The 144,179-nt window shown below is 38.6% G+C and overlaps 2 protein-coding genes and 2 pseudogenes across 5 annotated transcripts; all 4 read right to left on the bottom strand.

The window, feature by feature from the left end:
• Positions 1 to 41,643: 41,643 nt before the first annotated feature.
• Positions 41,644 to 143,034, bottom strand: ZNF652 (zinc finger protein 652). 4 transcript variants are annotated; one of them, XM_037808187.1, is made up of 7 exons: positions 142,675 to 143,034; positions 58,709 to 59,867; positions 56,110 to 56,257; positions 52,134 to 52,249; positions 51,573 to 51,717; positions 43,503 to 43,795; positions 41,644 to 43,350 (listed from the first exon to the last, which is right to left on the bottom strand). In XM_037808187.1, exons 2-7 carry the CDS (start codon positions 59,609 to 59,611, stop codon positions 43,339 to 43,341), a joined length of 1,617 nt encoding a protein of 538 aa, XP_037664115.1. In that variant the 5' UTR covers positions 59,612 to 59,867; positions 142,675 to 143,034; the 3' UTR covers positions 41,644 to 43,338. The 4 variants fall into 4 exon arrangements, with proteins under 4 accessions (XP_037664115.1, XP_037664113.1, XP_037664114.1 ...); XM_037808186.1 differs by adding an exon at positions 141,250 to 141,488 and having other exon boundaries at positions 43,284 to 43,795; XM_037808184.1 differs by having other exon boundaries at positions 43,284 to 43,795.
• On the bottom strand, positions 99,950 to 102,581 carry LOC119513196 (cullin-4A-like). The gene is made up of 2 exons (XM_037808188.1): positions 101,868 to 102,581; positions 99,950 to 101,147 (listed from the first exon to the last, which is right to left on the bottom strand). Exons 1-2 carry the CDS (start codon positions 102,485 to 102,487, stop codon positions 100,241 to 100,243), a joined length of 1,527 nt encoding a protein of 508 aa, XP_037664116.1. The 5' UTR covers positions 102,488 to 102,581; the 3' UTR covers positions 99,950 to 100,240.
• Positions 103,076 to 104,084, bottom strand: LOC119513197 (annotated as a pseudogene).
• On the bottom strand, positions 125,747 to 127,342 carry LOC119514741 (annotated as a pseudogene).
• Positions 143,035 to 144,179: the final 1,145 nt, after the last annotated feature.

Here is a 144,179-nt window from a genome sequence, read left to right as displayed (position 1 = left end):
CCTGGAAGTGGGACAGGGCCATCATCATGGATTCCTTAAGTAAGGAAGGGTCCTTTGAGATCATCTAGCCTGACCCTCTCATTTTGGACAGATTCCATAAGTATTTATTTGTGTTTTGAGTACCTGCTGTGTGCTATCGCTAGAAAGATGAAATGATCACAACTATTCTCTCCCCTTGAGGAGCTCACAGTAAGAGTAGGAGACAAACAAGTCTGCCACTAATTATAAACAAGGCAATAAGAATTGTGATGGTTATGTACAGAGTGAAGGGGTGGCAGAGAAGGAGGGATCATCTCTGCTTGGGGAAGAATCAAATACACAGAGGTGGTGATGCTTGAGCTGGGTATTGAAGGATGAATGGTTGATCTAGAAAGGTGGGATGGGATCAAGGTTGAGTTGGACTAGAAATGTGGTCTCCTGTTTTCAGGGCTGGAACTCTCTCCATACGTGGTCCCTATTTCTCTCATCTCATCTTTGAGATGACTTGTGGGGGTCAGAGAAGTAGGACACCTGAATTCCAGGCTGCCTGAGTGGGGCTTGGGCACCTATGCAGTAGCCTGGAGCGAGGCCATTATAGTGTTCACCAGGTGTTCACCCAGCATTCACCCAGTGGCCAATTGCAGCACCCGACCTGCCTGGGCAGTAGAGGAGGGAATTGAAAGACAACCCTGCCATGCAAATGAACCATGCTATGTTGACAGTAGTGAAGATTTGAATCCTTCAAAATCCTGGCATAGGCTGGTGGGAAACCAAAGTCTGGTTGTTCCATTTATCCTGGGCCTGGAGAGGAGAGGCAGGTTCCATTTCTCTCTCCATTCACAGGAACCAGAAGTATAGTCTGATGAATCTGCACAGTTGATTCTTGATTATCTGTGTGTGGCTTGTCCACTAGTGAAGAAATGGCTTCCCAGATTTTCTGGTCCCAGCCATCTGGCACTGGGCGCTTAGAAGATACAAATCTCTTAGCACAAGATAAAACCAACTAGGAATGGAAACTTGCTGCACTAAATGTGCAATTATAGAATGAATATCCTACAAAAATGAATTTGAGGACAGACTTCTGGGGAAGACGGTGGAGTAGGGAGTTCCAGAACTCAGTCCTCCCACCAAAACAACTATTAAACAGGCAGGAACTGTTTGAAACAACTATTTTGAATCTCCAGAGGCCAGAAGAACAATGTACAGCATCCAGGAATGCTCCCTCACTGTACAGAGAGGAAGAGGCAGATAAATTACCGTAAAAAACTAAATTGTTCTCTCGGTGTGGTGTCTACTGATGCCCATCCCCCACCATTGCAGCAAGCCGCCCCCTTGTCTGGCCCCTGGCTAGCTGCTGGTAATAGAAAGGGGCATGAAAATCCTCTTCCCCAAGAACAGGGGGTGGGTGGGCACAGTCTATCACTGATCATGGCTTTTGATAAGCAAATTTGGATCCCTAGTACCAGCTCTGAGGTCAGCTATTGTTTCATCCTGTCTTGGACAAAGGCAGCAGCCATTGTTTCAGACTCACCCCACAAAGACAGTACAATACTCAAAGTCTTCTAAAAAATTGAAGAGGAGGAAACACTCCCTAACTCATTCTATGAGGTCAACATCACCTTCATACCAAAGCCGGATAAAGATACCACAAGAATAGTAAACTACAAGCCAATATCTATTATGAATATAAATGCAAAAGTCCTCAACAAAATACTAGCAAACCAAATCCCAACAGCATATTAAAAGAATTATATGCCATGATCAAGTGGGATTTATCCCTGGCATGCAAGCTTGGATCACGGTAAATAAATCAATTAATGTAATACACCACATTAACAGAATGAAGGAAAAAAAAAAACACACGATCATCTCAATTGATGCACAAAAGGCATTTGATAAAATACAGCAATGTTTCTTGATAAAATACTTAGAACACTAGGAATAGAAGGAAAGTTCCTAGCATGATAAATATATGAAAGCCCACAGCTAACATTCTACTTAATGGTGAAAGACTGAAATTTCCCTCTAAGGTAAGGAACAAGACAAGGATGCCCACTGTCACCAGTTGAATATACTGGAAGTTCTTGCCAGAGCAATTAGGCAAGAAAAAGAAATAAAAGGCATCCAAATTGGAGAGGAAGAAGTAAAGCTTTCCCTATTCGCAGATGACATGATCCTATATACAGAAAATCCTGAAAAATCCACAACCAAGCTCCTAGAGCTAATAAATGAACTCAGCAAAGTGGGGTGAGATACAAGATCAACACCCAGTAGTATTTCTATACAGAAGCAATAAACAATTGGAAGAAGAAACCAAGAAAAAAAATTCCATTTACAATAGCAACTAAAAGAATCAAATATCCAGGAATAAATCTAACCAAGGATGTAAAGGACTTGTACACAGAAAACTATAAAACATTGCTGAAAGAAGTTAAAGAAGACCTAAATAAATGGAAGGATATTCTGCGCTCATGGATTGGAAGACTAAATATTGTTAGATATCAATACTGCCTGTGGTGGTTTGGAAGCTGTTATGTATCCTGGAAAAGGCCATGTTCTTGAAATCCATTCCTGTGGGTGCAGACCTATTGTGGGTGGGACCTATTGGCTAGGTTATTTCAATTGAGATGTAACCCACCCAATTCAAGGTGAGTATTAATCATTTTAGTGGAATCCTTTATGGGAGGATAAAAGACATAAAAAACCCATAGAGCTTAAAGAAAATCCCTAGAGAAGCTAAGAGAGGACCCACAGGAGCTGAGAGAGGGAGCCACTGAAAACCAGAAGCAGAAAGCAATGAAACAGGGGAGATTTGGACAAGCACATGTTGGCCATGTGCCTTCCTATGTGACAGAGGTGTCCCAGATGCCAGCAGCCTTTCTTCAGAGAAGGTATCATCCTGTTGATGCCTTAATTTTGACATTTTCACAGCCTAAGAACTATAAATTGTAAGCTAATAAATCCCTACCGTAAAAGCCAAACCATTTCTGGTATATTGCATTTTGGAAGCTTTAGCAAACCAAAACACTACACAAAGCAATTTATAGACTCAAAATAATATCAATAATTGAATCTTCTTTACAGAAATAGAAAAGCCAATCATTAAATTTATATGGAAGGATAAGGGGCCTTGAATAGCTAAAGCCATCTTGAAAAAGAAGAATGAAGTTGGAGGACTCACACTTCCCAATCTTAAAACTTATTAAGAAGCAAGTAATCAAAACTTATTAAGAAGCAACAGTAATCAAAACAGCATGATTCTGGCGCTAGGACTGACCTATAGACAAATGGAATAGAAGTGAGAGCTCAGAAATCAACCCTCACTTATGGGCCAACTGATTTTTTACAAGATGGCAACCACTCAATGGTGAAATAATGTCTCTTCAACAAATGGTGCTGGGAAAACTGGATCTCCATTTGAAAAACAAAGAAGGAGGGCCTCTACCTCACACCATATACAAAAATCAACTCAAAATGAATCAAAGACCTTAACATAAGAGCTAGAACTATCAAACTCCTAGAAGAAAACATAGGGAAGCATCTTCAGGACCTTGTACTAGGCAATGGTTTCTTAGACTTTATACCCAAAGCACAAGCAACAAAAGAAAAAAATAGATAAATGGGACCACATCAAAATTAAAAACGTTTGTACCTCAAAGGACTTTATCATGAAAGTGAAAAGACAGCCTACACAATGGGAGAAAATATCCAATAAAGGTTAACTATCTAGAATATATAAAGAAATCCTTCAACTTAACAACAACAACAAAAAAAAAAAACTCAATTTAAAAATGGGCAAAAGAGGAATGAATGTGGACCCGGCATCGTGGGACTGAGAGTATCTTCTTGACCAAAAGGGGGATGCAAAATGAGATGAAATGGTTTCAGTGGCTGAGAGATTCCAAATGGAGTCGAGAGGTCACTCTGGTGGACATTCTTATGCACTATACAGATAACATCTCTTAGGCTTTAATGTATTCGAATAGCTAGAAGTAAATAGCTGAAACTACCAAACTCCAACCTAGCAGTCTGGACTCCTGAAGACAATTATACAATAATGTAGATTACAAGGGGTGACAGTGTGATTGTGAAGACCTTGTGGATCACACCCCCTTTATCTAGTGTATGGATGAGTGGAGGAATGGGGATAAAAACTAAAGGACAAATGGGGTGGGATGGGGGGATGATTTGGGTGTTTTTTTTCACTTTTATTTTTTATTCTTGTTCTGGTTCTTTCTGATGTAAGGAAAATGTTCAGAGATAGATTGTGGTGACGAATGCATAACTATGTTATCATACTGTGGACAGTGGATTGTATATCATGGATGATTGTATGGTGTGTGAATGTATTTCAATAAAACTGAATTTAATAAAAAAAAAAATGGGCAAAAGACTTGAACAGACATCTCTCCAAAGGTTATGTAACAAAAGACCAGAAAACACATGAAAAGAAAAGATGTTCAACATCATTAGCTGTTCCAGCTTGCTAATGCTGCCATTTGCAAAACACCAGAGATGGATTGGCTTTTATAAAGGGGGTTCATTTGGTTGCACAGTTACAGTCTTAAGGCCATGAAGTGTCGAAGGTAAGGCATTAGCAATAGGGTACCTTCACTGGAGAAAGGTCATGGGCGTCAGGAAAACCTCTGTTAGCTGGGAAGGCACATGACTGGTGTCTGCTTGCTCCCAGGTTGCATTTCAAAATGGCATTCTCCAAAATGTCTCTGTATCAGCCTCTTGGGGCAAACTCTGGGCTAGTACCTCCAAAGCATCAGCAAAACTCCCCTTCTAACAGCCATCTTCAAAATGTCTCTGTAAGTTGCAGCAGCAGCTCCTTCTGTCTGAGTTCTTATATAGGGCTCTAGTAAACTAATCAAGGCCCACACTAAATGGGTGGGGCCATGCTTCCATAGAAATGATCTAATCAGAGTTATCACCTACAGTTGGGTGAGTCACTCTCCATGGGAACAATCTAATCCAAAGGTTCCAACTTAATCAACACTAATGTGTCTGCCTCCACAAGATTGCATCAAAGATAATGGCGTTTTGGGGGCCATAATACATCCAAACTGGCACATTAACCATCAGGGAATGCAAATCAAAACCACAATGAGACCATTTCAAACTCTTTAGAATGGCTACTGTTTAAAAAAGGGAAGATATAGTATTGGAGAGCATGTGGAGAAATAGGAACACGATTCATTGCTGGTGGGAATGTAAAATGGTGCAGCCACTGTGGAAGACAGTTTGGTGGTTCCTCAGAATGCTAAGTATAGAACTATCATATGACCCAGCAATCCCACTGCTAGGTATATATCCCAAAGAATTGAAAGCAGGGACTCGAACAGACATTTTCACACTGATGCTTATAGCAGCATTATTCACAATTGCCAAAAATGGAACCAACCCAAGGTCCATCAACTGACGAATGGATAAACAAAATGTGGTATATACATACAAAGGAATATTATTCAGCATTAAAAAGGAATTAAGTTATGATTCATGCAACAACATATCCATGTTGATGACATATCCTTGATGACATCATGTTGAGTGAAATAACCCAGGCACAAAAGGACAAATATTGTATGATCTCACTGTTTTGAAGCAGTTAGAATAAGAACACTCAGAGAGTCAAAATCTAGAATACAGGTTTCTAAGGGATGGGGGGTGTGGGGGATAGAGAATGGGAAGTTAAGGCTTAAAAGGTATAGGGTTCCTATTTGGAATGATGAAAATATTTTGGTCATGGAGGGTGGTGATGGTAGCACAACATTGTGAATGCAGTTAATAGCACTGAAATATATATCTGAATATGATTAAAAAAGGAAATGTTAGAGTGTATATTTGGTAACAGAATAAAAATTTTTAAAAATCCATGGAACTACACTACACATACAGTGAACTCTAAGTTAAACCATGGACTTTAATTAAAAGTACAATTATAAAAATGTGCTTTCATCAACTGTAACAAATGTTCCACATCAATGCAAGATGTTGACGATTGGGTGGTATATGGGAATCCTGTATTTTATGCATGATTGTTCTGTAAACCCACAATTTCTCTAATTAAAAAAAAAATGAATGTGGAACCTGTTGCTCTCTTTTGGATCAATCCCTGTGTCACTTTCCCTCCTGAGAATTTTTTTTATTATTTTGAAACACTGGAATAAGAGAAATACCAATATGCCAGAGAATGTACGTTCCATGCCAATGTGGAAGAGATAGGAGTGCCCAGGGAGGTGCTGCAGGGAGAAGTGACTGAAGATGGAGCCTCCCTGTTGCCTCTAGTGAGCAGTGTGGTCTTGGGTGAGCACTTCTCTCCAGAGGTCAGTTTCCTTACCCATAAAATGAGAGGTGAGACTCCAGGGAATGTGTAACACGGAGATTTTTTTTTTTTTTTAATGTGGTAACATAAATTTCCCATTTTAACCATTTTTAAGTATACAACTCAGTGGCATTAATTACATTTCAACATTTACAGTGTTGTTATATCATCATCACCATCCATTACCAAAACTTTTTCATCACCTTAAAGAGAAACTCTGTGGCCATTAGCAATATCTCCCTATTTCCATTTCCCCAGCCCATGGTAGCCTTTAATCTACTTTCTGTCTCTATGAATTTGCCTGTTCTACATATTTCGTATACATGGACTCACACAATATTTGTCCTTCTGTGTCTGGTTTATTTCACTTAGCATAATGTTTTCAAGGTGCATCCATATTGTACATGTATCAGAACTTCATTCCTTTTTACAACTGAATAATATTCCACCTGTGCATATATACAACATTTGGTTTATCCTTTCATCCACTGATGGAAACTTGAATTGTTTCTACCTTTTGGCTATTATGAATAATGCCGCTATGGACTTTGGTGTACGAGTATCTTTTTGAGTATCTGCTTTCATTTATTTGTGGTGTATACCAAGACGTGGGATTGCTGGGTCATATTGGAATTCCATGTTTAACTTTTTGAGGCACCACCAAATTCTTTTCCACAGCAGTTGCACCATTTTACATTCCCACCAACAATGTACAATTGTTCCGATATCTCCACATCCTCGCCAACACTTATTTTCCATTCTTAAAATAGTAGCCCTCCTATTGGATACAAACCAGTATCTTATGGCTTTGATTTGCATTTCCCTAATGTCTAATGATGCTGAGCTTCTTTTCATGTTCTTATTGGCCACTAGTATATCTTCTTTGGAGAAAAGTCTATTCTAATCCTTTGACTGTTTTTAATTTGGATTTTTTGTCTTTTTTGTTGTTGAGTTATAAGAGTTCTTTATATATTCTGGATACCCTTATCAGATACATACTTTACAACTATTTCCTCCTATTATCTAGGTTGTCTTTCCACCTTCTTGATAATGTCCTTTGATGCAAAAGGTTTTTCATTTTAATGAAATCTAATTATCTATTTTTTTCTTTTGTTGCTCATCCTTTTAGTGTTATATATAATAAATCTTTGCCAAATCCAAAGTCTTGAAGATTTTCCTCTTTGATTTCTTCCCAGAGTTTTATGGTTTAGCTCTCAAATTTAGGGAGGCGGGACAAGATGGCAGACTGGTGAGCTGTATGTTTTAGTTACTCCTCCAGGAAAGTAGGTAGAAAGCCAGGAACTGCGTGGACTGGACACCACAGAGCAATCTGACTTTGGGCATACTTCATACAACACTCATGAAAACGTGGAACTGCTGAGATCAGCGAAATCTGTAAGTTTTTGCGGCCAGGGGACCCGCGCCCCTCCCTGCCAGGCTCAGTCCTGTGGGAGAGGGGCTGTCAGCTCTGGGAAGGAGAAGGGAGAACTGCAGTGGCAGCCCTTATCGGAAACTCATTCTGCTGATCCAAACTCCAACCATAGATAGACGGAGACCAGACACCAGAGAATCTGAGAGCAGCCAGCCCAGCAGAGAGGAGACAGGCATGGAAAAAAAACAACACGAAAAACTCCAAAATAAAATCGGAGGATTTTTGGAGTTCTGGTGAACATAGAAAGGGGAAGGGCAGAGCTCAGGCCCGAGCTTAGGCCCTGAGGCACATATGCAAATCCCAAAGAAAAGCTGATCTCCCTGCCCTGTGGACCTTTCCTTAATGGCCCTGGTTGCTTTGTCTCTTAGCATTTCAATAACCCGTTAGATCTCTGAGGAGGGCCCTTTTTTTTTTTTTAATCCTTTTTTCTTTTTCTAAAACAATTACTCTAAGAAGCCCAATACAGAAAGCTTCAAAGACCTGCAATTTGGGCAGGTCAAGTCAAGAGCAGAACTAGGAGAGCTCTGAGACAAAACGCAATAATCCAGTGGCTGAGAAAATTCACTAAACACCACAACTTCCCAAGAAAAGGGGGGTGTCCGCTCACAGCCATCATCCTGGTGGACAGGAAACACTCCTGCCCATCGCCAGCCCCATAGCCCAGAACTGCCCCAGACAACCCAGTGTGATGGAAGTGCTTCAAATAACAGGCACACACCACAAAACTGGGCGTGGACATTAGCCTTCCCTGCAACCTCAGCTGATTGTCCCAGAGTTGGGAAGGTAGAGCAGTGTGAATTAACAAAGCCCCATTCAGCCATCATTTCAGCAGACTGGGAGCCTCCCAACACAGCCCAGCAGCCCAGAACCGCCCTGGGGGGATGGCACTCACCTGTAACATAGCACAGTCATCCCTCAACAGAGGACCAGGGGGTGCACGGCCTGGAAGAAGGGCCCACTTGCAAGTCTCAGGAGCCATACGCCAATACCAAGGACTTGTGGGTCAGTGGCAGAGACAAACTGTGGCAGGACTGAACTGAAGGATTAGACTATTGCAGCAGCCTTAAAACTCCAGGATCACCAGGGAGATTTGATTGTTAGAGCCACCCCCCCCTCCCTGACTGCCCAGAAACACGCCCCATATACAGGGCAGGCAACACCAACTACACACGCAAGCTTGGTACACCAATTGGACCCCACAAGACTCACTCCCCCACTCACCAAAAAGGCTAAGCAGGGGAGAACTGGCTTGTGGAGAACAGGTGGCTCGTGGACACCACCTGCTGGTTAGTTAGAGAAAGTGTACTCCACGAAGCTGTAGATCTGATAAATTAGAGATAAGGACTTCAATTGGTCTACAAATCCTAAAAGAACCCTATCAAGTTCAGCAAATGCAACCAGGCCAAAAACAACAGAAAATTATAAAGCATATGAAAAAACGAGACGATATGGATAACCCAAGCCCAAGCACCCAAATCAAAAGATCAGAAGAGACACAGCACCTAGAGCAGCTACTCAAAGAACTAAAGATGAACAATGAGACCATAGTACGGGAGACAAAGGAAATCAAGAAGACCCTAGAAGAGCATAAAGAAGACATTGCAAGACTAAATAAAAAAATGGATGATCTTATGGAAATTAAAGAAACTGTTGACCAAATTAAAAAGATTCTGGACACTCATAGTACAAGACTAGAGGAAGTTGAACAACGAATCAGTGACCTGGAAGATGACAGAATGGAAAATGAAAGCATAAAAGAAAGAATGGGGAAAAAAATTGAAAAAATCGAAATGGACCTCAGGGATATGATAGATAATATGAAACGTCCAAATATAAGACTCATTGGTGTCCCAGAAGGGGAAGAAAAGGGTAAAGTCTAGGAAGAGTATTCAAAGAAATTGTTGGGGAAAACTTCCCAAATCTTCTAAACAACATAAATACACAAATCATAAATGCTCAGCGAACTCCAAATAGAATAAATCCAAATAAACCCACTCCGAGACATATACTGATCACACTGTCAAACACAGAAGAGAAGGAGCAAGTTCTGAAAGCAGCAAGAGAAAAGCAATTCACCACATACAAAGGAAACAGCATAAGACTAAGTAGTGACTACTCAGCAGCCACCATGGAGGCAAGAAGGCAGTGGCACGATATATTTAAAATTCTGAGTGAGAAAAATTTCCAGCCAAGAATACTTTATCCAGCAAAGCTCTCCTTCAAATTTGAGGGAGAGCTTAAATTTTTCACAGACAAACAAATGCTGAGAGAATTTGCTAACAAGAGACCTGCCCTACTCGAGATACTAAAGGGAGCCCTACAGACAGAGAAACAAAGACAGGACAGAGAGACTTGGAGAAAGGTTCAGTACTAAAGAGATTCGGTATGGGTACAATAAAGGATATTAATAGACAGAGGGGGAAAATATGACAAACATAAACCAAAGGATAAGATGGCTGATTGAAGAAATGCCTTCACGGTTATAACGTTGAATGTAAATGGATTAAACTCCCCAATTAAAAGATATAGATTTGCAGAATGGATCAAAAAAAAAATGAACCATCAATATGTTGCATACAAGAGACTCATCTTAGACACAGGGACACAAAGAAACTGAAAGTGAAAGGATGGAAAAAAATATTTCATGCAAGCTACAGCCAAAAGAAAGCAGGTGTAGCAATATTAATCTCAGATAAAATAGACTTCAAATGCAGGGATGTTTTGAGAGACAAAGAAGGCCACTACATACTAATAAAAGGGGCAATTCAGCAAGAAGAAATAACAATCGTAAATGTCTATGCACCCAATCAAGGTGCCACAAAATACATGAGAGAAACACTGGCAAAACTAAAGGAAGCAATTGATGTTTCCACAATAATTGTGGGAGACTTCAACACATCACTCTCTCCTATAGATAGATCAACCAGACAGAAGACCAATAAGGAAATTGAAAACCTAAACAATCTGATAAATGAATTAGATTTAACAGACATATACAGGACATTACATCCCAAATCACCAGGATACACATACTTTTCTAGTGCTCATGGAACTTTCTCCAGAATAGATCATATGCTGGGACATAAAACAAGCCTCAATAAATTTAAAAAGATTGAAATTATTCAAAGCACATTCTCTGACCACAATGGAATACAATTAGAAGTCAATAACCATCAGAGACTTAGAAAATTCACAAATACCTGGAGGTTAAACAACACACTCCTAAACAATCAGTGGGTTAAAGAAGAAATAGCAAGAGAAATTGCTAAATATATAGAGACGAATGAAAATGAGAACACAGCATACCAAAACCTATGGGATGCAGCAAAAGCAGTGCTAAGGGGGAAATTTATAGCACTAAATGCATATATTAAAAAGGAAGAAAGAGCCAAAATCAAAGAACTAATGGATCAACTGAAGAAGCTAGAAAATGAACAGCAAACCAATCCTAAACCAAGTAGAAGAAAAGAAATAACAAGGATTAAAGCAGAAATAAATGACATAGAGAACAAAAAAACAATAGAGAGGATAAATATCACCAAAAGTTGGTTCTTTGAGAAGATCAACAAGATTGACAAGCCCCTAGCTAGAATGACAAAATAAAAAAGAGAGAAGACCCATATAAACAAAATAATGAATGAAAAAGGTGACATAACTGCAGATCCTGAAGAAATTAAAAAAATTATAAGAGGATACTATGAACAACTGTATGGCAACAAACTGGAGAATGTAGAGGAAATGGACAATTTCCTGGAAACATATGAACAACCTAGACTGACCAGAGAAGAAATAGAAGACCTCAACCAACCCATCACAAGCAAAGAGATCCAATCAGTCATCAAAAATCTTCCCACAAATAAATGCCCAGGGCCAGATGGCTTCACAGGGGAATTCTACCAAACTTTCCAGAAAGAACTGACACCAATCTTACTCAAACTCTTTCAAAACATTGAAGAAAATGGAACACTACCTAACTCATTTTATGAAGCTAACATCAATCTAATACCAAAACCAGGCAAAGATGCTACAAAAAAGGAAAACTACCGGCCAATCTCCCTAATGAATATAGATGCAAAAATCCTCAACAAAATACTTGCAAATCGAATCCAAAGACACATTAAAAAAATCATACACCATGACCAAGTGGGGTTTATTCCAGGCATGCAAGGATGGTTCAACATAAGAAAATCAATCAATGTATTACAACACATTAACAAGTCAAAAGGGAAAAATCAATTGATGATCTCAATAGATGCTGAAAAAGCATTTGACAAAATCCAACATCCCTTTTTGATAAAAACACTTCAAAAGGTAGGAATTGAAGGAAACTTCCTCAACATGATAAAGAGCATATATGAAAAACCCACAGCCAGCATAGTACTCAATGGTGAGAGACTGAAAGCCTTCCCTCTAAGATCAGGAACAAGACAAGGATGCCCACTGTCACCACTGTTATTCAACATTGTGCTGGACGTGCTAGCCAGGGCAATCCGGCAAGACAAAGAAACAAAAGGCATCCAAATTGGAAAAGAAGAAGTAAAACTGTCATTGTTTGCAGATGATATGATCTTATATCTGGAAAACCCTGAGAAATCAACGATACAGCTACTAGACCTAATAAACAAATTTAGCAAAGTAGCGGGATACAAGATTAATGCACATAAGTCAGTAATGTTTCTATATGCTAGAAATGAACAAACTGAAGAGACACTCAAGAAAAAGATACCATTTTCAATAGCAACTAAAAAAATCAAGTACCTAGGAATCAACTTAACCAAAGATGTAAAAGACCTATACAAAGAAAACTACATAACTCTACTAAAAGAAATAGAAGGGGACCTTAAAAGATGGAAAAATATTCCATGTTCATGGATAGGAAGGCTAAATGTCATTAAGATGTCAATTCTACCCAAACTCATCTACAGATTCAATGCAATCCCAATCAAAATTCCAACAACCTACTTTGCAGACTTGGAAAAGCTAGTTATCAAATTTATCTGGAAAGGGAAGATGCCTCGAATTGCTAAAGACACTCTAAAAAAGAAAAACGAAGTGGGAGGACTTACACACCCTGACTTGGAAGCTTATTATAAAGCCACAGTTGCCAAAACAGCATGGTACTGGCACAAAGATAGACATATAGATCAATGGAATCGAATTGAGAATTCGGAGATAGACCCTCAGATCTATGGCCGACTGATCTTTGATAAGGCCCCCAAAGTCACTGAACTGAGTCATAATGGTCTTTTCAACAAATGGGGCTGGGAGAGTTGGATATCCATATCCAAAAGAATGAAAGAGGACCCCTACCTCACCCCCTACACAAAAATTAACTCAAAATGGACCAAAGATCTCAGTATAAAAGAAAGTACCATAAAACTCCTAGAGGATAATGTAGGAAAACATCTTCAAGACCTTGTATTAGGCGGCCACTTCCTAGACTTTACACCCAAAGCACAAGCAACAAAAGAGAAAATAGATAAATGGGAACTCCTCAAGCTTAGAAGTTTCTGCACCTCAAAGGAATTTCTCAAAAAGGTAAAGAGGCAGCCAACTCAGTGGGAAAAAATTTTTGGAAACCATGTATATGACAAAAGACTGATATCTTGCATATATAAAGAAATCCTACAACTCAATGACAATAGTACAGTCGGCCCAATTATAAAATGGGCAAAAGATATGAAAAGACAGTTCTCTGAAGAGGAAATACAAATGGCCAAGAAACACATGAAAAAATGTTCAGCTTCACTAGCTATTAGAGAGATGCAAATTAAGACCACAATGAGATACCATCTAACACTGGTTAGAATGGCTGCCATTAAACAAACAGGAAACTACAAATGCTGGAGGGGATGTGGAGAAATTGGAACTCTTATTCATTGTTGGTGGGACTGTATAATGGTTCAGCCACTCTGGAAGTCAGTCTGGCAGTTCCTTAGAAAACTAGATATAGAGTTACCATTCGATCCAGCGATTGCACTTCTCGGTATATACCCGGAAGATCGGAAAGCAGTGACATGAACAGATATCTGCACGCCAATGTTCATAGCAGCATTATTCACAATTGCCAAGAGATGGAAACAACCCAAATGTCCTTCAACAGATGAGTGGATAAATAAAATGTGGTATATACACATGATGGAATACTACGCGGCAGTAAGAAGGAACGATCTCGTGAAACATATGACAACATGGATGAACCTTGAAGACATAATGCTGAGCGAAATAAGCCAGGCACGAAAAGAGAAATATTATATGCTACCACTAATGTGAACTTTGAAAAATGTAAAACAAATGGTTTATAATGTAGAATGTAGGGGAACTAGCAATAGAGAGCAATTAAGGAAGGGGGAACAATAATCCAAGAAGAAGAGATAAGCTATTTAACGTTCTGGGGATGCACAGGAATGACTATGGTCTGTTAATTTCTGATTGATATAGTAGGAGCAAGTTCACAGAAATGTTGCTATATAAGGTAACTTTCTTGGGGTAAAGTAGGAACATGTTGGAAGTTAAGCAGTTATCTTAGGTTAGTTGTCTTTTTCTTACTCCCTTGTTATGGTCTCTTTAAAATGTTCTTTTATTGTATGTTTGTTTTCTTTTTAACTTTTTTTCATACAGTTGATTTAAAAAAGAAAGGAAGGTTAAAAAAAAAAAACAAAAACAAGGAAAAAAAGATGTAGTGCCCCCTTGAGGAGCCTGTGGAGAATGCAGGGGTATTCGCCTACCCCACCTCCATGGTTGCTAACATGACCACAGAAATAGGGGACTGGTGGTTTGATGGGTTGAGCCCTCTACCACAGGTTTTACCCTTGGGAAGACGGTTGCTGCAAAGGAGAGGCTAGGCCTCCCTATGGTTGTGCCTAAGAGCCTCCTCCCGAATGCCTCTTTGTTGCTCAGATGTGGCCCTGTCTCTCTAGCTAAGCCAACTTGAAAGGTGAAATCACTGCCCTCCCCCCTACCTGGGACCAGACACCCAGGGGAGTGAATCTCCCTGGCAACGTGGAATACGACTCCCGGGGAAGGATGTAGACCTGGCATCGTGGGACGAAGAATATCTTCTTGACCAAAAGGGGGATGTGAAAGGAAATGAAATAAGCTTCAGTGGCAGAGAGATTCCAAAAGGAGCCAAGAGGTCACTCTGGTGGGCACTGTTATGCACACTTTAGACAACCCTTTTTAGGTTCTAAAGAATTGGGGTAGCTGGTGGTGGATACCTGAAACTATCAAACTACAACCCAGAACCCAAGAATCTTGAAGACAGTTGTATAAAAATGTAGCTTATGAGGGGTGACAATGGGATTGGGAAAGCCATAAGGACCACACTCCACTTTGTCTAGTTTATGGATGGATGCGTAGAAAAATAGGGGAAGGAAACAAACAGACAAAGGTACCCAGTGTTCTTTTTTACTTCAATTGCTCTTTTTCACTCTAATTATTATTCTTGTTATTTTTGTGTGTGTGCTAATTAAGGTGTCAGGGATTGATTTGGGTGATGAATGTACCACTATGTAATGGTACTGTAAACAATCGAAAGTACGATTTGTTTTGTATGACTGCGTGGTATGTGAATATATCTCAATAAAATGAAGATTAAAAAAAAAAAAATTTAGGTCCGTGGTCCATTTTAAGTTAATTTTTTTATATGGTGTAGGTTACGGGTCCACTTTCATTCTTTTGCAAGTGGACTTCCAGTTTTCCCAGCACCATTTGTTGAAAAGATTATTCTTTCTTCATTGAATGTACTTGGCCATAAATGTATAGGTTTATTTCTGGACTTTTAATTCTAGTCCATTGGTCTATATGTTTATCCTCAGGCAAGTACCACAGTATTTTGGTTACTGTAGCTTTGTAGTAAGTTTTGAAATTGGGAAGTATGAGACTTTCAACTTTTTTCTTCTTTTTCAAGATGTTTTTGGCTATTTGGGGCTCCTTGTGATTCCGTATGAATTTGAGAATCAGCTTTTCCATTTCTGCAAAAAAAGGCTGCTGGAATTTTGATAGGGATTGTGTTAAATCTGTACATTGCCTTGGGTAGTATTGACATCTTAAGAATACTGTATCTTCCAATCCATGAATACAAGTTGTCTTGCCATTTATTTAGGATTTCTTAAAATTTTTTCAGCAGGGTTTTGTAGTTTACAGTGTACAAGTCTTTCATCTCCTGGGTTATATCTATTCCTAGATATTTTAATCTTTTTTAAGTATTGTAAATTCAGTTGTTTTCTTAATTTCCATTTCGGATTGTTCGTTGCTGATGTACAAAACCACAATTGATTTTTGCATGTTACTTTTGTACCCTGCAAATTAGCTAAATTCATTTTTTAGCTCTAGTAATTTTCTTGAGGATTCTTTGAGATTTTCTATATACAGGGTCATGTCATCAGCAAATAGAGATAATATTACATCATCCTTTCCAGTTTGGATGCCTTTTATTTCTTTTTCTTGCCTAATTTCTCTGGCTAGAACTTTCAGCACAATGTGAAACAGCAGTGGTGAAAGCAGGCATCCTTTTTCTGTTCCCGATCTTAAGGGGAAAGTTTCAGTCTTTCATTGTTGTGTATGATGTCAGCTGTGGGTTTTTATAAATGCCCTTTATCATGTTAAGGGAGTTCCCTTCTATTCCTTGTTTCCTGCATGCTTTCATCATGAAGAGGTGAAACATGGAGTTTTGCCTTATAGAGTTCTGACTCTTCACCCTAAAGCCCACGTGTTTGGTTATTTATTTCTCCCTGTCACATGGAAAAGAGTATCTACTGGTGAATGTCCTCCACATCATTCTAAAACACAAAAGTGAAAGAACTAGTCTAGGGCTAAGCAGAAGCAGGTCACCCGGGTTGGCCCTGGCTGAGCACACTGAGAGTCAGGACTGGGAGGTGCAGTAGGTTGAAGAGTATTCTCCCAAAATTCATGTCCACCCAGAACCTCAGAATGTGACCTTATTAGGAAATATGGCCTTTGCAGATGTAATTGTCAAAAGATCTCAAGACGAAATCAACCTAGATTTAGAGTGGGCCCTAAATCCGATGACAGGTGTTCTTAGAAGAAGAAAGGGCACAAGGACACAGAGAGAAGGACACGTGAAGGAGGTGGAGATTGGAGTAACGCAGCTACACACCAAGGAGCACCAAGGATTGCCAGAGTCACCAGAAGTGGGAAGAAGCAAGGAACGATTCTACCCTAGAGCCTTCACATGCAGCATGGCCCTGCTGATTCCTTAATTTCAGACTTCTGGCCTCCGGAATGTGAGATAATACATTTCTGTTGTTTTAAACCATGTAATTTGTGGTACTCTGTTACAGCAGCCACAGGAAACTAATGCAGGAGGCTCAGCTCTAGTACAGCCTCAGGGAGGCTACGTGGTGGTGAGAGGCCCGGCCTGGAGGAAAGCAAAGGAGGCAGGGGCTACATTAGGTGGGCCAGAAGGAGCCTGCTCTCCCATCATTCTCAACAACCCAGGCTTCAACTCGTGGGGCAGCTGCCAGGATTCACTAGCATGGCCCCCCACGTTTGGTGGAGGTTTCAGACTTTCCACGATCGGTCTCCTGAGCTGAAGTCCCCAGCTTTCTTCTAGACTCTTCCTTAGGGACTGCACATTTGGACCACAAAGAGATGGAAAAAAACGACTCCCTTGAAAGGGCCCTGTTCTTTCATTCCGGACAGTGGGTGTAGGTCTTAATAGGCCCAACCCAAACATGTCACATCATCTCCAAATACATAATTCTATTCATTTTCCTTGTGGTAGCAAACTGGGCAGAAAGATGTGGCTCTTTCAGGGGGAGGAAGGTAAATGAAAGAGTCTTAATTTGTAACTAGCTGATGTTTGAAGTTCTAATTTTGCAGCTTTCTAGGGTGAACACTATTTTGTGGTGTAAGATTGTCTGGGATGTTGTTTGCTTACTCAAGCCACCATCAGTCACCTCAGCTTGCATACATTCCTGATCTGTAAAAGTTCCACTGTTCCAGGCCTGCTTGGGCTGGCATTCCCCCACTGAATTTGCTGGATTTTAATCTACCATCGTGCTGGCCTGTAACAATGGATATCTTCTCACCTGAGCCCAGCATGAGAAAACAAAAAACAAAACATCGCAGCTGTGAAATCAGTGCATCAGTTAAAGCAGCTCAGTGGCTTCCTAAACTGATTTTTGCGAAGTCACAGCCAGAAAGCATGAAAAGTAATTTCCATGCACTGTATACCAATTGTTCTCATCTCCCAGTTCAATATTCCTGACACCAGGGGAGCATCCCTCTTTCCTCTGACAAGTCAATCTATCATTCTTCTGACTCCTTTGCTGGACTTGACCTGTTCACAAAAGAGGGACTGCAGGGGCTGGTGCTTATATATTCATCTTACAGGGACCCCCATCCCAAACATGAACATCTGTCATTTCCTCAAGGAGACTTTCATCTAAAATCCTCTTTAGATCAATCTGTACCCACCCACTCAGACTGGCCACACTCTTGTGGTTACCGTTTCTACTTGTTGACAACATTACAAAATGTGATTAACCACCATCTGTGATTACTAACACTTCTGGGCATCAGTTGGCAGCACAGAATACCAGCCCAGGGAGTTATGGCCCCAAATACAGTTTTCTTTGTCCCCAGTCTTGTCCTTTAACATCAAGTCCATATTCCAGAGATAGCACATGTCACAGGCACTGAGTTCAGGTTAGCTGTGGTCTTAGGTCAGCTTCTCTGGAAACAGGTGATTTGTGAGCAGGAGGTTTACTGCCTATTGTCATTCTTCTTTGCTAGAAGCCCTCAGATAGAGATGCTGGCAAAGCTTTGTATCAGTCAGAATTCAACCAGACAAATAGAATCAGCAGGATATATATGTGAGTGTAGGTAGGATAGATATACAGATGAAATAGAAAGATGGATGGATGGACAGATGGATGGAAAGATAGATAAATGGGTGGATAGAAGGATGGATAGATGGATACATAAATGGATGAATGGATAGATGGATAGATAGGTAGGTAGGTAGGTAGGTAGATAGACAGGTGACAGATAGATACACACAGATTTATTGCAGGGAACTGGATTATGCAATTGTAGGGAATGGCGAGCAAGTCCAATATCTGTAGGACAAACTGGAAGGCTGGAAACTCTGAGGCAGGAGTTGACACTGCAGTCTACAGGTGGAATTTCTTCTTCCTCAGGTAAACCTTAGTTTTGTTTCTAAAGGCTTTCAATTGATTGGTTGAGACCCATGAACTTTATTAAGAATAATCTCCTTTACTTAAAGTCAACTGATTGTAGATGTTAATCACATTTGCAAAATACCTTAACAGAAAAAACTAGATTAGTGTTTGATTTGAACAACTGGATTATAGCCTACCCAAATTAACACATAAAACTATCACAGCCCACTTCTCATCATCACCTTAGCACCCATATACATCTCCTTAAACCCTACTTAAATGCCAAATAAACACAATAACAAAATCACACTGCCACCTAAAATGATACACCTACTTGGTACAACCAAATGTTCTAACCTTCCCCAGAAGAGGATGCAAACCCTTCTCTTTGATATGCTGTAACTTATATACTGTGATGTAGAGTTAGCTAGTATTAATACGTCTTATGTTCGATGATAAGGGGATAAGAGAGGGAAGAAAACAAAATTATTTGATGTGTATATACCCCACCCACACACAAATATACTCATAACAAAATAAGAAAGAAATACTCATAGCAATTACTGTCTTCCTTTCTGCAACTGGTCACATGGTCATAGCTAGTATTTATAACTACTTCCCTCAACTACCCATTCCATATTCTCTTTGCTTTCAGCAAGCACCTCAGCTAGGCGTGGTTCTTTGCCTGGTAGGGTGATCCAAACCTTTATTTGTGAAGGGCCTGGGCCATCAGAAGTCCTATCTGAATTAGGCTGTTGTAATTTTCCATTGACTTTAATCACAGGGCCTGGGGTACTGAGAGATGCCTTGAGGAATCTCCTATATTCCAGACATAATCTTCCTTCCTTCCATTGTATAGTAGCAGCCCAGTTTTCCCTTGATGATCAGAATCAATCAACCCAGCCAACACAGTAACTCTCCTTTTTATTTCTTGATTCAGAGGAATCAGATGCCAAAGTGGCTAGGTGGCAGCCTTAACTTCCAGTTCAGTGGAATCATTGTTGTGTCACCAGGTGGAAGCATTCCTGTCTTTGAAACTAAGACCTTTAGACCAGCAGACCATAAGGTTGTGGGGATGGGAGGCACAAATTTTGCTAGTAGATCACTAAGGGTAATAGTGAGTGGTGCCGTTCCCAATTTCCACCCCTTGATTTCTGGACTTGTGAATCTTATCTATGGGAGAAATAGCACCATATATTCATGCTGATTTAGAGGATATACAGCCTCCTGGAGGACACTGTCCCAGCCCCTCAAGTATTGCCACCTATGTGGTGCTGTAACTGGGTCTTCAAAAGCCCATTTTCACCATTCTATCAAGACAGCTGCTTCAAGATGATGGAGAACATGGTAATACCAGTGAATTCCATGAGCATGGACCCATGGTACCCTTCATTTGCTGTGAAGTGAATTCCTTGATCAGAAGCAATGTTGCAAACTACATCCCTCCCAAATGCAAAATACATTCACCCCCTCCCAAGGTTCTCACGGGTCTTATTCTACTACAGCATCAATTCAAAGTCCAAATATCTCACCTAAGTACCATTAGTTCAAAAGTCTAAGATTTCACTCATCATCCAAATCAGGTTCCGATGAGGCTCCTGAGTAAAATCTATTACGACTCCTGGGCCCAATTCCTTCCCATCTATGGACCCGTGAAACTAAAGAGTAAGTTATCTTCTCCCAATATTCCCAACTCTCAGTGGTGGGATGGGCATAGGATAACAGTTACAGACATTTTGGTTCCAAAATGGGGATAATGGAATCCCCAGACCAAAACAGTTTTTAAATCCAGTCAAGCAAACTCCTTTAGGCTTCAAGTCCTGAGCATAATCCTTTTTGGCTCTTGGCTCTGCCCTCGGGGCTCTTGGTTCCAACCTCTGAGTCATCTTTCCTTTTGCATGAAAGGTACACATGTTTGCTGCTGAGTAGTTTCATCAGCCTGCTTCCTGCCAGTAGAATGTTGGGGATCCAAAACCTTCCCCTCATTTTGTACTCTCTCCGTCCCTTTCAGTCCAAGCTAGCAGTGTTTGTGCTGGTATAAAATTCTCAAGAACCTTTTGCTGTGCATGGATTTCACAGGGATTCACTCCGTTAAACAAAAGGCTCCTCCACATATCTTTCTCTATTTTTGGCTTCTGCTGAGATGGCTAAGAACCAACATCATTAAGTTTCCTAGAAGTCTTCTGGTTTGAGTGAGAAGATCTGAGATCTTGTGATTGAATAATCTGGCCTTTTGAGGTTTCAGCAAAAGGCTATACTCTCTGCTTTTTCTTTAGGTCAGCTTTTGGCAGCCATTTTTGAATTTTGGCATCTTTTGCCATCTGGATAGGCTGAGGATTTCCCAAACCATCAAATCCAGATTCCTCTTCATTGGACCAGCAGTGTCTTTATTTATTTATTTATTTATTTTAATCTTCATTTTATTGAGATATATTCACATACCACGCAGTCATACAAAACAAATCGTCCTTTCGATTGTTTACAGTACCATTACATAGTGGTACATTCATCACCCAAATCAATCCCTGACACCTTCATTAGCACACACACAAAAATAACAAGAATAATAATTAGAGTGAAAAAGAGCAATTGAAGTAAAAAAGAACACTGGGTACCTTTGTCTGTTTGTTTCCTTCCCCTATTTTTCTACTCATCCATCCATAAACTAGACGAAGTGGAGTGTGGTCCTTATGGCTTTCCCAATCCCATTGTCACCCCTCATAAGCTACATTTTTATACAACTGTCTTCGAGATTCATGGGTTCTGGGTTGTAGTTTGATAGTTTCAGGTATCCACCACCAGCTACCCCAATTCTTTAGAACCTAAAAAGGGTTGTCTAAAGTGTGCATAAGAGTGCCCACCAGAGTGACCTCTCGGCTCCTTTTGGAATCTCTCTGCCACTGAAGCTTATTTCATTTCCTTTCACATCCCCCTTTTGGTCAAGAAGATGTTCTCCGTCCCACGATGCCAGGTCTACATTCCTCCCCGGGAGTCATATTCCACGTTGCCAGGGAGATTCACTCCCCTGGGTGTCTGATCCCACGTAGGGGGGAGGGCAGTGATTTCACCTTTCAAGTTGGCTTAGCTAGAGAGACAGGGCCACATCTGAGCAACAAAGAGGCATTCGGGAGGAGGCTCTTAGGCACAACCATAGGGAGGCCTAGCCTCTCCTTTGCAGCAACCGTCTTCCCAAGGGTAAAACCTGTGGTAGAGGGCTCAACCCATCAAACCACCAGTCCCCTATTTCTGTGGTCATGTTAGCAACCATGGAGGTGGGGTAGGCGAATACCCCTGCATTCTCCACAGGCTCCTCAAGGGGGCACTACATCTTTTTTTTTTTTCCCCTTGTTTTTCTTTTTTTTTTTTTTTTAACTTTCCCTTCTTTTTTAAATCAACTGTATGAAAAAAAAGTTAAAAAGAAAACAAACATACAATAAAAGAACATTTCAAAGAGACCATAACAAGGGAGTAAGAAAAAGACAACTAACCTAAGATAACTGCTTAACTTCCAACATGTTCCTACTTTACCCCAAGAAAGTTACCTAATATAGCAACATTTCTGTGAACTTGCTCCTACTATATCAATCAGAAATTAACAGACCATAGTCATTCCTGGGCATCCCCAGAACGTTAAATAGCTTATCTGTTCTTCTTGGATTATTGTTCCCCCTTCCTTAATTGCTCTCTATTGCTAATTCCCCTACATTCTACATTATAAACCATTTGTTTTACATTTTTCAAAGTTCACATTAGTGGTAGCATATAATATTTCTCTTTTTGTGCCTGGCTTATTTCACTCAGCATAATGTCTTCAAGGTTCATCCATGTTGTCATATGTTTCACGAGATTGTTCCTTCTTACTGCCGCGTACTATTCCATCATGTGTATATACCACATTTTATTTATCCACTCATCTGTTGAAGGACATTTGGGTTGTTTCCATCTCTTGGCAATTGTGAATAATGCTGCTATGAACATTGGCGTGCAGATATCTGTTCGTGTCACTGCTTTCCGATCTTCCGGGTATATACCGAGAAGTGCAATCGCTGGATCGAATGGTAACTCTATATCTAGTTTTCTAAGGAACTGCCAGACTGACTTCCAGAGTGGCTGCACCATTATACAGTCCCACCAACAATGAATAAGAGTTCCAATTTCTCCACATCCCCTCCAGCATTTGTAGTTTCCTGTTTGTTTAATGGCAGCCATTCTAACCAGTGTTAGATGGTATCTCATTGTGGTCTTAATTTGCATCTCTCTAATAGCTAGTGAAGCTGAACATCTTTTCATGTGTTTCTTGGCCATTTGTATTTCCTCTTCAGAGAACTGTCTTTTCATATCTTTTGCCCATTTTATAATTGGGCCGACTGTACTATTGTCATTGAGTTGTAGGATTTCTTTATATATGCAAGATATCAGTCTTTTGTCAGATACATGGTTTCCAAAAATTTTTTCCCATTGAGTTGGCTGCCTCTTTACCTTTTTGAGAAATTCCTTTGAGGTGCAGAAACTTCTAAGCTTGAGGAGTTCCCATTTATCTATTTTCTCTTTTGTTGCTTGTGCTTTGGGTGTAAAGTCTAGGAAGTGGCCACCTAATACAAGGTCTTGAAGATGTTTTCCTACATTATCTTCTAGGAGTTTTATGGTACTTTCTTTTATATTGAGATCTTTGGTCCATTTTGAGTTAATTTTTGTGTAGGGGGTGAGGTAGGGGTCCTCTTTCATTCTTTTGGATATGGATATCCAACTCTCCCAGCCCCATTTGTTGAAAAGACCATTATGACTCAGTTCAGTGACTTTGGGGGCCTTATCAAAGATCAGTCGGCCATAGATCTGAGGGTCTATCTCTGAATTCTCAATTCGATTCCATTGATCTATATGTCTATCTTTGTGCCAGTACCATGCTGTTTTGGCAACTGTGGCTTTATAATAAGCTTCAAAGTCAGGGAGTGTAAGTCCTCCCACTTCATTTTTCTTTTTTAGAGTGTCTTTAGCAATTCGAGGCATCTTCCCTTTCCAAATAAATTTGATAACTAGCTTTTCCAAGTCTGCAAAGTAGGTTGTTGGAATTTTGATTGGGATTGCATTGAATCTGTAGATGAGTTTGGGTAGAATTGACATCTTAATGACATTTAGTCTTCCTATCCATGAACATGGAATATTTTTCCATCTTTTAAGGTCCCCTTCTATTGCTTTTAGTAGAGTTATGTAGTTTTCTTTGTATAGGTCTTTTACATCTTTGGTTAAGTTGATTCCTAGGTACTTGATTTTTTTAGTTGCTATTGAAAATGGTATCTTTTTCTTGAGTGTCTCTTCAGTTTGTTCATTTCTAGCATATAGAAACATTACTGACTTATGTGCATTAATCTTGTATCCCGCTACTTTGCTAAATTTGTTTATTAGCTCTAGTAGCTGTATCGTTGATTTCTCAGGGTTTTCCAGATATAAGATCATATCATCTGCAAACAATGACAGTTTTACTTCTTCTTTTCCAATTTGGATGCCTTTTATTTCTTTGTCTTGTCGGATTGCCCTGGCTAGCACTTCCAGCACAATGTTGAATAACAGTGGTGACAGCGGGCATCCTTGTCTTGTTCCTGATCTTAGAGGGAAGGCTTTCAGTCTCTCTCCATTGAGTACTATGCTGGCTGTGGGTTTTTCATATATGCTCTTTATCATGTTGAGGAAGTTTCCTTCAATTCCTACCTTTTGAAGTGTTTTTATCAAAAAGGGATGTTGGATTTTGTCAAATGCTTTTTCAGCATCTATTGAGATGATCAATTGATTTTTCCCTTTTGACTTGTTAATGTGTTGTAATACATTGATTGATTTTCTTATGTTGAACCATCCTTGCATGCCTGGAATAAACCCCACTTGGTCATGGTGTATGATTTTTTTAATGTGTCTTTGGATTCGATTTGCAAGTATTTTGTTGAGGATTTTTGCATCTATATTCATTAGGGAGATTGGCTGGTAGTTTTCCTTTTTTGTAGCATCTTTGCCTGGTTTTGGTATTAGATTGATGTTAGCTTCATAAAATGAGTTAGGTAGTGTTCCATTTTCTTCAATGTTTTGAAAGAGTTTGAGTAAGATTGGTGTCAGTTCTTTCTGGAAAGTTTGGTAGAATTCCCCTGGGAAGCCATCTGGCCCTGGGCATTTATTTGTGGGAAGATTTTTGATGACTGATTGGATCTCTTTGCTTGTGATGGGTTGGTTGAGGTCTTCTATTTCTTCTCTGGTCAGTCTAGGTTGTTCATATGTTTCCAGGAAATCGTCCATTTCCTCTACATTCTCCAGTTTGTTGCCATACAGTTGTTCATAGTATCCTCTTATAATTTTTTTAATTTCTTTGGGATCTGCAGTTATGTCACCTTTTTCATTCATTATTTTGTTTATATGGGTCTTCTCTCTTTTTGATTTTGTCAGTCTAGCTAGGGGCTTGTCAATCTTGTTGATCTTCTCAAAGAACCAACTTTTGGTGATATTTATCCTCTCTATTGTTTTTTTTGTTCTCTATGTCATTTATTTCTGCTTTAATCCTTGTTATTTCTTTTCTTCTACTTGGTTTAGGATTGGTTTGCTGTTCATTTTCTAGCTTCTTCAGTTGATCCATTAGTTCTTTGATTTTGGCTCTTTCTTCCTTTTTAATATATGCGTTTAGTGCTATAAATTTCCCCCTTAGCACTGCTTTTGCTGCATCCCATAGGTTTTGGTATGTTGTGTTCTCATTTTCATTCGTCTCTATATATTTAGCAATTTCTCTTGCTATTTCTTCTTTAACCCACTGATTGTTTAGGAGTGTGTTGTTTAACCTCCAGGTATTTGTGAATTTTCTAAGTCTCTGATGGTTATTGACTTCTAATTGTATTCCATTGTGGTCAGAGAATGTGCTTTGAATAATTTCAATCTTTTTAAATTTATTGAGGCTTGTTTTATGTCCCAGCATATGATCTATTCTGGAGAAAGTTCCATGAGCACTAGAAAAGTATGTGTATCCTGGTGATTTGGGATGTAATGTCCTGTATATGTCTGTTAAATCTAATTCATTTATCAGATTGTTTAGGTTTTCAATTTCCTTATTGGTCTTCTGTCTGGTTGATCTATCTATAGGAGAGAGTGATGTGTTGAAGTCTCCCACAATTATTGTGGAAACATCAATTGCTTCCTTTAGTTTTGCCAGTGTTTCTCTCATGTATTTTGTGGCACCTTGATTGGGTGCATAGACATTTACGATTGTTATTTCTTCTTGCTGAATTGCCCCTTTTATTAGTATGTAGTGGCCTTCTTTGTCTCTCAAAACATCCCTGCATTTGAAGTCTATTTTATCTGAGATTAATATTGCTACACCTGCTTTCTTTTGGCTGTAGCTTGCATGAAATATTTTTTTCCATCCTTTCACTTTCAGTTTCTTTGTGTCCCTGTGTCTAAGATGAGTCTCTTGTATGCAACATATTGATGGTTCATTTTTGTTTTGATCCATTCTGCGAATCTATATCTTTTAATTGGGGAGTTTAATCCATTTACATTCAACGTTATAACCGTGAAGGCATTTCTTGAATCAGCCATCTTATCCTTTGGTTTATGTTTGTCATATTTTTCCCCTCTGTCTATTAATATCCTTTATTGTACCCATACTGAATCTCTTTAGTACTGAACCTTTCTCCAAGTCTCTCTGTCCTTTCTTTGTTTCTCTGTCTGTAGGGCTCCCTTTAGTATCTCCAGCAGGGCAGGTCTCTTGTTAGCATATTCTCTCAGCATTTGTTTGTCTGTGAAAAATTTAAGCTCTCCCTCAAATTTGAAGGAGAGCTTTGCTGGATAAAGTATTCTTGGCTGGAAATTTTTCTCACTCAGAATTTTAAATATATCGTGCCACTGCCTTCTTGCCTCCATGGTGGCTGCTGAGTAGTCACTACTTAGTCTTATGCTGTTTCCTTTGTATGTGGTGAATTGCTTTTCTCTTGCTGCTTTCAGAACTTGCTCCTTCTCTTCTGTGTTTGACAGTGTGATCAGTATATGTCTCGGAGTGGGTTTATTTGGATTTATTCTATTTGGGGTTCGCTGAGCATTTATGATTTGTGTATTTATGTTGTTTAGAAGATTTGGGAAGTTTTCCCCAACAATTTCTTTGAATACTCTTCCTAGACCTTTACCCTTTTCTTCCCCTTCTGGGACACCAATGAGTCTTATATTTGGACGTTTCATATTATCTATCATATCCCTGAGGTCCATTTCGATTTTTTCAATTTTTTTCCCCATTCTTTCTTTTATGCTTTCATTTTCCATTCTGTCATCTTCCAGGTCACTGATTCGTTGTTCAACTTCCTCTAGTCTTGTACTATGAGTGTCCAGAATCTTTTTAATTTGGTCAACAGTTTCTTTAATTTCCATAAGATCATCCATTTTTTTATTTAGTCTTGCAATGTCTTCTTTATGCTCTTCTAGGGTCTTCTTGATTTCCTTTTTCTCCCGTACTATGGTCTCATTGTTCATCTTTAGTTCTTTGAGTAGCTGCTCTAGGTGCTGTGTCTCTTCTGATCTTTTGATTTGGGTGCTTGGGCTTGGGTTATCCATATCGTCTGGTTTTTTCATATGCTTTATAATTTTCTGTTGTTTTTGGCCTGGTTGCATTTGCTGAACTTGATAGGGTTCTTTTAGGATTTGTAGACCAATTGAAGTCCTTATCTCTAATTTATCAGATCTACAGCTTCGTGGAGTACACTTTCTCTAACTAACCAGCAGGTGGCGTCCACGAGCCACCTGTTCTCCACAAGCCAGTTCTCCCCTGCTTAGCCTTTTTGGTGAGTGGGGGAGTGAGTCTTGTGGGGTCCAATTGGTGTACCAAGCTTGCGTGTGTAGTTGGTGTTGCCTGCCCTGTATATGGGGCGTGTTTCTGGGCAGTCAGGGAGGGGGGGATGGTTCTAACAATCAAATCTCCCTGGTGATCCTAGAGTTTTAAAGCTGCTGCAATAGTCTAATCCTTCAGTTCAGTCCTGCCACAGTTTGTCTCTGCCACTGACCCACAAGTCCTTGGTATTGGCGTATGGCTCCTGAGACTTGCAAGTGGGCCCCTCTTCCAGGCCGTGCACCCCGGGTCCTCTGTTGAGGGATGACTGTGCTATGTGACAGGTGAGTGCCTTCCCCCCAGGGCAGTTCTGGGCTGCTGGGCTGTGTTGGGAGGCTCCCAGTCTGCTGAAAAGATGGCTGAATGGGGCTTTGTTAATTCACACTGCTCTACCTTCCCAACTCTGGGACAATCAGCTGAGGTTGCAGGGAAGGCTAATGTCCATGCCCAGTTTTGTGGTGTGTGCCTGTTATTTGAAGCACTTCCGTCACACTGGGTTGTCTGGGGCAGTTCTGGGCTATGGGGCTGGCGATGGGCAGGAGTGTTTCCTGTCCACCAGGATGATGGCTGTGAGCGGACACCCCCCTTTTCTTGGGAAGTTGTGGTGTTTAGTGAATTTTCTCAGCCACTGGATTATTGCGTTTTGTCTCAGAGCTCTCCTAGTTCTGCTCTTGACTTGACCTGCCCAAATTGCAGGTCTTTGAAGCTTTCTGTATTGGGCTTCTTAGAGTAATTGTTTTAGAAAAAGAAAAAAGGATTAAAAAAAAAAAAAAAAGAAAAGAAAAAGGGCCCTCCTCAGAGATCTAATGGGTTATTGAAATGCTAAGAGACAAAGCAACCAGGGCCATTAAGGAAAGGTCCACAGGGCAGAGAGATCAGCTTTTCTTCGGGATTTGCATATGCGCCTCAGGGCCTGAGCTCGGGCCTGAGCTCTGCCCTTCCCCCTTGTATGTTCACCAGAACTCCAAAAATCCTCCGCTTTTATTTTGGATTTTTTCGTGTTGTTTTTTTTCTATGCCTGTCTCCTCTCTGCTGGGCTGGCTGCTCTCAGATTCTCTGGTGTCTGGTCTCCGTCTATCTGTGGTTGGAGTTTGGATCAGCAGAATGAGTTTCCGATAAGGGCTGCCACTGCAGTTCTCCCTTCTCCTTCCCGGAGCTGACAGCCCCTCCTCCCACGGGACTGAGCCTGGCAGGGAGGGGCGCGGGTCCCCTGGCCGCAAAAACTTACAGATTTCGCTGATCTCAGCAGTTCCACATTTTCATGAGTGTTGTATGAAGTATGCCCAAAGTCAGATTGCTCTGTGGTGTCCAGTCCACACAGTTCCTGGCTTTCTACCTACTTTCCTGGAGGAGCAACTAAAACATACAGCTCACCAGTCCGCCATCCTGCCCCGCCTCTCCCCCAGCAGTGTCTTTAATGTTCATAATTTTACTAACAATCTGTTCAAGGCAAGCTAGGCTTTTTCTACCATTTTCAAAATTCTTCCAGCCTCCACCCACTCTCCAATTATAAAGCTAGTCCCACATTTTTAGCTATTTGTTGTGGCAGCACCCCACTTCCAGGTACCAGAATCTATTGCTGCATGACAAATAACACAGCGCTTTAAGCAACACAGAGGCTCTCAATTGGTGATTAAACACCTTCTGATTTTCATTGTCCTTCTCTAATATATCAGTGGCACTTACCAAGAGCCTTCAGACTCCATCATCTTCAGAATTAGTACTTCCCCCACCTCTCAAAAGCCTGCCACATTGCACCCCCAGCACATTCCCTTCTGCAGTTTCCCCGCTAGTGAAAGTTTTAACAATTGCACCTCTGCAGCATGTTAGGTGCATGCTACCAGAGTGGTGGCTTCCTCATGCCCAGCTAGCCAGCTACCCATGTCCAAAGTCCCGTTTTCAAGTCTGCTTCCTAGAACCACTCCTGGCACCAACTGTACCAGATAAGGTGCCCTAGGAATCGACTCTGAGTACTGAGAAATGCCCTCAAATCAAAACCTGCAGGGGCAGTGAAGAAAGTGGGGTTGGACAGAGGCCACGTCAGACAGCGTTGAACTGTGATCGGTCACAACAAAAGCCTCAGCTTATCCCACGGGAGTTCAGGAGTGTGGTGGCCCTTCAAAAGGGTCCCCTGTTGTGACAAGGCATCTGGACCTTCACGCCTCTGCATCAAGCAGCCACTGGAAGCTGCTGCCCCCGGGGAGGGGCTGTGACCACAGGTGAGGTGGCTCTCTTCAGTTGAGAGCTATTTCTGGAGCAAGGCTCAGTGGAGCACTGTCAGCAGAGCATTCTGGAGCAGTGGGGAGAACGAGCACCTCCACTCCGAAGGGGGAATGAGGTGGCAGGCACACCACAGCAGCTGCTGCGATTATCACCTGTTATCTCCGAATAGTTAATATTTGTACTTTATATTGGTTGTCTATGGCTGCACAAGTTACCCCAAAAGTTAATGGCTTAAAACAACAAACATTCTTTTTCTGTCTCTATAGATTTATTTATATTTACATTACATATAAATGGAATTATACCATATGTAGTACTTTGTGTCATTTAGCATATTTTTTAAAAAATTATTGTTATATAAACTCATTACCCTCCCCCCTATGTGGGACATGTCTCCCAGGGATGAGCCTGGCCCTGGCATTGTGGGACTGGCAATGCCTTCTTGACCAAAATGGGGAAAAGACATGAAACAAAAGGTTTCAGTGGCTAAGAGATTTCAAAAAGAGTTGAGAGATTATTCTCGAGGTAACTCCTATGCAAGCTTCACCAGATATTGCAAATTGCCATGGTATGCCAAGTCCCAACCAACAGTGTTCCTGAAAACCCTATAGAAAACCCAGGGCTCTATCTAAGACTCTATAAAAGAATAATCTTTTATTTGTACTATTAACCACAGTCCATCATCCACAACAGGGTTGCTGTGTTATTCAGTCCCATGTTTTATCTTCTAACTTTCCTTCTAGTAACCTCCATGACCTCAAACTTCCCCTTTCAACAACATTTACAAACATAATTCAGTGCTGTTAATTAAACTCACAATAATGTGCTACCATCACCACCATCCATTTCCAAACATTTACAATCAACCTAAATAGAAATTCTGCACAAATTAAGCATCAGCTCCCCATTCTCTACCCCCATTCTGTCTCCTGGTAACCTATATTCTAGATGCAAACTCTATGAGTTTGCCTATAATAATTAGTTCATATCAGTGAGATCATACATTTTTGTCCTTTTGTGTCTGCTTATTTACTCAACATGATGTCCTCCAGGTTCATCCATGTTGTTGCATCCATCAGGACTTCATTCCTTCTCAGAGTTGAATAATATTCCATTGTGTGTATATACCACATTTTGTTTATCCATTCATTGGTTGATGGACAGTTGGGTTGCTTCCATCTGTTGGCAATTGTGAATAATGCTGCTATGAACATTGGTGTGAAAATATCTGTTCGAGTCCCTGCTTTCAGTTCTTCTGGGTATATACCTTGTAGTGGGATTGCCAAACCACATAGCAATTCTATACTTAGATCACCAAACTGTCTTCCACAGTGCTGCACCATTTTACATTCCCAGCAGCAGTGAATGAGTGTTCCTATTTCTCCACATCCTCTCCAATACCTGATGTTTAATTATGGTCATTCTAGTATGTGTGAAATGATATCTTATTGTGATGCTGATTTGCATTTCCCTAACAGCCAGTGATGTTGAGCATCTTTTCACGTGGTTTTTGGCCATTTGGATTTCCTCTTTGAAAAAATGTCCATTCAAGTCTTTTACCCATTTTTAAATTGGGTTGTCTTTTGATTGTTGAGTTGTAGAATTCCTTTATATATTCTGGATGTTAAACTCTTTTGGATACATGGTTTCCAAATATTTTCTCCCATTGAGTAGGTTGCCTTTTCACTTTCTTGACAAAGTCCTTTGAAGCATGGGCTTCCCTACGTTTTCTTCTAGTATTTTTATGGTCTTGTTTCTTATATTTATGTCTTTGATCCATCTTCAGCTAATTTTTTATATGGTGTGAGAAAGGGGTCCTCTTTCATTCTTTTACAAATATGGATATCCAATTTATCCAGAACCACCTGTTAAAGAGACTATTCTGTCTCAGTTGAATGGACTTAGCATCCTTGTCAAATATCAATTGGCCATAGATGGGTCTATTTCCAAACTCTCAATTCAATTCCATTGATCAGTATATCTATCTTTATGCTAGTACCATGCTCTTTGGACCTTTGTAGCTTTGCAATATGCTTTAAAGTCAGGAAGTGTGAGTCCTCCAATTTCACTCTTCTTTTTCAACATGTTTTTGTCTATTTGGGGCCCCTTACCCTTCTAAATAAATTTGATAATTGGCTTTTCCATTTCTGCCAAGGATGCTGTTGGAATTTTGATTGGGATGGCATAGAATCTATAAATAAATTTGGGTAGAATTGACATCTTAATTATATTTAGTCTCCCAATCCATGAACACAGGATGTCCTTTCATTTATTTAGGTCTTTTTTTATTTCTTTCAGCAATGTTTTATAGCTTTCTGTGTACAAGTTCTTTATATCCTTGGCTAAATTTATTCCTAGATATTTGATTCTTTTCATTGCTATTATAAATGGTATTTTTTCTTGATTTCCTAAGATTGCTTGCTACTAGTGTATAGACACACCACTGATTTTTGCATGTTGATCTTGTATCCCGCCACTTTGCTAAACATGTTTATTAGTTATTAATATCCCCTTTTGCAGATGTTGAAAATGGGCTCAGAGGGGATAAATAACTTGCTCATGACCATGCAAATTACTATATAGGAGAGAGAAGACTGAGCCCAGGTTTGTCTTACTCCTTTGATATACTGTGTGTTTCTAATTCCTTTGCTGTAACATCTTGGGAAGGATCAGAGCTGTTACAGAATGTTGATGCTAAACAGGGTGCAAGGACAGGGAATGCTTTAGGTTCAGGGACTGAGGGTGAGATGTACAATCACAGGGCTCTAAAACCAGGCATTTCCTAAGCAAGTTCATGGATGGGGCTGAAAACACTGAAGAGCAGGCCAGAAGGCTGGGTGGAGAGGAATCCTGAAATGTTAGTTGTAATGCTGGTGAAATCTGCTGTGGACATGTGTAAATTCTCTTTCCTTCCAGTTCATAGTTGCTATGTTTTGGAAACAGAGGCAGAGGAACCTAGACGCAAAAGAGCCAAAACCTCAGTTATGGCCACAAAAAATGAAGCTTCTCACATAAGTGACTATGCAAAGATACAAGCTCTTAATACTGTTAGACCTAAATGTGAGGACTGTTTTAGTTATCTATTGCTGTGTTACGAACCACCCCAAATCACAGTGGCTTCTAACAATAATTTACTCTTTGTGATTCTGCGGTTGGCTGGGTGGTTATGCCGAGCATGCATTTAGTTGGTGAGTGAGCTGAGCCAGGGGCTCTGAATTGTCTTCACCCACACATCTGGAGCTTTGGTAGGGACAGCTGGGTCCTCTCTCTCCACGCAGTCTCTCATCATTCAGTTGCCTGCCCTGAGCTGCTTTCTTGGGCAGCCAGGCTCCAGGAGAAGGGAGGTGAAAGGTGCATGGCATCTTGAGGTATAGCTTCCAGAATTTGCAGTGTTACTCCTGCCACATTCTGTTGGTCAATCAGTCATGAGGCCAGCCCAGACTCAAGGGAGAGAACGGCCACACCTCCTACTGGGGGCTTGATGGGAGGAGGAGCAACATCACACTACAAAATGGCATGGGCACAAGGAGGCATGGCTCCTTACCAAGGGGTCCTTGAAAAGGGTGGTCATATTTAAATTGCAGTGAAGTAGTCCTAGTTACCACGGTAGTGACAGTGGGTTACAGGTTCCATGAGGAAGGACTGTGTCATCATGGATTTGGATTGTCTCTGCTGCAGGGCACTGGAATGAGCAATGGCTAATCTGTCAAGGGAGCTTCGGAGTTTCAATCAGTCAGAAATAGAAATGCACAAAGGCTTATGAGGTTAGAAGGTACAGTTAGAAAAACCTAATACTATATGAAATTGAATTCAGGCTGCTGTTTGAAAGGGAATAAAGTATTTACATTGCTTTAGAACAGGATTTTTCAAATGGTAGGACTCATTGGTGGATCTTAAAATTAACTTAGTGGCTCATGGTCAGCGATTTAAAAAGCAGAATAGAAAATATCAGAGTACAGCACACACAAATATATTCTTCCTTGAAAATTTTTATTCAATTATATACATAAGATCGTGTATATGTGCACAGGATAGTGAATTATTGGTAAAATCTATTTCTTACTATGGGTTATAGTCAAAAGTTTGAAAGCCAACTAAATTAGTATATATGGAGTGGGAGTATCTACTCTGCACCTATGAAGAAACTGTGTTAACATCAGTATCTAGTCAGAGATACGGGATGATACAAAATAAGGATGGTAATTCTATGATTTGGGTGGTTTTGTTTCATTCTAAGAGGTTTCAAACAAAGGGAAACTTGAGCAATAAAATTTTCTTTCTATATGTTAAACTTCCTTACTGGAATCCTTAGGAGGAACAAAGCAGGGTGGATCCTGAGTTGGAAGGGCTTGTGACAGAGCTACTTCCAGCTGGCTATAGAGTACCCTGAAGGCGAGAATTCACCCAGGAGGTGGGGACATTGCATTACAGAACATTGTATTCCTGATTTATTTGTTCATTGTCAGGTTTCCTCCACTGGAATGGCTGCCCCTGGAGGGCAGGGACTTTGTCTTGTTCACCAGTGGCTAGAAGAGTGCCACAGTAAACACTTGTGGAGTAAATGAATGAGGGAATGAATGAATACATGAGTGCAATTAAGGGTAGAGAGAGGACCCTCATCCTGAGTGTCATATTTTACAATCTTTGCTTTTCACTCAATCTACTTTGTAAGCAGGTTCCATCTGGCTTATTTTTCTCAAAACTGGCTCTGAACAGGATCCTGATCCTTTTCCCTAATACTGTTCTCTAGGATATTTTTGGATTACTGCTCAGCTGGACAGAGTAGTGCTACTGAAACCAATCAGCACTAAGGCAGGCAGCACTGGGAAAAGAAAACTAATTACTCTCACTTTGGTCAAGAGCCTTGAAAACATGTTATCACTCACAAAGGAATCCGGCGGGGTTCGTGGCCTGGGGAGAGACAGGATAGCAGATCAGCATTGTTCATTTTACATGAAAAGGACGATTCACTAAACAAGAATTCAAAATGTTGTCAACTGAGGATGAGGAAGAAGTGAAGAAAGACACAACGGATATGACTACTTTTTTTTTTTTTTACTTTGAACATTAGCATTAAGTTGGTTACCGTACACATCCAAAGGCCCAGCATCTCAGAAATATCACGAAGCGGCACACCTTGTACCAGAGTCTCACAAGAATAAAATATACAATGCTACATTGAGTGGTTAAAAATACACAAAAAAGTAGTTTAACAATCTATAAATTTTTTTATACTTAAAATCATGATTGAGTTGAAATAAAAAAGTGCATTTCAATTGCTAAAAAAATAATATTGGTATAGTTAACACAACAGGGGAAATCATTACACTGAGGGATCTGACAGGATGCTGGAAAAAAAAAAAGACGACTCAGGGAAACTAGTCAGTGGGGGCTGGCTTGGAGATTCAGGAGGGAGCTCAGTTCTACTCCACTGCAATTCCCTGGGGCCAGGCCTCTCCCCTCTCCCCAGCGTCTTTCCCATCTTAAGAGATCCTGTTCTACCCACCTGCCACCTCCCCAACCGAAGGACTCCTCGAACCGTGTGTGCAGTGTGAGCGGGACCTGCCCTACACTGAGTCCAACTTGACCTTCAATTGCATCTCTGCAGAGAGGTAGGAGAGGGACACTGCCCCATTCTGGACGTGACCTAAGGACCCCAGCCACACGGCCTTAATCCTTATGACCCACTGGGCAGAACAGGGACCAAGCAGCTTCTGTCTTGTCAAACTCCTTTGGACAAATGTTCAACATTCAACAACAAGCTTTGTAAACCTAATGCTAAACAGTTCTGGCAAGGAAACTAGATTTTCTTTTCTTTAAGAAATGAGGGAAAGTGCAAGTGATTTCAGTTCTGTTGGGGGAAACAAAAACAAACACAAACAAGTTATACCTGGCCGCTTGCTACCTAAACTGATCACAGCTTCAATTTTGCTTTTCATCAAGTGTTAGAGTTACAAGTAGACGCAACTATCTATCTACCTGTATCCGGTATTGCTCGGGGTCAGACCTGGCTGGGCGAAAAGTGGCCAGGCAGCAATGAATGAAGAGGCCGGTCCAGGTGCAAATGCCTTGGACCCTACGGGTTAACGCTTTACTTCTGGTGTTTTCCCTCAGTTGACTACTGACCTGCTTACTGTGAAGCCCAGGCTGCAATGAGCACTAACAAACCTCACCATCAAAGAGCTGATTCTGCTAGAGACCGGGGCCCTGTGACAGGAGCTGTCCGAGGCAGATCACCAAGCCCAATTCTAGCCCACAGGAGGGCCTCCTGCAGGGTCCCTCCCCTGCCGCAGGAAGGAAGTCTGACCCCTGAGGACTCGCACCCTGCTGTAACAGATACCCATTTGGAGCAGAGTTACCACTGACTCCCTTGTCCTCCTCAGATGGTTCTGTGGTGACGGCTTTCAGTCTTAGGGCAGCATTATTTAAAGAGGTTATTAAGATGCCTGACCCATTTTATGATTCCAAGGCACCCTGGCGCCTCACATCAATCTCGGCTTGCATCATGAAGGCTGAGCAACAACTGGACTTAGCTAGGAAGACAAAATGTCGTAAAAATCAAGATATATAAATAAGCATTGAGCTGAGAAGATGTTCAATAAGAGATTTAAAAGGGGATCTCTCGTCAGAAGGTCAAGACTAACGAAGCTAAGTCCTTTGTTGCTCCCTTGTGGACAAAGCCGGTACAGCTCATGGAACAGAATCAAACATCACATGTGAAAACATTAATAAAACCCATCCAAACATGGGAGATTGAGAAGAATTCATCAGGTTCTCAAAGGCTAGTGATACACCTTTAGCAGTAAACACCAAAATTATGCCACAGTCTCTTTGTTTTTTCTTTTCTTTTTTGTAACAATGAGCTGAAAGGTATTTCCAGGAGGGTTCGGGGTTGTTGAACAAAATACTTCCCACCAATTTTTAAATGCAATTAAGCACAGTCTCAAGTCCTACGCAGGATGTGAAATTCAGCTTCTACCCCTCCTTGTCCAATCTCCATTTCCTATACACCCCCCAAATCCTTTTCAAGTGAATTTGTAATATCACTGAACTCACCAGAGATGCTAAAGTCACTAGCAAAAGTGACCTGGAACTAGAAAGCTGTGGGAGCACTTGTCAGGGGCAAGGCCTTCTTTGATACTTGTACCAAATGTTTTCTCTTGAAGACATAAAACAAGCCTATAGTTTGTCTTGAAGGATGTGATGCCTCAAATGTGAACCAAGTATGGCTCTCCATTGTTTTACTGACTGGGACTTTGGAGAGAAAAGCCACAAATTTTAAAGTAGATACTTTAGGTAGTCAGTTACTGCCTAAAAGAGGCAAATGTATAGGTCAAAAATAGGGAAAATCTAGGCAAATTAAAGGGAAAAATATTTTAAAACAAGAAACCCCTGTTACTTATTTCTGTTAACACAGAAATCTACCTTTTGCATTTTTTGCATTTTGTAAACTAGTCTTCCCATTCCAAATAGCCAGTTAAGCCTTCAAATGTCTTGAATTTATTCATCTCAAATAGAACGAATTCTCACAATTTTGCACTGTCCCACCAATAAATATACTGTTGCCAGACAAAAAGGATTAAAAATTTATCAACAGCTGCCTTCTTAGACTCACACTTCATGTGGAGTTAGTCTTGAAAACCTGAGTATTAATAGCTTTAAAGAAAAAAGCATGAGATTTTAAATCAAAAAGGAGAGATTTTAACTAAGACCAAACCCCTCAACTTAACAGCTTTCATTCATTAAAAAAAAAAAAAATTAGATAATCTAATTTCCTCATTTTAAGGAGTTCTTTTTGTTTTCAGTTTTGGAAGAACTAAAAGGGAGCAAGAGATTTGTACACACACACAGCACAAACTTCAGCTTTGGCTGTGAAAGAATAGTCAATTGCTAAAATGTTGTATTAATAAGATCCTCATATCACATGGAAAACATACAGCCACCCCCTTTTTATTCATCTTGCATATACTGTATCAATCACACCTTTTAAATGAATTAGATAGGAACAATGAGAGAAAAAAAAGAAATGAGAAGTTTTGAGGAAAATGGGGATGAGAGAGGCAGATCAAGATTCAATAAAGAATTTGATAAACCCAGAGAGCAATTTTAAATTAATCTGATTAAAATAAAATTATGGTACACCCTTGTAAACTGTTTCTTAGGGAGAGAGGGCACAGCAGCAGCAGCATTCAGGATCCCTTGACAGAAAGGAGAGGCATTTAGGAAGACTTCAGATGAGAAAAAGATGTTCCAAAGAGATATAAAATGACCTTTAATTTTAAGGGAACTCCCAAGGAACATCCAGTTTCTGGCGAAAGAAAAGAAAGTGAAGAGTAAGATAAGAATCAAATCTTTCATCACTAGGGATGTAATATGTGAAGAAATAAGATATAACATAAATAAAACTTTTAAATGTCATCTAAAATCACATGAGGGAACAGAACACAAATATGTTCAAATTCTTGTCCGAAGTTTTAGCTAGTTTGCAGACCTAAACTGACTGGAATCAGGTGAATTCCAGTACTCAAGAACAATGAAATAATCAGAGGTAGGATTTAGACCAGGAAAAGAACGTTCCAGGATGCTGGCTTTTTGAAGGCACACGAGAACAGAGTGAGAGAGACCGAAGCTGCAGTGAAGTAACAGAGGATTAGAGGGAGGTGTATTCTCACTTTATCTACCATAAAGAAATAAAAAAAACTCCAGGAATGTTGTGACAACATATATATTATTGAGTAATACACAGAGTAACAAGGTAGAAATCCACTTTGTAAGTAGTTTCATACAACAGTGTAGCTTCTACCTAATGGAACAAGAAAGAGAAGTTTGTTTTCCAGATATGCAACTCTGCAAAATAGTTTAGCCTTAAAGGGTGAATTTGATAAATGGTATATTATCTGGTTATTTAAACAAATTTACCAAGGCTAAAGTGTCAAAATTGGGACAACCAAGGAGTCTGATTTTCCTTTGAATTGTGCAAAACCTATCCTCTAAGACAAAAAGATCTGATCATAAAGTCTATAAAAAGGTCTAGAGAGTATAAAAGTATAGAACTGTGAAAGTGGATATACTGATGGCAACTTTTATGGCTTCCATAGAAAATGTAGCGAGGATCTCTGGTTTGCTTTATCGAGGTAGTGTCCAGGGTAGGAAGGTCATCATTATTTATGATACATGCTACCACTGACAGAGCAGATTAGCTGGGGTGCTGTTATTGCATAATGATGCCACTATCTCTAATGGCTTATGACCTTTCATTCCTGAAAAAAGTGATCTTTTGGGAAATGTCTTATCTTGCTTTATTTAGGCAAAAGAAAATTAAAACCCAATATTTAATTGCTCAATTTCATAGTCTGAAGAATTCCAAAACGAGTTGATTTTTTTATGGTAGATAGCTGGTAAAATTATTAAACGTAACTATGTAACATACCCTCTTTGTCATTAAATACTCCCAAATACTCTAGAACAGCATTAAATGTTCATGATATGGATCAGCAATGCAATAAAAGTTGTCTTTTCTATATAATAGCTCAAACAAAAGGGTTTTTCAGCTTTTTTTTAAAAAAAAACATTAAAACCCACCTAACATTCTGCATTTTACTAACCGAAATATGCAAGATGGGTTAAATATATATCTGCAATGGATTTCTATCTCAGCTTTATCTTCTCACAATTTAAAACTTCCAGTGAAACCAAAATGAAACTAAACATACATATCCATTCAACAAACATGAAAACTGAAAAGGATTTCAAGTTAGTATTTTAGGGACAATCAAATCATAGGGAGAGTCCCAACCACCATAAAAAGGTACTTCCAGCGCATGTAGTTTTACAGAGAGGGTGCAACTATGGGAAAGTCCATGCTCAGCTATTAATCTAGGACATTAAAGTGAACGGCAGATCATCAGAGTGTACGTAACTGATCTGCAAAGGCTTCTTTGAGACTGTGGTAAAGTTTTACGTAGAGACCTCCCCTGCTTGCTAAATGTTAAGAATCCAATCACTCAGAAATACATGCTTTTAAAGTGTTCTTCTCCTTTATTCAGAATAAAAAATCTAACTCAGCCTGAGCCTATCTGACTCAATTTGGTAAAGCAGCAGCCTTTCACTAAGGCTAAGGAAGAGTTCATATTTGAATAAAAAAATCTATGAGAAAAAAATAGAAAAATGAAGAAAAAAAGCAACATCAACTCAAAATAGTCCTTTGAATTTTCCTCAAATAGATCTTACTCCTAGCAATGATACAAGCCTTTGAGTAGAGTGAAATTAAGTAATGAGAGACAGCCTCAACTGATAGCAATACATGCTGAGATGTGGCCTTTGTTTTCTTTAAAAGAGTAGCATAGGTACAGAGAACTCAGACTCCTCCATGGTTCTTTTTCATGAACAGATAGCAAGTAGGTAATGAGTGCTAAAGAATTCACAGGATGCTGGTAGCATATGTGGGAGGGAATACACCGCATAATGCAACATTTACCTTGGTAAAGGACCTCAACCAAATTTCCAACCCTGAGTTTAAGTCTGGGGCATGTTGAACCAGACATACTACATACATGTTAAGGCTTAATTCTGCAGATCTTATATTCAGAAGCATTAACATTGTGAATATTCTTCATGCATTTAACTATTCATTTGTAATATGACACTGATGAGTAGTCATTAGTTTATGAGCAGTTTTCCTGAAAACCATGATTCCCAAGTCAGGGAAAGTATTCTGATCCAGGAAAAAAAAAATGGAAGTTTTCAGATTATTCCACAATACATTTCACTAGGAATCATATCGTGACAATGCTGATTTCTTTTTTATAATCCTTTCTTGCTTCTATTAAGGATGGTGGTGATTATTTGCTTAATACTGGTTTTCCTATATAGCAGATATTTTCTTATGGCTATATTCATTTGAATGCAAAAGCAAAGATGGCTACCTGAATTTTCCAGTGTGTAATTATAGCACACCTAATGAAATGGTTGATTTGATGGTCTCAAGTCTAGAATTCAGAACTGATGCCTAATACTGTAAATTCATTTAGAACAAAATAAGGTATAACCAATTAACTAAGCTACAATTGACATCTTTTTCACAAAATCATTTTAATATAAGAGGCTTGATAATGAAATAGTGATATGCCTACATAAAAATGTAGATTCACAAACTTGTCATGGAATGCAAAGGAGACTGTGGCAGGGAAGGGAGGCAGCTACTAGTGATATAACAGTCATAAGCAAGGAACTAACTTTCCTTATTGGCTTGGGTACCTGGATGCTCAAAGAATGTACACAAATAGTAAAAATAACATCCTTTAAAACTTATATCCAAAAATAGGAAGAAAAGTATGTATGAGCTACTTTTCTGCCTCATTGCAAAATTTTCCTATGCTCATTATAGAGGACAAAGGCAATAATCAGAAGGAAGAAATTTAGAAACATTAAACCAAAAAGCTAATAGAGAGTGTGATATTTTAAAAATAGGGACTTAACCTCAATTCAAAGAGTTCCATTTTCCTACTACAGAGCTAATCAGCCAGGAAAGTGCTTGAAGCATATCTGCACATTTTATATTTAAAAAAATAAATAAATAAAAGTCAGGGTTCTAAATCAGGCAATGATTTAAGGGCCTGAGGAAAGAAAGAGCAATGAAGGAATTTCAAGATTAAAAAATGGAGAGAGAGAGAGAGAGAGAGAGAGAGAGAGAGAGAGAGAGAGAGAGAGAGAGAGAGAGAGAGAGAGAGGGAGAGAAATAGAGAAGAAGATCTAGAAATTTTCAGCTATACTGAGTCAGGTCTTATAGATAAATTGGATCATTTAAATTAAACCAATATGTTAGCCCTTCTGTTCAGCCTTTCCCATAACAAGCTCCCGAATGACCATGCTCTTTTGAAGTTCTCCAAACTTGAAAGTAGCCTGCACACATCAGGGTATTGGAGGTGCTGCTCTCTTTATCACCCATGAATGCTGGTATCACAATTATCTGCAGAAGACAGGCCAGCAAAACTTAGGAGTTTTCCCTCCGCACAATTTAAACTGTGTTGGAATAGTTCAAAGTTGTGAACAGCTGGTGATACAACAGACACTTTAAAGCTTATGACCAATTTGTGTTCTCATCCACATTTCTCTTCAGTCACTATGAGCAACACTGTGTTTGTGATTTTAATTTACTATTTTATCTTCTCCTAACAATTCTAGGAAAATAAAGCAACCTCAAAATGAGCAGTATATTATACAGGACTCAATTTGTCATCCCATAAAAGTTAAACATGAGCACAGTTGCTAAGGGAAGTGAGAAACAGACATGACGAGATGAAACAATCTCCACTACTTCCTCTTCTTGACGGTGAATAGCTTTACTCAAAATGTGCAAGCTCTTAGGTGACTTCCGGAACAGGATCCAACCCTCTGCAAATCATTTCAGTTAACATACTAATTGAACTAGATGAAACACGGAGAACAGGAGCACGTCAGGGAGCCTAGCAGACATATGAGTGTTAGGCAGAGAATCAAATACTACCAAGAACTTTCGTAAAGTTCTGAAAGCAAAATCTTTTTGCAGTAACCTGGTCTGGAGACCCTCTCAGATACATCTAGTCTCTGAAGCACCTTTGAGTTGTACGGATGTAATAACTTTGAACTATAGAAGTTATATGAATTTTTAAGAATCACATTTTGATGATTATAAAAATTTTTCTATTTTACAACATAGGTCCAGCTACACTGAAAAAATTACACCGCTTATTGAAATACATTTCAGTTTAGAAACAGACTACTAAAGAAGTCTATACAAAAACTCTAAAATAATTTCTGTAGTAAAATAAAGAGTGTGTTAGGAGAACTACATAAAGAACATTTCTGTCTTTTTTTATAATGCTTGATATATGGTGATGCGTGACCAGCTCAACTCTGTAGCCAGCACCAAAAGCCGAAAAGAATTCATTACGATACACAGTGATACAATTAATGCTCTGGATTAATCTCACAGCCTTCCCGATTAGTACAAAGGAAACCAGGCCTATCCCCTCTTTGAGGAGAAGTCCAGGATATAAAAGCAAGCATACCTCATCAGCTGATATGAAATTATAAAATTCCACAAGTCTGAGTATTTGAAATTTATAAAAGTCACCAGAAAATGCAAGCAAATTGGGCGTTAGTTCAGTGGTTCCCCTGGTTTAGATGACAGTTCCCTCTGTGAGCTCACGGTAGTCTTCTTGTTCATTCCCTTGGATCTGCTGATTCACCAAGACAATGACAGCTACAGAAATGCTCACCAGTTCCCGCTCTGCAAGCACACATGTGGGAACGCAACTCCCCTCCCGGAGAACACACTCAAGGAGACAGATGTTAATGGTGCTGTGCTGAACTGTTCTTCTCTGCCAGGTGCCGCAGGAAGCTGTCCTCACTCTGGCCTCTGTGATTTAAAGGCTCGCTCTTAAAGAGAGCTGGAGGTGGGGGGAGGTGAGGGACTGGAGGGATGGGAAGGTGGTGTGGGTGGTGAGGATGTGGGTGGATGTGCAGGTGGGAGAAGGCGTGGGGGATGGGCCGAGGGGGAAGCGTGCTTACAGGGTTCATGTTGACTGGAGGGGCTGGGGCTGAGGGTGTGTTCACCACAGAAGGAACAGGGGTGGCTGGGGAAGTTGTAAGTGGGATCTGGACGGCAGGCGGCACATTCACGGGGCTGGTCACCCGAAAGCACTTCTCCTTGTGCGCCTTAAGCATGTTGGAAAAGCGGAACCGCTGGCCACACACATCACACGGATAGGGCTTCTCGCCTGTGTGAGTTCTGCGGTGCCTCTTCATGTTGGGGCGGCTGGTGAAGCTTTTGCCACAGATTTCACAGATAAAAGGTTTCTCTCCTGAGATGAACACAGACACAAATAAAGTGATTAACACAGGAGGTGGTAACTCTCCCTCATATTAAAAAAAACGAAATTACTACTCCTCTCCCTTATTGCATACTATATTCTAAGAGTTATAAAGGAGTCCCCCAAAGTTGGAGCTTACCAAGTAAGAGGAGATTTGAGTAAAACACATACAACCCACTATCCGTGTTTGGTTTTAAAAAAAGGAAAGAAGGCAAAAAGAAAGTAGTGATAAGTGATCCTTCACATCCTAAGTGAAGAGCTGCTCACATGGCTTTTCTGCACTCGGTGGCAGTAACAGCACTGATGAATTCTTGTCTCTAAGTTTAGGCAAGTTGATCTGTCAGCAATTTCTGACATTCTAACCAAAAGGAGACTGGAAATGCCGTATGGAGCATTCATATATAATCCTTAACATATACCTTACTTTTTGGTTTTTGACTTGGAAAATACAACACTTAACTCATACTACAACATGAATTTCACACTGCAGTGTTTCTCAGTGGGAATGCTACTGGCATCTTCTGCAGAATTCTTCATTACGTGAATTATTGGATACACTGAAGAGCATTCAGTATTCCTGGCCCCTGCCTACTAAATGCTCCCAAGAGACCTGATCAAAAATTCCTGCAAATTTCCAAATGTCCCTGGGTGCAGGAGGGGCGGAAGAGGGGGTACTGCTCCTGCTTGTAAACCACTGGATCAATGAGTCAAAAAGGGAACAAAATCCTATAGTTCTAAGGGCACTTAAGGAGGAAATTAGGCTTGGGTCCTAAGGGCTTAATTTTTAAGCTTCCTATCCTTCCCTTGGACTTACTGCTTATTTCTACACTATGCCTGCCTGCTTCTCTACTCAGGCCATAGAGGAGAAATAAAAAAGATTTTTGAACACACATGTCCATACACTCATGTCATATGGAATGCTGAGGTGAGGTGTGAAGTGTCTGTGTACACTTCAGTGACCATATGCTTGTATTTATCAATTCTTCATCGCTTCTCAGTGCATACAGCTTGTGTCTTTATGATAACTCCTGCTACAAGAGTTTGCTGTCACTTCAATTATTGCTCCCTTTCCTTCCAATAGGTGTTTTTATTCTACTCTATTTTAATAACTCTTCTGTACTGAGACTGTGTGCTGGGTACTGTTCTAATCACTTTACATTTAGTAACCATTGAGATCTCCACAGAGACCCTATGAGGTTGGTATTGTTAAAAGGAAGACTTTTCATGCAGTTTAGGATCTCACAGCTTTATTGAGCAATTCTTGAATCAGGCAACATCTCATTCAGAAAGTAGAAATGAGCTCTGTTGAGGGGATAGAAAGGGGAGGAAAAGCTTACATAGGGAAAACAAGGAAGCCAGTTAGGAAATGTTCTGATTGACTAATGATAAGTTCCATTTTACATGGGGGGAGGGCTGTCTTACAAAGTAAGGAGCAGATACATATTGATTAGCATGGTATGCTTGCTTCTGATAAGCTATCTCTACCTGTTACTCATCTGCAACCCTTTAGGGTGCATTCCTAGTTCTCAGAAAGCCCCTGTAGGTCAATTGTTTTGTCTCTGGGAAAATCCCTTCTCTGAAAGGGGTCCCTCTTGGCAACACCCCGTGCAGGCTGCCATTTTATTTTACTTAATGATAAGTTATTAACCCTATTTTACTGATGAGGAAATCAAGAAACAAAAGGTTAAGAACTTGTCCAAGGTTATACAGCTATATTAGAAGCCAGGATTTAAAACCCCAGGATTTAAAACAGGTCTGTGCTTTTAACATGTAAACCACAGCACTCCACACCTCATACCTCCACACATTCTCCTACTGCTTTCCTCCACTTTGGGAACCATTCTCATCCCAAGAGCAAACACCTCTTTAACCATATCATAGTCCCTATTTCTTCTCTGCGCCTTCTTAGTCTAGTAGAAAACTGACATCTCCTTTCTCCTCTTCCACGGTAACCAGAATTTTCCTCACTTCCCTGAGAGATCCAGATTGAGGAATCAGGAGGATCAGTTTTCTCCTTAACCACCAGTACTATTTTCAGACTATCAAAGAAATATGATCTTATCTTTCTGCTTTTCATTATTCATTCACTGCCACTGCTAGGCTCTTCACTGCAATTCATCTTCACTTTCTAGGTAAGTTCTGAGCTCAGCCTGTTTTCCTTCTTTTTAATCCATGTCCTCCAATCATCTTGAAAACTTCAAATTCTATATTAAATGGAATTGATTAAATAAATTATGGTATATCCATGTGATGGAACATGCCATTGAAAACAATGTTATAAAAGTAACATGAAAATATATATTAGGTTAAAACAAGTAAGTTATGTAAAATGTATGCATGGTGTTATCCAACTTCAAAGAAAAAGTCTGCATAGAAAAAGTATGGAAAGGAATACAAGCAACGTTAGTTACCAGTAATTATCTCTAGGTAATGGTATCATGTTTAACTTTATTCTTTATGCTTCTCTGTAATTTGTTTTTCTAAAAGAAACATTTACTTGTATAAAAAAAAATGTTTTAAAAGCATACCTGTTTAATAACCTATCAAACCCCTTAACCTCCCCACCATGACTCTCTCATTCCCAACAGCCATATGGAAGCAGAGGAATATGCAGACCAAAGAACTTAATCTTTGAATTACTAGAAGTCTAGTACGAGCAGACACTCTCCCCCTGATTCACTAGTCACTTCTTAGGTACACTAGATACTTTATTTGTGAACAGCATATATTTATGGAACGTTTATTGAATGCATGGCCACTGAATTTTTTGTTACATGCTCAAACCCCAATCCTGGATCTCTCTTTGTTCACAGATGGCCCCATCTCCTAATTGTGGTTAACTGACGTTAAGGTTCCCCTGAAACCTCATGGGTAGCTGGAAGCTGTAGTAACAGCTAAGTCCATCAAAGAAACTAGAAAACTATATCAATCAATGCACCTAAAGATATGACCTGTTTCACACAGATAAAGCTAACCTAATTGTGAGAAACAATATTACAATGAGTCTGAAGAAAGAACATTGTAAACGGAGACAGAATCAGCAGAGAAGATAGAAAAGAGCAAGAATGTGGTAGTTGTCTCTTTCACTGTTCAAAGGAAAGAGCAATTTAGCCAATAAACAAGTATTCTAGTCTGCTTAGCAGGAATAATCTTGAACAGCAGCAGAAATCTATATATTTGTATTCTAACCTAAATCTCTCTCGAGTTTGAAATGCATTGTTTTCAAACTGTCTACTGGGTATCACCACTTGAATGTCCCATAGATACATCAAAACTAACAAGTACAAAACTAAACATCACCCTATCTAGTAAACTAGCTCTCCCTCCACTATTCTCTAACTTGGCAAACAATAACCAAGCCCCAAATCTGGGACTAACCCTAGATTCCTCTCCCCTACACCACTCATATCCAAACACTCAACAAGTTCATTCGACTGTACTTTGTCTATCTTGTTGATTTCATCCACTGCTCTTACATATGTAGTCTAGCCCACGGCAATCATTCACCGGGATTACTGCAATATCTACATGACTGGTTTCACCATCTCTATTCTTGCTTCCCACCCTCCAACCCATTCTCCACACTGTAGCCAGAGTGAACTTTCACACTCTACTTAGAACTATTCAAGAACTCCCCACTGTCCAAAATCTTTTAAATGGCAGATGGGGTTCTTAGTGATCTGGCTCCTGCTTACTGCTCTCCAGTGTATGTCCTACCACGTCTCCCTCTCCCCCCGCCCACATCCATCAAATGCCAGCCAATATCCTTCAGTTCCATGTACTTCCTATGCTCTCACTGCCAAACCTCCATTGTGGCTTGCTTGTCTATCATCCCAAGCTGACTACAAAGCTCTGTGAACCTAGGGGTTGTTTCAGTCTTGCTCACCACAGTAGCCCTTTTAGCAGATTCTTAATAAATATTTGTAAATGAATGAACATTTATTCCCCTCAGCATTTTAATATCTCTGAAACTGGCATACTTCTTACAATAGATGGCTTGCCATGGTTGAATCTGCAGCATTTTCTTAGCAGTATATAAAATGTTTGTCTTAACAAGTGATGGCTTCTTAGATTCGGTGAAGTATGGGACTCACCATTAAAACCATTCAACCACCTTCTTTTGCTCTAAGTCCCTGTTCCTGACAATCTTCTTTTTACAATTTAGCTTCTAAATATATTTTTTTTTTCTTTAGGCAAAGAATATGCTGGCCAACAAACATAAGAGTTTTGAACCACTTGGCCCTCAACTTTTTCACTGTAAATTAATAAACTAACAATTTTATTTATATATCATTAACACTATTGAAAATGTATCAGTCCTTCTGATCCTGATCTGCTTGAGTACACTGACAAATCCTGGAAACTGAGAACCAGACCCTGGAATGGTGATTTTACACTCATGATGTGTTGTGTATCCCTCTACTTTATCAACTACTATATTTATATCAGAAATTTACATCAGAATTCATTAAGCATATTTAACCTCTGAGTCTCAAATTCCTCATCTGAAAAATGAAGATACTAACCTACTTAATGGGTTACTGTGATAAGTTAAAACTCAAGTAAAGTGCTTAGAACAGGATCTGGCACATAGTAGACACTCAATGCACATCAGCTGCTATTATTATTATTATCGTTATTACAATTACCATCTTCAGATTAGGCTCCTGGAGAGCAGAAACTGGGTCGTAATTCATCCTTGTATCCCTAGGCACTTAGTGTTACACCTGGTACAGGGAGAATCGGCATTTATTCTCTGTTGAACTCCCCCTAGTCCACATCATCCTAGGAAACCCTGCCTGAATGGCTGGTCAGCTTTCCTAAAGATCTGCCTCGCTTCTCTTTAACTGCAAAGAAACAGCTCAATCAACGTCAGTTCCTAAAATGGCTCTAATTGTCATCAAAACACACTACTGTTTATAAAGGTGATTTCATCCACCCTTAAAAGAGCTTTTCTTTTCTAAAGCTAACTCTTTTCCCCATGTCCTTTCAGGTACTACTGTCATCCTCATATAATACCAGGGAACCTAAGGCCTAATAGAGGTTGCATAATTCACATAAGATCACATAAGTGAGGGGCAGAGCCTGGTTTATCCAACTCCACAGTCCAGCTGCTTTATCAATTTAAATTTTACAAATAATATTAAAAGGTAAATGGCAAAACAGAAGAAAGTATTTCAATATAGGTGTTAAATAAGGTCCAATCAATGTGCTATATAAAGTGCTGTTATAAACAATAAGAAAAAGTCAAACAGTGCACTGGAAAGACAAAAACAGGAAAGGGACATGCAGTTCAGAAAAAAAAAATAAGCATATGAAAAATATCTTACTACTTAGTAACGCAATAAGTGCAGATTGAAACAGTAAGAAACCATGTTTCACCTATCAAATTAGCAAGAATTTTATTTAGTATTAGAAAGAGTTGGGGAAATGAGTATTTTCATGCACAGCTGGTAGGAATGTATGTAGAGGGCTATTTTGCAATATATCCTACAAGCCTTAAAAATGTGCACATTCCTTTGCCGTAATAATCCCATTTCCAGGAATTTATCCCAAGCAAATAATTATGGATGTGTTAGCCACAAAGTTATTTATCCCAGTGTTATTTACAACAGTAAAAAAACTGGAAACAACCAAAACGTCCAACAGGGAACTGGCTAAACAAAATGGGGATAACATCCTTTACTTTATACTTTATAGGGTTGTAAAGATTAAATTAGATAACGTATGTTAAACACTTAAGATAGTGCTTTGCACTATGTGCATAATAAATGATGATTATAGTTATAGCAAATTTTACAAGGTGGAATACTTTGCAGTCATTAAAATGATCTTGTTAATGACATAATACAGAAAATAAAAAAGACCCAATTTTTGTTTTATTACTGTTTACATGTACTCATGAACACTGAGGTATAATATGTCTATATGTGTAATAAAAAACTGAAGAATTTTTTTTTAAGCAAATAAATAAGAGTTTATTAAATGCCTACTACATACACGGTGACATAAGTAATAATAGCACAAATTAACACATTGGTTAATTTTACTTGTAAACTAACTGTTTTGGATTGAATTGTATCCCCCAAAAAAGACATGTTTGAGTCCTAACCCCTGGTTCTGTGAATGTGAACTTATTTGTAAAAAGGATCTAAAGAATTTTTAAAAATGGGTATATGCCAAAATATTAACAGTGCCAATCTCTCAGTGGTAAGATTATAGATGCTATTCTTTCATTGTTTGCCATTTTCATATTTTCATAACCTTTAATGAGGTTAAAAATTTAAGTGATTTTAGATGGTTTTATTCCTTTAGAAATTAAAGAAAATGTTCAGCTTGCCTATTCTGTCAAAGATTACATAACATAAAATTTTATTCAGTAACTATAAATATCACATAATATATACTTTGGTTTCACACTGTGGCCATTTGACAGTCTGGAGAAAGAAAGAAGGACAAAGGGAAACAAAGAAGGAGAAAGAAATGCAGAGGAAGGAGTGGAGAGAAAGGCACATCAGGGAAACATGCAGGGAACCGGGACGAAAGCAGAGGCAGAGGCTTAAGTGTCTGGCGGTTCCTTTCAATCACGTGACAAATGTTTACCCAGCACCTACTATGTGTGAATTTGATAGAATTTCTGCCTTCAAAAACTTACATTCTGTCCAGTTCCATAGTTTCTAGTCAAACAAAAAAACGGAGTCCTTAAAAGTGATTCAGTTAGAACTAAGAGCTTATTCAAGACCACTAATTAGAAGAGGAGATTCTGTTAAATACTCTGGTATAGGATGCTATCCACTTAGGCTATGACTTCAAAGTTACCTGTTGAAGTTTAATTTAACTAACTAATTTCCTCTCCTAACTCTTCATCTAGTCCAATCCTTAAAACCTGAAGGGGCTCTGCTTTGAATGGAAAAGAAACCCCACTAGGCAGGTATTTTTCTTTGGACTTTAACAGAAAAATGGGAACTAATGAGATCCAGCCATGAGCAGAGTTTCCTTGCCAGGAGTTAAGCAGAAAGAACGGAAGGTTAAGCCAGATAATTTCTTGTGATTCTTTCAGGCTCTGCTACTCTGCAAACTAACACAACCCAGAATCTCATGGTTCGATTTTATTTAGAAATCTGAAAAACGTTTTTTTAAGCTGTTCAACTTGTACAAAGACAGCTAATTCCAGGGCATGAAGTTAAGACTGAGATACAATGTGAGCATTTATAGGGAGAGCTATTATTTTAGCCTGTACCCCAGAATCTGGATAATCAAAAGGCTACAACAATTCAAATCTATGCTATGGAGCGTATACCTCTAAAAACACAAAGTGGTTAAAATATTATTTAACCTCATCTAATGGATGTATTCCTGAAAGTAGTTAATTTTGGTAAATCAAACTCAGTCAGACTTTAAGCATACAGAGAAGGTATTCTATTTAAAGCAGTCAGCACCCTCTATTTTGTCCAGATCCTTTTGAGAGGTCCTTTCCTTAGAAAAGTAACATGCATATACAAAAAATAATTTTCATACAATTTTAGGAGTTCCTGAGCACCAAGTAAACAACCCACTATTTAAAGGAATCTGCATTTTAAATAAACGTACTTATGAAAGCCCAATTTATCATTACTATAAATCTGTATTTTTATATTTTGGGTTTATTTGAAGAGGCATTTGCACTTAGAACGCAAATTTGTGGTTTAGATTTTTAAATAAACAGACCTGCAGATGATTATCAACAAGAACTTGAGAAATATCCGTACCTTTCCCAAGAAATTCTTACCAGTGTGTGTTTTCATGTGTTCATCGAAGTACTGCTTCATGTTGAAGTCCTTGCCACACCACTGGCACATGAACTGTTTGTGCCCAATGTGGATGCTCATATGGGAGCGCAGCTGATACTTGTATTGAAACCTTTCGTCACAGTTCTGCATTGGACAGAGTGAAGATTTTTGAATGCCAACCACCGTAACTTCACTTGAGCTCACCCTAACATAGCCTCAAAATAGTACCTGCATGTGTCAACTGTGTGGCTTTGCTAAATTTATGCAGCTGAGTTCTTAATAAAAGGGACATTTTCTCATATAATTATCTCTGAATCACTGAAAAAGAAAAATAACTCATTATGTGTTACTCCCAAATTTAACCTAATCTAAAAGAGTTAACAGTGCATTAAGAAGTGGCACTTCTCTACCTAGCCGTGTAGTAACACACAAAGCCCAGAGCAGGTGTCTGAAGGTTTTGTGGAAATGCAGCCTGTACTAAGTACACCTCCTTCTCACTGCTTCACCAAAAATACAAAAACTAGCCCCGAGGCCTGGGCCTGGGGTAGCACATTCCTTACCTCACACCTGAAGGGCTTCTCTCCAGAATGCTGCAAGGAGTGCACCTTGAGTGACATACTGCGTTTGAATGACTTTCCACAGGTTTCGCATGTAAAAGGCATGTCTTTTGTGTGTGCTGCAAAACAGAATGCACTTATACTCAAAACAAGTCCACCAAAAAACACAAACTGGAACAGATAAATGTCTGACTGTAAGGCTATTATACCATTTTAATTTTCTACACTCTAATTTACAAGGCTTTTGTATTAATGTTCTGAAGAGAAAAATAAACAATGCTGAAAAGAAAAGAAATCTGGATATAGAAGGCTATCCCATCCAATTTGGGGATGTTTACTGAAGACATCTTGCATTTAGTTTCAACAAGTCAAAAAACTGATTAAAATAAGGCAGTTCCTCACATCCTGCTAAATCCAAAGCATAAAAAGCATATCAGATAGAGAGGTGTGGAATTTAGTTAATCTCCTGGAGTGGCTAATAAACAACCAGGAACAAGTAGTAAATAATCTGGAACAACTGTGACTGTCCACATATTATGGATTCGGTGGAATGGCTGAGATCACAACATAAAAACTGTAAGTAAAAACTGTGGAACCGTGCGGGAAGCACCCCCCCCCTGCGCCCCCCATGGCAGGCTGAGCTGCAAGGCCTCGCTGTGGGAGAAAGCAGCATTCCCGGAATGAGCAAATATAGCACAACCTAGTTCCAACTGGGGTTTTAATTAAGAAAAGTGGACTGCTGAATACAAGCTACAAAATAGTCAAACCCCTAACAAGCAGCAAAGTACCCTGAGGTCGCTCCCAGTGGAGAGGAGGTGGGGCTGACAGAAAAAAAAAAAAATTTAATTAAAAAAAAAATACAGAGGCTTTTAGAGACGACTGACCTTGGAAAGACAAGGTCTCTGACCCAGGAAAGGGAGCCCAGAAGACCAGGTGCTTTCTCTGACCAATGGGCAAAAATGCGGGGCCGTGGACTGGCTCTGAAAAGGGGCTTTCTTTCCCTTTTTCTCTATCTCAACCTGAGTGCCTCGGTGGAGAAAGTCTCAGCCATTTTCAGTTCGCAGTGCTCTGACCCAGACGAGTGGAGTTAACCGAGTTAGAAAGACAAAGGAATAATTCAAATGCAGAAGATAACTTCCTAGGGGGTGTATCTTCCCTAAGAGAAGGTAGGTGGGGTCCAGCTCTAGTGCCTGCCCTCCCTTCAGAATTCAGACTCCAGGGCCTGGGGGAAAACAGTCAAAACAGAAACAACCTAAAGGGATCACACCTCCTCACACCAGTCAGGAGCTTCAGGCTGACAGGTGCCACCTGCTGGGCAGGTTAGGAAAAGCATGGTGGCTAGAGGCCTCACAGGAAAATCTGTCAATCTTCTAAGACACACCCTCAGGGAAACTAGACACTGAATATAGCCCTATTCTGAGACCTGAACTCATTCTGGTCTGGGAAAGTCTGATTGGGGTAACCAAGGAAACCAGATGCCTAGACAACAGAAAACTACAAATTAACACTAGGAAAAACGAAGATATGGCCCAGTCAAAGGAACAAACTTACACCTCAACTGAGATACAGCTGAGATATTGTTTCATTTTAATTAAACAATCAATTAAAGATTTTCAAATAAATATGCTAAATCCATTCAAAAACGAAGTAAACGAGTTCAGGGAAGATATGGCAAAAGAGATGAAGGATATAAAGAAAATACTGAGCGAACAAAGGCAGAAATTGAAAGTTTAAAAAACAACTGGCAGAATATACAGAAATAAAAGGCACAACACAAGAGATGAAGAACACAATGGAGACATAAAATAGCAGATTCAGGAGGCAGAAGAAAACAATCAGGAACTAGAGAACAAGACACCTGAAATCCTAAAGACAAAGAACAAATAGGGAAAAGAATGGAAAAATATGAGCAACACCTCAGGGAATTGAATGACAACATGAAGCACATGAATGTACATGTCATGGGTGTCCCAGAAGGAGAAGAGAAGGGAAAAGGGGCAGAAGCAATAATAGAGGAAATAATCAATGAAAATTTCCCATCTCTTATGAAAGACATAAAATTACAGATACAAGAAGCGCAGCGTACCCCAAACAGAATAGATCTGAAAAGACCTTCACCAAGACACTTAATAATCTGATTATCAGACATCAAAGACAAAGAGAGGATCCTGAAAACAGCAAGAGAAAAGCAATCCATCACATACAAAGGAAGCTTGATAAGATTAAGTGCAAATTTCTCAGTAGAAACCATGGCGGCAAGAAGGAAGTGGTGTGATATGTTTAAGATACTGAAAGAGAAAAAACACCAACCAAGAATCCTATATCTGGCAAAACTGTGCTTCAAATATGAGGGAAAGTTTAAAATATTCTCTGACAAACAATGACAGAGTTTGCGAACAAGATACCCACTTTACAGGAAACACTAAAGGGGCACTACAGACAGATAGGAACAGACAGGAGTGAGAGGTTTGGAACACAATTTTGGGTGATGGTAGCACAACAATGGAAGTACACTGGATAAAGATGACTGTGAGTATGGTTGAAAGAGGAAGGTTAGGAGCTTGTGGGACACCAGAAGGAAAGAGGAAAGATCAAGACTGGGACTGCATAACTCAGTGAAACCTAGAGTACTCAACAATTGTGATAAAATATACAGATATGTTTTTACATGAGGGAGAACAAATGAATGACAATTTTGCAAGGGGTTAAAAATGGGGTGGCACTGGGAAAAAAAAATACAATCAATGCAAACTAGAGACTATAGTTAACAGAAACACTGTATTATGCTTCCTTCAATGTAACAAAGGCAGTATACCAAAGGTAAATACCTGTAAGAGGGGATATAAGGAAGGGTTATGGGACTCTCGGCATTGGTGGTGATGTCTGAGTCTTTTATGGTACTTTAGTTTAATTCCATCTTTCCTTTTGTTGCTTTTTAGCTGTTAAGTTTTTTTTTCTTTCTTTTTCTTTTGTCTTTATACCTTCGACTCTTGTTCCTTCTTTGTGGAGTTAATGGAGATGTCCTTATATAGATAGTGGTAATGGTGGTGAATGCATAAATACGTGATTATACTGGGAACCATCAATTGTTTACTTAGGATGGAATGTATGGTGTGTGAACAAAACTGTCTTAAAAAAAAAAAAGACAGGTTGATGAAGAAACCTTGAGGGCACTATATTGAATGAAGTAAGTCAGACACAAAATATTGTATAGTCTCACTGATATGTGTAAACTCACAGACATGAAATATAGGTTACCAAGATACAGAACATGCCTAAAGAATGGGGAGCGATTGCTTATTATGAGCAGAATGTTTAATTAGGTTGAACTTAAGTGTTTGAAAATGGACAGAGTTGTCGGTAGCACGTTATCGTGAGAATAACTAACAGTGCTGAATGTTGTGTGAATGTGGTAGAAAGGGGAAGCTTAGAGTCACATATGTCACCAGAAGGAAAGTAGGAGATTAAAATATGGAAATGTATAAAACAGTGAATTTTTGGTGGACAATGTCCGTGATTAACTGTACAAATACTAGAAATCTCTTTCGTGAACTAGAACAAATGTAGGACACTATAACTAGAAGCTAATAATAGAGGGGTATATAGGGAAAAAATATACCTATTGCAAACTATGAACTACAGTTAGTAGTATTTTAACATTCTTTCATCAACAGTAACAAATGTACTATACCAATACTATGACCAATAATGGAGGGGATGGTGGGTAGGGGTATGGAAGGATTTGAGTTTTCTTTCTTGTTTTTATTTCTTTTCTGGAGTAATGAAAATGTTCTAAAAATTCAAAAAGAAATTAATTGTGGTGATGGATGCACAGCTGTGTGATAGTACTGTGGGCAACTGATTGTGCACTTTGGATGATTGTATGGTATGTGAAAAATCTCAAAATTGAATTAAAAAAAAAAAGCATACCAAAGAACATGAGAAAATTATAGGCGTGAGAAAAGCAGAAAAAACTTACCAACCATGTGTTTCCGCACATGAGCCATGGTATAGAATTTCTTCTCACAAATTTCACAGGAAAATTTCTTTTCTGCATATCCATGGACAATCTTGATATGTTCGTGAAGGGACCAGAGTTTCTTGAATGATTTGTTACAGGAAACACACTGAGCAGGAAAGACAGAAATAATTTTTATTTAGAGGTGCTTGCAGATAGCCATATCTGCCCAATGGCAGATTAAATGGGTGTGCTCTGATTCATGGCACAAAACCAGAACCCAGACAAATGCTCTTCCCTCCACAGAGTCCAGATTCCACCACCAACATCAATAGGTTCTATTTTCCAAGATGCATCTTCTAGGGACACTTTGGGAGCATGAAAACAACAGCAAAAACTAAGACAAGAAAAAATGAAGAGTTTCACTAACATCAAAGGTTGGCTGCTAATATCAAATTAGAATTGAATCTATGAAAAGAATCTTAATTTTTTTTTTTTAGTATATAAATTAGCTAGAGTAGCTTCCTCCTACTCATGGGTCACCAGGTAGTTAGTAGGTGTTTCCCAGATAATACAAACTAATTTTAAATTAGCATAAATAAAAACAAAACATAACAAAACGTATTAAGGGTTATAGATCTGTAGGGGTATACAAATGTTTTTGTACCTTAGAGAATGCATGTGGAGCCTCTGTTAGCACAAATAATTGAGACTTCACTCCATTTTCCCAAATCTAATTTACTCTATTAAACATTTTTCCCCTGGCAGAATTTAACATAATCTCTTATCTATTAGTATCACTCTCCCTTTTCCCTTATAGTACAGTTGCAGATCTGTCTTACATACATCTATAGGAAACACATGCACCACTGCCTACCTAGTTCCTTGTCTTATGAATTATTAATAGCCTGAAATATCTGGTATAAACTATATCAAAATAAAATACTTCTGGATAAAGCAAAACAAAACCAGAAAGTTTTTGGTAATTATCAAACTCCAGGATACTTAAGGGAACAAATTAGCATTCATTGTAAATAAAGATCCTTGACCATCATTGTCACTTTAGGAAACAAGAAACTGGGAAGTTAAAAAGCTAAGACTCTAGTTGGATTTTGCTCAAGAAAAGGATGGACTACTCCTATAAACCCTTCTGTAGGGTAGGGTTTTAATTTTTACCTGTTACCACGTTACCAGGATTATTAGGGTGTATAGGTAAGAACAAAACACAATGTTCTTTAAGAACGTGAATAAAGTTCATTCAGCAGAAGTCACAAAGTCTAAACACAAGTTTAAATGTATTATGGTGAAGAACAGTGAGATAAGTCACAAAAAGGATTTATTAAATCTTCTTTACTATAACTTAATAAAACAAATTAAAGTCAAAAAGCTATTTTAAAAAAAAATACCAGGAATGCCTTTTCAACAATGAATCATTACAAAAACTTGAGTTCGACCCCTAGGGTGCAGCAATGTATCACACTCCCTTTGGCCTGAACTGTTGCAACCAATTCACCAAGCAAGGCCACTGTCATTATTGGAGGATATGAGCACCACAGCTCAGTCTTCTTTTATTTAACCAATGTGTCGGAGAGCAAGTTGCAACTGATGAATCAAAAAGCAGTGAATTTTTAGCAAATGCAATTTATATTTTTAAAAATCTCTTTAAAGTAAAACAACAATCTTGGTTGTTGATTAAAAGCACAGAGGAAAAGTAAAACTTAAAGGTGACTACCAATCTGAGCAGCACTTTCAAAAATCAAATCAATTTCATCTTTTAAAACAACTTAAGCTTAAATACAGAACAACATATTTCTATTTTACATATTTTATGAAGAAATAAACTTACCTTCTATGAATATTTATTAATAGGCATTCACATGTACAAATGCAACATAGCTGCAATCCATTCAACACAATATAGTTAGCCTATCGCAATACAATCCTTTTAAGACACGAGCCTGGTTTGAATTCCCTGTTTTGTTTTCTTAACAATACTGTACTGTAGTATTATGTAACCCTACTGCCAGGTGGGCAACATTTTCAACCAGCTCAGCCTCTGTTTAAAGTTTGTGTATTTCCATGGGCTCAAACTCTTGACAAATTTAGTGTTGTCATCTCTCCACTGGTAAAAGCAAACTCACTCCTGGAGATCTTCCATTTCCACCGATCTGAGTCATTATGGTTTTTGTCCCCAACAGATGCACTAGAATCTGGCACCCTCTTAAACCTAAAAAGGGACCTTTATCTACTCCTGACCCTTATTCCACATCCCCCACCTTGGCAGAGAAGACGCCAGAATGGACTATATTACGTGTCCTACAACAGTGAATCTCAGTGCAAGTTGGTGTTGACTTTACCTCCTGGTCAATCACCTATAACAGATCCCCTTCCAATGTACCTGGGTCCCCACTAGTCCAGCGTCAGTTAAATTTAATGTTTTAGAAATAAAATGTTAAGCCTCAGTTTTGAAAAGATCAAAGCAGGAGCTTTTAATAAAAATAAACTGGTGAAATCTGTCCCTTCAGCTTCTACTGCATTCATTCTCTTGGGCAGATACCAGATGAGTCTGAACAGCCAGGTTCTATCCTGGAAAATTTGCCCTCTCGGTGATGAGACCTACCTGAATATTTTTTTCACAGTCTGTTTGCTGGTGAAGGGACAGCTCACTTTCCAGGACAAACTTCTTGCCACACTTATCACAAATCTGCATGCGCCTATGAGTAACGTTCATGTGCTTCTCCAGGTACCAGCGAGTATTAAACACCCTGGGGCACTTCTCACAGGTCAGAGTCTCTTTCTCTTCACACTTAGCTTTCTGGACTGGTGCCTTGGGCTCCTTTGTGGCCCGCTTCTTACGCTTAGGTGGCTCTACACTCTTCCTACGACCTCTTGTAGCTCTGGGAGTAGGGGAAGTGGTAGCTGCAGCAACAGAGGCAGCTCTCCTCGTTCTCCTTTGTGCAACGCTGACTTTCTCCACTATCTTCTCCTTTTTCTTCTGCCGTTCATTCTCGCCATAGTCGTTGCTGTCATCTGTGGCCTCTTCCTCACTCTCTTCCTCTTCCTCCTCGCTACTTGTCTTAAGAACAGGAGTCTCTTTGGACTGAGAAGAGACACCCTTTTCCCCTTTAGATACATTTAACGTTTGATTATTAAGGTTTACCTCCACTATGATCTGCTCCCTTTTGTAAGAGACTTCCTCCTCCTCCTCCTCTTCTGTGTCATCAGAATTCTCCTGGTCTTCTTTAACAGCATGCACGTCGGATGCTGATCTTGTCTCCCTGAAATATGGCTGTTCCTCTGCTTCATGGAGATGCGGTTTGCTCATCTTGGTGTCCACTAACACAGAATAAGGACTTCCTGATTCCCTCTTGTACACTTTGGTGGACAGGTCAAGTTCTTGGTTGGCACCATGATAAAAAGTAGATGGCACTTGACCATGATGGCTATCTTCTTGTGCCATCCCTGCTACATGCACAGCACAGTTTTCAACCAGCTCTTGACAAGAACTGGCTGTGTGGCTCATTGGTAAATGGCCCAATTTATTAAGCAGTTCACACTACAGAGAAATAGCTTTAAAACAGACCAATTATTAAGACTCAAATTTTTTTCCATCCACAAAGAATCACTCAAATGCAAAAAAGATATTCCTGGAACCTGTGTGCAATTCTCCTAGTGTTGCAGCACCAAAGCATAAGTCAAAAAGGCTTGGTATTATGGAAAAGCGGAGCATTAGAGAGTTTTCTTTTGAAGACAGCTGCCAATGACTTGGAGCATATTATCTACAAAGAAAAGCAAAGAGGGGGAAAAAAAAGTCAGATACTCCTATTTCCTTCTTATTGCATGCATTTAAATCATACAACAAACATAGCTAAAAATTATTAAGCTCTTTATACACCATGCTTTATACTGCTTAAATGGTTCAGTGTGGGCCATTATTTTACTGGATCACATGAATTCAACAACTATTTTCTATATTTGTACAGAAATGTAGATTCTAAGACAAGAGCCACATATCTGTCCAGCTCACCAAGGTATCCTCAGAGCTTTGCATAGTGCCATGCACATGGTAGGTGTTCAGTACATATTTGACGAATAAATAAATATTTCTACTATGGAACAGCATTCATTATTCTGGATGTTATGGACAAACTGATATGGCAAAATATATGGTCATTGTCCACAAGGAATTTACAGTCTAGTTATATGACATGCATCCTGCATGAAACGCACAAGGGCTTATCTTCGTTTCAATATCAATCACCATCATCCACCACAGTGAGGGCTCACAGAACAAGGTGGGATAGGCACTGTGAACCAGGGAAATTGAGCAGCTAATTGTCATAAATTATATGAGAGAGAGAAATGTCCCTATCCTTAAAGAATTTATAATCTAATTATAGATATTGTTGTTTTCAGGTTATGAGTAATTTTAAGTTGCTAAGTATGTATAAATTTGTTCTATGCATGCTCACTAGATCCACTCAATAACTGGGTGATTTTTCATGTGCCAGTTACAAAGAAGTCTAAATTCTAAGAAACAGTAACCATCAGATTGATATGTTTCCAAGAAAAATAAAACCATCCATTAAAAAACAAGATTAGAAGGGCACATAATTTGCTTTGTGACATGTTGCATGGCTATTTAGCCAGCCCCTGAACCTCTGAGTCATCTCAACATTACTGCAAACACATATACTATCTAGCTGGCAAAGGGAAGGAAACTAATACATATTTAATGTCTGTTATATGATGGCACTGTAAAAACACTCATTGTTCATCATCTCTATTTAATATCCACAAAATTTGGGGGTAGACTTTAAATTCATTTTTTATCAAAGTCATCATCATAAAAAAAAAAGTATAGTTTTAGAAGTCAAATCTACTACTAGGTTTGTAACAAAAAGCAGCAGTCCCCTGCCCTACTCTATCCCATCTGAGTCCATATCCCAGAGGCAATCAAGTCCAACAATTTTTGCTGTTTCCCTCCTGATATTTACTTCCATATTATGATTATATTCCTATGTATTGACTTGTTTTTTTCAATTTTAGATAATATTTCTTGTCTTCCACCATAGTTTTCTTACCTTAATGCTCCCAACTCTTCCCTCATCCTGCCATATAAGTGTATCATACTTTTTGGTTAAATCAGTATCTACTGCTTATGCTATACATTCATCCCATATTTATGCTATGCATTATGATTATGTATAGTTCCCAGCTAATATTTCTATCATTCCTCTGCTATTTATGGCCTTCTCTCTCATTTTATTTGTCCTTGTGAATTTCTTCTTCCTTTTTTAAAATTATTTTACTTTCATTTTAGTGAAATTTCAGAAAGGAATGGTGATAAAGGCTACTTTTTACTTGACATCTGAGTAGATATATTTATACTTTTTTTTGTATTTATAAAAGAGGAAATCATGGCTCAGAGAGTCTAAATAACTTGTCTAGAATCACATATTTATTAAATGACAAAGGCAGTGTTTGACTCCAGGCCTGCCTGACTCCAAAGCTCACCATCTTCATATTTCTATGAAACCATCCCTGTATTACCTCAGAAGGCAGATAATTTACTTCAGGAGTATGCAGCTCTGGTGGAAAAGTAGGAACATGTATTATTTTTTTTTTTAATCATCATTTTATTGAGATATATTCACATACCACGCAGTCATACAAAACAAATTGTACTTTCGATTGTTTACAGTACCATTACATAGTTGTACATTCATCACCTAAATCAATCCCTGACACCTTCATTAGCACACACACAAAAATAACAAGAATAATAATTAGAGTGAAAAAGAGCAATTGAAGTAAAAAAGAACACTGGGTACCTTTGTCTGTTTGTTTCCTTCCCCTACTTTTCTACACATCCATCCATAAACTAGACAAAGTGGTGTTTGGTCCTTATGGCTTTCCCAATCCCATTGTCACCCCTCATAAGCTACATTTTTATACAACTGTCTTCGAGATTCATGGGTTCTGGGTTGTAGTTTGATAGTTTCAGGTATCCACCACCAGCTACCCCAATTCTTTAGAACCTAAAAAGGGTTGTCTAAAGTGTGCGTAAGAGTGCCCACCAGAGTGAACTCTCGGCTCGTTTTGGAATCTCTCTGCCACTGAAGCTTATTTCATTTCCTTTCACATCCCCCTTTTGGTCAAGAAGATGTTCTCCGTCCCACGATGCCGGGTCTACATTCCTCCCCGGGAGTCATATTCCACGTTGCCAGGGAGATTCACTCCCCTGGGTGTCTGATCCCATGTAGGGGGGAGGGCAGTGATTTCACCTTTCAAGTTGGCTTAGCCAGAGAGAGAGGGCCACATCTGAGCAACAAAGAGGCATTCGGGAGGAGACTCTTAGGCACAAATATAGGGAGGCCTAGCCTCTCCTTTGCAGCAACCGTCTTCCCAAGGGTAAAACTTATGGTAGAGGGCTCAACCCATCAAACCACCAGTCCCCTATGTCTGTGGTCAGGAACATGTATTATTAAGAGAGTGTGATGTTTACTACTGGCTGTATTTAAAAAATTACTACACAAAAAGGATGAATTTATAAAAGAATTGCTCAGTTTACAATCAGGAATAAAAGGAGTCCAGAACATCAGGGATTTGTAGGTTTAGAAGAAGGAAATACTTAAGATAAAACTGAGAAGGTCTTTGAGCTACAAAGACTGATTAGAATTCACCCTTTAGGCAAAGGTCAAATCAATGATTTGGCTTTCACAATCACTGAGAAACTGTTAATTGACTAAGGTAGTGCCCAGTAAAATAACTTTTCTAAAAAGAGTCTAATGATGAAACTCTTTCATTAAAGCAGACTCTTAGCACAGTCTTTTGCTACAATGCATATTTTCTTAATGTGAATGAGTGCAAATGCTATAATAAATAGGGGAATGATGTCAGTATAACACAGAAGTCATGTTGGTTTATATGTGATTTTTCACCAGCAACTTAGTGTTTTAAGTGATCAGGAGCAAGCTTTCTCACAATTAAAGAGAAAACCTTAGCAGTATGTGAAGACCTTAAGATAAAAGTAAACATCCTAATTCTGTGCTTTCCTTTTTTTTTCCCCCTCTTATTATTATTTTTTTAAATTCTTATCTTATGCTTTCTTTGCTAGCAGTGGCTGGTTCCCTGGCTTCAGGAACCACTACACTTTCCACATTATATCTCAGGGGAGGAAACAAGAGTCCTTGGGGTTAACCTATAAAGGCACAATTGACTGATGGTGGCTGCAAATGCCAGGGGTGATTTAATATACTACTGTTTTTATTATAATTGTTATTGTTTATATTAGTGCACTGGTTACTGTGTTCCACAGATTTTGAGCGACTGTCCCAACCTTATTTTTCCCATTTAGTGTACAATTTTGCAGAATGTGAGTTTTTTGGGGAAAGCATCAGAAGCATAAGTGGCATTAGAACAGAAATACCTGTACTCAAAATCAAGTTAAGGAAGATGCATTGGGACCAATAAAGAATAGCTACAGAGAAAACCTAAGAAGTATGGTTAGAAAGGAACTGTGGATGTGGATAGGACACATCCACATGGTATTGACTGAATTCAAATAAACAGCCAACTAAGTTTTTGAGTGAGTTTACACTGGCAAAAGAAACACCAAATTGGGCTAAAAGAGACCGTGACTGCTCACGACTTTGTAAAAAACCTTTGGATTCCCAACCATCTACTGCAGGAAGTAGGCTAAGAAAGCTGTTTATCTCCCAAAGAGGGCATTTTCCCCAATGTCTGTTTTGCTTGTGGCCAAGGAAGAAAGAAGAAGAAAGAAGAGAGGAGTAGGAGGAGGAGGAAGATAACCTGGAGGATGAAGCTAGAAACCACAGAAAAATAGATGAGAGCTATGCCTAAGGAGCAAAATCAGGATCCATTCAAGAACATTCTACACCCCTGGGGTAAATGTCCTATCAATGACTGCTCGGAGGGAATTCAGAATTTGCTGCAGTCCAGTGACTGCTATATGTCTCCTATTCCCTTCCCTTTCAAATGGGAGTGTTTATTTTTACTATCCTGTCATGATCATAATGCATATGGGAGGCAGGGGTACAGGGAGGGCAGCATAAACATTTCAATTTCTTTCATAGGTCTCTGGATCAAGAGGAGCAACATCTTGTCCTGATGTAGAGACTACTATCCATCATATTCTCATGAACGACCACCAAGTATCATGCCCTTGCACCACTCAGAGATCCTGGACTTTGGTCTTGATGCCATGATTGGATAGGACTTCGGGGTTCTCTACCTTGGGACGGAAGTGAGTGTATTTTACCTGTGAGAGAGAGAGTAGACTGACTACTTGATGACCAAGAGGACAGTCTGTGGAAGATGACCATGCTGCTCACCAACTATTATCAGCTCTCTGTCTTCCTGGCACAGGTGTACTACACTTCCTGGCCCTGTTGTAGTTGAGTGGGTTCACATAACTAGTTCTGGCCATCATGTTGTAAAGGTAAGTGATGTGAGTCACTTCTGAGATACCTTATTTAATTGCTAATGAGAGACCTCCAGACCTCTTTCTCTCTCTTAGCATGGTGAGCATCTGCCTGGATCACTGAGTGAGGATAAAAGCAGTGCCCCTCTACTGATCTATTATGACCATGTAGTGTGAGAAAGAAATCCTTCATTATTTTAAGCCACCTAGATTGGGGCGTGGTAGGCTACTGTAGCATAACCTAGCCAATGTAAAGAACCGCGAGTTACCTGTCAACTAAACTACTCACTCACATTAATTTTTTCAGTCTTAAGCCAGACAGTAGAATTATTAAGTGAAAAGTTAAATATCAGAAAGACAAAGGGCTGAATTCATAAGGGAATCTTCTATCTTAACAGATTGGAAAGTTTTAAAAGGAAAATAATTAATTTTGTTCCCTAAAAAGTTTTAATAGTTAACTTTTGAGAAATTTCAGCTGATTATTTTTATTCTGTTAAAATATCTTCCTGGCAGGATACTTGAAAAATATTCTATTTATGACTAGTCTTTTCAAGGCAAAAGAGCAAACTATACAGCCTATCAATCTGCTACCTCTGCTTTCTTCACTACCTTCATAGCCAATCCCACTGAAATGTTTCCAAAGCTCTAACTATCCATGCACCACCACACCCTTGTCTTGCTAAATGGAGAGGATTCTCAGGCATACTGTCTACAAGGTTCAGGTCAAAACTGTAACAACTAAGAAACCGAAGGAACAAGGAGGGAAACATAAATGTGTATCAGCAAGGTTCTTCCAAAAAAAGTATCCACTAGGAAGATATTTGCATGTCTGAGATAGTGATGGTCTGATACTTTATTCAAAGTTTTGCTACTTTTTCAGAGGACTATTCACTTTTCATTAGGAAAGTATGTCAGTGACACATTTGTCAATTGGCAACTATGTTCAAAGTTTTCGGATGGTTGAATAATAATTTAACATCTACTATATGCATAATTCACTATATGCTTACTATGAGGTAAAAAAGAATAAAGTCATCCAAAAATTTAGAAGTGAGAGAAATCACATTTAATTGGGAACTGGAAAAAAGTTTATAAAGGAGAGTACATTTCAGTAAAGCTTATAAGGGAAGGAGATTTTTAGATCAGCAAAAATGAAGGCAGAAAAGGACATTTCTCCATGAAGAAAACTCAGAATAGGGTAATAGTAGAGAATATTCCCGAACAGGGAACAGTTCAAGTTGTTAAGTTTTGTTAGAATACAGGAATTGTGGGAGATGTGGCAAGATACATGAAATAATGCAATAAAAAAGGTGGCCAACACTGAAAGCCTGGCTAAAGAATTTGTAGTTAATTTGATAGGAAAGAACTAATATGATTAGAGTTGTGTTTTAGAAGTCAAATTATATAATAGCAAAACAATTACAGGCATACATTTAAGTATTTTTTGAAACATACACAATTTAGCATGATGAAATACATTTAAAATAAGTGAAGAGTTGAAGTAGAAGAAAAACAGAAGTAAGATATTGCCAGGAACCAGGATAATAAACAAAATGCAAGTACAGACCATTTTATACTAAATCCTATGATACAACAATATTGACTAAAACAAAACAAATATCTGAATTGCAATTTCTTAACTTTTATAATAGGCAAATGGTGCTCCTCATAGGACATAATTACTTAATTTCCCCATCTAGTAATTAAATTGAATCTAAACTCATGTCCATAATAAAAACTTTAATTTTTTCTTAAAAAAGTAAGTTCTACTTGTCTCAAATGAATGAAATCTTGCCAAGTCCTGTCTTGTCCTTAAAAATAACCTCCATCAATAGGAAACCTTTCAATAAACCTTATGGAGTACATTGGAGTTGTGAACCATTCAAGGCATTAAACTGCTGTGCAATTTTAAAAAATACAGTCAGTCATTTAGACCCCTCTGATCTTGTTTTTTATATAAAACAGACCATATTATGGCAAAGAATGTGTGACTAAATAGACCAACAACTAGGGTTCAATTTTAACCCAATTTTTGGTACTGCCAACCCTTAAATTTTAGCAATCCAAAGTTAGTCTACCAACCAGAAAAAATGGGAGCCAAGAAAACAAACTTCAAAATTGACAAACTTGGTAAATTCTACTCTCTTAACTACGAAATGCATATGGGAGTGATGATAAAAAAAAAAAAAAATTGCATTTTATGATGATTTAGTTTACACAAAGCACATTTATCATGCATTTGTTAAACATTTAAGTGGCTAGTATGTGTTAGACATTGTAGGAGCTGGAGCCATCAGGTGTTCAAAGGCCTAACTGGGGAGACAGACATAAAAACAGTGTTATAAGTACACAATACAGTGTTATAAGTACGATAACTAAAGACAGCATAGCATAACGATTAATGAGACAGACTACTTGCATTAAAAATCTGGCTCTGACACCTACTAGCTGGATAACCTTGGGCTAGAATTACTTCACCTCTCTATGCCTCATTTACTGCATCTGCAAAATGGTGATAATAATGGTACTTACACCTCATGGGCTTATTATTGCAATTAAATGATTATATGTTTTTTATTTGATAAATAAAGTTAATTTTAAAAAAAGAAATTAAAGGAGTTAATACTTACAACATGCTTAATTGTACTTAGCAATGGTAAGCACTATTGTAAGTATTTATTAAATAAACACACTCACCTGTACATATAATGTACAGTGGCAAATGTGAAGAAGGAAATGATTAGCCAGTAGAAAAAGTGATGAGGGTGTCAATGAAAAAGTTTCAGAGAGGAGATGAAGTTGGAGCTGGTCTTGAAGGACAAGCAGAAGTCAGACAGGTGGAGAAGTGAGGCAGGCATGTTGCATACAAGAAATAGTGTATGAAAAGATGGGGAGTTAAACCACATAGTACATTTTTACTAAACTTGTTTAAGCATTATTGCCCTACAACAAAAGACATGGACTGCTGCTGCTCCTATTTTCTAGCCGAGGCTCAGTTTACTAATTTCCCCATTGTCACTGCTGGTAAGTGAAGAAATTCTGGTTTTCTAACTTTAGTCCCAGTTCATCCCACTGTCTCCTATTGAGCTAAACAGTTAACAGCATTAGGTTTGTACTTGCATTTTGTTTGTTATCCTAGTTCTTGGCATTCCATTATTCCTAGTTCCATTATTCAGTTCAATTCACAAACATCACCTGCCGACAGAAGAATATAATTTAAACAAAGGAAAAATTTTTAAAGAAGGGTAAGAAATTTTGTGTGTTACACAGGCCTTGAACAAATAAATACCTATACAACACAAAGAAAAAAAATAGTATTCAAGGGTCTAAATTTTATCCTTGGCATGTGGAATTCACACTTCCCTTCTGAGTGCCCTGCATGTGAGATTAATTCACATGAGTACATTAGTATTTTCAATTTGATACACATGCAGTTTGTGTTTCATAATAACCACTTCTAACACACTAAGGAGTTAAAAGTTTTAACTTATGTTTCAGTTAATTTTCTTGCAACAAAATGGTTAAAACCTAAATAATTTTGTGGTCTTTAAACTTGGTGTGTAAAGTAGAAGTTACAAAACTGAACTTATAGTAAAAATTTACTGTGAAAGTTTCGATATCACAGGATACTGATAAATGTCCTTCATTTCCAAAGGTGTTCACAAAATTGGCCTGGAGCGTAATAGTTACCAACACCATTTTACAAAAGTCAATATTATAATAAAATCTCAAATGACATATATCACTGGGCCATATTTAGATAAGTATAATAAAGTGTTCTCAGATGTCTATATTTTATATAGTTAGAAATCAAACTAATTTAATACATTCTCATCTAATAAAAATAAATACAGCAATTATTTTTTAATCAGTCCATCTAATCCATTCTCTGTAACAAGTGGAATTGAGAAATGCCTGTCACCTTTAGTTTTGACAAAGCTTTTATAAAAATAAAATTTCACTGTATTTTTTTTACACATGCATTTAAATAAGACTGCCATTGTGCTTCCTGAATAATATGCAAGTGCAGCTAAAGGAAGAGGACAAAGGAGAGGTAGTCCTCCTAGGTACTACCTAATTACCTTTAAGCATCAACAGTCTCCACGTTTCCATGTAAGACAATAAAAACTAAAGTGCATCACTGATCACACAGTCAGCTTAGTCAATCTTAACTTTCACCAATAACTCCTCCCCCTCCCCCTCACTTTGGGGCAAAGAAGTCAAATACTGAGTAGGCTATACTGCAGGACCTATATGATCCCAGTGTATATTTGAAATTTTTTTCCATTATTCAATTCAATTCACAAACATCACCTGCAGAGAGAAGAATAAAATTCAAACAAAGGAAAAATTTTTTAAAGGAGGATAAGAAATTTTGTATATATTACTGTGATCTTTTCTGTTCAAAACTGAATCAGCAGGGAGGCGGGGCAAGGTGGCAGACTGGTGAGCTGTATGTTTTAGTTACTCCTCCAGGAAAGTAGGTAAAAAGCCAGGAACTGCGTGGACTGGACACCACAGAGCAATCTGTCTTTGGGCATACTTCATACAACACTCATGAAAACGTGGAACTGCTGAGATCAGCGAAATCTGTAAGTTTTTGCAGCCAGGGGACCCGCGCCCCTCCCTGCCAGGCTCAGTCCCGGGGGAGGAGGGGCTGTCAGCTCCAGGAAGGAGAAGGGAGAATTGCAGTGGCTGCTCTTATCGGAAACTCATTCTACTGATTCAAACTCCAACCATAGATAGACTGAGGCCAGACACCAGAGACTCTGAGAGCAGCCAGCCCAGCAGAGAGGAGACGGGCATAGAAGGAAAACAACACGAGAAGCTCCAAAGTAAAAGCAGAGGATTTTTGGAGTTCTGGTGAACACAGAAAGGGGAAGGGCGGAGATCAGGCCTTGAGGCGCATATGCAAATCCCGAAGCAAGGCTGATCTCTCTGCCCTGTGCACCTTTCCTTAATGGCCCTGGTTGGTTTGTCTATTAGCATTTCAATAACCCATTAGATCTCTGAGGAGGGCCGGTTTTTTTTTTTTTTTTAAATCCTTTTTGCTTTTTCTAAAACAATTACTCTAAGAAGCTCAATACAGAAAGCTTCAAAGAATTGAAATTTGGGCACGTCAAGTCAAGAGCAGAACTAAGAGAGCTCTGAGACAAAAGGCAATAATCCAGTGGCTGAGAAAATTCACTAAACAACACAACTTCCCAAGAAAAGGGGGGTGTCCGCTCACAGCCACCATCCTGGTGGACAGGAAACACTCCTGCCCATCGCCAGCCCCATAGCCCAGAGCTGCCCCAGACAACCCAGTGTGACGGAAGTGCTTCAAATAACAGGCACACACCACAAAACTGGGCGTGGACATTAGCCTTCCCTGCAACCTCAGCTGAATGTCCCAGAGCTGGGAAGGGGGAGCAGTGTGAATTAACAGAGCCCCATTCAGCCATCATTTGAGCAGACTGGGAGCCTCCCAACACAGCCCAGCAGCCCAGAACTGCCCTGGGGGGACGGCACTCACCTGTGACATAGCACAGTCATCCCTCAACAGAGGACCCGGGGTGCACAGCCTGGAAGAGGGGCCCACTTGCAAGTCTCAGGAGCCATACGCCAATACCAAAGACTTGTGGGTCAGTGGCAGAGACAAACTGTGGCAGGACTGAACTGAAGGATTAGACTATTGCAGTAGCTTTAAAACTCTAGGATCACCAGGGAGATTTGATTGTTAGGGCCACGCCCCCTCCCCGACTGCCCAGAAACACGCCCCACATACAGGGCAGGCAACACCAACTACACACGCAAGCTTGGGACACCAATTGGGCCCCACAAGACTCACTCCCCCACTCACCAAAAAGGCTAAGCAGGGGAGATCTGGCTTGTGGAGAACAGGTGGCTCGTGGACGCCACCTGCTGGTTAGTTAGAGAAAGTGTACTCCACGAAGCTGTAGATCTGATAAATTAGAGATAAGGACTTCAACTGGTCTACAAACCCTAAAAGAACCCTATCAAGGTCAGCAAATGCCACGAGGCCAAAAACAACAGAAAATTATAAAGCATATGAAAAAACCAGACGATATGGATAACCCAAGCCCAAGCACCCAAATCAAAAGACCAGAAGAGACACACCTAGAGCAGCTACTCAAAGAACTAAAGATGAACAATGAGACCCTAGTACGGGATATGAAGGAAATCAAGAAGACCCTAGAAGAGCATAAAGAAGACATTGCAAGACTAAATAAAAAAATGGATGATCTTATGGAAATTAAAGAAACTGTTGACCAAATTAAAAAGATTCTGGACACTCATAGTACAAGACTAGAGGAAGTTGAACAACGAATCAGTGACCTGGAAGATGACAGAATGGAAAATGAAAGCATAAAAGAAAGAATGGGGAAAAAAATTGAAAAAACTCGAAATGGACCTCAGGGATATGATAGATAATATGAAACGTCCGAATATAAGACTCATTGGTGTCCCAGAAGGGGAAGAAAAGGGTAAAGGTCTAGGAAGAGTATTCAAAGAAATTGTTGGGGAAAACTTCCCAAATCTTCTAAACAACATAAATACACAAATCATAAATGCTCAGCGAACTCCAAATAGAATAAATCCAAAAAAACCCACTCCGAGACATATACTGATCACACTGTCAAACATAGAAGAGAAGGAGCAAGTTCTGAAAGCAGCAAGAGAAAAGCAATTCACCACATACAAAGGAAACAGCATAAGACTAAGTAGTGACTACTCAGCAGCCACCATGGAGGCGAGAAGGCAGTGGCACGATATATTTAAAATTCTGAGAGAGAGGAATTTCCAGCCAAGAATACTTTATCCAGCAAAGCTCTCCTTCAAATTTGAGGGAGAGCTTAAATTTTTCACAGACAAAGAAATGCTGAGAGAATTTGCTAACAAGAGACCTGCCCTACTGGAGATAATAAAGGGAGCCCTACAGACAGAGAAACAAAGACAGGACAGAGAGACTTGGAGAAAGGTTCAGTACTAAAGAGATTCGATATGGGTACAATAAAGGATATTAATAGAGAGAGGGAAAAACATGGCAAACATAATCCAAAGGATAAGATGGCCGATTCAAGAAATGCCTTCACGGTTTTAACGTTGAATGTAAATGGATTAAACTCCCCAATTAAAAGATATAGATTCGCAGAATGGATCAAAAAAAATGAACCATCAATATGTTGCATACAAGAGACTCATCTTAGACACAGGGACACAAAGAAATTGAAAGTGAAAGGATGGAAAAAAATATTTCATGCAAGCTACAGCCAAAAGAAAGCAGGTGTAGCAATATTAATCTCAGATAAAATAGACTTCAAATGCAGGGATGTTTTGAGAGACAAAGAAGGCCACTACATACTAATAAAAGGGGCAATTCAGCAAGAAGAAATAACAATCGTAAATGTCTATGCACCCAATCAAGGTGCCACAAAATACATGAGAGAAACATTGGCAAAACTAAAGGAAGCAATTGATGTTTCCACAATAATTGTGGGAGACTTCAACACATCACTCTCTCCTATAGATAGATCAACCAGACAGAAGACCAATAAGGAAATTGAAAACCTAAACAATCTGATAAATGAATTAGATTTAACAGACATCTACAGGACATTACATCCCAAATCACCAGGATACACATACTTTTCTAGTGCTCACGGAACTTTCTCCAGAATAGATCATATGCTGGCACATAAAACAAGCCTCAATAAATTTAAAAAGATTGAAATTATTCAAAGCACATTCTCTGACCACAATGGAATACAATTAGAAGTCAATAACCATCAGAGACTTAGAAAATTCACAAATACCTGGAGGTTAAACAACACACTCCTAAACAATCAGTGGGTTAAAGAAGAAATAGCAAGAGAAATTGCTAAATATATAGAGACGAATGAAAATGAGAACACAACATACAAAAACCTATGGGATGCAGCAAAAGCAGTGCTAAGGGGGAAATTTATAGCACTAAACGCATATATTAAAAAGGAAGAAAGAGCCAAAATCAAAGAACTAATGGATCAACTGAAGAAGCTAGAAAATGAACAGCAAACCAATCCTAAACCAAGTAGAAGAAAAGAAATAACAAGGATTAAAGCAGAAATAAATGACATAGAGAACAAAAAAAACAATAGAAAGGATAAATATCACCAAAAGTTGGTTCTTTGAGAAGATCAACAAGATTGACAAGCCCCTAGCTAGACTGACAAAATCAAAAAGAGAGAAGACCCATATAAACAAAATAATGAATGAAAAAGGTGACATAACTGCAGATCCTGAAGAAATTAAAAAAATTATAAGAGGATATTATGAACAACTGTATGGCAACAAACTGGATAATGTAGAAGAAATGGACAATTTCCTGGAAACATATGAACAACCTAGACTGACCAGAGAAGAAATAGAAGACCTCAACCAACCCATCACAAGCAAAGAGATCCAATCAGTCATCAAAAATCTTCCCACAAATAAATGCCCAGGGCCAGATGGCTTCACAGGGGAATTCTACCAAACTTTCCAGAAAGAACTGACACCAATCTTACTCAAACTCTTTCAAAACATTGAAAAAAATGGAACACTACCTAACTCATTTTATGAAGCTAACATCAATCTAATACCAAAACCAGGCAAAGATGCTACAAAAAAGGAAAACTACCGGCCAATCTCCCTAATGAATATAGATGCAAAAATCCTCAACAAAATACTTGCAAATCGAATCCAAAGACACATTAAAAAAATCATACACCATGACCAAGTGGGGTTCATTCCAGGCATGCAAGGATGGTTCAACATCAGAAAAACAATCAATGTATTACAACACATTAAAAACTCGAAAGGGAAAAATCAATTGATCATCTCAATAGATGCTGAAAAAGCATTTGACAAAATCCAACATCCCTTTTTGATAAAAACACTTCAAAAGGTAGGAATTGAAGGAAACTTCCTCAACATGATAAAGAGCATATATGAAAAAACCCACAGCCAGCATAGTACTCAATGGTGAGAGACTGAAAGCCTTCCCTCTAAGATCAGGAACAAGACAAGGATGCCCGCTGTCACCACTGTTATTCAACATTGTGCTGGAAGTGCTAGCCAGGGCAATCCGGCAAGACAAAGAAATAAAAGGCATCCAAATTGGAAAAGAAGAAGTAAAACTGTCATTGTTTGCAGATGATATGATCTTATATCTAGAAAACCCTGAGAAATCAACGATACACCTACTAGAGCTAATAAACAAATTTAGCAAAGTAGCGGGATACAAGATTAATACACATAAGTCAGTAATGTTCCTATATGCTAGAAATGAACAAACTGAAGAGACACTCAAGAAAAAGATACCATTTTCAATAGCAACTAAAAAAATCAAGTACCTAGGAATCAACTTAACCAAAGATGTAAAAGACCTATACAAAGAAAACTACATAACTCTACTAAAAGAAATAGAAGGGGACCTTAAAAGATGGAAAAATATTCCATGTTCATGGATAGGAAGGCTAAATGTCATTAAGATGTCAATTCTACCCAAACTCATCTACAGATTCAATGCAATCCCAATCAAAATTCCAACAACCTACTTTGCAGACTTGGAAAAGCTAGTTATCAAATTTATTTGGAAAGGGAAGATGCCTCGAATTGCTAAAGACACTCTAAAAAAGAAAAACGAAGTGGGAGGACTTACACTCCCTGACTTTGAAGCTTATTATAAAGCCACAGTTGCCAAAACAGCATGGTACTGGCACAAAGATAGACATATAGATCAATGGAATCGAATTGAGAATTCAGAGATAGACCCTCAGATCTATGGCCGACTGATCTTTGATAAGGCCCCCAAAGTCACCGAACTGAGCCATAATGGTCTTTTCAACAAATGGGGCTGGGAGAGTTGGATATCCATATCCAAAAGAATGAAAGAGGACCCCTACCTCACCCCCTACACAAAAATTAACTCAAAATGGACCAAAGATCTCAATATAAAAGAAAGTACCATAAAACTCCTAGAAGATAATGTAGGAAAACATCTTCAAGACCTTGTATTAGGAGGCCACTTCCTAGACTTTACACCCAAAGCACAAGCAACAAAAGAGAAAATAGATAAATGGGAACTCCTCAAGCTTAGAAGTTTTCTGCACCTCAAAGGAATTTCTCAAAAAGGTAAAGAGGCAGCCAACTCAATGGGAAAAAATTTTTGGAAACTATGTATCTGACAAAAGACTGATATCTTGCATATACAAAGAAATCCTACAACTCAATGACAATAGTACAGACAGCCCAATTATAAAATGGGCAAAAGATATGAAAAGACAGTTCTCTGAAGAGGAAATACAAATGGCCAAGAAACACATGAAAAAATGTTCAGCTTCACTAGCTATTAGAGAGATGCAAATTAAGACCACAATGAGATACCATCTAACACCGGTTAGAATGGCTGCCATTAAACAAACAGGAAACTACAAATGCTGGAGGGGATGTGGAGAAATTGGAACTCTTATTCATTGTTGGTGGGACTGTATAATGGTTCAGCCACTCTGGAAGTCAGTCTGGCAGTTCCTTAGAAAACTAGATATAGAGCTACCATTCGATCCAGCGATTGCACTCCTCGGTATATACCCGGAAGATCGGAAAGCAGTGACACGAACAGATATCTGCACGCCAATGTTCATAGCAGCATTATTCACAATTGCCAAGAGATGGAAACAACCCAAATGTCCTTCAACAGATGAGTGGATAAATAAAATGTGGTATATACACACGATGGAATACTACGCGGCAGTAAGAAGGAACGATCTGGTGAAACATATGACAACATGGATGAACCTTGAAGACATAATGCTGAGCGAAATAAGCCAGGCACAAAAAGAGAAATATTATATGCTACCACTAATGTGAACTTTGAAAAATGTAAAACAAATGGTTTATAATGTAGAATGTAGGGGAACTAGCAGTAGAGAGCAATTAAGGAAGGGGGAACAATAATCCAAGAAGAACAGATAAGCTATTTAACGTTCTGGGGATGCCCAGAAATGACTATGGTCTGTTAATTTCTGATGGTTGTAGTAGGAACAAGTTCACTGAAATGTTGCTATATTATGTAACTTTCTTGGGGTAAAGTAGGAACATGTTAGAAGTTAAGCAGTTATCTTAGGTTAGTTGTCTTTTTCTTACTCCCTTGCTATGGTCTCTTTGAAATGTTCTTTTATTGTATGTTTGTTTTCTTTTTAACTTTTTTTTTCATACAGGTGATTTGAAAAAAGAAGGGAAAGTTAAAAAAAAAAAAAGAAAAGAAAAAAGACAAACAAGGGAAAAAAAAAAAAAAAAAAGATGTAGTGCCCCCTTGAGGAGCCTGTGGAGAATGCAGGGGTATTCGCCTACCCCACCTCCATGGTTGCTAACATGACCACAGACATAGGGGACTGGTGGTTTGATGGGTTGAGCCCTCTACCATAAGTTTTACCCTTGGGAAGACGGTTGCTGCAAAGGAGAGGCTAGGCCTGCCTGTATTTGTGCCTAAGAGTCTCCTCCTGAATGCCTCTTTGTTGCTCAGATGTGGCCCTCTCTCTCTGGCTAAGCCAACTTGAAAGGTGAAATCACTGCCCTCCCCCCTACGTGGGATCAGACACCCAGGGAAGTGAATCTCCCTGGCAACGTGGAATATGACTCCCAGGGAGGAATGTAGACCTGGCACCGTGGGACGGAGAACATCTTCTTGACCAAAAGGGGGATGTGAAAGGAAATGAAATAAGCTTCAGTGGCAGAGAGATTCCAAAAGGAGCCAAGAGGTCACTCTGGTGGGTACTCTTATGCACACTTTAGACAACCCTTTTTAGGTTCTAAAGAATTGGGTTAGCTGGTGGTGGATACCTGAAACTATCAAACTACAACCCAGAACCCATGAATCTCAAAGACAGTTGTATAAAAATGTAGCTTATGAGGGGTGACAATGGGATTGGGAAAGCCATAAGGACCAAACACCACTTTGTCTAGTTTATGGATGGATGTGTAGAAAAGTAGGGGAAGGAAACAAACAGACAAAGGTACCCAGTGTTCTTTTTTACTTCAATTGCTCTTTTTCACTCTAATTATTATTCTTGTTATTTTTGTGTGTGTGCTAATGAAGGTGTCAGGGATTGATTTAGGTGATGAATGTACAACTATGTAATGGTACTGTAAACAATCGAAAGTACAATTTGTTTTGTATGACTGCGTGGTATGTGAATATATCTCAATAAAATGATGATTAAAAAAAAAAAAAAAAAAAAACTGAATCAGCAGAGTCTTGGCTACAGAAATATTCAAATAAAATTCAGTGCCCTTAAAAACAACCAGAAGAACATATCCACAAGAAACATTATCTTAGAAGGTCTCAGTCTAGCCTCGACTGAACACAATTAGTTAATGCAGTAGTCTATTACTAACTATGAGAGTACTTTACCCATTATTAATTGATATGCTGCCTATTAACTTTATTAGAAAAAAATTAGAAGCTTAAAAAGCCTTAGTGAATCTTCCTTTTTTTAAACTCTTACAGTTCCCAGGTTGGAACTGAGATTATATTTAGTAGGTTCAAGTTAATATAGTGGTTACCTCTAATGTAACCCATTATGAGAGGCCTATGTATGTGTGTATTTGACCAGTTCATCAGTAAACTTGAGTTAAAAACTCATTTAGAAAATGAAATCTCTGAGAAATGCCCTCATTACACTCCTATATTTTACAACAACAACAACAAAAATCACAAATATTTTTGGGTGTGTGAACAACATCAGAAATTCAATTTATACGTTTGATCTATCAAAAGACAAAGATCCATTACTGTTTTTTCATTAACAAAAAAAAATCTGACATTTCAGAAATTAACACTTTAAAAAAAAAGCTTAAATTAATTAGTGTTAGAACAACAGTATTTTAAATAACACATATCTGAAACCAGAAGGGAAGGTTTAACTCAAACCACAACATACCCTAAATTAACAAGGCCAATGTAAAAAAGACAAATTGCTAACATATCACCTGTGTTTTCCTTCCCGTAAGCCTACTGGCTCCTTTCCTTTGCAGCAGTTCTTAAAATTTTGGGGTAATGGACCTTTGGCATTCTTCTGACAATTACAAATCCTTTCCCTCAGAAAAATGAACACACAAAATTTCACATGAAATTTCAAGGAACTTGCCCATTTTCAGAAACCCATCCTTGGATCTCTCCTATAGGTCCAAAGATCCCAACCTAAGAACTTCTGTCACAGAGCTGATTTGCTTTTCCTTGTTTGTGATGTGCATTTAGATTAGGTTTGTAAACTAAAATTTTCTCTAAATCCTTTTCTCCTCTTCCTACATCTTTCTCTCCCAATCTCTCTAGCTTATCTATGGTCATAAACGAACTAACAGGTTGAATGAAAGAACAGTATATGAGTAACATCATTAAATGTAGAATACAAGGAGGAGATTAAGTTTGTAGCTATAAACAGAACAATCTGTATCTGGCCTACAGACACCATCCTGCTCTAGTTTCAGGGAGGAAGCATGGCAGAGCCGCAGGGACCTTAGTAGGAACCCTGAAGTGCTACTTAACCAGGTGTCTGACTCTGGACAAACCAAGTAATCTTTCCCATCACAGTTTGTTCCACTGTAAAACCAGAATAACAATACCTTACCTACACCTCAAAGGGTTGTTGTATTTAATTCATTAACACAGGTAAAGTTCCCAGCACACAGGGACTTCGAGAGGTGACTCCCTTTCCCTTTCTATTTGAGAGAAATCTTTTTTATTAAGTTATAAATTACTAATAGCAGATCAGAGATTTATATAATTTTAGTTTGTTGCAAAAATTTTTTGCATAGTGAATATAATGTAGTAGAGATGAGGGAAAAGGAAAGACTGGGAAAGGAAAACTGAAAATGAAATAGGCCATAAGCAACCAAAGAAAAAATAGATAAATTGAACTTCATCAAAATTAAAAACTTTTATGTGCCAAAGGCACTACCAAGAAAACAGAGAGACAACCCATGAAATAGGAGAAAATATTTGCAATTTATTGATCTGATAAAGGTCTAGTATCTAGAATATATAAATAACTCTTACAACTCAATAACCCAATTAAAAATGGGCAAAAATTTGTAGTCATTTCTCCAAAGAAATAAGGATATGAAAAGATGCTCAACTTTGTTAATCATTAGAGAAATGAAAATCAAAACTACAATGAGATACCACTTCACAGCTGCTAAGATGACTATAACAATAACAACAACAAAACAAAACAAATCCAGAAAATAACAGGTATTGGTGAGAATGTGGAGACATTGGAAGCCACATATGCTGGTGGGAATGTAAAATGTTACCACTGATGTTAAAGAGAGTTAACATATGACAAGCAATTCTACTACCAGGCATATACCCAAGAGAATTAAAAACATGTTCATCATCTTCTTGACCAAAAGGGGGATGCGAAATGAAACGAAATAAAGCTTCAGTAGCTGAGAGATGTCAAATGGAGTCCAGAGGTCACTCTGTGGACATTCTTATGCACTATATAGATAACACTTTTTAGGTTTTTATATATTGGAATAGCTAGAAGTAAACACCTGAAACTACCAAACTCCAATCCAGTAGCCTTGACTCTTGAAGACGATTGTAAAACAATGTAGCTTACAAGCAGTGACAGTAGCATTGTGAAAACCTTGTGCATTGCACTCCCTTCATCCAGTGTATGAATAGATGAGTAGAAAAATGGGGACAAAACCTAAATGAAAAATAGGGTGGGATGGGGGGGATGATTTGGGTGTTCTTTATTTTTATTTTTATTTTTTATTCTTATTCTGATTCTTTCTGGTGTAAGGAAAATGTTCAAAAATAGATGGGGGCGATGAATGCAGTTATGTGACGGTACTGTGAACAGTTGATTGTACACCATGGATGACTGTATGGTATGTGAATATATCTCAATAAAACTGAATTAAAAAAAAAAAACATGTTCATATAAAAACTTATACATGAATGTTCAGTGCAGCATTATTTAAACTAGCTAAAAAGTAGAAACAACCCGAATGTCCATCAATAGATAAGTGGATAAACAAAATGGAATATTATTTGGCCACAAAAAGGAATGAAGTAAGAAGTTAAACACAGAATTGCCATATGACTCGGCAATTCTGCACCTAGAATTGAAACCAGATACTTGGATGCCAGTGTTCATAGCAGTATTATTCTCACAATACCCAAAAGGTGGAAACAACTCAAATGTCCATCAACAGATGAAAGGATAAACAAAACATGGTGTATCCAGCCCATGGAATACTATTCAACAGAAAAAGGAATGAAGTTCTGATACACATCACAGTATGGATGAATCTTAACATTATGCTAAGGTGAAATAAGCCAGACACAGAAGGACAAATATTGTATGATTCCACTGATATGAAATATCTAGAATAGATATTCTATTCATGGAGACAGAAAGTAAATTAAAGTTACCAGGGGCTGGGGAGAAGGAACGAAGAGTTACTGCTTAATGGGTATAGAGTTTCTGTTTGGGGTGATGAACAAGTTTGGTAATGAATAGTGGTGACAGTTGCATAGTATTGGAACTCTAATTATTGCCACTGAATTAAACACACTTAAAAATGGCTAAAATGGCAAATTTTATATTATATATATGCTACCACAATAAGATTAAACAGTAAAAACAGAAACAATAAAAAGGAATGGGATACTGATATATGGTACAACATAGATGAACCCTGAAAACATTATGCTAAGTGAAAGAAACCAGACAGAAAAGACCACATATATTGCATGATTCCATACTTATGAAAAGGCCAGAATTGGCAAATGTATAAAACAGCAAGTAGATTAATGATTGCCAGGGGCCAGGGGTGGGTGGGGGTGGGGGGCAGGGGATAATAGTATGTGACTACTAAGGAGTTCAATGTTGCTTTGTGGGTGATAAAAATGTTCTGGAATTAGATACTGGTGATGGTTGTACAATCTTGTGAATATATTAAAAATCACTTAATTGTAAATTTAAAGTGGTGAATTTTATAGCATATGAGCTATATCTCAACAAAAATAGATAGATAGATAGATAGGCAGGCTACCTGGACATTAACAGTCCAAAGGGTGGTCTGAAACAGTAAGATTATCTGAAAATAAATATAGTATTTTATATAAAAATTTTATTACTGACTCACTGGACAGGTCATAAACTACGAACTGGGCTCCAAAAGCATATATATGAGACTGAGTGGAAAGTAGAAAAAACCACAATGAGACTGAGTGGAAAGCAGAAACCACCACGGTGCTAACAGCCAGAGGGTCTGGGTGGGCTCCCTCGGGGGCTCTTCTACACCACTGGGCAGGTTACTTCACCTCTCTAGACCTCAGTTTTCTTGACCACAAATTCAAGGGATTTCTGTTCTACTGAATATGTTCAATGACATATTCTATAATGTCTGCTGATTACTTGCTTTCATGCTCTTGCCTAGTTCATCTGGTCACCTACTGTCACTCAGATAAATCCCAATCTTTTCAACAAAACGGCTCTACCACCGCCCCCCCCCCCATAAAAACCATGTTCCCCTGGAGCATTAATTTTAAACATGCTATGTGCCTAGTACTTACTGTGAAAAGAATCGTCCCCTTAAAATGGTTAAAATGATTTTTATGCTACGTGTATTATCATAATTGGAAATAAATGAATTAAGAAAATTGTGTCAAGAATTTCCATTTAGGTCATACTTAATTATTTTTTATTAATCAAATATATAGAACAGCCAATCATACCTTTTTAGTTGGACCATACAGCTTTATCAAATTTCAATTTGACTTTTGAAACAATAAAATTAGCTTATGAATCTCAGGTTGGGGGTGCCTGGGTATGGTCTACAGTCTTGAAATTAGCTAAATGGGACTGAGCCCTCCAACTCACCCATGATATATGTATGCCAAAAAAAAAAAAACACCAGTCCACACCCAGGGTGAAGAGAGATATAACCACACTTAACACCAATCCTTGGACGATTTTATTCAGTCCCCTTCTTAATCAGAAAGCATTTAATGTAGCTTGCCAAAAAGGCTGTAGAAAAAATCCATGAAGCCTCAGGTACCTGCCATATCCATTGCTATCTTTACTTTTTATAGTGGTTCTTTTTTTTAATGTGATTTTATCGAGATATATTCACACACCATGCAATCCATCCAAAGTATACAATCAATGGTTTACAGTATCATCACATAGTTGTAGATTCATCACCACAATCTTATAACATTTTTATTACTTCAAAAAAAAAAAAAGAAAGCCCCAAACATCCCATACCCCTTATCCCCCACTCCATTACTGAACCCTACTATTGGTGCAGTACATTTGTTACTGTTGATGAAAAAACATTGAGATATTACTGTTAACTATAGTCCATAGTTTGCAATAGGTGTTATTTTTCCCATATATTGCTCTACTATTAACTCTTTGAAACAGTGTTTTACATTTGTTCTAGTTCATATCACAGTCATAGTCCATCACAGGATTCATTATATTATACAGTTCCATGTTTTAACCTCTAGCTCTCCTTCTGGTGACAAACATGACTATAAATTTGCCCTTTCAACTACATTCACACAATTCAGTGCTGTTAAACATACAGTAATTATACTCACAAAAAGTTTTATAATGTTTGTTTAAAAAAAAACAAAACAAAACATATAAGTTGTAGGCGGCATAAAACCACACCTGGTAAAATGCCATAACCATGTCAACATTAAAGGCTCTCTCTCTCTCTCAGCCCACTCAGCAGGTGAACTCACTGCCCTCCCTACTACGTGGGACCTGACTCCCAGGAGTGTAAATCTCCCTGGCAACATGGGACATGATTCCTGGAAATGAGCCTGCCCAGCATCGGGAGAATGAGAAAGCCTTCTTGACCAAAAAGGGGGAAGAGAAATGAAACAAAGTAAAGTTTCAGTGGCTGAGAGATTTTAAATGGAGTTGAGAGGTCATTACGGAGGTTATTCTTATGTGTTATATAGTTATCCCTTTTCAGTTTTTAGTGTATTGGAATAGCTAGAAGGAAATACCTGAAACAGCTGAACTGCAATGCATTACCTTGATCCTTGAAGATGACTGTGTAACTATGTAGCTTATACAGTGGTAGTGATTTTAGTAACACAGGGTCTCATCTCTTTCAAGACTGTGATATACCGGAAGCCTCATGTGGTTGTGAAAACCTTGTGGCTCACACTCCATCTACCCAGTAAATGGACAGATGAGTAGAAAAATGGGAACAAAAACTAAATGGATAATAGGGGGGATGGGATGTTTTGGGTGTTACTTACTTGTGTTTTTATTTTTATTTTTATTTTTATTGTTTGGAGTAATGAAAATGTTCAAAAATTGATTTTGGTGATGAATAGATGATGTTACTGTGAACAGTTGATTGTACACTGTGGATGACTGTCAGGTATGTAAATGTATCTCAATAAACTGAATTTTTTTTTTTTTTTTAATTAAAGGCTAGAGGGCCCAATTACTCCTTAGGAGGCTTGAAGGCTTGGAGCAAAACTTTACTCAATAGAGGTGTTCTACATTGGATGTTGGCAAGATGACGCAATGGCTCCTCCCTTCCTTTTGGGAAGTACAGCTGAACATAAAGAAGGTTGCATACTGGGTATGGGTTGTTAATAAGTCTTCATGAGGCTTCCAGTATATCACAGTCTTGGAAGAGATGAGACCCCGTGTCCTAGTTTGCTAATGCTGCAGAATGCAAAACACCAGAGATGGACAGGCTTTTATAAAACGGGGGTTTATTTCACTACACAGTTACAGTCTTAAGGCCACAAAGCATCCAAGGTAACACCTCAGCAATCGGGTACTTTCACCGGAGGATGGCCAATGGCATCCGGAAAACCTCTGCTAGCTAGGAAGGCAGCTGGCATCTGCTCCAAAGCTCCGGCCTCAAAACGGCTTTCTCCCAGGACGTTCCTTTCTAGCAAGCTTGCTTCTCTTCAAAACATCACTCCCAGCTGCACTCTCTTTTCTCTCTTTGAGTCAGCTCATTTACATAGCTCCACCAATCAAGGCCCACCCCGAATGGGTGGGGCCATGCCTCCATGGGAACATCTCATCAAAATTATCTCCCACAGCTGGGTGGGGCACACTCCAAGCAAATCTAACCAACACCAAAACTTCTGCCCCACACAAGACTACAAAGATAATGGCATTTGGGGGACACAGTACACTCAAACCGGCACACCCCGTGTTACTAAAATCGCTACCACTCAAATACGGAGTTCATATGAGATGAATGCCCACGTCTTTGTTTTCCCCCAACAGAGAAAGAGCTTAAATTTTTTTTTTCTGATTATAAAGGTAAAGTTTATAGGTCAAATGGGACTATGCATTTTCTACTCAATTCCCACACTGCATTCATTCATTCACATGACTATCATCTATATGCAAACTACCAAAAGTCTAACATAGGAGAAGATATTCACTTATGCATTCCTTCAAATAATTATATTCGGCTGTAGCCTTCACAAGCTTAAAATCTGGTTGTGGAGCAAGAACTACAGAGGAAAAATAAGTCACAATGCAAGGCTATATCTAATTCAGTGATAAAACACATTTTTTTTAAGAGCCACAGAATTAATTAAAAGGGTAAGAAAAACATAGAAAGGGCAAGCTATGGAAGGTTCTGTGAAGAGCCTGCGATCCGAGCTGGGTCCTGAAGAAGAGGAGAGATCTGAAAAGACAAAGAGGAAGATAAAAGACGTCCTAGGTTGGGGAGAAGGCTCTATGAGTAAAGCTGTGGCATGTATCAGGAATACACACAGTACGTTCACAGACTGATGAGGAGGCAGGCCTAGCCAAAGGGATCTTACTGGGGATTAGAGGGTGATAAGCTTACAAATTGAAGTAGGGCAAAAAATGGAGGGTTTTGATTGGTGAGCTAAGCGGTACAGGCACCTATGAAGGTGGCAGGGAGAGCCAAAAAAAGGAAGAGACCAAAAGAATTTTCCAATTAAATGTGAGAGATTAAAAAAGAAACCTATCAAAAATGATTTAGAGAAGTTGAATTTTCACTCTTATATCTAATGGGAAACAGGAGGGAGAGATGAGAAGGTACATTATTTTTAAAAAAATTTTTTGAGACAGGAAGCCTCAAATTCAGAGATACTACCTAATTCTATCTTTTGCACAGTGACTAGATACGTTTTTTTTTGCTAAATATTGCTAAAATTCCTTTGCAGTGATGACCATCGCCCAAAAATTATGTCCAAATCTCTTTCAAGATTGGACCCCTCACCTTACCTTTCTAACCTCATTTCCACCATTCCTCCACAAACCCTATGCACTAGCCACAGGGATCTATTCCGTGTTCCCCAAGAATGCCACATAATCTTTCCGTGCCAGTGATTGATGTATTCTGTCCTTTATTCCCCTCCCTAATTAATAACTGAATCTTACTAATCTTTCAATATTCAGCTCAAACACCAGTTATTCTGGAAGAGCTTTCCCAAATTCCTCAGCCCCATCACTTCTTCCTTGTGTATTTCCACTCTATGACACCTCCTCCTATTAACTTACTTCATTCTATTTTGAATGAAAATTGCTTGCATGTCACATTCTTCCACAAATTATAAACTTCTAGGCAGGCCAATTCTTCTTGCACTCTGTATTCAAAAAGTATCTACTATAGTGCTTTGAAAATAATAGTTGTTCAATATATATTTAATAAATGCAATTTTCTTCTTTTCCCTTATTTCATTCATCCATTTGCTTATTCCACTCATCCACTTCACTCCTTCCCTTTATATTTTCCACATCATATCCAGTCACTCCCTCTTTCCCTTCTACTCCACTCCTCTCCCTCCATGCAATAAATATTTATTCAGTTACTACTGTGTGTCAGACACTGGTCTAGGTATTAGGGATATGGTAGGAAAGTGAGATAGAAGAGGTTCTGCCCTAATGGAGCTTATGTTCCATGTTCTAGATAATAAACTTATAAATAAAAATACAGGATAATTTCAGAGAATATTGACTACCATGAGTAAAACAAAGGAAAGGGACAATTAGAGAGTTCAAGTCAACCAAGATGGTGGTGTAAGATGCCCCAGGATGCTGTTACCCTACAGAAGCTTTGAACAACTAGCAAAAACTGGCAGTCATCTTCCTCAAACTTCAAAAAACTGTTAAAGTGTTCCAATAACTGGGTGAGTACTGAATCAAGAAAACGTAGTTTTAAAAATAGTAGAATCTTGTGGCACCCTTGCTGGTCCCTCACCAACTCCTCCCAAGGGCAGGGTGGAGCCAGCCTGTGCTCCCATTACAGGTCCCTGGCTCTGTTCCAGAGGGAGCAGAGTAACCCCTACGTGCACACTGGAGTGCCTGTATTTCAGTGCCAGTCTATCAGGAGGGAGCCTGAAAGCCTGAACCAGAAAATTAATCTCAGGCTCACCTTCCCAGAACTTGCCCTGCAGGCAAGCTTGCAGACAGCTAAAGGAGAGTAAGAAACAACTAAGTGAAAGTGGCCTGGGGCAAAAGATTACCTGCTTTAAGTCATACAATAGAGCACCTAGGGGGAGGAGGGGAGAAAGTCTATTCCCTAGGGAGTAGAGGGGTTATACAAATCCTGGTAATTTGGGGAATTTTTAAGCCTAGGAGAAGACTCATGCTCAGAAGTGAGGGAGACGACCCTGCACTTCAAATTCACCTTGGGCTGACCTTGACAGAAGGGCTAAACTCTGCAGGAGAGCAATGTAGCCAATTTGCAAGGACTGTGAAAAGTGGTTTTTTTGCACTTATTTGTTAATTTTTGTTAGCTCCTGGCACTCAAAAGAAATCTCTGCCACATCACTAGCTGGATACAAATTTAAGGAACAAACGGCTCAAGAACTAAGTCCCAGAGTACACCTTAAAATGCTAAAATGTACAGTGTACAACAAAAAATTAAAAGATGAACAGAGAAACAGGAAATGATGGCCCATCCAAAGGAAAAGACAAAAATTCAGAAACCATTAATGAAGACCAGACTTTGAACATACTGGACAAACACTTTAAAAAAATGATCCTCATTCTTTCTGATGTAAGGAAAATGTTCAGAGATAGATTGTGGTGATGAACACATAACTATGTTATCATACTGTGGACAGTGGATTGTATACCATGGATGATTGTATGGTGTGTGAATGTTATTTCAATAAAACTAAATTTAATTAAAAAAAAAAATGATCCTCAATATGCTCAAGGAGATAAAGGAGAACATGGAGAAAGAACTAAAGAATATCAGGAAAACAACCAATGAACAATATAATTATCGCAATAAAAGATAGAAAATTTAAAAAGGAACTAAACAGAAATACTGGAATTGAAGACCACAGTAACTGAAATGAAAGATTCCCTAAAGAACTAAAGAATATCAGGAAAACAACCAATGAACAATATAATTATCGCAATAAAAGACAGAAAATTTTAAAAGGAACTAAACAGAAATACTGGAATTGAAGACCACAGTAACTGAAATGAAAGATTCCCTAAAGAACTAAAGAATATCAGGAAAACAACCAATGAACAATATAATTATCGCAATAAAAGATAGAAAATTTTAAAAGGAACTAAACAGAAATACTGGAATTGAAGACTACAGTAACTGAAATGAAAGATTCCCTAGAGGGTTCAAACAGACTGAAGTTGGCAAAAGAAAGAATGTGAATGCGAAGACAAGAAAATTGAAATGATTCAGACTGAAGAGCAGAAAGAAAAAAGAATTAAGAACAACGGTGCCTAAGAGACCTGTTAGACACCATCATACATCCCAAAATACAATTTTTGCATTATGAGAGCCCCAGAGGCAGAAGAAAGGGAAAGGGCAGAAGGAATTTTCAAAGAAATAATGGCACAAAACTTCCCAAATTTAATGACAGATATGAATATGCACATTCAAGAAGCCCAGTGAACCCTAAACAAGATAAAACTCAAAGGGAACCATACCCAGACACATGGTAGTCAAACTGTTGAATGCAAGAGACAAGGATAAAGTTCTTAAAGTTGTAAGAGAAAAGCAAAGTGCTATATACAAGGGAGTCCCAATAAGAGTAAATATTGATGTCTCATCAGAAACCATGGAGGCAAGAAGGCAGTGAGACAGAATATTTAAAATGCTTAAAGAAAACAATCATGATCCAAGAATTTTAATCCTACAAGACTAATTCAAAAACCAGGAACACATTAAGACATCCCTAGATAAACAAAAATTGGGGGAGTTAATAACCACTAGATCCACACTACAAGCAATGCTAAAGGGAGTTCTTCAGATTGGAAGAAAAGGACAGTAGAGAGCGGATCAAAGTGGCATAAAGAAGTAAAGATCACCAATAAAGGTAACCATATAGGTAATTATAAGTGTCAATACTATATTTGGGTATGTAACACCATTTTTTTTTTTAACTTCTTACAGGTTCTAAAATGCAAATGCATAAAAAATAATGACAAATCTGTGGTTTGGGACATACAATGTATAAAGATATAATTTGTAACAAATACAATAAAAGGTAGGGGATGGAGAGATATAGGAACATTGTTATGTATCTGCTATTGAACTTAAATTGGTATCAAATCAAGTGTGATTGTTACAGATTTAGGATATTAAATTTAAGTCCCATGGTAACCAAAAAGAAAATATATGAAAAATATATACAGAAAGAAATGAGAAGGGACCCAAAATGGTACAATACAAAAATAAATAAATAAATAAATAAAAATAAAAATAAAAAAATCAAATAAATGTGAAAGTAAGCATTAATGAAAGAACCGAGAGACAAAAAAGGTATAAGACTTAAAAAAACCAAACAGCAAAATAGCAGAAGAAAATCCTGCATTATCAGTAGTTACCTTAAATGTAAATGGATTTAACTTTTCAGTCAAAAGGTAGACTAGCAGAATGGATAAAAAAGCATGATCCAACTATATGCTGTTTACAAGACTCACCTCAAATTCAAAGACACAAGTAGATTAAAAGAAAAAGGATGGAAAAAATATACCACAGAAATAGTAACCAAAAGAGAGCAGGGGTAGCTATACTAACTTCAGATAAAACAGGTTTAAGTAAAAAACCATTACAAGGGACAAAGAAAATCATACTGACAAAGGGGTCAATTCAACAAGAAAACATAGCAATTATAAATATATATGCAACTAATGGCAGAGCCCCAAAATATATGAAAGCAAATACTGACAACTTTGAAGGGAGAAATAGACAGTTATATGTTAATAGCAGAAGACTTCACTACACCATTTTGAATAGATAGAACATCTAGACAGAAGATCAATAAAGAAATAGAAGACTAGAATAATACTCTAAACCAATGAGACCTAACAGATAGTTACAGAACATTTCACTCTATCAGCAGCAGCTGAATACACATTCTTCTCAAGTGTACATGGATCATTCTTCAGGAGAGACCATATGGTAGGTCACAAAACAAGTCTTGATAAATCCTAAAATACTGAACTCATTCCATGTATCTTCTCCAACCACAATGGAACAAACCTAGAAATCAATAATAGAGAAAGAACTGGAAAATTCACAAATACATGGGAATTAAACAAAGCATTCTTAAACAATAAAAGAGTCAAAGAAGAAATCACAAGGGAAATTAGGAAATAGCTTGAGCTGAATAAAAATGCATACACAAGGACTCGGGCAAGATGGCAGCATAGAGAGGAGTGGAAGCTAAGTAGTCCCCCTGGAACAACTACAAAAAACCAGAAACAACTAGTAAATAATCCAGAATAACTGCGGGGGGACAAACGAGACCATCCATTCATCATACACCAGCCTGAATTGGGAGGAATGCCCGAGAACACAGCATAAAATCTGTAAGTAAAACCTGCGGAACCAGGTCGGGAGACCCCCACCCCCATAGCCCGAGCTGCAAAGCCTCGTGATGCCACAGAGAAGCTCTCTCCCAGGAAGTGAATACAGCTCAGCTGAGCTCCAACTGGGGTTTTAAGTAGCGAGTGTGAACTGCTCACTACAGGTACGCAGCCCCAAAAAACAGACAGAGGCTTTGGGTGACGACTGACCTGGGAGAGCCGGAGGGTTGCCTTGGACTCGGTCTGAAGGGGACTATCTGTTTCTTTTTTGGCTCAGTGGAGAAAGCCCCAGTCATTTTCAGTTTCCAGGGTTGTGACTCTGGGAAGGGTGGAGACACCACAAGCAGAGAGTGAGACCACTGAAATGCTAGTGACCTCCACCTGGGGGGTCTGTCATCTCTAGGAGGAAAGGGGTGGGGCCCTTTCCATTCAGAACCAGACCCCAGAGCCTGAGGGAACACGGCCATACCTCCTCACACCAGTCAAGAATTATAGGCTAACAGGCGTCACCTGCTGGGCAGAAAAGCACAGTGACCTGAGGCATCAAAGGGTGGAGCAATTTTCTAAGACATACCCTCAGGGAAACCAGATACTGAATATTTCTTCCCTCTGGGACCTGAGCCTGTTCTGGTCTGGGAAAACCTGATTTGGATGACCAAGGAAACCATGCCTAGACAACAGAAAATTACAACCTACACTAAGAAAAACAAAGTTATGGCCCAGTCAAAGGAACAAACGTACACTTCAACTGAGATACAGGAATTTAAACAACTAATGCTAAATCAATTCAAAAAGTTTAGAGAAGATATTGCAAAAGAGATAGAGGCTGTAAAGGAAGCACTGGACATCTATACGGCAGAAATCAAAAGTTCAAAAAGCCTACTAGTAGAATCTATGGAAATGAAAGGCACAACACAAGAGATGAAAGACACAATGGAAACATACAACAGCAGATCTCAAGAGGCAGAAGAAAACACTCAGGAATGGGAGAACAAAACACCTGAAAGCCTACACGCAAAGGAGCAGATGGAGAAAAGAATGAAAAAATATGAGCAAAGTCTCCAGGAACTCAAGGATGAAACAAAGTACAATAATGTACGTATCATTGGTGTCCCAGAAGGAGAAGAGAAGGGAAAGGGGGCAGAAGCAATAATAGAGGAAATAATTAATGAAAATTTCCCATCTCTTATGAAAGACATAAAATTACAGATCCAAGAAGCGCAGCGTACTCCAAACAGAAGAGATATGAATACGCCTACGCCAAGACACTTAATAATCAGATTATCAAATGTCAAAGACAAAGAGAGAATCCTGAAAGCAGCAAGAGAAAAGCAATCCATTACATACAAAGGAAGCTTAATAAGACTATGTGCGGATCTCTCAGCTGAAACCATGGAGGCAAGAAGGAAGTGGTGTGATATATTTAAGATACTGAAAGAGAAAAACCACCAACCAAGAATCCTGTATCCAGCAAAGCTGTCCTTCAAATATGAGGGAGAGCTCAAAATATTTTCTGACAAACAGACAATGAGAGACTTTGTGAACAAGACACCTGCCCTACAGGAAATACTAAAGGGAGCACTACAGGGTGATAGAAGACAAGAGTGTGTGGTTTGGAACACAATTTTGGGAGATGGTAGCACAACAATGTAAGTACACTGAACAAAGGTAACTATGGATACGGTTGAGAGAGGAAGATCGGGAGCATGTGGGACACCACAAGAAAGGAGGAAAGATAACGAATGGGACTGTGTAACTTGGTGAAATCTAGAGTATTCGACAATTGTGATAAAATGTACAAATATGTTCTTTTACGAGGGAGAGCAAGCAAATGTCAACCTTGCAAGGTGTTAAAAATGGGGAGGCACTGGGGGAGGGATGCAATCAGCATAAACTAGAGACTGTAACTAATAGAATCATTGTATTATGCTTCCTTTAATGTAACAAAGGTGATATACCAAGGTGAATGCAGATAAGAGGGGGGGATAGGGGAGGCATGTTAGACACTTGACATTGGTGGTATTGTCTGATTCTTTATTCTACTTTGATTTAAGGTTATTTTTCCTTTTACTGCTTCCTAGCTGTCATTTTTTTGTTTCCTCTTTCTTTTGCCTCTCTACTTTCTATGACTCTCCCTCCTGCCTTGTGGAAGAAATGTAGATGCTCTTGCTTAGTATGAGCAGAATGTTCAATTAGGATGAACTTAAATGTTTGGAAATGAACAGGGGTGTTGGTAGCAAGATGTGAGAATAACTAACAGTGCCAAATGGTGTGTGAATGAGGTGGAAAGGGGAAGCTCAGAGTCATATATGTCACCAGAAGGAAAGTTGGAGGTCAAAAGATGGAAATGTATAAAACTGAATCCTATGGTGGGCAATGTCCATGATCAACTGTACAAATACTAGAAATCACTTCATGAACCAGAAAAAATGTATGACAATACAATTAGAAGTTAATAATAGAGGGGCATATAGGGAAGAACTATATACCTATTACAAACTATATACTACAGTTAGTAGTATTTCAACATTTTTTCATAAACAGTAACAAACGTACTATATTAATACTAGGAGTCAACAATTGAGGGGGGTTGGTTAGGGATAGGGGAGGTTTAGAGTTTCCTTTTCTTTTTTTCTCTTTTCATCTTTCACTTTATTTCTTGTCTGGAGTAATGAAAAGTTTCTAAAAATTGAACAAAAATTAAGTGTGATGGATGCATAGCTGTATGAGGGTACCCAGGGGCAAGTGATCGTACACTTTGGATCTTTGGATAATTGTATGGTATCTGAACAATCTCAATAAAAATGAAAAAAAAAAATTAAAAAAAAATGCATACACAACATACCACAACTTATGGGATACGGTAAAGGAGGTGCTGAGAGTGAAATTTATAACTCTAAATGCTTATATTAAAAAGTAAGAAAGAACTCAAATCAGAGACCTAACCTCACAAGTGGAGGATCTAGGAAAAGAAGAGCAAACTAAACCTAGAACTAGCAGAAAGAAGGAAATAACAAAGATTAGAGCAGAATTAAATGTAATAGATGATAAAAGAGAATCAATACAAGTTCACAGAAATGTTGCTATATTAGGTAACTTTCTTGGGGTAAAGTAGGAACATGTTGGAAGTTAAGCAATTATCTTGGGTTAGTTGTCTTGTTCTTACTCCCTTGTTATGGTCTCTTTAAAATGTTCTTTTATTGTATGTTTGTTTTCTTTTTAACTTTTTTTTCATACAGTTGATTTAAAAAAGAAGGGAAAGTTAAAAAAAAAAAAAAAAAGAAAGAAAGAAAAACAAGGAAAAAAAAAAGATGTAGTGCCCCTTGAGGAGCCTGTGGAGAATGCAGGGGTAGTCGACTACCCCACCTCCATGGTTGCTAACATGACCACAGACATAGGGGACTGGAGGTTTGATGGGTTGAGCCCTCTACCACAGGTTTTGCCCTTGGGAAGACAGTTGCTGCAAAGGAGAGGCTAGGCCTCCCTATGGTTGTGCCTAAGAGCCTCCTCCTGAATGCCTCTTTGTTGCTCAGATGTGGCCCTGTCTCTCTAGCTAAGCCAACTTGAAAGATGAAATCACTGCCCTCCCCCCTACGTGGGATCAGACACCCAGGGGAGTGAATCTCCCTGGCAACGTGGAATATGACTCCCGGGGAGGAATGTAGACCTGGCACCGTGGGACGGAGAACATCTTCTTGACCAAAAGGGGGATGGGAAAGGAAATGAAATAAGCTTCAGTGGCAGAGAGATTCCAAAAGGAGCCGAGAGGTCACTCTGGTGGGCACTCTGATGCACACTTTAGACAACCCTTTTTAGGTTCTAAAGAATTGGGGTAGCTGGTGGTGGATACCTGAAACTATCAAACTACAACCCAGAACCCATGAATCTCGAAGACAGTTGTATAAAAATGTAGCTTATGAGGGGTGACAATGGGATTGGGAAAGCCATAAGGACCACACTCCACTTTGTCTAGTTTATGGATGGATGAGTAGAAAAATAGGGGAAGGAAACAAACAGACAAAGGTACCCAGTGTTCTTTTTTACTTCAATTGCTCTTTTTCACTCTAATTATTATTCTTGTTATTTTTGTGTGTGTGCTAATGAAGGTGTCAGGGATTGATTTGGGTGATGAATGTACCACTATGTAATGGTACTGTAAACAATCGAAAGGACGATTTGTTTTGTATGACTGCGTGGTATGTGAATAGATCTCAATAAAATGAAGATTAAAAAAAAAAAAAAAAACAGAATCAATAAAACCAAGTTGGTTCTTTGAAAAGATCAATAAAATCAACAAACTGTTAGCTAGACAAAGAAAAAAAAAAGAGAGAGAGAAAATACAAATAACTAAAATCATCAGAAATGAAAAAGGGGGACATTACTACTGACCCCACAGAAATAAAAAGGATTATAAGAGGACAGTATGAGCAACTGTATTCCAACAAACCAGATAACCTAGGTGAAATGGATAATTCCTAGAAACACACAAACTATCTATACTGACTCAAAAAGAAACAGAAGATCTCAATAGACCAATAACAGGAGATTGAATCAGTCATCAAAAACCTCCCCAAAACAACAACAAAAACAACCCAGGACCAATCCTACTTAAATTTTCCTCAAAAAACTGATGAGGAAGGAACACTCTCTAACTCATTCTATGAGGCCAACATCACCCTAATACCAAAACCAGATGAAGATGCCACAAGAAAAGAACATTACAGACCAATATTCCTTATGAATATATGTATCAGTCAGGGTTCTCTAAGGAAACAGAACCAACAGGAGATATCTGTAAATATGAGATTTTATAAAAGTGCCTCAAGCAACTGTGGGGATGCATGAAACCAGATTCCGTAGGGCAGGATGCACAAGTTCAAATTCCATAGGGCAGGCCACAAGTTGGCAACTCCAGTGAAGGTCCTTGATGAACTCCCCAGGAGGGGCTGGCTGGTTCTCTCTCCTGCCTTAAGAATGTTCAACTGATTGTATTAAATCCAACTGACTGGATTCTCTCATTGTAGAAAACACTCCCTTAGTTGATTGTAGATGTGATCAGCTCCAGATGCCATCAACTGACTGATAATTTAATAAGCCAACCTTCTGGTTTATTAACCAGCCATGAAATGTCTTTGCAGTAACAGGCCAGTGCTTGCTTGACCAGACAACTGGGCACCATCACCTGGCCAAGTTGACACAGGAACCTAAGCATCACAGTCTACCCCTTGTCAACTTGGCAACTATACACATCCTTAAACCATTCTTAATTTCTAAATAGAACATAATAACAGACATATGTTTCACCTAACGATACTCAGCTGTCCTGCATACAACGAGAAATGCACGAAATCTCTCCAGAATAGGGTGCAAGTCCTTGGGAAACATTCACTCTTAATCCTAATATCCTATAACTTAAATACTATGAAATGAACAATACAACTTATGTCATATGATGAGGGGATAAGAGAGACAGAAAACAAAAGATATTTGCTTTATGTACATACACAAAAATACTCATAACAAAACGAAATATTCATACCACCACAGTCCTCATTTCTGTAACTGGTCACGTGGTCAAAGCTCATATTTATTGCTACCTTCTTCCAGTACCCATTCCATGTTCCCTTAACCATCAGCAAGCACTTCAGCTGGCCATGGTTCTTTGCCTGGGGGGTGGGGGTGACCCATATCTTCATTCCTGAAGTTTCTGGGCCATTGGTAGTCCTTCCTGGATTGGGTTCCTGTAGTTTTCCACTGACTTTAACCACAGGGCATGGTAGTACTAGGAGATACCCTAAGGGATCTCCTGTATTCCAAGAAAAATAGTCTTTACCTCCATTGTGTAACTGCAGTCCTGTTTTCCCTTGATAGTCAGGAACAATCACTCCAGCCAGTACAGTAATTCACTCTCTTGCCTGCTGACATGAGACATGAGAAGCCCAAAGTGGCCAGGTGGCAGTCTTAACTTCCAGTTCAATGGAATCATTGTTGTGTCTCCTGGTAGGAGCACTCCCCCTTTTGGACTTAAGATGTATAGACCAGCAGAGCTTAAGGATGCAAGGACAAAAGCAAAAAACAGTTTCTAGCAGAAAACTAGGGGTGATAGTGAGTGGTACCACTCCCATTTCCACTCCTTGATTCCTGGACCTGTAAATCCTGGCTATGGGAGAAACAGCACCATAGGGTGGACACTGATTCAGAGCATACACAGCCTCCTGGAGAATACTGCCTCCACCCTGCAAGGTATTGCCACCTAGTTGGTGCTATCATTGAGTCTTAAATAGGCCATTCCACCAGTCTATCAACCCAGCTGCCTATGGATGATGGGGAACATGGTAAGACAAGAGAATTCTGTGGGCATATGCTCAGCCCTGCACTTCATTTGCTGTGAAGTAGTTTCCTAGATCAAAAGCAATGCTGTGAGGAATACCATGATGGTGGATAATGCATTCTGTAAGTCCACAGATGGTAGTTTTGGTGGAAGTACTGCCTGCAGGGAAGGCAAACCCATATCTGGAGTATAGGTCCATTCCAGTTAGAACAAATCACTGCCCCTTCCATGATGGAAGTGGTCCAATGTAATCAACTTGCCATTCACTTCAGGGAATGGTGCCATATTGGGAACTGAGTGTCAGTCTCTGCTGCTAGCAGATTGGGCCCTCAGCAGTGGCTGTAGCCAGGTCTTCCTTGGTGAGTGGAAGTCCACCATGAACACTTTGTTCATGGGCCCACTGGGCAGTGACAGGAGTGGCTGGGGAAAGAGGTTGAGTGGTATCCACAGAAGGGGTCATCTTATCCGCTTGATTATTAAAATCTTCCTCTGCTGAAGTCACCCTCTGGTAAGCATTCACACGCGATATACATATCTTCGCCTTTTTTTGCCCCCTTCAGAAAGGTCTATCTACATACCTCTTCCCCAGACCTTTTTGTCACCAATTTTCAAATCACGCTCTTTCCAAGCCCCTGACTATCCAGACAAATCATTAGCAACAGCCTATGAATCAATATACAAACACTACTATGGCCAGTTCTCCTTCCAAGCAAAATGAACAACCAGGTGCACTGTCAAAGTTCTGCCCACTGGGAGGATTTCCCCTCACCACTATCCTTCAGGGACATCCCAGAAAGGGGCTGCAGTGCTGCAACTGACCACTTTAGGGTGCTACCTGCATATCGTGTAGAACTGTCTGTAAAACAGGCCTGAGTTTTCTCTTTCTCAGTCAACTGATTGTAAGGAAATCCCAAGAGGTCATAGCTCTGGGCCAGGAAAGAGAAAGTAATGTGGCAGGAGTGGAGGCCATGGGTATCTGGGCCACTTCCTCATATAACTTACTTGTACTTTCAGGACCCTCTCAAGCCCTGTCTCGTATATACCATTTCCATTTTATGATGGAGTGCTGCTGTGCATGCTCAATTTTATGGCTTAGCAGGTCAGATAACACCCAGCTCTTGATGGGCAACTCAGTTCTCATGGTAACTTGGTGGCCCATGGTCAAGTGTTCTGTCTCTACTAAGGCCCAGTAGCAGGCCAAAAGCTATTTCTCAAAAGGAGAGTAGTTACCTGCAGAGGATGGTAGGCTTTACTCCAAAATCCTAAGGGCCTGCATTGCAATTCTCCTAAGGAGCCTGCCAAAGGCTTCAAACAGCATCTCTATTTGCCATTGACACTTCTAGCACCATTGGATCAGCTGGATCATATGGTCCAAGTGGCAGAGCAGCGTACACTGCAGCCTGGACCTGTTGCAGCCTCATTGTGTTCTGGCCCCCATTTAAAACTAGAAGCATTTCTGGTCACTCGGTAAATGGGCTGGAGTAGCACACCCAAATGAGGAATATGTTGTCTCCAAAATCCAAAGAGGCCAACCAGGTGTTGTGCCCCTTTTTTGGTCGTAGGAGAGGCCAGATGCAACAGCTTATCCTTCACCTCAGAAGGGATATCTTGACATGCCCCACACCACTGGACACCTAGCCATTTACTGAGGTGGAAGGTCCCTATATTTTTGTTGGATTTATCTCCCATCCTCTGACACACAAATGCTTTACCAAAAAGTCTAGAGTAGTTTCTACTTCTTGCTCACTAAGTCGAATCAACATGATATCATCAATATAATAGACCAGTGTGATGTCTCATGGGAGGAAGAAACAATCAAGGTCCTTGTGGACAATATTATGACATAGGGCTGGAGAGCTGATATACCCCTGAGGTAGCAGAGTGAATGTATACTGCTGGCCTTGCCAGCTGAAAGCAAACTGTTTCTGGTGGTCCTTATTAAAGCTATGGAGAAAAAAGCATCTGCCAGCTCAATAGCTGCATACCATGTACCAGGGGATGTGTTGATTTACTTAAGCAATGATACCACATCTGGAACAGCAGCTGCCATTGGAGTCACCACCTGGTTAAGTTTATAATAATCCACTGTCATCCTCCAAGACCCATCTGTTTTCTGCACAGGCCAAATTAGGGGAGTTGAATGGGATTGTGGTGGGAATCACCACCCCTGCATCCTTCAAGTCCTTAAGAGTAGCATTAATTTCTGTAATCCCTCCAGGAATCCAGTATTGCCCCTGATTTCTGTCTATATAAATTCGAAAACTCATGCAAGTCTTTTGGAGTATAGTGTACTTCCTGAAGGGTCACATTTTGTATCTCACCTTTTGGGGCCTGTTGGGACTTTAGTCTAGTTATAAGTCTCCAAGAAAAGAGCAGTGGTGGGGGTGAGTCATGAAAAGAATCAGAAGTATCCTTTAGGTCAATTACCTCAGGGCATTCCATTTCAGTTTCATCTGGTGAAACAGGATTAATCTCTCTAGACAGAGGAGTGAAGGCTGTTTCCCCAGGGGAGGTGATTACAGGTTTAGCAGGCACTGAAGTGTTAATCTCTTCAGGTGGAGTTTGGATGGCAGGCTCCTCAGGGAAGACTGGAGGTGGAGAAGCTGCTTCCTCAAGGCAGGCTGGAGACTGGGTGGCTCTTTCCTCGGGACAGGCTGTAGGTGGAAGGGCTGTTTCCTCAGGGTAGACCATTAAAGGCATATCTAGCAAAGACTCAGCAGAATCTAGGGTTCCAATGTCCCCACTGCCATCATTGTCAACCCATATGTCCTCATCCCAATTTTCAGGATCTCATTCTTTTTCAATCAATGCCTTTACTTTAATGGCAGACACTCTGCAAGGTTGAGATTTTAGTTTACATTGTAAATCTGCTACTGGCACAATGAGACTTTGGGTCTGGTTTTCAGAGATCTCAAGTCTGTGGCCACAGGAAATAAGGTTTTCTTTCAGGGCACACATAGGAACCTTTACATCTTTCATATGGCGTTTCAGTTGCAAATTTGAAGCCTTCAGCTCGTCCCTTTCTCTTATAACTGTATCCAGCATGTCTAAGAACAACCAGCCAACAACATTATATCTCTTAACTCCACAAAACTGTGTTAAGGTATCCAAAACACTATCACCCAGAGCCTTGCCTCTTTTTTTTTCTTTTGATACCTAAAGAGTGAGGATTTTAATATGGAAACCTATAAGTTGTCCTATTTTAAACACACATGTTTCAAAAAGGGAGAATTAACTTTTAATAATTTTGCACAAAATCAAATTATATAAACTTGGTATATTCCAGAAAATATTGCTTTAAACACTTATACCATGATCAAAATTCCTTTGGTAGCTTTTAATCAAAATGAAACATGCTATTATGTAAAATATAAAGTAGTACTTTTCAATGTTATAACAAAAGTTTCTTTTTCATAGTTACCATACTAAGATCACTACTGAATTTTCATTTTGCTGTTCAACCTCACTTTATATATATACACACAACATGAAACCAGATACCAACAACATCCTTTTAATCTTTTGACAAAATAACCTCTGCTTCACAATATCAAGACGTTTAAATCTCCTATAAAATTTTTTACAGTGGTGTAGCACATAGAACAATTACTGTCCCCATGCATGGCTGCAAAAACAAAACCAAACTTTATTATAGCAATAATACAAACACTGTAATTTTAAAAAACAAACAGCAGTTACCTAATGCAAAAAACAGGGACTGCTAGACTCAATCTTAGAATGAATGGTAATCACAAACACACTAACCCCCCCAAAACCCTTAAACAGTAAATTCACAAATAACTCCGCTAAAATAAAGACGTTGATGGTTTACTATATTAAATACATCAGACACACAATGTCCTCTTGGCACATCTAAGAAGTCTCACTTAGAAACCTGATTTATAAAAAAATCAGTCATCAAAATTTAAAATTATTTGAAAATAAATGAAACGATAGATGTCAGTATTTGGATTCCATAATTGATTAGCCAGTTTTTAACACTGACTGTGTCTTCCTAATGTTCACCAATTAAGGGTTCTTGTTTTCAATCTATCTGTTCATCAACCAAGACACCTGGTCTTCAGGAATACCTAAGTAATCTTGACAGCTAAAGAATGCAGCATTTAGGATCTTTAAAATTGTGCATTCATGATCACACGCAAAAAAAAAACACCAAACTTTCAGCTTTTGTCACAAGGACAAAATCTTATAAAGCAACTTCTTTTAACCAATATCTTCTTGTCCAATCTCAAAATTATTTTGCACAGAGCACCAGAAACAATTTAAATGTCTAAATGAACAAGAGAACTGAAGGGGAGAAAAGTACATATGCCACATGAAAACTCTTAACCCTTGTAAAGGATGATCCAAGAATCATTTCCTTTCCTTCTAAGCCAAAAGTATCTGCAGCTGGTTCAATCACAAAAAAGCTTGGAAACAGCACAGATGTGTTTCATTGCTCTGAAGACACATTCTAGTGTTCTACTAAAAGAAAATAGTCTGCTGACTTCATTATGCCACGTAGTGGTACTGATTCAGATTGTCTTTCTCTCTCTCCATATAGGCTCTTTCTATAAGAGATTCAATTCTCTTTTTTAGATCTCCAGGCTTTACTGGAAATTTCAGCTGATTATATAATTCAGAGACTAGAAGATTATGACCAAGAGTATTTCTCATTTTCATTATTCTTAATATAGCAGCATCAATCTGGTATTGTCTATCCTGAAACACTCTTTCCCTGGTGCTAACTTTTTCCTCAACAGTTTCTTTCATCTGAATTTGATTGATCTTTATTCTAAACAACTTGTGCTTGAACTCTCCATTAAAAATGAATTTGTCTCCATCTTCAACATCCTTTACTTTTGAACTTTTAATCAGCACACGTGCTTTACCACAAGCCAGTGATTGTAATGTTCTTCGCAATTCACTATTCTCTATACCAGTAGCCATTTTTATTTCTTCAAAACTGAATTCATCTTCTTTGTTAAACATGAGCAGCACTAATGTTTGGAAAAGAGACACCTGAAACTCCTTCGTTCCTTCTTTAAACTCAGCTTTTAAAGCAGCATGTCCCAAAGTTGTTTGCCACTGAAGTTTTCGACCACTGTGCTTTCCAAGATAAAATGTTTTAAATACTTCCTGAAGTTTAATCATTTCTGGAGTTAAATGTACTTCCATAGGTGTGTATGTTGGCCAGTATCCCATTGTAAGTATAATTACTGTTAGAGCGATAGATCCTGGATCACTTCGATTCTGCATATACTGCTTAAAATGAACCATGATGTCTTTTGAAAGTTCCATGTCCTTGAACATACCTTCCAGTTTGCTGGTGAATGCAGCACCACATTCATGTTTTAGTTTTGACAACACAGACTTTTCAGCATCTATTGAGGCACTTTTTCCAACAAGAAGTCTTTTTTTTTTTTTTTTTTTTTTTTTTTACAAAACAAATTGTACTTTCGATTGTTTACAGTACCATTACATAGTTGTACATTCATCACCTAAATCAATCCCTGACACCTTCATTAGCCCACACACAAAAATAACAAGAATAATAATTAGAGTGAAAAAGAGCAATTGAAGTAAAAAAGAACACTGGGTACCTTTCTCTGTTTGTTTCCTTCCCCTACTTTTCTACACATCCATCCATAAACTAGACAAAGTGGAGTTTGGTCCTTATGGCATTCCCAATCCCATTGTCACCCCTCATAAGCTACATTTTTATGCAACTGTCTTCGAGATTCATGGATTCTGGGTTGTAGTTTAATAGTTTCAGGTATCCACCACCAGCTACCCCAATTCTTTAGAACCTAAAAAGGGTTGTCTAAAGTGTGCGTAAGAGTGCCCACCAGAGTGATCTCTCGGCTCGTTTTGGAATCTCTCTGCCACTGAAGCTTATTTCATTTCCTTTCACATCCCCCTTTTGGTCAAGAAGATGTTCTCCATCCCACGATGCCGGGTCTACATTCCTCTCCGGGAGTCATATTCCACGTTGCCAGGGAGATTCACTCCCCTGGGTGTCTGGTCCCACGTAGGGGGGAGGGCAGTGATTTCACCTTTCAAGTTGGCTTAGCCAGAGAGAGAGGGCCACATCTGAGCAACAAAGAGGCATTCAGGAGGATCAACAAGAAGTCTTTTTGCCAAGTCTTTTTTATAAAATGCTTCAAAAACATCTTTACCATGAATAAACCTGAATATTATCATGATTTTGTCAAGGATTCTTTCTAGTTCTTCATCAGTTGCTTCTTTATTACCCGCTCTTAACTTTGAATCAACATGCTTTGCAATCAGTTCTGCAGGCTTATTTGTTCTCTCGTTGATAAATGTTTCAAAGGATTCCTTCATCAAGTTGATAAATTTTTCATTTTTCTGAAAGCACACTTCTATGATGTGGTACACTTTATCTTTAAAATCTAGCAGGTCTTGCACCATATCTTTATCTTTTTCAGGATTGATAACTATTGTTGTTTCAAAAGTCTTTATGTATTCACTCCAGTGCTGCAGTAATATCTGCTGGCCGCCTTTTACTCGACTGAACAACTGGTACATCTGTGTGAGATCAGGTACTCTATTCTCATCGAGTAAGTGATCAAGCCCTTTCTGCAGAATTGCTGTTAAATGTTCTCCTAATAACTGTTTTCCCACACAGGCAATCAGTGGTTTCTGTGTACTGTGGGCTAAATAGGTGATTACTCGGTCTCCTTCTTCTAAACGTTTACTTACATGGTTAAGATATTCTGGAACCTCTCTTTCTTGCATTAATCTTTGACCTTCTGCAGCATATAAACAATTAGTCTCTTACAAAAATTTCAGCTCAAATGAATTTTTTTATCTTCATTTTATTGAGATATATTCACATACCATGCAGTCATACAAAACAAATCGTACATTCGATTGTTCACAGTACCATTACATAGTTGTACATTCATCACCTAAATCAATCCCTGACACCTTCATTAGCACACACACAAAAATAACAAGAATAATAATTAAAGTGAAAAAGAGCAATTGAAGTAAAAAAGAACACTGGGTACCTCTGTCTGTTTGTTTGCTTCCTTCCCCTATATTTCTACTCATCCATCCATAAACTAGACAAAGTGGAGTGTGGTCCTTATGGCTTTCCCAATCCCATTGTCACCCCTCATAAGCTACATTTTTATACAACTGTCTTCGAGATTCATGGGTTCTGGGTTGTAGTTTGATAGTTTCAGGTATCCATCACCAGCTACCCCAATTCTTTAGAACCTAAAAAGGGTTGTCTAAAGTGTGCGTAAGAGTGCCCACCAGAGTGACCTCTCGGCTCCTTTTGGAATCTCTCTGCCACTGAAGCTTATTTCATCAAATGAATCTTTATATACCTGAAGATCAGAGAGCATACTCAGTAGACTTCACAATAAGCTTCTGTCCACAGCTTCACCATTTCTCTCTCGTTCAATTAATAGAAAAATTCCATCAATAGTTTTACTCTGAACCATTTTATCACTAACAATATGGTTTCTAAATAGTTCCAATCCTGTATCCCATATAGAAGGAAGCATGGAATTTTGAAGTACGTAAGTGCAATCCAAAAACAAGACAATACTTCTAATCATGATCATTTGTCTGCAATGATCTTGCCACACTATTTAGTGAGTCTTCTCTAAATTGAAGGATTTGTGCTTCGACGTGATCTTCACAAACCTGACATAGCTGTTTGTAGAGTGTTGGGGAAACTTTGTGAGAACAAAGATTTTCAACAGCCTGGTAGAGCTTTTCCAGGTTGTATTTAATGGAGGTACTACTTTGTATGGCTTTCACTGCCTCATGAAGCTTCTGCCATGTATCTTGAGTGTAATTATCAGACAATTTAGGTATGTCTTGGAAATTTTTGATCGCTAATTTCTTTGAGCCGCTGCTGACCCCAGGTTTCGTGGAGACTGTGGCAGCTGCCGCGACAGAAGCAGGTTTCGTGAGGCCATTGGTGTGTCCAAAGAGAGCCGAAAAGTTCCCCTTCTTGGGGGTCTCATCTGCCATCGCCTTGCCTCTTAAAAGAGTATGAGTAGGAGAATCAAATGGTGATATGTATCTTTATTGCCAATTCATGCCATGGGCTGTCATCTTAATTATTGGAAATAGAATCATTAGTGCCTCTGAATTTAATCAGAGTTGAAAACCAATTGTAAAAGGCCATCTTAAGATTTCTCAACAACCACTCCCAGTAGCAAACTGTCTTAGGGTTCTCTAGGGAAACAGAACCGATAGGATAGATCTGTAAATATGAGGTTTTATAAAAGTGTCTCATGGAACTGTGAGGATGCACAAGTCCAGATTCCATAGGGCATGTCACAAGCTGGCAACTCCAATGAAGGTCCTTGATGAACTCCCCAGGACAGTTTGGCTAGCTGAAGGAAAAAATGAAAGTTCTCTCTTCTCCCTTAAATGTCTCCAACTGATTGTATTAAATCCAACTGACTGGATTCTCTCATTGCAGGAGACACTCCCTTAGTTGATCAGATGTAATCAGCCACAGATGCAACCAGTTGACTGATTACTTAATAAACCAGCTTTCTGGTTAATTAACCAGCCATGAAATGCCCTTGTATTAATGGTTAGGCCAGTGCTTGCTTGACCAGTGGCACCATCACGCGGCCAAGTTGACACATGAACCTAACCATCACAGTATCGATGCAAAAATCCTGAACAAAGGGCTAGCAAACTGAATCAACAGCATATTAAAAGAATTATACACCACCATAATGTAGAATTTATTCCAGATATGGTGGTAAGACTAAGAAAATCAAATAATATAATACATCATATTATTAGAACAAAGGAAAAAAAAATCACATGATCATCTCAATTAATGCAGAGAAGACATTTGACAAAATCCAGCACCCCTTCTTGATAAAAACTTAGCAAACTAGGAATAAAAAGAAACTTCCACAATATGATAAAGCGCACATATGAAGAATACACAGCTAATATCATAATCAATGGTGAAAGACTGAAAGCTTTCCCTCTACGATCAGGAACAAGATAAGGATGCTCACTGTCACCACTGTTATTCACTATTGTACTGGAAGTTCTGGCCAGAGCAATAAAGCTAGTAAAAGAAATAAAAGGCATCCAAACTGGAAAGGAAGAAGTAAAACTTTCCCTTTTTGCAGATGACATGATCCTATATATAGAAAATTCTGAAAAATCCACAGCAAAGATACTAGAGTTGTTTTAGTTTCCTTGGCTGCCAAAGCAAATACCATGCAATATGTTGGCTTAAACAATGAGAATTTATTAGCTTATGGTTTTGAGGCTAAAAGAAAGTCCAAATCAAGGCATCATCACAGAGATGATTTCTTTCCCAAGACTGGCGCTCTGGGGCCGGCTGCTGGTGATTATTGGTCCTGGGCTCCTCTGTCACATGGCAATGCTAATGGTGACGTCTCCTGGACTCTCTGTTGTCTTCCAGATTTTGCTGAATTTCAGTTTCTGGGTGCTGTCTGTGGTTTTCTTCTCTTTCTGTCTGAATTTCATTCCACTTATAAAAGACTCTAGAAACAGGACTAAGAACCATCCTGACTGACCTCATCAGAAGATCCTACTTATAATGGATTCACATCCACAGGAATGGATAAGTTTAAGAACATGCTTTTCTAGGGTACATACAGCTCCAAACCAACAAAAGAGCTAATAAACGAATTCAGCGAAGTGGTGTGGTACAAGATCAACAAGCAAAAATCGGTAGTGCTTCTACACACCAAAAATGAACAATCTAAAGAGGAAATTAAGAAAAAAATTCCATTTATAATAGCAACTAAAAGAATAAAGTATCTGGAAATAAATTTAACCAAGAATGTAAAGGAGTTATACATGGAAAACTATAAAATACTGCTAAAAGAAATCAAAGACGATCTAAATAAATGGGAGGACATTCTGTGTTCATGGAGTGGAAGATTAAATAATGTTAAGATATCAATTCTACCCAGAGCAATTTACAGATTCAACACAATTTGCATCAAAATTCTAACAGCCTTCATTGGTGAAATGGAAAAGCCAATCATCAAATTTATATGGAGGGGTAAGAGGTTTCAAATAGCCAAAACCATCCTGAAAAAGAAGAATGAAGTTGGAAGACTCAAGCATCCCAATTTTAAAACTTATTACAAAGCTACAGTAATCAAATCAGCATGGTACTAGCAAAAGGATAGACATATAGACCAATGGAATCAAATTGAGAGTTCAGAAATAAGTCCTCACATCTATGGTCAATTCATTTTTGACATGGGTACCAAGTCCACACAATTGGGAAAGAATAGTCCCTTTAACAAATGGTGCTGGAAAAAACTGAATATCCATATGCAAAAGAATGAAGGTTGATCCCTCTTCACACCATACCTAAAAATCAACTTAAAACAGATCAAAGAACCAGAAACTATAAAACTCCTAGAAGAAAACATAGGGAAGCATCTTCAGGACCCTGTGCTAGGTAATGGTTTCTTAGACTTTATACCAAAAGCATAAGACTTTATACCAGCATTAGACTTTATACCAAAAGAAGAGATAGATAAATGGAACCGCCTCAAAATTAAAAACTTTTGTACAAAGGACCTCATATTAAAGTAAAAAGACAACCTACCAAATGGGAGGAAATATTTCAAAACAACATATCCGATAAGGTCTTAATATCCAGAATATATAAAGAAATCCTACAACTCAGCAACAAAAAGACAAGCAAACTAATTTAAAAATGGGCAAAAAACTTGAATAGTCATTTCTTCTAAGAAGATATACTAATGGCCAAAAAACACATGAAAAAATGAAAAACACCATTAGCCATTAGGGAAATGCAAATGAAAACCACAATGAGATAGCATTTCACACATACTAGAGTGGCTACTATTAAACAAATGGAAAATAATAAGTGTTGAGAAGATGTGGAGAAATAGGAAGACTTGTTCATTGTTGGTGGAAATGTAATATGATACAGCTGCTGTGGAAAACAGTCTGACGATTCCTCAGAAAGTTCAGTATAGAAATACCATATGACCTTGCAATCCTACTTCTAGTTATATACCCAACAGAATTTAAAACAGGGACTCGAACAGAAATCTGCATACTCGTGTTCAAAGTGGCATTAGTCACAACTGCCAAAAGATGGAAGCAACCCAAGTGTCCATCAACGGATGAACAGATACACAAAATGTGACATATACATACCATGGAATATTTTTCAGACATAAAAAGTAATGAAGTTCTGATATACGCAACAACATGGATGAACCCTGAAGACATCGTGTTGAGTGAAATAAGCCAGCCACAAGACGACAAATATTGTATGATCTCACTGATATGAAATAATTAGAATAAGCAAATTCAGAGTCAGATACTAGAATACAGGTTACCAGGAACCAAGGTGGGGAGAGGAAATGTGGAATTAATGCTAAATTACTATGGAATTTCTGTGAGGAGTGATGGAAAAGTTTGGATAATGAATTGGGTGATGGTAGGATATCATTTATGAATGTAATTAAAACTACTATATTATATATTTGAGTCTGGTTAAACGGGTAAATTTTAAGTTGTATATATGTTACCAGAATAAACTTCTAAAAAAATCATAGGACTGTACAACCCAAACAATGAACACTAATGTAAACTAAACTATGGACTATAGTTAAGAGTACAATTACAATAATTTTCTTTCATCAATCGTAACAAAAGTACTACACTAATGCAGAGTTAATAATAGTGGGGTTTACGGAAACTGTCTTTTCTGCATGATTTTTCTGCAAACCTACTACTCTAACAAAAAAAATTATATTAAAAAAAAAAACAATAGTCAGGGACAGCCTCTCTGAAAAGATGACATTTGAGGAAGGATCTGAATGTAAAACCCAGCTAGACAAAGTTCTGAGGCAAGAGCAGCCTTAAGAAAAAGCTAATGCAAAAAAAGGACTGGAGGTAGGAACCAGGTAGAAAGCAGGCCAATGAGACCAGAGCACAGTAAAGGACAGGGAGGATATTACAAATGAGGTCTGAGAGATATGCAGGCACCAGATCACATAAGGTCTGGTATAAACCGGTGTTGGATTTTATTCTATTCACAGTTGATCAATCATAGAAGATTAAATTAAAACTAGGTGACTGATATAATCTGAATTGTTTTTTTTTTATTTTTAATACAATTTTATTGCAATATATTCACATAACATACAGTCATCCAAAGTGTACAGTTGCTTACGGTATCATCATATAGTTGTACATTAATCACCACATTCAATCTTTGAACATTTTCATTATTCCAAAAAATAAAATAAAAATTAAAATAAAAAAGAACGTCCAAAACATCCCATTCTCCTCCTTTCCCCATTGTTCATTTCTTTTTAATAGTTTTATTGAGATATATTCATGCATCCTACAGTCATCCCTGGTGTACAATCAATTATTCACAGCACCATATACAGTTGTGTGTTCATCACCAGAATCAATTTTCGAACATTTTCCTTACTCCAAAATAAAAATAAAAGCAAAAAAGAACACCCAAAACTTTCCATCTCCTCCATCCCACCCTATTCTTCATCTAATTTTTGTCCCCATTTTCCCACTCATCTGTCCATATACTGGATAAAGGGAGTGTGATCCACAAGGTTTTCACAATCACATGGTCACACTGTGCAAGCTACATAGTTATACAATTGTCTCTTCAAGAATCAAGGTCACTGGGTTGCAGTTTGACAGTTTCAAGTATTTCCTCTTAGCTATTCCAATCATTCTGACTGCTATGTGGAAAATGGACCATTGGGAGGCAAATATGAAATCAAATCATAAAGATCAGTAAGAAGATGTTTTAATAGTCTAAGTAAGTGGCGATGATGGCTTGGACTCAGGTGGTAGCAGTGAAGACTGGGAGAAATGCTCAAATGACCTATTTTGGAGACAGAGCTAACGGAACTTGCTGATAGTGAAGGGGAGAGTATTGGGGAAAAACAACAAAAAAAAAAAACCCAAGATTAATGCCTAGGTTTTGACATAAGCAAGCAGGTAGGTGTGGAAGACTAGGAAAGAGCAGTTTGTTGGAAGGGAGGAGAAATAGAAATCAAGAGTTTTATTTTACATTTTGCAGTTAACACTGCAGTTGCAGTAAATCTGATTTTGTTCAGATATTTACCCCCTAGGCAAAGTGATCCCATCCCTCAGCTGGAGGGTAAATACTAATTTCTAATCCCCTCCCCTTGTCAGTAATTGGTTAGAAATGGACCCATGATCAAGTTTTGGACAGTGAGATCTGAGTGGAAGTCTGCTGGGAGGCTTCTAGGAAAGGTTTCCTAACTCTTAAAAGAAACAACCACCATCTTCTGCTGCACGTCACCCTGTCTGGATGTGATGCCTGGAACAGTCATGTCCATCTTGCAACCACGAAGGGAGTTGGCCAAAGGACAAGGCAGACATGTTGAGGCTGGCAGAGCAGAACAGAAAGTACAAGGGTACTGGATGACGTCGCTAAGCCACGAACTTAAATCAGTCCTAGACTGAGGCTTCTTATTATTTGTGATAATAAATTTTCCCTGTGTTTAAATTAATTTAAATTGGGTTTTCTAGTATCTGAAGCCCAAAGCATCCTAATTTAAACAGTCATGTTGTTTGAGAGGCAAATTAGAGAACTTCTAGGTTTACAGAGAAATCATGCATAAAATATAGAGTTCCCATATATCACCTTATGATCAATTTACTCTTTGACCCACAGCAATTGGACTTCTATTTCCATCACTCCGCTGAAACTGTAAGTCGTAATGACTTCCCACTGCTGAGTCCAATGGGCAACCTCATCTTACTTCTATAATTAAAAAAAAAAAGTAAATTGATGAAGAGGATATAAGAGTATGGAGATCAGGGGAGAAGTCAGGGCTGGAGTTACATATTTGGGAGAAGAAAGTATACAGAAAGAATTTAAATTTGGGGGCTGGGAAAACAGAATAAAGAGAGAAAGAGGGTTGAACACCAAGCCTTAGGGCAGAAGACAGGGAACTAACAAAGGAGAGACAGAAGAAATTAACACTGATGTAGAAGGAAAACCACTCGATTGCAAAGCACAGAAGATAGGATTAAGACTGAAACAGGTGGCCATTCAACTTAGTGACTGAATAATCCCTTAACAAGAAGGCCTCTTGTCCTTCCACCAGACTTCTTCTCCATGGAAAAAGAGTCTTGAATTAATTAGTGTAATGGTTAAGGCTTACACTTGAGCTGAGTTCTGGAACTATCACTGGGGCTTAGCTATGGGGCCTACGTATAGCCTTGGTCTTCTTGTAAAATGAGGATAATAAAAATAAATCTCTTATGGGGGTAGTGGGAGGATTACATTAGATAATACATGTAAAGTTAACACAACACCTGGCAGGAGAAAAGCAAAAATGTTAGCTACAGTGGTTGTAATTAGCCTTCCTTACTCCTACATCTAAACTGCCAGAAAAAAGTCACACTGGTGCTGCCATAAATTCCTGCTCTCCAGCTTCAGCACATGGCAATATAGCTACCTCTCATGTTCCACAGATCAATTTATTCCAGATACCCATCATTCTTCTTCAGCCTTTCATCCCATCCAGGTCCCTCTTTTTTTCAGGAGATGATCCTACCTCTTACTTTACAGAGAAAATTAAGATTATTAGGAGTGTGTACCCTAAACTTGTTTATATCTGTTTCTTCCATCTCTGCCTGACCTCTAGGGTGACTCTTCATTCAAAATTAGGTGCTCAGGCTTTGTTGGTCCCACTCCCTCCAGCTCTTGCAGGTACAAATTTTTGTTCCCTTGATAATAATGTCCCACCCCTCTCTTCTCATTTCTCTACAGGATACCATCACCCATGGTAGTAAGTCATAATCAAACCTAGCCAGGATCTTGTTTATATTCCTGTATTTTATTCCCTCTTCATCAATTTACTCACTTTTTTTTAAATTAGAGAAGTTCTAGGTTTACAGAAACATCATGCATAAAATACAGAGTTCCCATATACCACCTTATGATCAATTTACTCTTTGACCCACAGCAATTGGACTTGTTTCCATCACTCCACTGAAAGTATAAGTCGCAATGACTTCCCACTGCTGAGTCTAATGGGCAACCTCAACTTACTTCACTTCCAGATGGACATTTGACACTAAAAAATTCCATCTTCCTTGTCATCATCATTCCTTCTAGTTCTTCGTGTTTCTGACATTCCTTCTAATCCTTTTTCCTCCCCTACCCATCTTCTAAATACTGATATCTAAGGTTCTGTCTTTAACATTCTTTTCTTATCGCTCTTCCAAGTGACAGCTCATTCATTCTTATGACCTCAAATACCACCTATATGCTGAGGACTCCCAATCTTTATTGCCAGGGCAGACCTCTCTTCTTTGACAATTCTCCACCAGGCCAGAAATACAGTGTGATATGGTAGAAAAAGGAGGCCCTTTGATGCCCTCATTACCACAGGTGGTTATGTCCTCTCTACGAGCCTCAGTTGGAGATAATATACAAATGGTATCTATAATTGGAACTGGCCCATTAGTTATAGAAACAAACAAACAAATAAATAAATGCTAGTATTACAGCCTTCAAGAAGCAACTGTCCAGAAACATCTCTCATCATTCTGCAAGTTAAAAGAAATTACAAAAAATAAATAAATAAAAGAAATTACAGTCCCACCTAAACTACTAAACTAGTTATCAAAAACACACATGCTAATACACAACTATATGATGGTACTGGGAACAGCTGATTGTGCACCATGGATGACTGTATGGTATCTGAATATATCTCAATGAAACCGAATTTTTAAAAAATGGAGCAAGGTTTTCAGCCTAAAAATACTCGGTGTGGTATTTACAATAAGGTAAAATTTAAAATATTGTGTTGTCAGCCAACAGTGGAATAATGGTTAGATAAATTATGGTAAGTCCACACCATAGCATATTCTGTACCCCTTAAAATAATGTATATGAAGGATTTTAATTTGCATGGAAAATGCTTCTGCTGTAATGTAAAGTGAAAAAATCAGGACGTTATTCCATGACGTATTTGTAGAAACACTTTCTAGAAATAAATGGTATAAATTATTAAAAAAAAAAAAGATACATGCTAAATCATTACAGAAAAGATGTGTGCTCCTATTTTGGTGGTGGTGGTGGTGTGTGTGTGTGTGTACAAACAGATTATTAGTTAACACATCATTATATAAATATTAACAATTTTGTTCTCTTTGTAAATGGTGTCAGAGTGAGTTATATATATATAGCTCTAATAAACAAAAAAGTAGCCTTATGATGAGTCAACTGCTAACTGATTCATTCATTCAATATTTTTTGAGACATTATGCTAAGCCTTGGGGTATCAATGTGTATAAGACATAGTTCTTGCTTTCAAGGATTTCAGACTCTAATGAGGAGTACAAACAAACCAGCAATGACCACTTAGTATGATAAATGCCACCACAGAGGGTGCGGAGGGTACCTAGGGAGCCAAGAAGGAGAGTCACTGGTGGGTGGGAAACTTCACTAGAGGACGCAACTGCCAAAGTGTAACCCACAGGAAGGGTAGGAGTCGTTAGCCAAGTGAAAGTCGAGAAGTGAGTGGTAAAAGGATGAGAGTGAGAAGAGGAAGACTGATAGAGGCAGAAATAGCAGCAGTGTACCTACAGACTAAGAGGTGAAAGAACGCAGGCTGTAGTGTACTGAGGAGGAAGTGGGGGCTGATGAAGGTGACAGAACAGAAGCTAGAATGGAGCTAAAAATAGAGGAAAAGTTTTAGTCTATTTTTTTAAAGACTGGAGAGACATGAGCATGTTTAAATGCTGACGGGAAGAAAAAACTGAAGAAAAGGGAACACTACCTGTGCTGGTTTGAATGTATTATGCCCCCCAGAAAAAGCCATATTCTTTGATGCAATCTTGTGGGGCAGACATATTAGTGGGGATTAAGTTGGAACATTTAGATTAGGTTGTTTGCATGGAAATGTGCCCCACTCAACTGTAGGTGATAACTCTGACTGGATAATTTCCAAGGAGTTGTTGCTCCACCCATTCAGGGTGGGTCTAAGTTGATCAGTGGAGCCATATAAAATGAGCTGACATAACAGAAGGAACTCAGTGTGCAGCTGTGAATGACGTTTTGAAGAGGAGCTACAGCCAAGAGGAACACTTTGAAAGCACAGGAGCTGCAGATGAGAGACAGTTTGAAGACAGCCATTGAAAGCAGACTCTTGCTCCAGAGAAGCTGAGAGAGGACAGACACCACAAGAGCAACTAAGAGTGACATTTCTGAGGAACTGCTGCCTAGAGAGGAACGTCCTGGGAGAAAGCCATTTTGAAACCAGAACTTGGAGCAGACGCCAGCCACATGCCTTCCCAGCTAACAGAGGTTTTCCGGACATTGGCCATCCTCCAGTGAAGGTACCCAATTGCTGATGCGTTACCTTGGACACTTTATGGCCTTAAAACTGTAACTGTGTAACCAAATAAACCCCCTTTTACAAAAGCCAATCCATCTCTGGTGTTTTGCATTCCAGCAGCATTAGCAAACTAGAACACTACCTAACTCATTCTATGAAGCTAATATCACTCTAATACCAAAACCTAATAAAAATACTAAAGAAAAGAAAACTATAGGCCAAACTCCCTAATGAATAGAGATGCAAAAATTCTCAACAAAATACTTGCAAATAAAATCAATGGCACATTAAAAGAATTATACACCATGACCAAGTGGGGTTTATTCCAGGTATGCAAGGGTGGTTAAACACAAGAAAATAATTAATGCAATATACCACACTAATGAATTGAAAGGGACAAAAACACATGATCATCTCGATTGACGCTGAAAAGCATTCAACAAAGTTCAGAACCCTTTCTTGATAAAAACACTTCAAAAGGTAGGAATTGAAGGAAACTTCCTTAATATGATAAAGGGCATATATGAAAAACTCACAGCCAACATCGTACTCAATAGGGACAGAGAAAGCCTTCTCTCCAAGATTGGGAACAAGACAAGAATGCCCACTGTCACCACTGTAGTAATTCAACATTGTGCTAGAGGTTCTCACAAAAGCAATTAGGCAAGAAAAAGAAATAAAAGCCATCCAAATTGGAAAGGAACAAGTAAAACTCTCATTATTTGCATGATCCTGTATTTGGAAAGTCCTGAGAAATCTACAACAAGGCTACTTGAGCTAATAAATTCAGCAAAGTGACGGGATACAAGATCAATATGCAAAAATCAGCAGTGTTTCTATACACTAGGAATGAGCTAACCGAGGAGGCAATTAAGAAAAAAAATTCCATTCACAATAGCAACTAAAAGAACCAAGTACCTAGGAATAAACTTCACCAAAGAAGGACCTGTACTCAGAAAATTACAAAACATTGCTTACAGAAATCAAAGAGGACCTAAACAGGTGCAAAGACATTCTGTGCTCATGGACAGGAAGGCTAAATGTTCTTAAGATGTCAATTCTAACCCAAACTGATTTACAGATTCAATGCAATAGCAATCAAAATTCCAACAACCTACTTTGCAGAATTGGAAAAGTTAGTTATCAAATTTATTTGGAAGGGAAAGGGGTCTCAAATAGTCAAAAATATCCTGAAAAAGAAGAATGAAGCAGGAGGTCTTATACTTCCTGACTTTAAAGCCTATTATAAAGCCATAGTGGTCAAAATAGCATGGTATTTTGGCACAAAGATAGATATAGTGATCAATGGAATCAAATTCAGAGTTCAGAAACAGATCCTCAGAACTACAGTCATGTGATTTTTGACAAGGCCCCCAAATCCACCGAACTGGGAAAGAATAGTCTTTTCAATAAATGGTGCTGGGAGAACTGGATATCCATATCCAAAGGTATGAAAGAGAATACCTACCTCACACCCTATATAAAAATTAACTGAAAAAAGATTAAAGACCTATACATAAGAGCCAATACCATAAAACTCCTAGAAGAAAATGTAGGGAAACATCTTCAAGACTTAGTGATAGGAGGTAGCTTCTTAGACCTTCACCCAAAGCACAGGCAATGAAATAAAAAATAGGTAAATGGGAAATCCTCAAGACTGAACACTTCTGTGCTTCAAAGGACTTTGTCAAAAGGGTGAAGAGACAGCCAACTCAATGGAGAGAATATTTGGTAACTATGTATCAGATAAGGCTTTGATATCCAGTATACATAAAGAAATCCTACAACTCAACAATAAAAGGACAAACAACCCAATTATAAAATGAGCAAAGATACTGCGATGGTTAGGTTCATGTGTCAACTTGGCCAGGTGATGGTGTCCAGGTGTCTGGTCAAGCAAGCACTGGCCTAACCGTTACCGCAAGGACATTTGTGGCTGGTTAATGAACCAGAAGGCTGGTTTATTAAATCATCAGTCAACTGACTGCAGCTGTGACTGATTGTATACCAATGAAGGGCGTATCTTACACAATGAGAGAATTCAATCACCTGGATTTAATCCAATCAGTTGGAGACTTTTAAGGAAGAGAGGGAGAGGACCTTCACTTCTTCTTCAGCTAGCCAGCAAAGCATTTCCTGAGGAGTTCATCAAACACCTTCATCGGAGTTGCCATTCGCTGTCTGAGGAGTTCATTGAACACCTTCATTGGAGCTGCCATGTCACTGCCTGCCATACGGAATTTGGACTCATGCATCCCCAAAGCTGCGTGAGATGCTTTCATAAAATCTTACATTTACAGATATCTCTCGTTGATTCTGTTTCCCTAGAGAACCCTAACTAATACAGATATGAATAGACGTTTTTCCAAAGAGGAAATACAAATAGCTAAAAAGCACATGAAAAGATGTTCATCTTCATTAGCTACTAGGGAAATGCAAATCAAAACCACAATGAGATATTATCTCACACCAATAAGAATGGCTGCTATTAAACAGGAAACTACAGGTGTTGGAGAGGATGTGGAGAAATAGGAACACGTATTCACTGCTGGTGGGAGTGTAAAATGGTACAGCTGCTGTGGAAGACAGTTTGGCAGTTCCTCAGAAAACTAAATATTGAGTTGCTATATGATTCGGCAATTCCACTACTCGGTATATACCCAGAAGATCTGAAAGCAGGGACACAAACAGACATTTGCACACCGACATTTATAGTGGCACTGTTCACAACTGCCAAAAGATGAAAACAATCCAAATGTTCATCAACAGATGAATGGATAAACAAAACGTGGAATATACATATGATGGAATATTACGCAGGAGTAAGAAGAAATGAGATTCTGAAGCATGCGACAGCATGAACAAATCTTGAGGACACAATGCTGAGTGAAATCAGTCAGACGCTAAAGGACAGGTATTATATGATTTCACTAATGTGAACTAACTAGAATATGTAAACTCAGAGTTTTAAAATGCAGAATATGATACCTAGAAATAGAAATTAGAGAAGGGGAAGTATTAACCTAATATGTTCAAAATGTCTAACAAAGATTGAACTTAGAATGTTTGGAAATAGATATGGGGTGAGGGTAACTCATTAGTGAGAATATAAGGAATAGTGCTGTCTTGTAGGTGAATTTGGTTTAAAGGAGTTGTTTAGAGTTATGTGTTATCAATGATTAACACTACAAATTTAAAGAAGTACTTGCATGAACTGGTACAAATGTAAGACATTGGTATCAAGAGTTAATAACAGAGTGGTGTGTGTGGAGGGGGGGGATACCTATTGCAAGCTACAGTCTATGGTTAACAGTAATACCTTAAAATTCTTTCATCAACAGTAACTGCTGCACTACACCAATACTAGGGATCAACAATAGGGGGAGATAAGGGATATGGGGTGTCTTGGATTTTCTTTTTTTGTGTCTGATAATTTTCTTTTTGGAGTAATGAAAATGGTCTAAAAGTGAGTGTGATGATTGCACAACTAAGTGTGATGATATTGTGAAATACTGATTGTATAATTTGGATAGAATATATGATAAATGAATACATCTCAATAAAATCTGCAAAAAAAATTTTTAATAAAATAAAATGCTGCAGGGATGAACATGTCTTACCACAACAGAATTCCATTACAAGAAAACATTTTGGAATTTGTTAAAATAAGAGTTCATTAAACTTTTAAAATTGTATATATAGAAGGAAAAGTATGATAAAGCTATACTCTTAAGCTCCACCTAATTTCAGAACACATCAACCAAGAAAAAAGATGGATACATTACAAAAAGTACAAGGAAAGGTAATGTAGTGCCTAATTTTCTCTTGGTTATATTATAAAAATGATTCCAATATTAAAACACAACCTCAAGTACTAAACCAAAAATGCCCAGATTTTTTAAAAATGCAATTTTATTGAAATATAGTCACATACATACAATCCTTCCAAAAAATGCCCAGATTTTTTTTAAAGCTAAAGATATCTATAATATATCTACCTAAAACCAATTTCATTCAGAATATCTCCTAAACTACTTTCAGACTTCATTACTTTCTAAAATCTGGAAAGTTGTTTTTTTTTTAATTTCCCTTTTGGTCTTATTGAAGAAATACGTTGTCTTGAGATAAGCTTTCTACAATCTCATGTACAACCACATAAGAAAATATTAAAACATTTTTATGTTCACTTCAGGAAATTCTAAACTTTAAAACCACTCCAAATTAAAATATGACCACTTCAAAGAAAAGGGGACAATATCAAAGTTAAGACCAAAACAGCTTCTGACATAAACCACTGCATGTTGCAGAAATAGTAGGCTAGTTTCATTTTGAATGTAGTGTTTGTTGCCCTCAAGGGATCTGCAACTTTCGAGCAAGAGTTTTTTCATTAACTGCCAAGTAAAGCAGAGAGAGAGAGAAAAAAAAAATCAATGTATCTTCATGTGGAAACACATCTCAACTCTTCATTTAAACGGAAGAGAAGCACAGTCCTTATGCATACAGACATACACATACATGTATCGTATCGGTTAAGTCTCTGTTATTGGTGACATAACAACACTAAAATTTTAACTCAAGGCTAAACCATAGAACACAGGGCAATTTAACAATGTATTTGTGAGGAAGAAAAATCCCTCAGCATCACATAAAATTATTCTTGGCTATCTGCTCCCTGGCACAGTAACTGGTCAGTAATAACCTGAGCTGGGAAAGCTGGTGTGAGACGTTCAGATATATAAAAGATTTTCTCCACACAGAATTCTTAATTACTTTTCACAAAATATCGTTCTCTATATGAACTGTGAATGACTGCATATTTTGATAAGACAACAAAAAAAATCCCAAACATCCAAATTTCTGAATGTTCAAGACACTAGCTCTCCTTAAATTACAAAGGAGTTATTTTTAGCACATAAAATTAATTAGTAACAATATACACTTTGGACATTTATATCTTAACTGTGCTGAATGTCTAAAAGCACGAGCCCATGAGCCTCAAAGGCACTGAGCCCAATAGGAAGTGAACAGGCTCCCAGCCTGCAGACAAATGAATAGGTGAAGGAAGTATTTATGTGGGGAGACGATTTTTATACAGTGCCTTTCTTAATCTAAAGAAAACCACAGCTCTTCACAATATACGCTCTATGAGTAGATGTAATCAGTCCAAAACCTTAATAAATATTTTGTCTGTTTGTTTGCTTTGCGTGTGTGTGTCTTTGTATGTGCTTAACTTTTGTCACAATCCAAATCCAACATAAAGTGAACCCTGATTTATTGCCAACATGACAAAGCAGGCTGCCCAGCCAGAGGCCTAGGGACAAGGACTAAGTCTAATTCCTCTTCATCTAATTATGATGAAGAAAACATTTTAAATAGTAATGTAAATTTCTATTATAATATCTTTACTTATACTTCCCTTGTTAAAAATCAAAGAATTTTCACCCTAGTTCACATCAATGCAAATTTTCTATCACTGCTTTTGACAACATCTGTAAGAAATGTAGCTAGAGCAACCAAGGAGAGTTTTGATCACAGAGACAAAGTGTATTTGGTCCCCTGGCCAAAAAAAAAATTTATCTAAGAATCACAGAATTCCTGTCAAATAAGTATTAATTTCTTTTGTAAATACAGGAAAGTTGGTGAGAGCGAGAACTAATCAAGTAAATAATTATTATGCTCTTTTCTTCCTTAAAATGAAATCCAACCAAGATAACAGATGATTTGGGGGGAAGGGGGTAGAGGTGAGGGGTGGTGGTAAGGGGTTATCTAGAATTCCTAATTTTTTTACCACAAACATACATTGTTTCTGAAATAAACAATCAAGGCTAAACTTAAAAAATAAAAAAAACAAACTTGAATTCATCAAACCCATTCAGATTCAATGTTTAAGATCATCCAGATCCAAGTGTTCATGAAAGAAGTTGACAAAAAATGCAATCATAATTTAACTAGGCATTAGAAACACTTAAAATATAACCAAGCCTCAAAATACCAGCAGACTTTTATTAACATTCAACAAGTATTTATTGAGCGCCTACTATGTGCCAGGTGGCACAGACACAACTGTGAACACGACAGATATGGTTCCTGGTCTCAGGGAGTTTACAGACCTGACAATTAGTTTGCAAGACCAAAAATTATATCATAATTTAGAAACATATAGGACACTAGAACTGACAATGGAGAAAAAAATTTTACAGCAACTACGAAGAAATCTAAATTAACCTTTGGATAAGAGGAAGTAAATGACAAGTGTGAAAATCCTTCCGTATTATGACTATATATAATTTTCTCTTTATATAACATAAATTTCACATTCCTAAAAACTGTAATGTAAATAATATGGTATATTTCTGAATTAATAAAACTTTAATCCCAAATACACTAATAGAAAAGTGAAATATGTTAGAAGTAAAGCAACTTGCCTAGTAAGATCACCACTCAGTCAGGAACAGAAGTCAACCTGCTAGCCAGTAGCTGCTAGAAGTAGAGTCACCGCTATATCCAAGACTAATTGGATAATTAGCTTTTAATTTTCAAGGAAAGGACAATGAAATGACACCAAAAAATTCTTTTTGTCTTCACACAGAACTTACAGTGTAGATCTGGCTAAAGGTAAGGTTTAAGATCTATATTGCTCAAGTCATTATTTTACTGAGAGCTGATATTAAAGTTGCTTATGTATATTCTCCAGCTGACACCACGTTCTGCCACCTTCACATATACACCAACGAAGAGACCATGAGCCAAACGAAGTACACTTATGCTTATATAGTGAGCAGAAGACTATTTTAGAAAACTGTGAGATAACCAGAATTCTCATCTTTGTCAGTCATTGTTGTATTGCATTGTTGTTTTTTACTGTCAATACAATGATCTGAAGCATTTTTCTTCGTATAAAAAATCAGATGTAAGCACAGAACACAACCACAGCTCTCTCGATGTTAAAAACCCAGTGTCTCCTGAAACTCAGAGCTAGAGCTCGGCAGATATGAATGTCAGTATTAGTGCATACAGCCACTGTCAAAAAAAAAAAGCTGAAAAAGAGCCCAGACTTCAATTAGTGATATGAATGAAGCAGGTCTGGTTAAGACCAGGGCAAGCCAGGCCAAAGGGTAAAGGTTGAAACTGATTGTGTTTTAAAACTTCAACTTCCATATGAGACCAAGGGAATAGATATCTATTTGGTACAGGATCTAAAGTTTCTAAACAGTACAACTCTACAGTCGATTTGTTCAAACACCACAATTGCATGGAACTTTGAATAGGAAGTGAGATACGGTAGGTTAGTATAGGCTGGAGTGAAATAGTGACACATCCCAGAGTAATTTGGGCAGATAATAAAAAATATATTTACAGCCTCCCCCTCCCCAGCCCCGAGGATCTGGGGGAAGGTGCGAATGTGTTGGACATCCTCACCTGGACTGGTGTTGATATTGTCACAAACATTGGGACTGGCGGTTTGATGTGCTGAGCCCTCGAGCATGGGACTTGCCCTTATGAAGCTCATTACCACAAAGGAGAGTCTAAACTTGCATGTAATGGTGCCTAAGAGTCTCCCCCTGAGTATCTCTTTGTTGCTCAGATGTGGCCCTCTCTCTCTCTAACTGAGCCATCTCAACAGGTGAACTTGCTGCCCTCCCCTCTACGTGGGACCCGACTCCCAGGGGTGTAAATCTCCCTGGCAATGCAGAGTATGACTCCCGGGGATGAATGTGGACCCAGCATCATGGGACTGAGAGTATCTTCTTGACCAAAAGGGGGATGCAAAATGAGACGAAATAGTTTCAGTGGCTGAGAGATTTCAAATGGAGTCGAGAGGTCACTCTGGTGGACATTCTTATGCACTATATAGATAACACCTCTTAGGTTTTAATGTATTGGAATAGCTAGAAGTAAATACCTGAAACTACCAAACTCCAACCCAGCAGTCTGGACTCCTGGAGACAATTATATAGTAATGTAGATTACAAACGGTGACAGTGTGATTGTGAAGACCTTGTGGATCACACCCCCTTTATCTAGTGTATGGATGAGTAGAAAAATGGGGATAAAAACTAAAGGACAAATGGGGTGGGATGGGGGGATGATTTGGGTGTTCTTTTTTCACCTTTATTTTTTATTCTTGTTCTGGTTCTTTCTGATGTAAGGAAAATGTTCAGAGATAGATTGTGGTGATGAACGCATAACTATGTTATCATACTGTGGACAGTGGATTGTATACCATGGATGATTGTATGGTGTGTGAATGTATTTCAATAAAACTGAATTTAATTAAAACACACACACACACACACACACACACACAAAACCCAGTGTCTTCCTTCCCTGTTTTGCTCCCTCCATTCTGAGCCAACACATACCATGTAACTTCACCTTTAAGCTACACATTTTACTGTTTCTAAAACAAGAATGCTATATAGTTCTCTCAGTTCTAAGAAGCTGTTCATTTTTTAAGTTCTTATTTTTGGTCAAGTTTATGGAAGATACAAATGAAGCAGCCATAGTTTCTCTTTCAGATTCAAAAACTCAGGTTCATTTTTGGCTGCTCCCTCTTCCTTATCCCAATATCTAATGAACTGACAAATCCTGTTTTTTCAAAACTGCCCTGTCCTCCCCATCCCAATTGGTGACAAAACTCTCCAGTTCAGGCCCTAATCAACTCTTATACAGACTATTCTTAGTTTTTAAAGCAGGTCTTTTATTTAGAGGAAAGAGTCTAAACTCTTAAAAATGAAAGCAAATAATAAAATGGTGATTTAAAAACGATAATCAGTACAATTATAAAAAAATGTTCTTTTATCAATTTTAACAAATGTACTCACTAATGCAAGGTGTTAATAATAGGGCAGTATATGGGAACTCCGTATTTTATGCATGGTTTTTCTGTAAGCCTACAATTTATTTAACAAAAAATAATTTAAAAAAATGAAAATCAGAGACAAGTTATGTAATTACAACTTAAATAAAATTTGATTATTATATAAAATTATTTTGTTCCCTCAATTCACTATCCATCTTCTAGTTCTACAATTTTTATATTAAAATAAAGATATTTGTAAACAAGAGGTCTGGCGGTGGTAGTAGTATGGGTGTTTTCAATAAAATACTTTAGATGTAAATCACATTGCATAAAATAGATTAAATTCCTGAACATTCAGCGACCAAGTAGACTGCAAATTTTATTAGGTAGAATATTCTATCTTAGTATGAAAGTCAAGAGAAATGAAATATTTTACAGAAAGGATGTAAATAAAATAGAGAAAACACACACACACACACACACACACACACACAATAGGTGGAAACTTCTGGGGAAGATGGTAGAATAGGGAGATCCAGGATTCACTCCTCCTCCAAAACAGCTAGCGGACAGGCAGGCAGTGTCTGAAATAACTGTTCAGCTCTGGAGGCCAGGGGAGCATTGTAGCGCACCCAGGGAAGAGTGCGAGGAAGAAGCTGAGAAACTGCAGTAAAGAACTGTAGCTCGCTCCGCGGAGACTGCCAGAGCCCCTGGCTGGCTGCTGCAGAGGGGAGGAACATGGAAGTCCTCTTCCCCAAGTACAGGGTGGTGCAGGGCCAAGCACTCATCATGGCTTTTGATTGGTGAAGGTCCCAGCTCCGAGCTGCTGCTCCAGGCTGCCCCAGACAGGGACTACTGCAGTGACTGCTGCAACACAGACTCCGCAGGCGCAGGGGCGGTAGAGGTGTAAAGACACAGTGCCTCCTTAGGTCTGTGGGGAACAGTTTGCTGAAGAGCATTATCTGCTGGGCAAGCCAGGAAAGCACAGCTTCGGGGAGTCGTCAAAAAGGTTTCTGGCATCTTTCCTGACCCTCTCCTCAGGGCTCTTTGGACTTGGTCTGGGTCCCCTTCATGGGTCCCTGGCCCTGTTTTGGCTGCATAATACTGACTTGGAAAAGTCCTCTCCGGGAAGACCATCCTCCCAGAATTTGCCTTCCAGGCAAAAGCAGGTAACGCAACGAAAGCAATGTAAAAAAAATCAGGATTATGTTGAGTTGCAAATCCTCCATTCTGAAATATGTCTCCTGCCACATTCATTCTACCAGGATTAAAAGGTCCCACTCCATGGGGCTGGGAGAGTTGGATATCCATATCCAAAAGAATGAAAGAGGACCCCTACCTCACCCCCTACACAAAAATTAACTCAAAATGGACCAAAGATCTCAATATAAAGGAAAGTACCATAAAACTCCTAGAAGATAATGTAGGAAAACATCTTCAAGACCTTGTATTAGGAGGCCACTTCCTAGACTTTACACCCAAAGCTCAAGCAACAAAAGAGAAAATAGATAAATGGGAACTCCTCAAGCTTAGAAGTTTCTGCACCTCAAAGGAATTTCTCAAAAAGGTAAAGAGGCAGCCAACTCAATGGGAAAAAATTTTTGGAAACCATGTATCTGACAAAAGACTGATATCTTGCATATACAAAGAAATCCTACAACTCAATGACAATAGTACAGACAGCTCAATTATAAAATGGGCAACAGATATGAAAAGACAGTTCTCTGAAGAGGAAATACAAATGGCCAAGAAACACATGAAAAAATGTTCAGCTTCACTAGCTATTAGAGAGATGCAAATTAAGACCACAATGAGATACCATCTAACACCGGTTAGAATGGCTGCCATTAAACAAACAGGAAACTACAAATGCTGGAGGGGATGTGGAGAAATTGGAACTCTTATTCATTGTTGGTGGGACTGCATAATGGTTCAGCCACTCTGGAAGTCAGTCTGGCAGTTCCTTAGAAAACTAGATATAGAGCTACCATTCGATCCAGCGATTGCACTCCTCGGTATATACCCGGAAGATCGGAAAGCAGTGACACGAACAGATATCTGCACGCCAATGTTCATAGCAGCATTATTCACAATTGCCAAGAGATGGAAACAACCCAAATGTCCTTCAACAGATGAGTGGATAAATAAAATGTGGTATATACACACGATGGAATACTACGCGGCAGTAAGAAGGAACGATCTGGTGAAACATATGACAACATGGATGAACCTTGAAGACATAATGCTGAGCGAAATAAGCCAGGCACAAAAAGAGAAATATTATATGCTACCACTAATGTGAACTTTGAAAAATGTAAAACAAATGGTTTATAATGTAGAATGTAGGGGAACTAGCAGTAGAGAGCAATTAAGGAAGGGGGAACAATAATCCAAGAAGAACAGATAAGCTATTTAACGTTCTGGGGATGCCCAGAAATGACTATGGTCTGTTAATTTCTGATGGTTGTAGTAGGAACAAGTTCACTGAAATGTTGCTATATTATGTAACTTTCTTGGGGTAAAGTAGGAACATGTTGGAAGTTAAGCAGTTATCTTAGGTTAGTTGTCTTTTTCTTACTCCCTTGCTATGGTCTCTTTGAAATGCTCTTTTATTGTATGTTTGTTTTCTTTTTAACTTTTTTTTTCATACAGGTGATTTGAAAAAAGAAGGGAAAGTTAAAAAAAAAAAAAAGAAAAAAAAGAAAAAAGACAAACAAGGGAAAAAAAAAAAAAAAAAAAAGATGTAGTGCCCCCTTGAGGAGCCTGTGGAGAATGCAGGGGTATTCGCCTACCCCACCTCCATGGTTGCTAACATGACCACAGACATAGGGGACTGGTGGTTTGATGGGTTGAGCCCTCTACCATAAGTTTTACCCTTGGGAAGACGGTTGCTGCAAAGGAGAGGCTAGGCCTCCCTGTATTTGTGCCTAAGAGTCTCCTCCTGAATGCCTCTTTGTTGCTCAGATGTGGCCCTCTCTCTCTGGCTAAGCCAACTTGAAAGGTGAAATCACTGCCCTCCCCCCTACGTGGGATCAGACACCCAGGGAAGTGAATCTCCCTGGCAACGTGGAATATGACTCCCAGGGAGGAATGTAGACCTGGCACCGTGGGACGGAGAACATCTTCTTGACCAAAAGGGGGATGTGAAAGGAAATGAAATAAGCTTCAGTGGCAGAGAGATTCCAAAAGGAGCCGAGAGGTCACTCTGGTGGGCACTCTTATGCACACTTTAGACAACCCTTTTTAGGTTCTAAAGAATTGAGGTAGCTGGTGGTGGATACCTGAAACTATCAAACTACAACCCAGAACCCATGAATCTCGAAGACAGTTGTATAAAAATGTAGCTTATGAGGGGTGACAATGGGATTGGGAAAGCCATAAGGACCAAACACCACTTTGTCTAGTTTATGGATGGATGTGTAGAAAAGTAGGGGAAGGAAACAAACAGACAAAGGTACCCAGTGTTCTTTTTTACTTCAATTGCTCTTTTTCACTCTAATTATTATTCTTGTTATTTTTGTGTGTGTGCTAATAAAGGTGTCAGGGATTGATTTAGGTGATGAATGTACAACTATGTAATGGTACTGTAAACAATCGAAAGTACAATTTGTTTTGTATGACTGCGTGGTATGTGAATATATCTCAATAAAATGATGATAAAAAAAAAAATAGTAACTGATACTTTAATGCATTTGGAAATCAATTTTGGGTACGGTGTGGATTAAGAACTTAAATATACTTTTTGTTAAAATAAAAAATAAAAAAAAAAAAAAAAAAAAAAAAAAAAAAAAAGGTCCCACTCCAGTCTTAGTCTTAACTTCTTGAAAGACTGGAAGTGGAGAAATCCAAATCTTTGGTTCTGATTTTAGTTCCAGGAAGTATTAATTCAGTAAAATTAGAAGAATTTTTTCTCTTCCCTTTGATTAGTTTCTACATCCTCTTCATCATTAATGACAATTGTCTCACTTTTATTTCCCTTATGAGAAGTGAAATCTCTTGAGGAAGGAAGAATTTCAGAATAATTTCCTTGCTATGCATTTTTTGATGGTGTAAATTTAACGTTTCTTTGATCAGGTATTGCTGGTGCAGAAATTGATGGAGGTTGTACAGAGTCAATAAATACATCATCATCATCGTCATCTTCCACCGATGAGTTTCTAGATCTACTAACTGAAGGACTAGTTGGATTGCCAAATGAATTTCCTACATTCATGAGACTAGCTGCCATAGTTGCACTTCCTAATAAAACAGGAGTCTATTCAGTCAATTCTAATTTGCCTACTGAACATTTATCCATGTCAAAGAAAAACTGGGATATTTTTCTCCTTAATTTCTGCCAAAGTTTCACCAAATCGGGCTGAACCTGATTCCTGGCCCCATCGCCACCTCCCTGCCACCTCTGCTTCCTGGGGCAACGTGGCGCCTGGCCACCCCCACCGCTGGCGGGCACTGGTGCAGGAACTGGCCTCCCTGGGCTTACACAGACTATTATAATAATCTTCTGCCTCCCTCTTTCAAACCACCCTACCCACAGATCTTCTAACCTAAACTTTCCTAAAGAACTTGGATTACATAGCTATCTACAAACTTCTACTGGTTTCTTGAGCCTAGGAATAAAGTACCACTCTTTAGAAAAGCATTCAAAAGTCCTCCAACATCTGGGCCCAACTGACTTTTCCAATCTTAACTCTCAAAGTCCTCTTCTCCCACCTAAATATCCTCATACTACATTTCAAATGCACTTTGACTTTTCCCACCTCTTAACCTTTGATTTTGTCATCCTTTTTTCTACATGGAACATCCCTCCCCACTGTAATCAAGTTCTCACCATTTTCAAGACCGGGTTCAAATGCACCATCTCCTTGAAGTTTTTCTTGACCACCCTACTCAGAAGTGAGTTCTCCTACTACTAAACTTCTGTATCAGGGCTCTCCCCTGACAAGCACCATGGTGAACTGAAGTTATTTTAATATAAATTACACCTCACCCACTATAAGCTCATCAAGAGAAAGGAAAGAAATGTATGCCTCCTCATGACATCTATTGCAAGGCCCTGTGCGAGACACAGATATTCTGAACAACTTAGTTCTTTAGTTTAACAGATACGACAAATGCTATACCTCTTCTTCCTCTTTGCTTCTATAAAAAGAAGGTATACTTCAGATTTAATATGTGTTTTCTCACTGAAATGCCAAGTTATCTTTATACATTTTCACTTGTTTCCCAGAATGGTTAAAAGGATTTTTTTTCTTTTAAAAAAATGTGGTATGCTATACAAAAATTAACACAAAATGAATCAACTAAACATAAGTGCTAAAATTATAAAACTTCTAGAAGATAACAGATAAATATTTTAAGGACCTTGCATTAGACAACAGACTTGGACTTTATAGTGATAACACGTATGACAAAAGAAAAAATAAATCAGACTTCATCATAATTAGAAACTTTGTGCTTCAAAGGACACTACCAAGAAAGTGAAAAGACAACCAACAGAATGGGAGAAAATATTTAGAAACCATATATCTAATAAGAACTGCTACAACTCAACAACAAAAAGACAACCCAATTTAGAAATGAGCAAAGGATTAGACAGACATTTCTCCAAAAAAAAAGATATACGAATGGCCAAAAAGCACATGAAAACATGCTCAACATCATTAGCCATTAGGAAGATGCAAATCAAAACCACAACAAGGTACTACCTCACATCCACTACAACAGCTATTAACAAAACAGAAAATAACAAGTGCTGACAAGGATGTGGAGAAACAGGAACCCTCATACACTGTTGGGAATGTAAAATGGTGCAGCAGTTGGAGAAAACAGTTTGACAATTTCCTCAAAAGTTAAACTTAGGACTACCATGTGACTCAGCAATCCAAGTATATACCCAAAATAAGTGAAAGCAGGGACCTAGACAGACATCTGTACACCAATGTTCATCGCAGCATTATTCACAATAGCCGAAAGGTGGAACCAACCCAACTGTCCATCAACTGAGGATGGAAAAACAAAATGTGGTATATACATAACATGGAATATTATTCAGTCATAAAAAGAATGACATTCTAATACCTGCTACAAAACAGATGAATCTTGAAGACATCATGGTGAATGAAATAAGCCAGATACAAAAGGACAAATATTGTATTATCTCACTTACATGAAATAACTAGAATATGCAAATTCGTACAGACCAAAAATAGAGTACAGGCTATCAGGGGTGAGGGGTAGGGGACAATGGGGGAATTAATGCATAAAGGGTATAGTTTCTTCTTGGGGTGATGGAAAAGTTCTGGTAATGAATGGAATGCAACATTGTGAATGTGATTAATCCCACTGAATGGTGTACTTGGGAGTGACTGACATGGGAAAGTTTATGTTGTATGTATATTTCCACAGTTAAAAAAAAAAAAAGCAACAAGAGATGATAACAATTAAACACAATCCATGATCCTGGACTAGAACTAATAATGGTGGAGAAAAGGCCAAAAACATTGGGACCTATGAAAAAACTGAGATACAGACTGTGAGCTTTAAATCAATGTTAAATTTCTTGAACTAGATAACTGTACTGAAGATGGTTAAATAAGTGAGTATCTTTGTTCTCAGGAAATGTACATGGAAGTGTTAAGTGTTTGAGGAGCATGATATATACAACCTACTCTTAAATGTTCTGAAAAGAGATAGGTCAGAGAGAGGGATGGATGGATGGATGGATGGGAGAAAGGAAGGAGGGAGGGAGGGACAGAGGGAAGGAAAAAAGAAAAAAGGGAGGGGGGAGGGAAGAAGAGAAAGGGAGAGAGAGAAGTGGCAAATGTTGAAAGTTGGTGGATCTGGGTATCCGAGTAGGGGATATGCTGGGAGTTCTCTGTATGGGGTTTCTTTTATTTTCGCAACTCTCTTGTAAATTTGAAATTATTTCAAAATAAAAAGTAAAAATAAATAACAACTTAAATTTTTTAAATGTGGTATGCTAACAGAAGGAATCCTTACCAGTTCCATTTAAGCTAGAGGGGAAATGATTTTAAAAATCCGTATTTACTTGATGTTGCCAATTCCTTCCTCCTCTCCCATAAATTAAGCTGTTTCAAGGAATAGTTCAAATTAACACGGTGAGTTTGGGTGTTATGGTTTACCTCAGGAGGGATTCTTTTAATTAGCAAGTACAGTGTGAAATAAGCCCGAATACTACCCTATCTACAATGATATTCTGCACCAATGCCAGCAGCTTTTTCTGCTTTAGGAATGGTCAAATACTTAAATACTCACAGAAGAAGACATCAAGGACAGTGAAACCAGCTTGTATAGTAGACTCTTTACTATTCTTGATTAACAGATAAGTTAATTTCCTAGTAAACAGGTAGCTACTTTCCACATGCTCCTGGAGAAAGTGGCTTAGAACTGTGTTAAAAAGGGGTACCACCATACAAGAGCTGACAGATACTACGAATCATGTTTCTCCACAGAACACAAGAAGGGTGGGGAAAAGGATCATCAACGCTACCTTAAAATGGCCTGAGAGCAGAACTGTCTGTGAATGTCCAAAGACAACTTTCAGAGATATGAATGTCAAAGATAACTTACATTTGTTTAAACAAATACAGAGATCTAGATACATTATATATTGTATATATTGTATATGGTATATACAGAATATATATTATGAGTAAAATAAATCTAAGAACAGATATTCAGGCTTAAGTACAGAATTTAAAAGCTTGATTTAAGATACTTCCAAATAGAAAAAGAATTGAAGTGGAAACACTGGTGAAATGCAGATAAAATCTGGAGTTTAGTTAGTAGTAATACACCAGGGTTGGTTTTGTGGTTTTGAGAAACACACCATGGTTCTGTAAGACGTTAACAATAGGGGAAACTGGGTAAGGAGTATACGGGTACTCTCTTTGGAACTTTTCTGAAGATCTAAAATTATCTCAAAATAAAAAATTTCTTTTTTAAAGAAGTCTTAGTGGAATAACACATATTCAGTTATAATCACTTTTATTAAAAGGTTTTTTTTGAATCAAAACCATGGCCTGCTTTATAAATTATTTTTCCTAAAAGTGACTTTTTTTTTTTAAACTGACTTTGCTTTTTTAAGCTTTGGTATTTTTAAAGATTCTCAGGTTTATGGCTATCAATTTGCAAATATGCTGAATTTTTTTCACCAGGACCATTTACAAACATATGTAAATATGTTTTATGGCTTAAATCCCAAACTGGCTCATGTCAAGATAACCTGACTGACTTCTGACATTAACTGGCATGGCCAACTACAGCTTACATATACAATGCTATGTGAAAACGGAACAACGTTCCTTGGAGCAGTCAGCACTATTTTCCTAAGCGTGAAGTGTGCATATTTTCAAACCCAGCTGTTGAAGAATTCACAACTATAAAAAGATGTGTGTACAAGGACATTCATTATAGCTTTATTTATTATAATAAAAAAATTTGGAACATAAATAATAGTACTCACAGATGCTGACATAGTATGTAGCCATCCAAACTGTGATATAGATTATATAAACTGACATAGAAATATGTGCACATGAAAAAAAAACACAGGTTAAAGAACATGTGGGAATGAGAGCATGCAATCCCACTCACGTAAAACTACGTACATTCATGTACGCATATGTGCACTCATATTGTGAGGGAGATGTTTGAAGGATGTTTATTGGAATAGCGATAATGATTGCACCTCCAGATAGAGATAAAAGTAGGAAAAGGGATACTTTATTTTTTCTTTATATTTTTCTGTAATCCTTAAGTGGTTTTAAAATAAGCATGTATAATTTTTTAGAAGAAAGATAAAGTTATTCTTTTTTACTGCTATATCAAAGAAATTTGCTTCACTCCCAAATAAGACATTAAGGACCTAAAAATGAAAAATTTTTTTGAAAAGATCCCTTAATCACGACATAGAAAATGGCAAAATGTTTGTGATTAAACTTACTGTAAATTATTACTCTAGGAAAGCTAAAAGATAGTTATATTATAAAAACATCAACCATGAGCCAAAAGACTCTACATTGTCAATGTTCACTGCAACTTTAGCTATATTTTTAGTTTATAGAAAGAACACACATAATCTCCGTATTATTGTGTTTAGCTCCAAAGTCCAAAGTCCAATCTATATTTACATATACAAGTTATTTTACATGGATTCCATTTATATATATATATTGCTGATAGTATTTCTACTTTAGCTGAAAGATGAGTCAACAGACTTTTTTGTACAAGCAAATAAAAATCTGTCCTCTTGGCAAGGATTTATCTTTCCTCCTTTTTCCATGAATTTGGGAGCTTCAAGAGAACTTATAACCCATTCACCATAACCCTACAATATGAGAGACAAAGAAACAGAGACTCACAAAATGGCTCTCTAAGGTCAGCAACTAGGTACCTGATAGCAGAGCTGGGCCTAGTACCCAGGCATCTAATTATAAAGCTCAAAATAAAAATACTGACCCCATGTAGTCATGGCCCTGACCACATTATTCAGGACAGCGTACCTGCCCAAGCATTATTACCCATCAGCCTTCCCTGTGTCCCCAACATTGGGCCTGGACTGTGGAGCTCCAACATCACACAGCCTTCTAAAGAGTGGAGCCAGGCACACCAACACCCTCTCCTGTCCTCAGCAGCAGAGTCACTGCTGCTACTTGCTCAGTTGCCGTTGCAGACCCTAAGATTCAGTTGAACTATTTTAGGGCTACACATGCTGTTTTTGTCAAGTATTTTACAAAATATTTCAATCAATCTATAAAATAGCTCTACTTTTTTAAAATACTGACAATATCAAGTGCTGATGAGGATGCAGAACAACTGGGATTCTCGTACACTGCTGTTGAGGATGCAAAATGGTACACCTGCTCTGGAATCATTTTGGTGGTTTCTTACATACACTTACCATGTGACCCAGCAATCCCACTCCTAGGTGTTTATCCTAGAGAAATGACACCTATGTTCACACAAAAACCTGCCCACAAATGTTTATTACGGCTCTATTCATAATAACCAAAAACTGGAAACAAATTGGATATCCTTCAACTGGCGAATGGATAAGCAATCTGTGGCACATCCACACAATGGAATACTGCTCAGCAATAAAAAGAACAAAACTGTTGATACCCACAAAAACTTGGACGACTCTCAAAGGCATTATGGCATTATGCCGAGTGACAGAAGCCAGCTTCAAAGGTTATATACCGTATGAGTTCATTTACATAACCATTCTCCAAAAGAAAAAACTATAGTGATCGGTAACAGATCAATGGTTGCCAGGGCGGAGGGTACAGGGAAGGTGTGAATGAAATGGGACAACACCAGGGGGGTTTTGGGGTGATGGAACTATTCTATATCCTGACTGTGGTGGTGATTACACAAATCTATACCTGTGCTAAAATTCATACAACTGCACGTACACCAAAAAGTTGATTTCACTGTACGATAATTTGAAAAATAAAACAAATGATTTACTCAGCCTCTGGTTTCTAAAAGTCAGAACTTCCTTAGAATACAAAAAAAAAAGATGGATTTTAAATTCTACTTTAAAATTTTTTTTCAATTAGTAAAATAAAATGGTTCAATGGACCTTCTCTTATAAAATCTCATTGTCAATAAAAGAACATTTTCAACTTGGCCAACTTACATAACCTCACTATGCCTCAATTTTCCTATTGGTTAAATGGGGCTAATAATAATACCTACCTCAAACGGTTATTATGAGGATTAAATGGTAAGTGCTATGCAAAGCTTGTTAAATAAATACATACATAACATACACATAGTATATACATTTGGTACAGAAATGAAAGACAATTTTTGGCAAACCATGCTCTGCTCATTGTTTTTCTGACAGAACTGTCTCTCAAATACAGCCCCAAGTCCAGAGTCTGATTTTTTGCAGAGAAGTAAATGTTACTATTGAGTTTTTGCTGTATTTTTATCCTGTAAACACTACACACTGTTTAAACCAAGCTCTGTAAAGGTTATACTATAGAGTTTTAAAAATCTCTTTCTTCATATCATTAATGGTCTCAGTTCCACCTATCATAATGAATAAACAGGTAGAATGTGTGTGTGCATATTTGTGTGTGTAAAGCAACAGTAGGTGTACTACCTCTCAGAAGACCAACCAAACTTTATCATTCCAGAGATTCAGATCTTTTAAGTTTTACTCGTCTATATGGAGAAAGGTCGTAAATAAAATGATTTTCTTCAGGCAACACTTCTTAGATTTTTAGTAAACCCAAACCTCTAAGCAAAGCTTTCAATTTCATCTCTCTCTTGTTTATTTAATCCAATAAGCATTTATTTCGTATCTATTACAAGCAAATCATTTTTGTTAAGCACAGTTTGAGGCAGTGATTTTCAAACTGCCCATCTCAAAGCAATTTTTTTTTCTAAACGAAATAGAACAGAATGAAAAATAACAGACTGCCTCACAGATAGCAAGGGTAAGTAGTGTTTTGTGAAGCTTTTGTTTCAGTTTGGGTGTGGATGTGGATGGGAGAAAACTTGGGTGGGCATGCCCTCACTGCCTCTTACTGTGGATCATGGACAAAACTTGGGAAACACTGCTACAGGAATTAAATAAACAACAGTTCTAGACTAAGAACAATCCAATCCTGCAATTGTTGCCTTCTGTCAACATGTCTTTTAGTACCCGGTGAACCACCTGGTCATCTTTAAAGAAAACACTATGTATCTAACTTTCCATTTGGGTAGCAAAAGGATTGAGGAGATATGGGAAGGCAGAAAAAACTATCTTTTGGATATTGATTAAAAGCCTGACAAGTCAGAGATGCAGAAGTTTATATATTCTTTACCACAATCTGACAGAATTAGCAGATTGAAATCAAATAATTTCTTTCTACTAAGCATATATTTTCTAAATGTAATTGAAACATTTTCTCACTCAGTAAGCTTTTTTTAAAAGCTTATTATACCACATAAGATTTAAATACATTCTGTCAAACAACCAAATATTTTCCTTTAGAGCAATGCAAGATTGTAATTAAGATCACAAAAGTAGAGATCCATCTGCTTTTTTAAAAATTATACCCCTTGACAGTGTGACGGTGAAAACCTTGTGGTTCACACTCCTTTTACACAGTGTAAGAATGGATGAGTAGTAAAATGGGGACAGGGACTACATGAAGATTGGGGTGGGATGGGGGGATGATTTGGGTGTTCTTTTTACTTTCGTTTTTTATTCTTATTTTTATTCTTTCTGGTGTAAAGAAAATGTTCAAAAATAGATTGGGGTGATGAGACCACAATTATACGATGGTACTGTGAACAGCTGATTGTACACCATGGATGACTATATGGTATGTGAATATACCTCAGTATAACTGAGTTAAAAAATAAATAAATACAAATAAAAAAATTATACCCTTTAGTCTTTGCCACGTAATATATATAAGGACTTTTTTCCTCCGAGACTTATCTTTTAGATAACAGCTATATACTAACATAATTTGGTTTTACCCACTAGGGGACTATAAATAGACTATTTAAAAAAAATTACTCATCTACTAAAACTTATACTAAAATCAGTTTTCATATTTAAAATCCTACTAGCATTTAGAAAACCACCTAGTTTATTTCTTCTGTAAACAAATAAACTATAAATAAGCTTCATGTATGAAATCTAACAAGGTCAATGCTAAAATTGCTACTTGCCTACAAGCCTCAGTTTAGTCACCAGTTGCTTCACAGCAGGATTTTTCAACCTCGGCACTACTGACATTTTGGACCAGCTACTTCCTTGTTGTGGCGCTGTCCTGAGGACTACAGGACGCGTAGCAGCATCCCTGGCCTCTACTCACTGGATGCCATCAGCACAGACCCACGCATAGTCATGACAACCAAAAAGGTCTCTGGGCATTGCCAAATGTTCCCAGGAGGGCAAAATCGCCTGACTGAGAACCACTGCTTCACAGATCTACACGTTAATCTTAGTTCCATGTTTGGGCAAAAAGAGAGGAAAAATGACATTACTGGAATTAAAGCCAAAAAAAAAGATCAAATGCAGTTTTAATAGAAGTGATGATGCCTCTATAGTTATTAAAGTGCATGGTTACATATAACTACATTCCATCAATCACTGGTTGACAGGTCTACCAAATTTCAAAATATTAAAAACAAAAAAGGTTAACTATATTTTAAGTAAGTTTTCTCATGTTGCATTTTGTTCAGATCCTTGGGTTTCCAAAGAAGTTTAAATATACAGTGTTATAAAAATTACATTAAATAAAATATTTTTAATACTTAGCAATGCAGAAAGGGTTATGATTTTAATATTATGAACTGAGACAGCAAAAGAAATATTGATCATTACAAAAACAAATATTTCAGATATTGTAATTATTTTTAAGACATTTTCCATCATATTTAACCACACTTATTTTAGGATAAAAGAATACAGGATTTGTTGACTTGGGAATTCTCTTAATTCTGTGAAAATCCAAACTGGGTCCTTGAGAACGTGCTAAAAAAAAAATGGTTTGAAATTATTTTGTCCCACCAAATATTCAATATTTATTTTAAAATATTTATTTTAAAATAGTACATTACAATTTTCCTATGGTTCAGTTGGAGGATATATTTTTAAATATAAAAAAATTATTTAACAGATATACATCCACATGGGTCAAAAATGTTCAATATAAAAGAATATACAATGAACAGAACAGCATTATTCATTATAGTCAAAAACTGGAAGCAACCCAAATGTCCAATAACAACAGAAGGGACAAATAAATTACAATAAATTCATACAAGGGAATATTATATAAGAATAAACAAATTGTTACACGCAGAAATATAGGTGAATCTCATAAACACAATCTCAAGCTAAAGAAGCCAGATGCAACAAGTACATACTGTATTTCATTTATATACAATTAAAAAAACAGGCAAAGCTAATCCATGGTGAAAAAACTGAACAGTGGTAACCTTTAGGGAGGAGTAACTGAGAAAGGACACAAGGCTTCTGGGATGTTAATAATCTAGTCCTTGTTCTAGGTGCTGGTTACAAGAGAAAATTCATCAAGCTGTACACTCATGATTTCTCTACTTTTCTACATGTTTTGTTCTACTTTAATAAAAAATTTACTTTTTAAAAAAGTATACATCTCAAGTGGATGCTTAATTTATACAAAATTTCTATGTAGGTTGATTGTAAAGGTTTGGAAATGGATGGTGGTGTTGGTAGCACATTGTTGGGAGTGTAATAACAGCACTGAATTACATAGGTGAATGTGGTTAAAAGGGTAGTCGTATATGTTACTAGAATAAAAATTAAAAGATGAAACAGGACTGTATAACACAGTGAACTCTTGCACACTACAGCTAATAATACAAGTATAAGAATGTTCTTTCATGAATTATAACAAATGTCTGACACTTATAAGGTACTAATAATAGGGTGGTATATGGGGAAAAAATAAACCTAATGTGAACTATGGACAACAGTTAATAGTACTATTTTAATAATCTTTCATCAACTGTAACAAAGGTAATTACTGTTAAAAAAAACTGTACAATTTCATAAATGTGCCATCATCAATTGTAACAAATGTTTCACACTGAGGCAAGGTGGTGGTGGTGGGTTGGTATATGGGAATCCTGTATTTTATGCATGATTGTTCTGTAAACACACAACTACTCTAACAAAAAAAAAATTTTTTTTTAATTATACATCTTCCTCCAACCCTGGTTCCTCAGGCATCCAGTTCGCCCTCCCAACAGACAACCAAATACTATTAGTTTCTTATGTGCTCTTATAGAGTTTTTTTATGGAAACAGGAAAATACCCAAATATAGTCTCTCTCACACTCAAACTTTTTATACAAACAGTAGTACACTTTATGCAGTGCTCTGCACATTGTTTTTTCATTAACACTGTATGTTAGACATGTTTCCAAAGCAATATATAATGAGTTTCCTCGTTCTCTTTTGCAGCTATATAATACTGTTCTATTGTATGAATATACCCTACCCAATTAACCAATTCTATACCGATGGACATTTAGGCTGTTTCCAAACTTTTGCTGAGTTAATTTTAATTTAAATGACTGTGCATGCTAAAAATAAAAGTGTAGGGCTCCCTACAATGAGGATCTCTCAGCAAGGTAATTTCAAATATTTCGATCACAGCCTTAAGAGGAATGGGGAAAACATACAGCTTTTTCTGTAAAATTGAGATCACAAACACAGACTCTCCCCCTACAAAAAAATAAACATTTAACCATGTATTTCAATGTTCAAAGGCCACTGATATTAAGAAAAGGGTGAGAACAATTTGTAAGGCCTGGTTATAAATCTCATTTTTGCAGGTCGCACAGTAACAATCTACTGCATGCCAAAACTGAATCAAAATTCCAAAGCTGAAGACCATATTCTGCACTAGCATTAAAGGCAAAAGGAACCACACAACGCCATATATCTTTGCGAAACCCAACTAAGAGTCATAAACCTCTGATGCCAAAGGCATAGTTAAACCAAGAAATCAGGCTATGATGCCATTCTTTGCATCATTTCCATTTCTGTTCTCTTCCAACAATCCCTTCTCTCACCATACACTAACTAGTTTATCAAGAAACTGACAGAAGCAACCAGTTAATCTGCTAGCCTACTTGACTTTAGTGGACCAGAAAAAAACAATAGTTAAAAAATAAAAGCTCCCCACTTCCCTGCCTCCCCTCACACCCCACTGCTCCCCACAACAAAAAGTTTACTTAGCAAAACGCACTAGAGTTGAGAAAAAAACACCTAACTCAATCACCTAAAGTTTGTGTTTAGTCATTCTAAGCTCACAAAGCATTAAGTGCTATTATTATTACTCACATGCTGGCCAAGATTAAGTTTTTTCAAATGTTCTGAAAAATCCAAGTCAAAGACCATTACTTGCCAATTCCTCTTTATCAGCAATCCAATACTAGTGATGATTCCACTGATGGACAAGTCCCAAGGACACTCAATAATAGAAGAAAACAAGGATTCCTTTGAGGTAAAATCTAATGAATTCCTGACGTGTATCTTAACTGAAAAATGTCTAGGTAATTCTTGTGGCCTTGCAGATTTATCACAATAACTGAAAATGGACATCATAATTTAATTCGATAGTAACCCAAGAAATTCTATTTTAAAAGCTGTATGCACTGAGTACAGCAGTATACAGGTTCTTGGATCTACTTTTCAAAGAAATCAATCTCTTAAACTACACTATGCTCAAAAAAGGAAAAAGGCAATGTCACATTTTACCATAAAACTGCCTTTCTGTCTGAAAAACAAGGGCAGGAACTACACATACAATCGATAGGCTTAAAGCAGAGAGTTGATAAAATTTGACAGGAAAAGGGACCTTGCTTTTCTTTCTTTCCCCAAAATAAAAATGTCTAAGGCACTCAAACCTATAGCCCTAATAACAAACCTGAGAAAGGCAATGGGAATTCTACAGGAGAAAATGTTCATAAGTATTTTTAAAAATCAAAGATAACAAACAGATTAACTAAAATAAGCATCTGATTTCTCCAATGATTCTACCAAACACTTTATGGTTTGCATTAACCATGAAAATTTACACAAAGCTTTGCACGTGATTCAACTCTGTACACAGAACTCACTGAGATAAGTTAATGTCCTAAAACACCCCTTTCACAACATAAGCTCTGAATAGGCTTAAACAAGCACAGACTGGGGGTAACTGTAGAATTTGGAGCTAAGTTTTATTGTTTCCACCAAGTTCAGCCAGCCATACAGCAACGAATCCAAGTTCCAATAAGCACAGTGCACCTGTAAGACTCCAAATCAAATACGTGCAATTTTCTCATTCCCAAATCTGCCCAAATGAAAATATGCAGATCACAACTCCAAACCTATAAATCTTGTCATAAACCAAAATGATCTGTAGTTTCACTCTCATATCCCCAGTGTCCTACCATTTATTGAGTCCCAAATATGTACATATTGATGCTTGAATACATCATTTCTAATCCTCCTAACAAATCCCATTCTGCTGATCAGGAAATTGAGGCCAGGGAGGTCAAGGTGACTCGTGAAATGCCAGGAAGCCAGTAAATGGTGGAGATGGGATTCAAACCTATTTCTGCCTGGATCCAAAGAACTGTCTTCCTGATCCTCTTCAGTGAAAGTCACTAACTGCAACACCAATTCACCGCTCTCAAGGTAAATTCAAGGGCTAACTATCTGAAACGATGACTACAGCTGAGAAAATATCATACCTAACACTGTAACACAAGACCCAAGAGTTCCTGACAAGGAAATGCAGTCACCTCCTTTAGAATAACTAGTTCCAAAATACGGTTCAAAATACAAGAGAATTCACCCCCCCTTGCCCCCCACCCCACTTTGGCTGTCTCGCAACTAAATTTTTAGAAAAAGGGAAATGAAACTCAGGCATATATTCACATTTTTTTTTTTTGTAAAATTACTTAAAAACCCTTGAGAAAAGGGTGTTTGTTTTGTTTGTTTTCTTTTAATAGTTCAGGTTATGGTTTACTTCGACAGGCTTCAGAGATTCAAAAACAAAAATCACATCAGTAGCATTACTAATCAACTTTTTTTTTTTTTACAGACTTGAAAAGTATTTTCTTACCACACTACAAGATTACTTCCCATACTTAGAGCAGAAATGGAAACAGCTCTGGGTGTCATGAATCAGATCTTGAGGCCACAGTTGCCGAAAGTAGGTGCTGTTTCCCTTGAGTAGGAGCTGCTGATCTGAAACCTCCTAAGGGAAGGGTGTCTGAAGAAGAGTGTCGAAGAAACTAAAGCAAACTGTTTATATTAATGACAGTGAACTGCTGGCACCACTAGTCCTCAAGTGTTTCACTGCTATGCAATTGTTTTCCGGCTTCCAAGCTCTGAATCTGGCATAGAGAATGCTTTGTCACAGCCATACCTGTTATATGATCAGCTCCTCTGTGGTGTGTGGGTGTTTAGGCAAGTGACTGGTTAGAAGAGGTTCTCCAATATTAAACCAAGGAGGCACGCTGTCCCCTGAGATTTTAATGGTATATTCCTATACTATGCTGACAAAATAACATATTTGCAACTTTGAAATGGTTTTGGTTTAGGATAGGCAAATAATTTCCAACAATAAAACTTCAGACGTGACATGAAACAATAGAGCCTGTAATAGAAGCCACTTCAAGCATGTTTATTAGGTAATTTTTTTTTAAAAAAAGCAATATTTGCAACCTCAGCATGCCCTCAAACTTCATAGGGTACACTGCATAATTATTAGAATAAATGCTATTGTTCAGGTGTGTGGAACAGGTTCTGTGCAAGATTCCAAGGCTCCCCTGCCTTCCCAAGAGCTGTTAATACCATGAATTCCTTAGCCTCTCAGAACCGCCCCCCCCAAAAAACCGCAAAAAAAAAAAAAAAAAGAATTAAACCTTGAAGGATTCTTTACCTGAAAAATATTGTGAGAATACTTATATTCTTGCTGCAAGAGTGTTGGGTCTGTGTTTATTTCATGTCATTGCCCATCACAACACTACCACAAGCTGGAATAAATGTCTCAACTGAAATATTATCAAAAGGCAAAAGCTGGGTGCAGAGTAATTTAAACAAAAGTAGCTGATATTTATCCCGTTTAGTGGTAAAATGGTGCAATGTTCATTCCTACTTCTAGATTCTAAACATGGAAACTAAATTCCCTACCTACAATTAAAAGCTCTACTGTGAAAATGATAAAGCCTTCTTTTAAAAGATCAACCTCAACCAACACATTGTAATTCCTAATGGCATTATAAAACAGGCCATTTACTCTCTGTTGAAACTGTTACCTTTAGAATACAATGTAAGGAACACACATTATCAACTGGTCAAATTCAAACATAGATTTTAACTCCAGTTTTAACTTTTTCTGAGACTCTCATACACATCTGCTTTTTACAGGAAGACTGTGAAATGATACCTTACAAATACCTAACTCACTGTACTCAAAGAACAAAACACAAGGACAGACACATCATCTACTTTGCTGTTTATGGCTCAGCACCAAAGTAACACCAATACTTAAGAAAAATCAAAACAAAACACAAAACTCAAGTTCCTTTCACTTTTGCATAACATAGACCTTACTAACCCAAGGTCCCAGGACCTGCTTAAGACAACTATAGCTGCTAAGAAATTGTGTCTATTTCACTGAGAAGTGGGCCCTAAATTTTCCATGACCCCAAAGAAAGGTTAAGAACCGCTGAAGAGTACTTCCAGGATCACTAAAACTTAGCAGTGAACATTTTAAACAAAATTATACTCACAGGCAGTATGCGAATGCTTGTGCAAGTTCTGATACAAACAGCCAGGCTGCCAGCGCTGACAGTCACAGTACAGGCTCCCCTTGCACAATTCAGCCCCACTTGGGCACATCACCTGCATTCAGCACATGCACTCACACATCCCAGCAACAGCAGCTCTTCATTCCTTAAGCATACACGTGTTGTCAACAAAGCATGTGCTGTTTTTGCCATTCCCAGAATAATACAGGCCTGGCCATCCTCTGGGAAAAAACACACATACATTCTTTCCAAAATACTATTCTATTTATTTACTATGTCTTGACATGTAGACATTACACACCACAACAATATATGAAATTCCCACACACCATATGTATTTAGATAAACTGGAAAAAAAATTCACTTAGCTATTACTGAAAGTCCATGGGAGATGCATACAAGGGAAATACTATAATACTTCATAATTGGACATGAAGACAATCTGTGGGGAATCCAAGACAGACTCACTTAGGGACATCTGAAAATATGATTGTGGAAAGCACCCTTTTCTAAAGGCAAAGGCACATTCCTTTGACTGGCACAAACCATTCTTGACAATAGATTCACGATGACGGGCTGCTGGCAATCAGGAAGTGTGTGTCTACGTATGTGTGTCTGTGTGTGTGTTGGAGGGGAGGGATGTACTAAATGCGATCAAAGACTGGCCTCTCCAAAAAAGAGCATATGGGATCTGAAATCGTAAAGACGGACTTCGAGGGTGAGGCAGGGGCATTTATCTTGTCTACAGAAGACATCCCTCGATAATGAACATGTTATGTAGAGATGTAACGGGGGTGTCACCACCTTCAGTGTCTCCGATCTAAGAATCTTAAGTAGAGCCTGATTGGAGGGCAGGAGGTGGGGGTGGAGAAAGGGCTGTATTACCCCTTGGGGTGAGTGTTGGGCTGCTGGTGGTGGGTGTACGTTAGATACATTTTATCTCCTGGCGGCACAATACTCCCGAGGTTTGGAGGTTTAGGCGCAACCGCAAGGCGGGGGAGGCAGTGGGTGCAAGCCACCAGCTGCAGGGCAAGAGAATGCTTGCAGGAGGTCCGACGCAAACCTCCCCCCGGCCCGCTAACCCGTGCAACCTCAGCCTCCCCTCAGGCCTCGGGACAAGCGGACTGGCTGCAGAACTGCAACCAAACCTGGGTCCAGGAGAAAGGGGGCGAAAGGGCAGAAGCGAGACGCCCCCGACCCAACCTCGGTGCCAGATAAGCCAAGCGGCCGGGGCCTCCCCACCGGATGGGGGCTGCTCCGGCCTACTGCGTGCAGCTGCCAGAGCAAAGGGTTAACCCGGCCCCCAGAGCCCGGCCCGACCCGGCGGGCGGCGGAAAGGAAGGGCTGCAGCCGGGAGCGAAGCCGCGACTGCGGCGTGTGCATGGTGGGGAAAGGGCCCCTACTCACCCGGGCCGGCCGCCTCCGCCTCCGCCGCCCCGACCGCCGCCTCGGCGGTCCATCCCTGCGGCGGGGGGCCTGCAGCCGCGGCGCTCGAGTAACAACCGCCGGCCGGGCCGGCCCCTCCCCCCTGCCCAACGTCTGTCCTCAGGGCCGCTCCTTAGACCCGGCCTCGGCCGCCGCCGCCGCCGCCGCAGCGCTACGTGGCCGCGGCTCCGACGTCTCGCGACTCCCTTCCGAGCGCGCGAGGGCGAGCGGGGCCAGCGGGGCGGGCGGCGCGCGGGGAGGGAGGCAGGGGAGAGGGTGTGCGTGTGTGGATGTGTGTGAGGAGAGGGGGACAGGACAGAGGGCGAGCGGCGGCGAGAGCGCGCGCGCGCGCCCGCGGCCCCTTCCTTCGCTGGCCCCCCCGCCCAACAGGATCCCGACACCTCCCTCCGCCCGCCCCCCACCCCGGCATCCTGGCCACTGGAAAGGGCAGCGCGCATGCGCAGCCCCTCGGGGCTGGCTGTGGCGCACCTTTTCTCCCTCTTGCCACTTTGTGAGCGTTCCGCCGCCCAGCTAACTGCCGACTCCGGGCTTCGCCCCCGCCCCCTCCCACTCCTCCCACTCCCTAGTGCCCAGGTAAAGCCTCGGACTGCGCATGCGCGCCTCTTTTCTTGGGTCGGGGGCGGGGTTGCTGAAACGAAGCCAAAACGTAGAGTGGGAGGGTGCTACGAGTAGAGGGTGTGGGATTCCCTAAAACAGGGGGCGGGTTAGGATTATGGAAAGGTGAAGCGAAGAGAGGGGTCGGAAGTAGAAAAGTGAGCCGAAGTGAGATTTGGAAATTGAAAGAACGTTTGATTTTGAAATAAAGTAAAACAAAATCTGACTGCTGGCGTTCTTGGTACCGGGGGTGGGGTGGGAAGTGTGAGCTACAGAGAACAGAAATAAAGGAGGCAAAATACAAGCAATAGTGGTCATTCACAAGATAAATGGGACCGCTAATTTATCTTGGAGAAATTTAGAGATTGCCAAAGTGGTAATTTAGAGCCCCACTTGTCCCAGGAATAAGGAATAGGAAATTCCTTGGCCAGGCTTAGGGGAGATGTGTGTGTGTGTGTGTGTGTGTGTGTGTGTGTGTGTATGTGTGTTTGAGACATAGAGCTGCTACAAGAAAGGAAGCCTCCATTATAAGTATTACAGCATTATGACTAATTAGCTATTAATCATTTATATAATTAATGGTACTGTTAGCTAACAAGGTAGTATTTATCTAAGTTCAGAGCCAAGAGAGTGTCTCCATAATGGAAAGTGCTCGGGATACAGAGAGGGGAAATGAATGTTTCAGGGTAAAGGCCTGGGGCAGAGAGGCCTGAGGCAGCAACTCAGGGTCAGGATGACCCTTTCCCACCATAAACCAAACTTCTCTGATGTTTTCCAAATCTTATTGTAATTAGAACTCCTTATCCTCCTTCCATTATTAAAAGCACATTTAACAAATATTCCTGAACTAAGACTGACCTCCCTAGCACATA

The sequence above is a fragment of the Choloepus didactylus genome, chromosome 18 (genome assembly GCF_015220235.1).
Source record: "Choloepus didactylus isolate mChoDid1 chromosome 18, mChoDid1.pri, whole genome shotgun sequence".
Lineage (NCBI taxonomy): Eukaryota > Metazoa > Chordata > Mammalia > Pilosa > Megalonychidae > Choloepus > Choloepus didactylus.
This window is presented reverse-complemented; position numbering and strand designations above follow the sequence as displayed.

What these genes read in the sequence shown, in the direction of transcription:
- ZNF652 (XM_037808186.1), bottom strand. Translation starts at nt 59,611, where the DNA reads ATGAGCCACACAGCCAGTTCTTGTCAAGAGCTGGTTGAAAACTGTGCT. An exon ending in ACTGTGAAAAAAATATTCAG is followed by an intron (nt 56,258 to 58,708) that starts GTAGGTCTCATC and finishes TTTCCTGCTCAG; the next exon opens with TGTGTTTCCTGTAACAAATC. An exon ending in AGAAGCCCTTCAGGTGTGAG is followed by an intron (nt 51,718 to 52,133) that starts GTAAGGAATGTG and finishes TGTCCAATGCAG; the next exon opens with AACTGTGACGAAAGGTTTCA.
- LOC119513196 (XM_037808188.1), bottom strand. Translation starts at nt 102,487, where the DNA reads ATGCAAGAAAGAGAGGTTCCAGAATATCTTAACCATGTAAGTAAACGT. An exon ending in TTTTATAAAAAAGACTTGGC is followed by an intron (nt 101,148 to 101,867) that starts AAAAAGACTTCT and finishes AAAAAAAAAAAA; the next exon opens with AAAAAGACTTCTTGTTGGAA.